The sequence below is a fragment of the Vulpes vulpes genome, chromosome 14 (assembly GCF_048418805.1).
Source record: "Vulpes vulpes isolate BD-2025 chromosome 14, VulVul3, whole genome shotgun sequence".
Taxonomy (NCBI): domain Eukaryota; kingdom Metazoa; phylum Chordata; class Mammalia; order Carnivora; family Canidae; genus Vulpes; species Vulpes vulpes.
Genome location: NC_132793.1, coordinates 112,192,738 through 112,336,916, shown reverse-complemented (window position 1 = coordinate 112,336,916; position 144,179 = coordinate 112,192,738). Strand labels below are relative to the sequence as shown.

The following is a 144,179-nucleotide window of genomic DNA, read 5'->3' as shown; positions in this document are numbered from 1 at the left end:
GCCCCAAACACAGAATTTACCTTCACTTTGTCCCACCGCAGCTGAGACTGGGCTGGACTCTTTAGCAAGATTTTATGAGGAGTCTTGGGAGTACCCAAGAGACATGAACAGAATAACTGACAATGGCCACCAACGTGGCTGCTTCCAGAACCCTCAAGGCCACCCACGCTGTCCCCTGCCTGGCTCGGCCCCTTCCCGGGCAACCGCCGCCACCCTCCAGCACAGGCACCTCTCCTTCCTACCCCCAGGGTCCAAGTCCCCACAGAGGGCCCCCCAGGGAAGAAGGTGGCAGCTCCTCACCAGTTTAAGGCCCGCCTTCCAAGCTACTTCCTATCCCAGCATCCCTCTCTCCCCACCTGACTGACAACGAGAATGTCCACTCTCACCTGGGAGACCCTGCCCGCCACCTCCAGGACCTTGCAGCCCCCCAGCTTAGCCACATTGGAGCACTGTCCCTTCAGTGTCATTCAAGGTCTCAGAAACTCCTGCAGGAGGGTTCCTCACAGCCCTACCTGGCACACCTGGACTCTGTCCATCCCTGAGCTGCTTGGGGCAGGAAGTCCCACCTGGTCATCTCTGCCTACCAGCCCAGCATGGGGGGAGCCAGGGAGCCTGGCAGGGCTACCTCCTTTCCCCACACTCCACCTGTGAGGCTCAGCCCTCCATGAGCAGAATCTGGGTCTTTGGCCCAAGGGTTGTGGCGTGTTCCCTGGGAAGGTCCTGAAGACCTGTTAGTCTCAGGGTGGGGACATGGCTCCTTTCACCTATGTTCCATGGTAGGAAACTACCCAGTAAGAGTCCTACAAGACTTCTACTGCCCAAGCAAGATGAGGACAATAGACATGTCCCTGAGAGTAAGGTGCCCCCTGCCTCCATAGAGGAAGCAGTCCTCATTCCCGATAACCTGTCATCTCATCATCATGGCCACCCTGTTACAGGCTGAACTGTGTCTCCCCTAAAACCCATGGTGCCCTTGCCTGTAGTACCTCACACTGTGACCTTATGTGGAGATGAGCTCCTTGCAGAGGTGCTCTTAGTTAAGATGGGGTCTTTAGAATGATCCTAATCCAGCATGACTTGTGCTCTTACAGATCTTTCGAGGACATTTGGACACACAGACAGACAGGCACCAAGGGAAGACCGCATGAAGAGCCATAGAGAGAAGGCAGCCATGTCCAAGTCAAGGAGAGAAGCCTGGGACAATGCCTTTCCTCATCGCCCTCAGGCAAAACCACCCCTGACAATTACCTCGATTTTGAACTTCTAGCCTCTGGAACTATGAAGCAATAAATTTCTGTTGTCTGAGCCACACAGTCTGTACACTTTGTCACAGCAGCTCCAGAAAACGAATCCACATCCCCACAAGGGCAGTTATCATCTCTTTTTTATGGAATGGGAGCATGAGGCTCAGAGAGGTGGCACGTCCCCCTCGAGGGGCCTCCCATCCAGTAAGAGGCAGAGATTTCGGCTGCCAAGCCTTTCCCATGGCACCGAGCTGCTTTCCTCGGGGTGGGGAGTGCAGGAGCTCTGGGGTTTCCCCACACCCAGAACAAGCTGCACCCTCATGCTGTGCGCACAGAAGGCTCTGTCTGTAATTACGATCACTCGCTGCCCTTCCGCGGTTAGGTAAGCAATGGTGACAGTGATCTCCCTGGGTGCCCAGGTGGGAGGGACAGTTCTCATTGTCTCTCTCTCTCTGAAGCAATCTGATTCCTGGCAGCCAAAAGGAAGAAAGGCCCAGCAGCACATTTCCTTGTTTTAAACCAGGGAGCTTAGCCTTGGGAAAGTAAATAAGGTGGATGCAGGAAATTTTTGAAAGTGAAAATGTGTGGCTCTGGGCGGCCACCCCTTGCCCACACTGGCATCATCACATTGAGGCTCTGAGTTAACTGAGCCCCTCCATGGGATCTCCTGGCCTACATCCATTCACCCATCCTAGCCTGTCCACACCCGGGGAGGCACAGAATGCTCTTAAGGACATCAAGGCTCCAGGGACCAGAGGCAGAGCCCAAAGCCACCAGCTAGTAAGTGACGGAGCTGAGAGTCAAGCTTGTGCTGTCTCTCCACAGAATTCATCAGGAGACCATAACCAGGCACTTCACTCTTTGTACGAGGGAAGAAGGGAAGAATGGAAACACAGCCAGCCCTTCTAGACTGTCTGGAGTTGGCTCCTCTGAGCCCTCTCTCTGTAGGGCCGCCTCAGTAACTCAGTTTCCCAGTTGTTGCCAAAATCAGGAATCAGGATGGTCTGGCCACTGAGGCCCCAAGACCACAAAGCAAGCTCAGAGTGACCACCACGCCTGGCCGGTTTTCATGGAACCATCTCCTGAGAGGAAGCTGAGCAGAGAGAAAAGTCTAGATTGCTTGGGGGCCACTAATTTCTCCTACCCCATTTCTATCTTGTTAGTCCTGTGAAACGGACTTTCCAGGTTTGTGCTTGGGGAGACTCAGGGGGTCAGAGTCATAGGACAGAGGGTGCTTATGGGGGAAAGGGATTTACCTCGAATGACGACATCACAGGTAAAGAACAAGGATTAGGTCCAGAACAGGGGCCACCATTCAATCAACCAGCACACTCCCCTATACCGCTGGGCCACGGGCGGCCGCACAGGACCAGCACGGAGGATCCTGTGGGAAGGAAAAGGTTGTCATCTCGAGAAGATCCTCAAGGCTCCAGGCAGCCTGACAAATGCCTCCTTCTTAACAGAGGGCAGAGGGACCCACAACGGGGGGGTGGGGCTGGCCTTTCCCCAAGGGATCCTGAAAAGCTTCAGGAAGAGGACTTCTCTCTCTCTCTCTCTCTTTTTTTTTTTTTTTTTTTAAGATTTTTATTTTATTTATTCATGAGAGACACACAGAGAGAGTCAGAGACAGAAGCAGAGGGAGAAGCAGGCTCCCTGTGGGGAGCCTGATGTGGGACTTGATCCCAGGACCCCGGGATCATGCCCTGAGCCAAAGGCAGACACTCATCCACTGAGCCACCCAGGGGTCCCAGGAAAAGGAATTTTTTTTAAAAATTTTTATTTATTTATGATAGTCACAGAGAGAAAGAGAGAGAGAGGCAGAGACATAGGCAGAGGGAGAAGCAGGCTCTATGCACCAGGAGCTCATCGTGGGATTCGACGTGGGATTCGATCCCGGGTCTCCAGGATCACACCCTGGGCCAAAGGCAGGCGCTAAACCGCTGCGCCACCCAGGGATCCCCAGGAAAAGGAATTCTTAATGGAAGTTCCTGCCTTGAGGGGGAGAGGAAGGAGGGTCATTCTAGCAGATCCAACTACTGGACAGGAAGGAGGTACCTACAGGTACGATCCCACTCTCCTTTTCTTTACTTTTTTTAATTAAGGCTAAATTCACATAGCATAAAATCAACCATTTTCAAGTGTACCATTCACTGGCATTTAGTACACCCACAGTGCTGTGCAGGTACCAGGCCTATCTGGTTCCAAAACATCCTCAGCACCCTCAAAACAGAGCACGGTTCTCCCAAAGCAGTAGCCGCCCATCCCCACCTCCCAGCCCCTGGCAACCAGCAGTCTGCATCTGTCTCTGTGCGTCGACCTATCCTGGATCCTTCCTATACGTGGGGTTGCACAAGTGCCTGCAGAGCATCAGGTTAAGACGGGTTGAACTGTGGTTTTCGTTTTGATGTATTTTAACCCTTGTTGAGACTTCTGTGTGTGTGATAAAGTCGCGATTTCATGGTGGAAAATGGACAAAAGCCCAGCGCAAAAACTTAAAATCTCTCCTTGTTGCATCCCTCACAGTCACTGCACTAACATCTCTGAGAAAAACCTTCTATTTTGCCCCCAGGCAAATGTGGACAAGCGGCTAGGCCACTTCCCCAGTTGTGCGCCTTGCACTGGACTCTTAACCTGTCTCATTTCCTCGCTGGCAAAATGCAGATGTGACAGCACCCACTCCACGGGTTTGTCAAGAGGAGAAATGAGTGAATAATGCACGTGAAGCAGTGAAAACAGGGAGAGCCACGGAATGAATGCTCATCTACGCATTCTGCTTTCCCCAACTTAGCGGTGTTATTATGCTTTCCCCAACTTAGCGGTGTGGTGTTATCATATCTGTGAAGAAGAAACCGAGGGTCAGGGAGCCCAAGTAACTTGCCAAAAGGACAGCGAAGGGATGCCTGGGTGGCTCAATGGTTGAGCGTCTGCTTTCGGCTCAGCTCATGATCCCCGGGTCCTGGGATCGAGCTCCGCATTGGGCTCCTTGCTCAGCAGAGAGCCTGGTTCTCCCTCTGTCCCTCATCCTACTTGTGCTCTCTCTCACTCTCTCTCTGTCAAATCAATCAATCAATCAATCAATCAATCAATCAATCAATCAATCTTAGAAGAACAATAGGACAGAGAAAGTAAATTTCTTTTTGAGAGCCAACAGGTGCTAGTCATTATCATTACTTCATGTCACAGAGAAGGAAACTGAGGCCCTGAGGGGCTAAGGTCACACAAGGTCACACAGCTAGTGAGGAGCAGGCCTCATTTCCGAAGGCTTTGTGTGTTGCTCCAGCGGCCCAGGGCCTCCTCCCCTGTACCCCAGGCCCCTACTCTGGGGTTTAGAATCACGTGATGGGGCCACTCACCTCCGGGTGGTTCCAAGCATCTAATTCTGCCTTCCTGGCTCCCCAGGGCCGCGGTTTGCTTCCCGCCTGGCTGGTCGCCCTGCTCATCTGGGGGTGACCGGAGACACCCATGCTGTTTCTGAAGAGCAGGGTGGCGGGAGCAGACTTTCAGTCCCGGGCTTCGGTTCCCAGAGCCGCTCAGGTCCTGCTGGGAGATGGCACCGGGCCCTCGGGTGATGCCTTGCTGGGAAACGCTACCTGCCACCAGCTCAGTGCCGGGCACCCGGCCTGCCCTGACACGCACCAGTGCATGGAAGGTTCCTGACTTCCCCTGGAGAAGGGGAAGCCCTCCCACAGAAGAGGAAAACCTCAGGCCTGATAAGGCAAGGAAGCCTCTCAGGCTTGTCCAGCAACAGCACCAGCTCACAGGGGCAGGTCCTTGATCTTGTTACCAAAGCAATCAGAGGGGCCATGGAGCTTTCTCTGAGATTCCACAGGAGGATGGCAAGGCTGCAGCCTTTTCCCAGGATGCTAATTAAAAATACAAGCCGACCAATACAGCATCGTCAATAATTCAACTTGGCGGAGCACAGGGACCAAGGTTCACACCGCTGCTCAAATCCCTCCAGGGCGCACTTGCTCCTGTGGTTCTCACTTGTCATGTACTGGTCCCGGCAGCCCATGGCACAGGGGCACAGCCACAGACTGAGCCCCACTTTAGGGTGCTGCCCGGGAAACCTGGAGCTTGCCAAATGGGAATGGAGCGCGGGAGCAGGATGCCCTTCCCTCCCTGACATTCCCAAGCATCCTCCAGTTTGGGGCCTTCTGGTGTCTGAGTCCCCGGAGTGTCTACAGTTGAACCCTTATGACACCGGCCACCCGACGTCACTACCTCTTCCTAGTAGAGTTCCAGGAGCCTGGCTGGCATTGCGGGAGGGCTGCAGGCCCCGCTCCCCACCTCAGCTGTACCTGATTGGCTGCCATCACCTTGCCCGGGGATCCTAGGAGGTCAGGGAGGGAGGTGCCACAGCACCACGTTGGTTCTGGTCTGCGTTCTCCACTGCCACTATTCCGGGCCAGGTGTTCCCCTGAGCACCTCCTAAGTGACACAACATGTCACTCTCTCTAAGTGACATGCTGTGTCACTCTCCCCTGCACTCGCAAGGTGAACAATCTCATGCTCCTCACCTCACAGACCAACCGCGGTTCACAGAGGCTACATGAGCTGCCCAAGGTCAACAGGGTTGGTGGTGGGGGGCCAGAGCCCATCACACTTGATTCACATGCTCAGCACACCCCTTCCTGCCTCTTCCTCATCTGGACCAGACAAAGACCCAATCCTTGTGTCTTGGCATTCAATGGTACGTGTGTTAGCTCGCCATTTTTTCTAAGAACTGAATTGTGCATGGTGATGAGAGACATCAGCCTCCCATTCAAAATGGTTTGATGTCACACTGGACAAATGGCATGACTCTGGGCAGTCCCGGTGGCTCAGCGGTTTGGCGCCTGCCTTCAGCCCAGGGTGGGATCCTGGAGACCTGGGATCGAGTCCCACGTCAGGCTCCCTGCATGGAGCCTGTTTCTCCCTCTGTCTTTGCTTCTGCCTCTCTCTGTGTCTCTAATAAATAAATAAAATCTTTAAAAAAAATGGCATGACTCCTTCCTCCTCAGACGTGTGTCTGATTCTCCTTTCTTTCTTCTGCTTACTATGCATCTCCCCTTGCTTTCAAACCGTATATTTGAATCTCTATTTTGATGTATATTTTACCTTGTTCACTAGTATTCCTCATCTTCAAAATATACACTCACGGCGCTTTGTCAAGTGTGAGTGATCTGTTTATTGACTTGTAAGTACCAGGCTAAATGCAGCACAACAAGAAGCTTTCTGGAAAGGTGTGGGGTAGGGGGCATGGTAGGTAGACTCTTGAGTTCTGCGCGTGTGAAAAACAGAATCTATAAAACTGGGAAATAGTCCCTCGGCCTTGGCTGCTGGATAAAGCCTTCATTTCTTCCTGTATGCAGAATTTTTATGACGTCACTAAAGTTTTATTTTAAAACCTTCTGTGTTCACAATCTTATTTCTGCAACTCTGTGTGCAGAAGGAATCATTGACTACTGAGTGAGTCAACCTGCCCGCCCAGCATCCACATCTTAGTTTACGTGTTCACTCTTCATCACATCTGTTGTCATATCACGTGAGATATACTTGGTGCATTTTGTGGATGAATTTACATGCTCCACTGGCATTCCTGAATTTAGAAATTCCAAATGCCTTGGACCCTATCCCTTGAGAATGTTGGGCACCCACTAGGTGATGAGATGGCTGGACGTATGGAACTCCTATGGCGTGCTGCCCTGATAAGCAAACACTGTGGGTGTAATGGGTATGGCCTAGACACTGGCGAAGGCTTGGGATGTCCACACCAGACAGACATAGGGGGCATGTGATGCTTCTGGCAGCCTCTGTCCACCTAACCTCTTCCAATGGCCTTTCAGAGCTAATGATTCAGTTGACACACCTTGAAAAGTCTTCATCATTCTTGACCCATAGGTGAGGCCCCCAAGACATGGAGAAGCTTCCAGAACTTTGACTTTACTTTGATTGAAAGATCAGAGTGACAAAGCAACACAATTTCTCCATGCTTCAGACTTCATTCCCTATTATTCATGTGGCACACCCTCCTGGTTATATTCCACAACTGTCCCTGCAAGTTTCCATTGCTGACGAAGCTCTGACCAGGTCTGTTATTCACTCTCCTATGTGCTCAGAGGAGCTGGTCCCTCTGGGGCCACAGGTAATGAAGGTAGTCAAGTGTAAGCTGGTGCGGTCATTCCATTCCCCGTGACCATGATCACTTAGGTACTGGCATGGGATGCAGCCCTAGTTTCTGATGTGAAAAGAGAGGTCTTTTGGGGATTTGGGAAAACGGTTTACTCCCTGATGAAAAGGGTATGTGAGGAAAAATCACCCTTCCTGTTCTTGGACATGATTCTATTAATATATGCTATTGGAGGCTCAGATCACCATCTTATGGCCAGTGAACCAAGCTTCAGTGTATGAAGCACCCAGGCCCTTGACCAAGCAAAATTAAACAACCTGTGCCCAGACACCTTGTACTGGCTTGTTATGGGAGATAACGAACCCTTTGTTGTCAAAGTCACTGATTTCCAAACTTTAGGGTGCACTCAAGGAGTTTGTTATAATATAGGAATTCTGGTTCAATGGGGCTAGAGTGAGACCCATGATTTTGCATTTCTAACTCCCAGTGATGCTGATGCTGGTCCAGGAACCACACTTTAAGTCATCCTGGCTCAAGCTGATTTTAACTGCTTGCTCGACTTCTTGAGCATCCTATCTGATAAGTGCTTTGAGAAGGCACATGACAATGGCTATTTTGCTTCATAACTTACAAACCCATGAGGCAGTAGTAGTTCCTTCAATCTTCACTACACGCCTAGAGGCAGCTGATTTTACAGAAGAGGAAACTGAAGTTTAGAAACCTAGCATTTACCAGAACCTCTGTATTTGCAAGTGAGAGAAAGCTGGCTCCAATGGAGTTTCAGCACAAAGGGAAAGTTGTTGACTCAAGGATGTAGACAGAATAGGGGAAAACCCAGGCACCGCTGAATCTACTGGCTCCAGTTATGTTGAGGGCTTCTTTCATTTATTCCTGACTGCTGGCCAGCTTCCTTCAGGTAGCAGACAATCCGAGCAGTCGTTACCCAGGGCTCCTATCGCATGACACTGGATTAGGACTCCAGAGCAGAGTGTTTCTTTCTCCTAGTGGCCATGTATAACCCCCTGAACCACTTGAAGAGGGTAAGAAGGGAAACCACTAGGACCACTGGGGAGAGGCAATCCCAGCTGGGCTTAAGATGATGTGGCTCCCATCAGGTGGGAGGAGTAGAGTTTGTAAAAAGCAGTCGGATGTGTTTAGATTCAGATACCATTGTAAAATGTCCACTTAAACATGTTTAAAAATCAGAAAAATTTGCTTTATTAGAATACTTGTAGATTTGGTCCTAAAAATGTGATCCCTGTAATTATAGCTCTTATTTGACCCTACAGATCATGAATGCTAATTATTACCTCCTCCATTAGATTATATAGACCCTGATGGCCAGAAACATTTCATTCATTTATTTCCTCAATAAATGTTCCTTAGCCCTGCTGTATGGCTCAGAGAATGTCACTGATAATGTTGAGTCTGCTCTAGTTTGGAGATGGCATCTGGACACATTGGCTCCCTGTGGATTGGGCATCCTGGGGTGGGGGGAGGGGGAGCTTCATGGCAGAAAGATCCATTTCATCACACTCTCCAGAAATAGAAATTTGTTTGATCACAATTTTGCTAAACACACACACACACACAGACACACACACACACACACCAGAAAACCCAACATAGGGTTTAAACAAATAGTAAGAAGAAGGAGGGCAGGGGAGAGAGGATGCTGAGAAGGCCACCAGCAGCACCTACCATAATTTATATTTGTAATAAGATGCTCTGAGATTGTACTTAGTATTTTTGAAACTTCAATACATAGAAGTAGGGACAAACCACGATTTTTACCGAAAGTTGAAGTCTTCTCATTGTTCTAGGGCAGACTTTATCTTTTGACAAAGACTACACATTGATTTTGCAAAGGCCCCATAATAAATCTCCTGTCATCCAACAGAAATGTCCAGAACCTTCTGAAGTGAAGAAATTCTGTGCATGTTGAGGCAGACCACTGGTTGCAAAGTGACATAGGTAGATGTGTCCATTGAAAGCAGAGTTGTAATTTTTTTTTGAGATTACATTTGATTCTTCCCTTTGGGCTTAAGACTGAAAATCCCTGGATCTAGCAGGGAGAAATGGCAAAGGCTGTCATCTTGTTTCAGAGACCAAGTTGGCAAGAGGTCGGATACCTCAAGGGGCTTGGCTTCTGGATCTAGGGAGCCATATTTTGTATCCTGTTTAACTGTTTCCTTTCTGATTTATTACTCTTCCAGAATGTTACCTATAGAAATAATTTATTAACTAACCAAACCTGGTCTTAGCTGTCTTCTAGAGATTAGGGAGGAAGTGGCCATGCCCCGGAAAGCAACAGTTATATAATGATAAGAGGATATCTCCAGGGAAGGAGTAAGATGTGGAGAGCTTGTTGTTGAAGTGACAAGTAGCATATAGGATAGATTTGGAAACATGCTTTCTCTCTCTGGGACCCCTGGGAGGGAACCTATTAAAATCCTGTACTTCCTTCGAAGTGGATGATTTGGGGAATGACTCTACCCTGGCTATTTAAGGGAAGAGTTTCTTCTCATAGGTTGAACAGCTTGGGGATTCCTGGCTAAATATCAAGGGTTCATAAAAGTTTGACTTTGGTCTCAGTGTTTATGAGACATAATTATATATGTTTGTTCACATACATTATTAGATTTGGCCCTGCCATTTGGGAGGCTAAACAGCCAAGTGTCTACCTCTGTCATATCTGGCATCTCTGAGCTGATTTAAAGATTTATTTTATCCTTCTATGCCAAGAAAAGGCTGAGATTTGTTTGCATGCAGTGAAAATGGAGATGTGCCGGATACTCAGATGTGATTTTATTCTCTTGAAAGCAAATTATATTGGTCCATTACCATATTTCTAGATCCAAAATCTGAGAACAAATTTTTTCTCAAAGGATAAAGTAAGGCAGTAAGTACACCCTGAAATGTAGGAAATAAAAAATGCAAGAAAGGGTAATAACCTTAAGAGAACTTCTGCAAATATTCATGAAGCATCTTCTTTCTTTGGTTCTAATGTGTATGCCTTTATTTAGTTTCTTTTCTTATCATATTGCACTAGGTGGAACTTCTGGTATGATGTTGAATAGGGTTGGTGAGGAAAGACTTCTTTGTCTTGTTTCCAGTCTTCTAGTCTTAGCCTTGTTTCCAGTTACTTCCAGTCTCAGTATCTCACCATCAAGTATGATATTAGGGTTTTTGTTTTTGTTTTTTGGTTTTTTTTTTTTTTATATTTCCCTATTGCATTAAAGAAGTTCCCTTCTATTCCCAGATTTTTAAGAGTTCTTATCATGACATTTATGGTTTTTTAATCATTCTGTTAAAAATTACATTGATTGATTTATGAATGTTAAATCAGACTTGCATTTCTGATTCCTGAATTATACTGGGTTGTAATGTATTATCCTTTTTATATATTGTTGGGTTCTATTTGCCATTATCTGGTTAAGGATTTTTGCATCCATATTGGTGAAACATAATTGGTCAACAGTTTTATTTATTGTGTTTTATCTGCTGTTGGTACTAGAGTATCTTATTCTCTTAAAATGAGTAGAAAAGTGTTCTCTCTGCTATTTCCTGAAAAAAAAAAAAAGGTACAGAACTAGTATTATTTTTTCTACAAATGTTTGACAGAACTCACCAGTGAAAGTCTAGTGTTTCCTTTTTCTGTAAGAGCTTTATTTTTTTTTTTGTAAGAGCTTTAAATATCAGTTCGATTTTTAAAATAGATATAAGGCTATGAAGTTTATCTGTTTCCTGATGTGAGTTTTGATATCTGTCTTTCAAGGAATTGGTCTATTTCATCTAAGTTATCAAATTTGTGAGGAAGTATCATCTTTGAGTGGCCAAAGCTTTAGTTTGTGAGATTGCTTCTGTGAAATTACATAAGTATCATAAACCAAATTCTCAAGTCAAGTAGGTGAAGAGATGATAAATCTTTATCTTAATTGCTACTCTCCGAGTTTGATAATAATTTGCAACATCACCAACAGCCTTACTTATCCTGATAGAGCTGACTTAATATATCTTCCTATCTCAATAGTGCAAAGTGAGCATCTACTTGGTATAAGTAGTGTTCAGGATAGTGATTTAGGAACTAAATAGCAGCTGGGGATCATAATACATAGTTTCTACATTACCATTTCAAGCTTTAAAACTGGCTACTAAGTTGTTTTAATAACAAAAATGTAAAATTAATATATTTTGGATAAAATACCAGATTTTTTTTTATTGCCTGACTTTATTCTACTATTATTGTAATATTTAGCTTTTGTCTTAACGTTAACCAAAGGCTGATTTTACCACTGGCCAATATAGAATTTGGCCAAATGGATAATCAACGTGCCTCCAAAATGTACACACTCGAACACACATACACACACATACACACATAACCTTTTTTATCCTTTCATTATCTCACCAGGCTGTAGTTATGATCCCAGTGACAATAATCTCTATGGTTTACAAATAGTTCTTTTATTTACATGTACGTTCTGGGCCTTTCCCATCTCAAAGTGTATATTAACTGGGTCAGAATGAATCTCAGATATTAGCTTCCAAACTATTTTCAGATCCCCAGTATTCCTTTCTGTACCCTAAGTCTCGAATCTGACCCTTTTTGGCAAAATCCCACTTCTCTTTTTAATTCTCTTACAAGAATCCCCCAGCACTTTTGATAGCTGTGTAAACTCATCCACAGAAAGACAAGGAAATCACAACTGGAGTTTGCCTGCCATATCCAGGCCTTATTCACATCTGTATCATTTAGGCCTTAGGATTCAGCTTTCTCACATATGACTAAACCATTAATTGACAGTGGTTTAAACAAGATAGATATTTATCTCTTTCTTATGTAAATAGAATCTAGAGGGGGACTTCTCAGAGGACAGAACTACCAGGGACAACAGAAGAGGCAGAGGGTGTACTCTCTTCCTTGCAATGAATCTTCTTGAAAGTTCCACATAAGATTTTTATTTGTATTACTGCTATAGAGATGCTTGTTGTCCACAAACATTAACTTCCTTAGAAATAGAACATCCCCATCTTTAGCTGGGTTCACAACTATATGAAATAAAAACTGCCTCTTGCAGTTCAGACATCTAGTCAATGGAAAGGAGACAGAACGTCATGTTTAGCATCTAGAAAGTATCCTTAAAGATGGGGGCAGAGGCATGCCCTTCTTCCCCTCTCCCTCTCCTGCCAACTGGAATGCAGTGATGTTTGCTTGAGCTCAGATGACATTTTGGACCTAGAGGTAGAAGCTATATTTCAGATGTGGAACAAGACAGAGGAGCCTAGGTCCTTGACCATCATGGAATGGCTCTACCAGACTTGTTTTGTATCCATGCAGACTGTTTTCTTCTGAAAGAGCCATAAGCTTCTATCTTGATTTAGTCACTGTTATTTTGACCATTATTACAGCAGCTGGACAAATATCACAACATACACAGATGGCTATCAGGTCCTGGACAGTGCATCGAAACTGGAAGATTGGCAGGTTGGAATTGGAGAGCCATGCCCTATTTGGGGCACTTAGCAGGAGCACTTTGTATCACTCAGGAGCTTTCGCTAACTTAGCATATCTTTCCACCCCACCCAGGTACCCAGAGGTTCTGATACACCCTCCCATCCTATTGGAACTCTGTCACTGATGGACACACTTAGATATGATAACAATGTGGAGGCAGGAAAGAATGTGAGACCAGCTGGGCTGGAAGGCTGATGGTGATACGGGCAGAATCAGGAGGATGAGGGGGGCAGGTGGATGTGGTCTGAGCTGACGACATCCACGTGGTGAGGCCCACAGCCAGCAGAGCAGAGTCTTGGAGAACTCTGCAGGGAGTTCTGTTTGAAGGCATGAGAGGAAACTGGTCGATCTAGAGTGGAGGGCAGACTCAAGGGAGAACTCAGCCTGGAATAATCCAGGGTTGAAGGACTGAGAGGAAGTAAAGCAGACATAGTCAATGGAAGAGACAAAGACGCAGCAGCCTGAGAAAAGGCAAACCAGGGCCATGCCATGTAGGATGACCAAGGTCCAGGCAGGAGCATGTCTGGAGGGAAGGAGAAATGGAGTCGAAGTACCGAGAACTCAGGCAGGTGGGACTGGCAGCAGCAGGGAAGGGAGTAGGTCTGCTGTTTAAAAGGCTCTTGGTGCCCACAGAGGGTGTTGCTCAGGGGTTATTACAAGTGGAACAGGTGGTGGTTTCACTAAGTATAAGTCAAAACAAATACTAAAAAAAAAAAAAAAAAAAAATAAGAGGCAGCTGTGAAAATAACTTTGATGGATTGGACCATTTGCTAGTAAAACAAAGGTTATCACCAGCCCTTACATTTGCATGATGCTCTGCGCATTCTGGGCAGGACAAGCTACACAATTTGCAGGGCCTGCTGCAAAATCAAAATGCAGGGCCCTGTTTGAAAATGATTAAGAATTTCGAGCTGGTGACAGCAGAGCACGGAAACAAGTGCGAGGCGCTGTGCTGCAGCACAGATTGCACACCCATGAAGTTGGCCAGCTTCCAAGCAGTTTTCTTCTCTAATTTCAGAGAATTTTCGAGATGCTCTGACCCATCCAAGTCATTTCGAGTGGATGGCTTTTTTGGCTGCTCAACATTAGACTCTCCATCCTATCTAAGGGATTCCTCATTATAAGGGTCCAGCTGGGAGGCATGGCCCCTCCACCCTGAAAACCCTCTTCCGACCCCCAGGACACCAGGGAACAAGCCTGTGATCCAGGCTCAGCTAATCAAATGCTTCCTCCCAGGATTTCAAGGTTTTTTGTTTTGTTTTGTTTTGTGTCACTCATAAGCATGCAGGTTCCTTAGAAACACTTCCCTGTGGTGGTCAGAATCAGGAGGTTGGAGCAGAGGTGAGGGTCCAGAAGGAGTAGCAGTGAGTGTCCCATCCCATCATTCCTTGGGAGCTGCTCTTGCATTCTCTATCATTGACCCCTCCTTCATGTTGTTCCTTCTCCAATGTGTAAGTTCTGGAGGGTCTCCAAGACCACCCTCAAGTTCAGCAAAGCTGTCATACTCACCTTTATGCTTTTCTACTGTGAAAGCTCACAGGTTAAAGTCAGAGGAGCAGAGAGAAGGTTCCAGGAGAATTCCAGGAGCAAGCTTCCTGTTGTCATCTCCCAGTGGAGTTATGAGCAGCCCTTACCTCTCCAGCAACCACGTGTGACAATACTGCGCTCTGAGTATTGACAACCAAGGACACTCACCCAAGCCTTGGCATCCAGAGTTTTTATGGTTGTTGGCCATGTAGACGCAGCTGACAGCCCTGCCCACAAGACTGACTTTCATATCCGGCCCCTCTGGAGGATGAGCTGATACTGTATGGCCCAAGGCCCCACCAGGGTTCAAGCGGTTGGTTACTGTAGACTATCTGGTGCGGCTCACGAGCCCTCGGGTAAATAAAGAGCCTGTGATCAAAGCAGAACATTCCAAGGGCTTAGTGGTTATCTCCCAGAAGCTAGAGGCAAAGGCTACACCTTTCTCTGGGCAAAGGTTAATTACTGCACACCAAGCCTCCCTGAGCTTTCCCATCCATTTCTCTGGGTGCCCCCAAGCCCTCTCTTGGGAATCCCTGAAGTGTCCAGCTGCCTGGGTCCTTTTGATGCCTCCTGAGGTAAGCATAGCCGATGCTGTCATCTCTATTTCCCAAGTGAGTCAGACCAGGCCCAGACTGATCAAGGAACATCCCCAAGGTCACACAGGTCATTCCAAGGCACCCATGGTCATCCCATGACCTAGCCCCGCATCCTTGTGGCTTCACCCAGTGGCCAGGGGCAGGAATAACTGCAATGGGAAGCAGCTTCCAGGAAGAATCCGTCATTGGAAAGGCCAGGAGATGAAGGCCCCTGAAATTCAGCACAAATATTTGAGGTTGTAGATTTTTTAAAACCCAGATGAGCCTGCTGAAATGAACCAAGTCTTGGCCAGCCATCGGTGTTCTCAGGAGAGTACAGAGGCAGTGTGTGGATACATTTCTGTAGATCTTTACAAGTTTCCAAAAAATAGTCTCCTTTTTTTCTCTGTTGGGGAAGTTCGCTAGTCTTCCTAGGAGACATGGCAATACCAGGGGGCATCCTGCCTATATCCACCGAAGTGGCTTCCCTAAATCACTCGTCCACGACCCTGACCTAGAGGCACAAGTCCTTTGTGAAGCACAAGATTTGTCTCCTATCCAGGGGACAATTCGCCCCCAGCCCTACCGCCAGCTGGTTCCATCTGCAGCTGGGGAGCCCTGGGAGAGAGACGATCACTAAGGTAACCGCAAGGCCCCGAGGGTGGGCTGATGCAGACACACAGCAGCTGCTACTACTGGGCACACTGCCTGTGCCCTGCTCTGGAGGGATTCCCGTGGGCCCCCTGCCAGCTGAGGCCTCAGACCCAGGGCCTGCCAGGTTGCCTGGAGAGAGCTGCTTGCAGGGCATCTTCATGGTGTCTGCAGTGCGCCTGTTGGATCATAGAAAACCCAGGGACCTCGGAGACCATCTCTTCCAACTGGGGAGACTGTGGCCACGACAGGGAACTGACATTTAGCAGCAGAGCTGAGACTCACATTCAGTGCTCCAGACGCCTACCCCTTCTTTAGAGGTGACCACTCGAGGCAGTGGGCTCTCCAGGATCTCAAAGAAAGGGACGGGATACTCTTGCAGTGGATGGAGATGCATGCATGCATTTACTTCCCCAGCAAACATTTACTGAATGTCCACTGTGTTAGTTTCCCAGGGCTACCATCACAAATTACCACAAACCCGGTGTCTTAAAGTAATGGAAATTTATTCTTGTACAGTTCTGGAGGCAAGAAGTCCAAAATCAAGGTGGTAAGAGGGCTGTGCTCCTTCTCAAGAATTTTAGGGGAGAACCCTTCCCTGCCTCTTGCAGGTTCTGCTGGCGCCAGGTGTCCTTGGCTTGTGGTTTCATGTCTCTGAACTGCCTCCGTCCTGATGAGGCCTTCTCCTCCTGCGTCTCCTCCCCTTCTTTTGTAAGCCGCTTGCCATGGTTCCCAAGCCCATCCTAATAGGCCAGGATGATCTCATCCTGAGATTCTTTGCTTAATTATACCTGCAAAGACTTTTTACCCAAATAAAGTCACACAAATAGGTTTTAGAGGACATATCTTTGTGTGTGTGTGAAGGGATTGGGGGCTGGGGGTGTGCACGATTCAACCCACTATACCTACCACGTGACAGACTCTGGTCTAAACCCTGGATGCAAAAAGAAGGGCACTTGATGGGATGAACACTGGGTGTTATACTATAGGTTGGAATTGGATTTAAATAAAAATAAATGCTGGATGCCCCGGGAAGAGTGGCAGGCAGGGCCCAGCTTCACGAAGTTTGTGAAGGGGAGAGGGGGAGAGGTAAACAAACTACGATTTCATGTAATTTCGGGTGGAGAGCAGCTCTGAAGTGCACTTGGGAAGGCCAAGGGGGCAGAGATTATCCGGGTTGGGGTGTGTTCTCTTCGGAGTAAAGCGGTCGGAGGTGCCCAGTGGTGGGAGGCACCCGCAGGAGAGGGGGCTGGTGGGCGCACGTCACTGGCACGTGCACAGATCCCCCCACGTGTCCAAGTCCAGGGACCTGGGAGGATAGGCACGTGGACAGAGTGAAACCGTGGCTGCTTGTCTTTTGCAGAGCGAGCACCGGGGGAGCGCAGCTGTTCTGGAAGCCTCGTGGCTGCAAATGTCTGCACAGTAGCAAGGAAAGAAAAGAGCCTTAGGACCATTGGTGCGGGAATCTGGGCTTTGAAGATGGCCAGTTACTGGGCACTGGGAACCAGGCACCGCAGCCGCCTTCAGAGATGCTAACTGAGACCTACCTGAGCACCCCGGCCCCCGGCCCCTGGGAAGCAGGGGGTTCGCGCAGGTTCCTCCAGGAGGTGGCAGCCGCAGCCCCACAGAATTGCCCACATCTGCAAAAACCCGGTAGCCTGGTTCTCCTCGCTCCTCCTGGGGAGCAGCTCAGAGACTGACCAAGGGCGATCTTAGAAAGCAAATTCACAGATGTGGGGAATGTTGTGATGTTTCTCCTCCTCCCAGAGGGCAGAGGCAGACAGGGGAGCGCCTCGCCCCCAAGGGGAAGGGGAGCAGAGGAGAAATCCTGGCGAAGTAAGGGGTGCAGGCAGCCAGGCTGGCATCTTGGGAGGTGGCCCGAGTGTCTCCGGAGCTGCTGGAGGGCAGGCGGGGCGGGGGCACCGCAGGAGCAGAGCGCAGTGCGCGGCCAGCGACAAGCGGCGCAGCCTTTCCGGAGCTGTCCCACTATACCCACTATACCCACCACGTGACAGGCTCTGGTCTCGACCCAGGAGCACGAGGGAGGGCAGCCATGGGAGCATCTTGCATCCCCAGGGGCTGGTGAGGCCAGGATCGTGGGAGTCTTCTTGTGGCCAAGGGGATGCCAAGGAAGGAACCAGACCGGAGCCACCCTGGAGAAAACCCTGCCGGAGAGGGCAGCTTGCTGAGCCGGGGGACCTCCACGGTGAGCCCTCGGGCAGGAGGTAAAGAGATGACAAGGAGTTATGAGGAGTCAGACAGGGAATATATCTCCCTTGCCAGGGGGCCCAGGTGGTGGCATGTTGGGGGGGCAGTGAGCGGGTGGGATATCTCTGAAGCCACAAAAGCACTCCCTAAAAAGGAGAAGAGAAAGAGGGCCATTATGGGTTGAACTGTGTCCTTCCAGTAGAGAGGTTGAAGTCCTAACCCCCCAGGACTGGTGAATGTGAACTTATTGGGAAATGAGGTTGTGGCTAATGTAATAAGGTGAGCTCATACTAGGATAGGGTGGGCTCTTAGTCCACTGTGACTGCTGTCCTTACAGGAAGAGGGAGATCTGGGCATAGGCACAGGGAGGAGCAGGGCATATGAATACAGAGGCAGGGACTGGAGCGATGTGGCCACAAGCCAAGGGATGCTGGAGCCACCAGAAGCTGGAAGAAGCAAGGGGAGCCTAGAGACTTTAGAGGGGGTGTGGCTTTGCCCTAACCTTGATTTTGGAGCTTTACCCTCCAGAACTGTGAGGAAAATACATTTCTGTTGATTCAAGCCACCCAGATTGTGGTAATTTGCTGTGGCAGCTCTAGGGAATTAACATAAGGACCTACCATTGGGCATCCTCCCCCACAGGTGCCAGTGGCCAGATATTCTAACAGGAGTCCAACCGGACTGGCTTGTCTCCACAGCTCCTGCTCCCCTGCCCACCCTTCTCCCCCTAGTTCCAGAGAAGCTTAAGAGCAAGGCATTGGGGAAGAGGAAAGGAAAAGATGAGCTGAGGGACACCCCAGGCCCCATTCCTGCTGCTCTTCTGCCTGAGTGGAGGGAAGAGGTGGCTGCTTTGAATGGGTTGTGAGATGAAAAAAAGAGAAAGAAAGTTCTGGTTTAGGTTGGACTGGAATCTTTTTACTACTTGAAAATGACCAGAACGAGTTGTAGGATCCACATTTAATGTACAAAGTTGCTTCAAGGAGCCAAGACTGAGAGAGAATCCACGGAAAACACACAGGTAAAAGAAATATCTGACAGGGGGACCTGGGGGCTCAGTGGTTGAGAGTCTGCCTTGGGCTCAGGTCATGATCCTGGGGTCCTGGGATTGAACCCCTTGTCGGGCTTCCGGTTCAGCAGGGAGTCTTCTTCTCCCTCTGCCCCTCCCCACGCTCATGCACTCTCTCTCTCAAGTGCATAAATAAAATCTTTCTAAAAAAGAACAAAAGAAATATCTCACAGGCCCTAAGCCTGGTGGGAGCTAGAGCACCGTTCTAGGAGACAGGGGTGGAATGCAGGGTGGGTGGCAGCCAGAAGTCACCTTGGATTCCCAGCATTCCTTGGGCTTTTCTGTAAATGGAAGGAACCCTCAGTTCAGCTTCACAGAAGTCTCAGATTCCTCTTCTCCAAGGATTGAAACCTAACCTGGAGCCCAGGTCACTGCAGGGAAATGGTCCAGACTTGAAGGGACAGCCAGACTCTTGCTCCAGCCACAGCTTCCCCTGGAGGCTGGCCAACCAAGGTCACATACTGGCCAGGGCCACATTGGAGGGAAGCGCTTTCAGCGGGGGAGAGCTCTGGGGCGGTAGGTACCTCATGACACAAACGCCACAGTAAACAGAGCAAGCCTTCCTGCGAGGGCTTGGGTGTTGGGGGCAGATGGTGTGCGGCTTTCTTCCTGGCCAGCTGCGCAGTCTGGGGTAAGTGGCTTTACCGTGAGGATTAACTGCAGGAAGCAAAAACCCCCTAGTGGTTTCTAGGCAAAAAAAGAGACAGTACAGGGAAGTAGGTGCTTACAAAATCACCCAAACTTTGTTGAGGAATGAGGGGCTCTAGACCGAGTCTCCAGACTATTTAAAGAATAGCTGGGATTCACTTCAATCAGGTATGGCCACACATACAGGCATGGAAGGGACTATCACAAAGAAAGGAATGTGCTGTCGTCACGGAGCCCTAGAAACAGGAGCCGCAGCCCTGGGAAGTCCTGGGTCTGTACAGAGGTAGAGGGAGCGAGGGGAAATGTGGGCAGGAGTCATTCTCCTACTTTCCAGGGAAGGAATGTGCTGCTGGACAGACAGGCCTGGGATTGGCTGGTGTGAGTAACATCAGCAGACTCTGGGGCGTACAGAGGTGCTTGCCCTTGTCACCTGTACCTGGCTCTTGGCTGGATAGTGGCTGAGAGGTGAGAGACAATGGAGGAGGTGGTTGGGGTATGGGTTCTGGGTTCTGGGCTCTGGATTGGTTGGCTTGCAGAGGAAAGGTTTTTTTTTTTTTACAGCCCAGCCATTTGCCTTCTCTAGGAATTAGCTAGCCTTGGGAGGAGCAGTCCTCCAGGGCCAAGATGTCAAAGCATCAAAAATATAGAATAAAATGATTCAATTAATAGAGGAGGCATTTCTTTTTTTTTCTTCAAAGATTTTATTTATTTATTCATGAGAGACACAGAAAGACAGAGAGAGGCAGAGAGAGAAGCGGGCTCCTCCCAGGGAGCCCGATGTGGGACTCGATCCCAGATTCTGGGATCACGTCCTGAGCTGAAGGCAGACACTCAACTGCTTAGCCAGCCAGGTGGCCCCAGGAGGCATTTCTTTATTGTTGTGAAACTGACCAATCGGATGAGGAACGGCCTCTGCAACCTTCTGGAAGGCAAGGACACAGAGGGCCACTGGAAGCCTCTTGAGCGCAAGAGAGTTAAGATAATCTAAGTAAACTGCTAGCGAGGTGAAGCCATTTAAACCCCCCTCAGTTCATGAAGCCCCACCTGTCCTAGTATTGTGTTGGCTTCTGTAACTTTGGCTACATAGACAATCATCAAATCATTAAGTTTGCCCTTAAAAAGGACCAGGGTCCCTGTCATCTGATTTTCCGTCTATACAATACTCCCCGGAGCACAGTTCTGATCACAGAATGAACTGGCCACACTAGATGCACCAGGGGAAATTGAAACACCCCGTATTTCAGACAAGGGAGTTGTTCTGATCTTCATCTCTCCAGGAGGGCTTGAGCCTTGCTGGGGGTTATGTTGTCTATAAAGGACCAAGTAAAACGTCAGTGGCATTTCTGGCATCTTCCTGATGCATCCTAAGGAGCTCCTCCCTACGTGGAGTGTTTTCTACTGCCCAGCAGGTGACACACAGGGTGAGGTGAGACCCAAGCCAGGTTGATAAGGAGGCGGACCCCAACCCCAGCCAGGGAGGGCCACCCCAAGTTCTTCTCTTGGAGTTGGGAAGACAAAACAATTATGGAGTGGGACGAGCTAAGGACAGCAGACCACAGAGCCACCCACATCCTCCACAGGCCAACATTGGCTCTTTCAACTGCTTACCTCACCAATGTCCCCAGCTGCAACTGCATTTCTACACACTTTCAATCGTGATAATCCCACCCAGGGTTTTTTTTTTTTTTCTTTTTCTTTTCCTTTATGGTTTGTTTTAGTAACACATTCCTCACAGTTACAAAAGTGATCCACCCTCATTGTAAAACAGAGAAATGTACGTTGTATACTAATATTGATCCACCCTGCCCACTAAAACACTATAATAAAAGATAGTTAATGGTAGGTGTGGTAAGGCCATGGAGACATTGCTGGTGGTTGGTACAGCTGCTTTGCAAAACAGTTTCTAGAAAGGTTAAATGTGCAGTCATCGTATGACCCAACAATCCCACTCCTAGGGATATACCTGGTAAAGGGATATAAAACTCTGTTATACTACTCTGTCCACACAGAGTTTATACATGGGTGTTCTTAGCAGAATTAGTCATAATAGCCAAAATGTGGAAGGACCTCAAATGTCCATCGATTGATGAAGAGACAAAACCATGATCTATCCATAAAATGGACATTAATCAGCAATAATAAGAAACGAAGTACTGAGACACGTCACAACACGAATGGAGCTCGAAAATATTATGTGAAGTTATGTAGGTCCGCTTTTATGAAATGCACAGAAGAAGGAAATCTACAGATAGAAAGTAGATTAGTGCTCGCCCAAGGCTGGGGTGGATGGGATGGGAAGTGAGTACTAAGGGGTGTGGGGTTTCTTTGGGGGTTAAAAGAATGTTCTAAAATTGATTGTTGTAATGTCTGTATAACTATAAATATGCTAGGAATCATTGAGGTGTGCCCTTTAAATGTGCAAATTGTATGGTATATGAATTGTATCTCAATAAAACTGTTATAAAACAAACCATGTAAACTTATGTCCACACAAAACCCTGCACATGGATGTTTATAGCAGATTTATTTATTTGTTTGTTTGTTTATTTATTTATTTAAATATTTTACTTACTTATTCATGAGAGACACAGAGAGAGAGGCAGAGACGTAGGCAGAGGGAGAAGCAGGCTTCCTGTGGGGAGCCCAGGGCAGGACTCGATCCCAAGACCCCGGGATCACACCCCAAGCTGAAGGCAGACACTTAACCACTGAGCCACCCAGGCATCCCATATAGCAGCTTTATTTATAATTGCCAAAACATGGAAGGAGCCAAGATGTCCTTCAGGAGCTGAATGGGTAAACTGTGGTATGTCCAGACAATGGAATATTATTCTGCACTAACAAGAAAGGAGCTATCAGGCCATGAAAAGACATGGAGGAAACTTAAATGCATATGGCCAAGTGAAAGAAGCCAATCTGAGAAGGCCACATACCGTATGATTCTAACTAAACGACCTTCTGGAAAACACAAAATGATGAAGACAGTAAAAAGATCAGTGGTTGTCAGGGATTGGAGGGAAGTGGGAAGGAGAGATGAACAGAGTGAGCACAGAGGATTTTTAGGGCAATGAATCTATTCTGTATGATATTATAATGGTGGACACATATCATTATATATTTCTCCAAACCCATAGAATGTACAACACTAAGAGTGAACCCTCATATATCATGGACTCTGGGTGATAATGATGTGTCAGCGTGGGATCATTGATTGTGACAAATGTACCACTCTGTGAAGAATGTTGTTATTGGGGGAAGAGGACGTGGGGGCCAAGGGATATATGGGAACTCTGTACTTGCCACACAATTTTTATGTGAATCTAAAACTTATCCTGAAAAATAAGGCCTAGGAGGCACCAGGGTAGCTCAGTCAGATGAGAGTCCGACTTGATTTTGGCTCAGGTCATGATTTCAGGGTCCTTGGATCCAGCCCCACTCAGCGCAGTCTGCTTGTCCTTCTCCTCTGCTCCTCCCCTCACTTGCGTGCTCTTGCCACCTCAGTAAACACTTTTACACTAGTTTCATGTCATAGCATTTTAGCCTGGTTTTTGTCATCTAACAATATACTATAAACTTTTTTCCATGTCAAAGAAGATTTTATTACATTATATGATATGTACATGGAAATCCATTGTGTAGATGAGCTACAATTTATTTAAACACTCCACATTCTCTTAATTTGTGCTAGTATAAATAACACTGTGATAAACACTGCATGTTCTTAGAAGAAATTCTTTTTTTTTTAAGATTTTATTTATTTATTTATTCATAGAGACACACAGAGAGAATGAGAGGCAGAGACACAGGCAGAGGGAGAAGCAGGCTCCATGCAGGAAGCCTGACATGGGACTCTTGGATCCAGGGTCTCCAGGATCACGCCCTGGGCTGCAGGCGGTGCTAAACCACTCTGCCACCGGGGCTGCCCCAAGAAATTCTTAATGACAATGAAATAGTGAATATTTGTTGAATGCTTCATAAGAGCCAGTGACTGTGTTGAGTGCTTCACAAATATCTGGATTAATGAACTCTCAGAGAACCTTAGGAAGCAGGTACTATAACTAATCCCATTTTATAGATAAAGTAACTGGTATTTGGAGATAGTAAATGCCTTGCCTGTGGAGAAACAGCTAGTAAGTGGTCGAGGCTCTACACTTAGGTTTATCTGATTCTATAACTTGAATAGTTAATCATTTCTGATGCCTAAACATACCAGTTAGTTTCTGTATCTTTTAATTCTTATGATACCTTTTGTTAAATAGCCATCACGAAAATTAATGCTAATCGTCCCCACCAAAAATGCAGGAAAGTGTCATGACCCTCATCCACACTGATGTTATGGTTCTTCATAGTCTGCAAGCTAAAAATGGCCTCATGTTATTGTCTCACTTTGTAATTTTTAAGTTACTTGAGAGAATGCATACTTTTATATTTATTGGCTCTATGTGTTTATTTTCTCAAGAATCAATTTTTCATGTGCCTTTTTTCTCTTTCAATGGGCATTTCTTATTGATTTACTTAGCAATATCCTAGCTGCCATATACTTTTCAAATATTTTTCACACTTCATGCTTTTTTGTGGTTATTATAACTTGACAATTTCCATTATTTCTTCATTGACTTTTAGGCTTTGACTTTGAAAGCGTTCCCTTACTAACTCCTCCAGGCACAACTACGGAGGCAGTAGTTACACAGCCCAGAAAGCTGACACAGCCAGTCAGCCAGTGAGCCACCTCCTGAAATGCTTTAAAACCAATCTTTGCTCTTACTTTCTGATCAAATCCACAGTAAATATCCATAGTCTTGGCTCTCTGTCACAAAAGGGTCAGGAGACATGTCAGATATAGAAGGCCAGTTGAAATTTGGTGTAAGATACAGAACAAATCATAGTAATGTTCTCCTTATACATTTGCTAATTGTTTAAAAAAATTTTATCAAAGTTTTTCACAAACTACAAAATTCACTATTTAGGAGCGTAAAATTCAGTGGCGTTTTATTACAGTTCCAAGGTTGTACAACCATCCCCACTATCTAATTTCAGAAACTTGGGGGCACCTGGGTGGCCCAGTAGTTGAGCGTCTCCTTTGGCTCAGGTTGTGATCCCGGGGTCCTGGGATGAGTCCCCCATCGGGCTCCCTGCAAGGAGCCTGCTTCTCCCTCTGTCTGTGTCTCTGCCTCTCATGAATAAATAAATAAAATCTTTAAAAAGATTTTTCAGAAACTTTTCATCCCTCCAGAAAGGAACTCTATACCCATTAGCAGCCATTGCCTGTCCCCTCAAAGTCCAGCCCTGACAAACACTAATTGATTTTCTATCTCTCTGGATTAGCCCGTTCTGGACACCTCCTAGAAATGGAGCCGTACATTGGGTCTGACTTCTTTCCCTTAGCATCATGTTTTGCAAAGCTCATCCATCCACGCCGTGGCACGCATCAGGGCTTCATTCCTTTCTGAAGCCGAATAACATTCCATCATACGGAACCTTGCCTACCCATTTACTGTGGACGGACACCTGGTTGTTTCCAAATTTTGGCTATGTTGAATAATGCTGATATGAAAATCCATGTCCAAGCTTTTTATGCAGATCTGTATTTTCATTTCTCTTGGGTAGATGGCAGGAGAGATGCTGCATCATTTGGTAGCTCTGTGGTTAATGCTTTGGGGGAACCGCTAGGCTGTTTTCCCAGCGCCTGTGCTACTTTTCATTCCCACCAGCAATGTGCGAGAGGTCCGATGTTCCCCACATCTCTGCTGGCACTTGTTAATTTTTAAGGTGTATTTATTTATTTTTATTATGGCCAGCCTCATGGGAGAGACTTTTATACTGGGTGGACTCTGAGTCTAAAGTTTAAATAAAGACAAGCCTTTTGGAGCACCTGGGTGGCTCAGTCTGTTAGTGACTCTGGATTGCAGCTCAGGTCTTGATCTCAGATTTGTGAGTTTCAGCCCTGTGCTGGGCTCCACAACCAGTGTGGAGCCCTAAAAACAAAACAAAACAAAAAAACAAAAAACAAACGAACAAAAAAAACCCCCCAAGCCTTTTGAGTGGGTCTTTAAGGGAACCAGAGGTCAGGTCAAAGATTGACAAGTCTTTGGGAATGATGTTTTGGAAGAATTTCAGTTCCCTTCTGTTCCATCCCGTACTGGAATGTGGACTTATTTTTCAAAGGCTACTGCTGAGCTGGAGAGTGGAGGATGAGACCAGAGCAAGTTAAAAACCAGAAATTATATATTTTTTTTTCAGAAATTATATTTTTATGCAAAATTCTCAGATTTTTAAAAAACACCCTTTGATGGTTCTAACTGAAAACACTTTTGGGTCAAAATCATCTGTGGGCCCCCATTAAAATCTTGGGCATCGGAAGAGGTGCAATAGGATGGTGCAGTAGAATGGGTTTTTCATTGTTTTAAAGCTGTAGAAAATTTTTGTCAGATAGAGTTCCATGTACCAAGGGACTTATGTAAAATATTTTACAATGCAAAGGCATAGGCACCTGCCCATCAGAACAGTCTCAGGTCTTAGCTGTGCCAGGTGCTGCCCTTTGAGTGGCTGGATTGTGGGGAGATGGCAGGATGTCCAGGAGGGGGTTCCTCCAGGAGTAGCCCCCGGGGGACAGCTGCCACAGATTCACGGATAAAAGTGGAGCTTCTCTTGTTAAGTGGTGGTGGGAAAGGAGAAATTGCCTGCTGAGCCCTGCGGGGCCGCAGACCCTCCAGCTCAACATGCTGTGCCCTGATTCCCCTGACACCACCCTCTATACCCACCCCCCATCCCTGGGCCTCCTCTGGGCCCCAAACTCCCTGTGACCCCATCCTCTGCGGTCTAGACTCTCTGACCCTCTCCTTCCTGGATCCCCCTTTTCCAGGATATCATGCACCACCCCTACCTCCTACCCTGGGGGGCCCCAGAGCTGTAGAGAGTTTAAAATGTCCCAATAAAGAATTGAGGCCAGCTGCCAGGCCTCCCTTGGTTTGATCTTTTGGGTGTGTACCTCTCACTCTGCAGAGGGTGGGAAGCAGAAACTAGGGTGGCCTGCGGCATGGGGACATGGCTCTAACACAAGGGTGGGGGCTCTCTGGGGTCTCCTCAATCCCAGCAAGGGTGGCTGCCCTTTCCTGGGGACCTGCAGGTGTGGTACTCCCACTGCTCCTCCAGGAAGGTCATGAGGCCCATGGGGCTGTTGGGACTGCAGTGGGAACCTTCATTGCTGCAACCCCACCACTGCCATGCCTCCTGCAGGAGTGCTTCTGGGGGAGGAGTGTCTCCCTGGAGGGCCCACGATCTGTCTCCAGTCTCTTCGCAGTGCTCCAGCCGCACAGTGATTCTACCCTCCCTGTGCACAAGATGCTGTCTTCCCCTGTTGTGTAGCCTGGCTTTGCTGAGTGCCCAGGTCTCCTGGATGGGTCCCTCTGAACCAGGTTCAGTCTCTGCTGGACAGAACTGGCTGACTTCCACGGTCCTGCCCCAGAAGGAAGCACCCCGGTCAATGCGAGCAGTGATTTTTCTTGGAAACAACCACGTCTCATCTCCCACAAGGAAGGCATATTCATCTGCTGAGTGTCTTGGACTCTGAGCCCTGAGAAACAAAAGCCTTGGCATTATTGAGGTTTTTACTCAGGAACCTCTGACTCCTGTCTGAGCCGGGTTTATACTGGGAGTCTCATCAGCTGACAATAGGCTCCTGGACTGTCTTACATGATTGTCACTGGTCCTGGTGGGATTGTTCTCTGCTGCCATTCTTCATTCGGCTTCAAGGGCAAGGGCTTTGATGTCAGCAAACTGGGTTCTATTGTCATTTCCACAGCTGCTGAGCAGTCTTAGGGGCTTGCCTGGCCTCTCTGGACCACAGACTCCTCAATCATGAAGGAGGAGGATCATAAGACTGTCTTCTTTGCTGGGAGGGTCAAGACAGGGCATGGCAAGTACCCAGCCTTCTCACCGGCTTGAGTAGGCCATCAACAAAAGTGGGTTTTATCTTCTGCACCCTTGATTGAACGAAGTCCATGCCACCTGGAGAGGCCCATAGGAGGGTACGAGGCCCTGACCCTCCCTGCCCTGCCAGCCCTGTGTGCGCGTGGACAGCCCCACGATCCAACTGGCAGACAGGCCCCAGTGCCGCAGGAAGGCTGCAGATGGAGCAGAGTGGCATCATGGTTCCCAGGGGGGTCTGAAGGCACACTGCCTGGGTTTGAATCCCCCTTCTGCCCCTTACCTAAGTGCTCCTTTGCACTTGCTGCTTTTCTGGTTAGTACTGTGCTAACTACTGTAGGTTAGCTCCTACAGTACTTTAGTAGAGCCCAGATGTGGTAAGAAGCACCCAGAAACACAAATTAGTACTACCCGTCATGGCCCCTTGAGGCTGCCCTGAACATCTCATGAGACAACAGCATGTGGGCTCTCGGGGAGTTGTAAATGGCTATTTAAAATTAAAAGCTTGTCATTTGACCAAAACAACAGAGATGGAAAATGACCTCCTCCAGGATGGAACCCAGGGCTTGGGAGGCTGCCTTTGCAAGTCTAGACAGAGTTCGTGAGTGACTGGAGAGATGATTCTAACTCCCAGTTGGGATCCTATTTCCACACTGAGATACAGCCTCAGCTTTTCAAATCGGGTCAACGGCTTGCTAGGGGGGATGATCTTGGTGCCTAATTAAATAGTTGGAAGTAAAAGGACTTTTGCAAAGTGGAGGGGAGACTACATCACTCTCAGGTCATCTATGTTAAAGTGACAGCTAATTAATGCCGTTTTAATTAGGACATGACAGCAATTTAATTTGCAGTGACAGTAGGGTGCTCTCTTCAGGGTGCGGTGGGACACACCCAAAGCTGTGGGTCAGAGACCTGCGCTTGGGTGCCTCTCATCTTCATCGCCAGCTACGTGTGTCACCCAGAGCACATCACCCAGTCTTTCCAGGGCTTGTTTTCCTTCACTGAAAGATGAGTATTCTTAAACCTACTTCAACCATTAAACCCGGTAATTGATGAGAACACAGTCTGGAAAGTATTAGGTCTAATCACATAGTGATCATTTTGCCCAGCTACCCAGGCTCTGGGAGCTCAGCTTTACCAGAGAGGGGAAATTTTTGTCTCTGTGTTCCTTAACCCTTTCCTGACCACCATTTTCCAACAAGGACTCAAAATAGCACATAGAAACACAGAGAGTACAGCATCATTCCAATAAATGCCCCAGCGAGTTTCAGGAGGCTGTTTCATACAGGCAACGCAATGCCGTAACAGTAATTTTGGGGGGGCCTCTTCTTCCCGCTTGATATGTTGAATGAATGAATGAACAAATGGAAGATAATCTGTTGAGATTAGCTTCAGGAAGATTCCTTTGCAGACCACTGCAGTAAAGTGAGTATCACAATAAAGCACGTCAAATTATTATTTTTTGGTTCCCAATGCATATAAAAGTTATATTTACACCATGCTGTGGTCTATTAAGGGTGCAATTGCATTATGTCTAAAAAAATTTGTATACCTTAATTAAAAAATATTTTATTGCTAAAAAGTGCTATCATCTGAGCTTTTCAGGCAGTCATAATCACATCATCATAACAAATATAATAAATAATAATGAAAACATTTGAAATATTGTAAGGATTACCAAAATGTGACACAGAGACAAAGCGAGCAGATGCTGTTAGAAGATGGTGCTGAGAGGATTGCTTGAGGCAGGGTTGCCACACACCTTCAATTAGTAACAAAAAAAAAAAAAAAAAAAAAGAGTACCACAGTATCTGCGAAGTCCAGTAAAGCAAAGTGCAATAAGGTAAGGTATGTCTGTTCCAATTTTTGCAGGTTTGCAGGTCTGTGATAACCGATTGGATAATCTCTGCCATACAAGCATTAGCCAGTCACAAAGACATCATGGGAATGGGATCCCTTCTGTCCACCATCATTGGCTGTCACCTTTATGACAAAGAAGCTGACATTCCAATTGACAGGAGCCAGGACTTTCACTGAAATAAGCGTCAGGATGTGGCGTGATCAAAGACCTGGTGAGACACGACTCCAACAGAATGGAGAAGAATCTCTGGTAAAGACGAAGACGCTTTATTTCTGAACACAAAGAAAACTGAGCAGAGCCCTGTTTGTGTGAGGCAATTCTGCATCCAGTCTAGCTAGACAGCGTGGGATCATTTCATACCCAATTGCTGTGTCATCGCCTGTTGGGGCGACAGTGGTGGAGGGCAGTGCTGAGTGCAGTGTCCCAAAGGCTGGTCCACTTCATCAGAGGCTCCGTGCACCATGGTTCAAGACGCTGGGGGCCCATCGCAGATGACTCCTGCTCTGCATGACACAGTTGTCCAAAGCCATTTAGGAAACATCCAGATGATGAGTTTAAAGAGAACCTCGAGGGAGCACTTAATGGCTGTACACATGAAAAGACATTAGGAAAATGTAGTCCATGTGAGAAAAAGTTTCCAAGTGCACCTGGGGAGTAGCCCTGAGTGGGGTCAGCCTGTTGTTGAAGAAGTGAATCCTGGGAAGAAAGGCTGCTAGGCACCTGAGCACCCCAGCCCAGGGATAACCTCCTCTGTTAAGGCCTGAATGTGTCTCCCACAAATTCAGATGTTAAAATCCTACCCCCCACCCAAGTTGGGGCCTTTGGGAGGAAATTAGGTTATGAAGGTGGAACCCTCATGAATGGGAATAGTGCCTGGATTAGTGCCTAGATTCAATGTTCTCCAGAAAGAGAGCCAATAGGAGATACATAGTTACCCACAAGAGGAGATCTACTAGGGGATTTGGCCCACACGGTAATGGAGAGCCTGAAGCCCCACAGTCTGGTCTGCAAGCTGGAGCACCAGGAGAGCTGAGCGTGTAATGCTGCCTGAGTCTGTGGCCGGAAGATGGAGGAGCTTGCTGGTTTTAAGCCCTGGGGGCTGAAGACCCAAGAACCAAGAGTTCCAGGCTTGAAGGGTAAGAGAACACAGACATCAAAACTTCTGGACAGAGAGAAGTCGTGCTTCCTTCACCTTTTTGTTCCATGTGGGTTCTGCTTGGACTAGGTGATGCCCATCCACCCGTCTACTCAGCCCACCGAATCAAACACTGTCTTCCAGGAACACTCACAGATAAATCCAGAAATAATGCTTTCCCAGCTACCTGAGTCCCTGAGCCCAGTCAAGTGGCCATGAGAAATGAACCGTCACAGTTCCCTCATCAGCAGAGGCAGCAGAGAGCTTGCGCGCTCTCTCTCTGCTCTCCACCAGGCCAGGAGACAGGAAGCGGCGTGTGAAAGCCAGGAAGGGGGTGCTCAGCAGATACCAGATGTGAGTCCAGCCTCCTGCACTCCACGCGGTGCTATGCTCGTTACAGCAGCCCACAGTAAGACAGTAAGGTGCTCCCTGAAGAGGCTCTCCTGGAGCCTGGCAGCCAAGGTCCTCCTTGGCAGGAGGGTTCAACCAGCTTTCCCAGCCAACTTCCTTCCACACGTCCCGGAGCCCAGCTGACGTGGTGCCCGGCTCACACTCACTTGTCCTGCCCCTGACTTCACTCACTGGGGCTCTCTCAGTCTGCACCTGCCTACACCAGGCCCACCCTTGAAGGTCTGACGGTGACTCTTATGTGTCTGCCTGTTATCTACCTCCCTTGTATTCTCTGCTAACGAACCCCTAACTTTGTTTGGGGCCAGTATGTACAGACAGCCGATGATGCTGGGTCTAAGCCACTATTTTTCAAACTATGGGACACAATCCATCACAAGATTATGGAAACAATTTAGTATGGTATGATCAGCATTTAAAAAATATAAACAGAAAATATTTGCAAAAATCAGAGTAAAGGTAGGCACTGTTTGGTAACAGTTTACTTTTTCAGACATATATGTGTGTGTCCATTGGAGTTTGATGTAAAATATACTTCCTATTATGGGTCTCTATCCAAAATGTTGAAAAACACTGGTCTAGGGCAATCAGGAAGCTCCCAGGTCCCCATCCTCCTTCCCTACTTCCAGCTAACACTGAAAAAGAAAAATTAAAGATACGAGTATGCATGCCACTAAAATGAAAAATATCTAATAAATATATAGAAACATTTAATCACAGGCTTAAAAGTAGGTATCCTTTTTAAAACACTTGTAAAGTTGGCAAGGATTAGGACAGTCATCGAGTCCAGGGCTGGTGAGACCATTCCTATACTATGTGCCCCTGGAAGGTAATTTTGTGATAACACATCAGAAGTGATTTGGAGCCTTTGCCCAAGTAGTTCCAGTTCTAGGAATTTATCCTGAAGAAATAATCAGACAAATGTGCAACAAAAAAGGAATTGGTTAAAGAAATTATGATATGGCCATATATGGAATTCTATGCAGGCATTCAAAATATTTTAAATTGTTGCATGGAAGCACTCCCACCAGATGTAAAGGAAATGAAGCAAGCTACAAATCAGCATGTAAAGTGTACTTGAAATATAGTTACGTGTGGAATCCTATATTTGTGTGCATCTTTGCAGAAACGGTTTGAAAGAACATGCACCAAGTTAAATGGTAACATTATAGGTAGCCCTCTCTTCACATCTTCTTTTACTTAATAATAGCCTTCTGACATTCCAATAGTGAATGTACATTACTTGAGGATTAAAACTAATAAAAAGCTTTTTAAAATGAGTGGTATTTGCCATTGCTGGAGCCAGGAAGGAGATGCTCTCCTCACTCCGTAGCAGGGGCCTGTAGTGCCGGGCACATTAGGACCATGTGGTTCACAAGTTCATGCCTGGTGCGTGGTGGGTGGTGGGGGGAAGGGGGAGTAAAGGGGAAGGAGGTCTTCCTCAGTGGTCCAGGCACTGCATCCAAGTGCCTGGAAAATCAGGGCTCTGATTTCCTGGTTGACACGTGGACATCTCAATCGCTGTTGCATCCACCTTGCAGGGGTGAATGAGAAGCTAAGGAGAGAAAACTTGAAAAGTACCAGCCATCACACAAATCCACATTGTTATGTTTCATCATGATTCATCAGTAGGGAGAAACAAGGTGACTTTCTTTCTTTCTTCTTTCTTTCTTTCTTTCTTTCTTTCTTTCTTTCTTTCTTTCTTTCTTTCTATTTTTTTATTTTATTTTTATTTTATTTTATTATTTTTTTTAAATTTATTTGAAAGGGGAAGAAAGAGCATGAGGTGGGGTTGGGGTGGGCAGAGGGAGATGGAGAAGCAGATTTCCCACCAAGCAGGGAGTCCCCAGTGGGGCTTGATCCCGGGACCCTGAGATGATGACCTGAGCCCAAATCAAGTCAGGTGCTTAACCAACTGAGCCGCCCAGGCCTTATTTTTTAAGACAAGTTTTAGGTTCACATCAAAATTGTGTGGGAAGTACAGAGTTTCCATATATTCCCTGGCACCTTTTTAAAAAGACTGGATTAGGAATTATAGAATGTATACGCTCCTGAAGGGAGAATCACCTGCAATTATTATTTTTAACAAGCATGTTCTCATTTTGTTTTAGGTATGTCTGCATAAGAATGTAAACGCTGGGAAATTGCTATAATATCAAGGTTAACCAGATAAAATGAAATACAAAAAAAAAATGCTACATATCTTGTAGGACTTGATTTATTTTTTTAAGCCTTTATTTATTTGACAGAGAGAGAGAGCAAGAGAGCACAAGCAGAGGGCAGGGCGGAAGCAGGCTCCCCACGGAGCAGGGAGGCCGACACAGGGCTTGATCCCAGGACCTTGAGATCATGACCTGAGCTGAAGGCAGACACTTAACCTCCTGAGCCACCCAGGCGCCCCACAGAAGAGGTGGTGTTCAATAAGCAGAACCGGAACAATCCATTCATAATTGAAATTCTAAAACAGCACTCAGCAACGCCAGTCTAGGGAGGATTAGAGTCACTCAGGAGTCTGGGACACATGAACCAGAGGAGGTCAGAAGGAATCGAAGAGTGGTTATGCATAGTTTTGTTGGAGAACTGCTCGACGTAAGAGGCAGATCTCGGGTGTTGGGCAGAGCTGTCGCGCAGCGCTGCGAGGTCCGAGCTCCGCGGATTGGGGAAGGGCCAAGGTTTCTGCCCTGGTGGGGATGCGGCTTTGCATCTCGGCTCTGCTCCTCTCTAGCCGGGGCGGCTGGAGGAGAGCGCGCCCTCCCTCTGGCTTCCACATCTGTAAAATGGGGACTCTGCAGGGCCATAGTGCAGAGAAAGGGGGTATGAACCAAAAGGGCCTCATATGACGGTTTGTCGTGGATCCAGTCTAGGAAGTACTGCTTTCTTTCTTTCTTTCTTTCTTTCTTTCTTTCTTTCTTTCTTTCTTTCTTTCTTTTTTTTTAAGATTTTATTTATCTATTCATGAGGGGGGTTGCAGAGACACAGGCAGAGGAAGAAGTGGGCCCCACGTAGGGAGCCCGATGCGGGACTCGATCTCGGAACCCCAGGATCACGCCCTTGGACCAGAGGCAGGCGCTAAACCGCTGAGCCCCCCAGGCGTCCCGTAGGTACTGCTTTTTAAGTCACTACTATTACTATTATGGTTATTTCATGTCCCAGCTAGACGACGACATCTCAGGGGTGCAGGAGAAAGCGGCTTGGCCCTGGGGGACAGGCCGGGTGCCCTGTGAGACCCCTTCCAGGCAGAGACGCCGCGGCCTGGCCGTGGGCCACCTCTGCGCACGCGGTGTTTGAGGGCCGCAGGAACAGTGGCCACGTCCATTATACTCACAGGGAAAGGCATGTTCTTTCCTGCCGTTTCCATGCAAGGCGGCCAGGATCTGCAGCCGCCTGGCTTTACTGCACCTGCCCGCGGCTTCGCGGCTTCTCCCGGCCCAGGGCCAAGGCCGGAGAGCTGAGCCCCGCCGCCCAGCCGGGGGCCCGTGCGCCCTCCACCCCGGCACCCCGGCACCCCGGCACCCCGGCTCCGGGGCGGCCTCTGCGCGGCCGAAGGCAGGAGCAGCTGCGTGGACGGACGAGGCACGGAGTCCAGGCGGAGTCCTCTGTGCCGCGTCTGTCCCTCCAGGGAGGCTCCGAGGTTCCTGCAGACGCGCTGCCGCTTCGCCCCCCGCAGGTGAAGGCCGCGAGGTGCCCGGGCCGGCGGCTGTGGCCCTGCCCCGGCGTGAGCCAGGCCTGCCCGAACGGCGCCCTCGCCGGGCTCCCCGGTCCCCCTCCACAGTCAGGCAGAGAGCAGCAGCCGCACCCCTACCCGGCCCTTGGGCCAGCAACGGCGCAAGGTGCAATCGCTGCCACTGGGCCTGGATGGCCCCGGCCCAGCCCGCGTCCTCCGGCTCTGCCTGACGCCCTGCAGCTGCAGCTTTGAGCCGCTGCTCCTGCCGGCCTGCGTGAGGCTCCTTCTGCCTCAGGCCGCCTCTCTCGCCGACTTTCTGGTGTGGACCATCCAATTTCAGGAAAGCATCCTGCCCGTTTCTCATCGCCCTGTTTTCTCTAGAGTATCCATTACCTTCTGCAAACACTCCGCTGTTCTCCTGCTTATTATCTGCTTTCCCCACAGGGATACTGGAATATAAGCTTCCAAAGAGAAGGACCCTGCTTGCCCTGTCTGCTATGTCCGAGCCCCTAGAGGAGTAGGGGCGCTCCCGAGAGCCAATCTGCCACAGAAAGTCTGGAGCTCCGTTGCACCACGTAGTGGACTGTGCGTCTTTTCTTCCTCAGCTTTGGTGATTAAAGTGCTGGAGTCTCATGTGATATCTTGACCCTGTGCTTTATGATGTCTGCACGACTCATCTGGAAGATTCTAGTGCCAGGGAATGGGGGGCAGAACCTTGAGGGTGTAATAGGCAGAAGAATGCCAAGTGAGGTTTGAGAAAGATCTAGAAGCCCCTGCTTCTAATCCGCTCTCTTATCTGGCTGCCTGGCCTTAAGCAACTGACATCAGTAAAATATAGATTTTAAATAAACTGCAGGTATATATGCTAAAGACCAAAATTCTGTTTTAATCTCTCCAATCTTTACCTTGGGAAATGCAGATGGTGGTGTTTGGGGTTCCATAATTCTGAGATCTAGATCCTAGAGAGTGATGGCTCTAGGCCTTGGTTCTCAAACTTAAGGAGCTTGTGAATCACCAGGAGAGCTGTAAAAACAGATTGTTGGGCTGCAGCGTTTCTGTTCAGCAGGTCTGGGTGAGGGCAACATAATCTGCATTTCTAACATGTCCCCAGGTGATGGGATGCTGCTGGTGGGGAAGCACACTTTGAAGACCACTAATCTTGGCTGTGAGGCCTCGGGCAATGAGGGTCAACAACTTAGATTTGCACAGTGCTATACCATTTACAGTTCCATCGACAGATGCACTTTTTTGGGAGGGGGAGGGGTGGAGGGAGAGAGAGAGAATCTTAAACAGGCTCCATGCCCAGCGCAGAGCCCCACATGGGGCTCAATCTCAAAACCCTGAGATCATGACCTGAGCCAAAATCAAGAGTCGGACGTTTAACCGACTGAGCAACCCAAGAACCCTGTCAGATGCACTCTTATTCCTCCCGACAACCCTGAGAAATGAGTATTATCAAGCCTGATCCACAGATTAGCAGCTTTGCAGTGTCACAGCAAGTCCCCATCTCCAGCCCCACACAGCCAGCTAGCCCTCCCTGAACTTCTCAAAGGGGTAAACGTCTTAGACACCCAACATCTGAAAAGTCACCATGCCCTACATCTGGGAAGTCCCATTCCTCTGGTGGGAATGGCCATGGTCTTGGGTCTCCTGGTCTCTCTCTCTCAAGAGCAGCACAGAGCACAGGCTTCTGAGTTACAGAAGAGATTTAGCTTTCTGCTCTGATATGTGCTGACAAGTTACCTAACACTTGATAGTTTACAAGTAGCCTTTTTATTTTTTTTCCCATTTATCCTCTCATTTGATAGTTCCAACGATCCAATTTAAGATTCCATGTAAGCTCCCTCCATTGCCTGTAGGATCGAGTCCAAGATTCTTGTTAAGGCGTTCAAAGCTCTCCAGATCCAGCTCCTGTCTCCTCCACCCTCCCCCTGGAGTGAAGCTCTTCCTTCTCGTATTCTCAGCATGATGGTTGGCACTCGGCAGGCATTCAGACATGTGAGGTCCTGTGAGGTACACGGTGCTTTCTTCCTTTGTGTCTGGCCCGCCCTTCCTTTCCTTCTTATCCATTTAATTCCTACTCTTTTCCAGGCAGTCCAAGTGCACTTTTCCCAAAATGGCCCCCATGTTTATTCATCCAGTAAGCATATATTGGCCACCTGCATGTGCCAGGAACTGTACCAGATAGATGCTGGGACCCCATCTGCGCCAGATGTTGTGCTGCAACCGGTACCGTTTATGGCAGCATGTAGCTCACAGGACTGTAACTGCCAAGCCAGTTCAACCAACAGTCTGCCCACTAGGCCTTAGATAAGCTCTGTGAGCAAAGCAGGGCTTATTCACTTCAGTGCTTTCCATAGGGACTGCATAATTAATATTTGCTAAATCAAGCCCTACAAGGGGTGCCTGGGTGGCCCAGTGTGTTAAGTGTCAGCTCAGATCATGATCTCAAGGTCCTGGGATTGAGCCCCATGTTGGGCTCCCTGCTTCGTGGGGAGCCCACTTCTTCCTCTCCCTCTCTTGTGCTCACTTGCTCTGTCAAATAAAATCTTAAAAAAAAATCAAGCCCTGCAAGATATGTTATGCATTTTTTTAAATTTCACTTTATCTGGTTAGCCTGATATAGCAATTTCCCAGTGTTTACATTCTTATGCAGACATACCTAAAATGAAATGAAAATATGCTTATTAAAAATAATTGCAGGTGATTTACCCTTCAGGAGCATATATCTTCTGTGATTTCCGATCCAATCTTTTATAAAAGGTGCCACCTGTACCCCAAGACCCCCTCCCTGCACTGCCCTTAACTTCCTCACCTGCCACAAAGAAAGTTGAAAGCAAAATATGTTGTGAGGATACTCAGCTTTTTCATTAAATATCAAACAACTTCCAATTCAGCTCTACTACACCATGCCAAAGTGTGCCTTTTACTAACTTGCCAATATGTGTTATCTTTTCTTATTGAAATTTAGAACAAGCAAGAGCTATTGAACATGAGCTGTTCCGTTAGCCAACTTTTCAGATCATTGAAACTCTCTTAGAATGCCAATTTCCTTAACAACTTCCTCCTCCATTGTAGACATGTCTCAATCAGATTAAACATGACCTAACCCATCCTAGATGTCTCAGGCACTCACCAATGCCACATATCATACTGATATGACACTAACTATAACACTAACACAGGGATATTTTGAGCAATCACTTGCTCAGAATCATTTGCCTCAATCTGGCCCCAGATGACTATATTTTTGCTGCTCTTTTGATGTATTAACTTCTTGGCTTCCACTTCTTTGTGCTCTTTGATTATACCCATGATCCACTCTTTCTGCACACAATTTCCTGAGCGATAAGGGGAAAGGAGCATCTGGTCAGCAGAGAACACGAACAAACATGACTTTGCCATTTATGAGCAAATTTAAGGTTCAGTTCAAGATGGCCAAGGGTGCTGGGAATCTGACCTCCAAATGAGTGGGACATAATCATCTTTATTTTTTCCTTACGAAGAGTACGTATGAGAATGGAGTGTTTTCACGAGTATGTTTTAGACGTCAAACACCTCATTTATCTAAAGATCTCTAAGTAGACCCTTCCAGATTTCTTAGTGTATCAATTTGGGCTGTAATATAGACCCTCTAGATTTAGTAGCTTTGATACAAAGGTGTTTATTCCTCTCTCATGTATAGTCTAAGCTGAGTGTCCCTCATCGAGAGGCGACTCTGCTCCAGAGAGGCATTCAAGGACGCAGGATCCGCACCCCTGTGGCTCTGCCATCCTGTGGGCACAGCATTTACCTGCATGGTTGGGGCAAAGTCACACCTTCTTTGGGTTCCAGTTGGTGGGAAGGGAAGAGAGGGTGGAAGGGGATCCATAATGACATATATCCTTCTGACTTCCATCCCTTGGTAGAAATGTCACTAGCCCAGAAGGAAGAGCAAGGACTCAGAGATGTAGCTCTGAACTGCCAAGGCAGCTTATGTGCTTGGCTGCAACTCTGTGTACAGAACAGAACAGAGTTTGGTGGACAACTGGCACTCTGTAGTGTAAAAAAAAAAAAAAAAATCCTATTTCTATTTTATAGAAGTACTGTGAAACTGCTACATAATTCTTTTATTTTACAAAAATACAACAGGAAGGGACGCCTGGGTGGCTCAGCAGTTGAGCGTCTGTCTGCCTTCAGCTCAGGGCTTGATCCTAGGGTCCTGGGATTGAGTCCCACATTGCGCTCCCTACACGGAGCCTGCTTCTCCTTCTGCCTGTGTCTCTGCCTGTGTGTCTCTCATGAATAAATACATAAAATCTTTAAAAAAAAAAAAAACAGGAAAAAAGTAAGATTTCTATAAAATGTTAAAGAACCATATTTGTTTCAGACCAGGTTTTATGGTCATTAGGCAATGTGTCTGGAGGGGATATTTCACTGACTTGCTTACTATTGGTCTTTCCAGAGGGGCTGGAGCTTGGTTCATTGCTGATTCCAGCATCTAGAAAAGCCCCAGACACATAAAGTGATTCATAAATCCCTGTTGGAGTAATAGATATAAATCTGAAACATATCAAATGTAGTGATTTTAAATTATTTTGTGAATTTATACCCTCCTCTGCTAGTTATCAGGAGTGGCAGAAATGTTTTGGGGATCTAACTACAACACGTTTCTTCCATGTATACATATAAGGAATGTACAGTCTGAATGCTGGCCAAGGTACAGAAGTACAAAGTACAAAGAAAATTTGGATAAACTCCTGAATGACCCTTGGGGTTTATACTGTTTAAATGATAAAGCAAATTAGAGTCTGACCTAAGTTGTGCCTTAATTTAAAAAAACAAAGTACTGTCTTGAACTTGACTCTCAGATGTGAAAAACACACTGTGTGACATTCAAAACACCTGTACATCCACTGGCTGATAGATATATGAAATGGTCTATGATCAAGTACTAGCCTTTTCCGCCCCAGGACAAAAATCCAACATTTTGCTACCATTAAGACTAAGAGAAGAAGTCATATTAAACAGTCTTCTCACTTGTAAATTAGAAGTAAAATTCTTATAACAGAGTGGGTATTTACTCCAGCAAATATAACAGTAAACATTATTAAAATAAATTCAGTGACCTTTTTAAAAAAGATTACAAAATTGAATTTATTGAGTTTCACACAAGATGCACTTATAAAATTAGTACTGAATGCCATTTTAACAGAAGAAATGAACATCATTCCGAACTCCCAATAGGTTCTGCAAAGGAAATGAAATCTTCTGAAAATGACAGCACAATAACAACAGGATAATTCAAGCTGAATTGAAAGATAAACCCAAATCATATTCTTGCTCTGATCAGGGCTACGTTTGGCAAAGTTTTCCCCAAACTAGTCCATTCCCGTGGATTCCGTTCCTTTTGGTGGCAAAGAGATGGATAGAAGAATAATTCTATGATGGGGCTTCACTGAAACATACACAAAACACAAATCTTTTCATTTTTAACTTAAAATACTTCCTGGTTTCACAAAAGCATTTAGGTAAGATTTCCTTTTACCCTAAGTGAACATTATCTTCAGATTTCTTTAGTTAGTGCAAAACGTTAATATTTACTTCTGTATTTCTATGGAGACCAAAGAAGCCAAAACATTAAAGCGTGCTTTGTATTTCACCCATGAAAGAGATGAAGCCCCTAAAATTTACCTTTTGCATGTCATATACCCAAAGTATCAGCACAAGAGCCGAACTTCAACATGGAAACATCAAAGGAAATGACGGTTAACAGTAACATCTGCACATTTTGAAATGAGACACTGTAAAATTTTTATAAAAGTGCAGAAAGGTTTCTCAAGATAAAACTGTGGTGGGAAATGACTTGTCCTATGATGCAGGCCACAAACTAGTAATTAAGCAGAACAAATCTCAAAACCCAAAAGCACCTTTTCGTTCCTGTTCCCAGCGTCCATACACACATCTCCACACACACACCCCAGAGACACGGCCGCCTGCCCCCAGCTTGGGAACACCCCTGGACGCTCCTGTCAGCAGGGCTCACGCCTTTTGCAAGCCCAAGCAAGACGCTGCCCAAATCGTTCAGAATATTTAAAGCTGTCACTTTAAAAACTCTGTTAAGGTTGACACCTATGGATTTTGTACACCAACAAATTCTTCAGCCCCTTCAACACATCCTTTGAACTGCAACAATTTATGAAGCAATTAGTTTTAAAGCGAAACCCGTTAACTATACATTAAAAGTTAACACTGCTCTTCTTCAGTATAAAAGTGCCTTTTGTAAGGGTATTTCTATTTTATCCGTTGCAATTGAACAATACACAGCTCACATTTTGCTTTAAAGAGTAAACTGAAAAATTATGAAACATTTTCTCCGTGATGCATAACCACCTTCATTAAAGGAATATTTTTTAAATAAACAAACCAGCTTAGGGTTTTTTTCCCCTATAAAATGCTACTATTCATCATGAATTATTTTAGGTAGCCTTTTATTCTGATTAATTCAGACACATCTTCAAGGATTATTCTGGTGGTAAGAACATTTATCTTGACTTAAGTTTAATTACCATTTTTCTTTTTAATGCTTTGGCAGATGAAGTACAGTTTGAAAACTGTTTGTGGAAACAGTATGGAAAGGTAATGTGGTAAAAGCTTCACAGTTTTCCAGGTACATCCTTGTACTGAGAGGCCTCGATGTTCCGGAAGCACAGACGGACGAGCAGGGTGGTGCTGACGCTGCATCGCGGGCCTGGAAGTGACCGCTCCCAGCCACGCACGAGGGGCTCCTCCTGCCCGGCAGGTCCCCAGAGTCCAGGCTGGAGGCTGCCGAGGTTCTGTGACCCAACCTGCAGCCAGATCCCATCACTGGAAGAAAGATACTAAGATTCGCTTTCCATTAATAATTTAAGTTTTTAAATAAATATTTAAGTGCCATTTTCTGCACCTCCTGCCCGGGACCCGGCATCTTGGGCACGGGAGGCATGGAGTTCAGTCGATTCGGTTTCCACAGATTGTGAACCTGTCCACCTCTAACAAATCTTTCTTCGAGGATCTGTGCTTTAATTCAGAGCTCTCCTGCGTTATGTCCTTCTCATCGCCGTCTGGAGTCGTCAGAAACTGGTCAGAACTGCTCGCCACAAGGAACGGTACGACGCTTTCCTTGGGATGAACGGGCTGGCTGGTAACTGAAGCAGACAGGTTTTCTTCTGTGGAAAAGCAGATCCAGCTAATCAGAAAAGGATTTCCCCCCGACTTATAATAAGTTTACCAAAAGAGTGGGATGGAAAAAAGTGTCCATCATCCATCCTTTTAAGTAAAGCAAGTGACAACCAAAAAAGCACGTGGCATATAAGTGGCCATGGTTTATGATGAAACTCAGTGGCTATGCCATTTGTTTGTTCAATTAAAATTTCATAGAAGGGCTGTTATGTGAATTGTGTCACACGGATAACACTACTACCTGATTTTGGAAAGATCAGGACTCCCATTTAACAAACTCCCTCCTACACGGCCAAGTCCAAACATGTCTGTGGCTTGAAAAATTAGCCTTGGCTCCTATACTCTGGACGGCAGGGACAAGCAGACTGTAGGGCATCCGACCTCTTCTGTGTAGTTGCCTGAGCAAGACTTAGCCTTTCACCTCTGGGAAGTCCAAAAGAGAGGCAAAAACCAACCAACCAACAAAACCTGAATGTTTACTTTGGGTGCCGGGAATCCTGGAACCTGATCTGCGGGACAGCTGGGTTGGGGCCTGAACCGCACATTCTTCATCAGGGCAAAAATGACATCACGCCAAGTGCACATACGTAAAATGAATCATCTGATGGGTGCTGACACACGTACACATCTGCAGAAACCACCCCCACGAGTGACAATGAACGCGGAGTCTCTTTTCCTGCGCCCTCACCCCGCTGCTGTCCTTTGCTTCTTCTAGAACATAACCAACACAATGCTGTTCTGAGAGCCGGCTCTTCCTTTCATCCTTGAATTGAAACTGAGCCACCTGACTTGCAAAACCTTCCTGATGGTATCTGGTCTGTGGTCTCCTACCCTCCAGAACACCCTACACAGATACTCAGACACTGGCCCAAAATGTACTTAGTATGTGGCTCTGGATCCAATGGCCCTGAATGAGACATGCACTTAAAGCTTTATCTCCCCGGCCCCTCGTCAGACTGAAGGCTCCCCGACACCAGGACAAACACGTACTCACGTGTTAAAGTGTCCAAGGGGCCTAGCTAGACAGAACACACGTGGACCACTATCCATCACCCAGTTGAAACGAACGCAACCCCATATTACTAAGAGTATTTACATGTTCTTTGTTATGAAAAAAACTATTTTCAAGTGGTCATACAAGACTTTTTACTCTTGGCTCTCTAGGAAGCATGCATGAGCGTGGCCCTCCCTTCAGTCTGGACTTGGCCCCTTCCCACAGCAAAAGTCACACCCAAAATACTGAGCTGCTACGTCCCTGGCTGCTTTTCAGGCCTCCAGATTCAGCTCATGCTGGTCTGTTCCTGAAGTATCCTCTCCCCCATCTTCACCGGGACCCACTTCTTCTGTTCTTTGAGATTCAGTTCAGACATCACCACCTCCAGGAAGGGGCCCTCTCCTGTCCTCTCCAAGCCTGTCTACAACTCACTCTCCTGTCTGGATTATCCACTTTTGCTGTCTCCTCTGTCAGTCTGTGAGGCCCTGCAAGCACAATTTATTTACCTTTGTATCTCTAGCATCGAGTGTATCACCTGGCACACAGCAGCTCCACATATTTAAAATAAACCATTTAAATGAAAAGTCATGTGAACAGATAATCATGACAATAGGGAACTGCCATCTACTGACAAAAATTACATCAGTGTCCCACTTCTTCCTCCAAATCTTCCAGGCCAGCAGCTCTGGAATCATCCTTCACTTCTTGGTCTCATACTGTAAAACCTCATCAGCACACCCTGTGCTCTTCCAGGTCTCTCCGGAATCTGGCCAGCTCTCCTATTCACACCACTAAGCCCTGCTCTGAGCCAGGCAGCCTCCCCGCTAGCCCTTGCACCTCTGCGCTCATTCCTCTGGAGTCCCCTTTCCACAAAGCTGGAGAATGATCCTTTTAAAATGTCAGCTGGGTCATGTCTCTGCTCCAAACCCTGAAACAGATCCCCCCCCACACACAGTGAAAGATAGTTCTCACAACAGGCAGCAGGGTGGCCTCTGATTCCTTCTCCAGTCCCTCTCCCATGGCACCTCTGCAGTCCCTCGACACACTCAGCAGGTTCCTCCCTCGGCCTTTGCATGTGCTGCTGGTGCTCCTCCTGGAAAGGTGCTGTCCCCTTGGCTGGGGGAGCTCCCGACTCCCAGTCACGCTCCCCTTTTCAGATCCATCTGGCCTTAGTCTTCTCTACAGTATGACTGCCCCCTCACTTTCTCCACCCACCCTCCAAGTCAGAATCAGCCTTTCTTCCCTGTTGCTATACTCCTGGGTCTGTCATGTAATAGGTGTTCAACAATCATCTCCTGGACAATGAATAAATGTAAAAGCTCAGAGCACCGCGTTATGTGTCTCTGCAAGGAGATCTAAAATATAAATGCTAAAGACAACTCAGCAAAGTGAAACCAAATCTTGAAAGCATTGCTAAACATCCACCAGTGATTTTTTTTATCAGGTAGAATTTAGACCATTAACTCTTTGTTAAATGATTCACACAAGTGATGGGACCAAACATACCTTGAGAGGGTTTACATTTGTTCTGTGATTTATTAGGTGGTTTGCCTGGTGCACTGGCTGGAGGCGGATTAAATAGCTTCTCTTCCATCTTGGCCTCCTTCACATACTGGCATGATTTTCCCAACAGCACGATGCTATTAAGTACTTTCAGGGATATCAACCTACAAGCAGAAACAACCATGGTTGGGATTCATCTCCATCAATGCAAACGCTGTCTCCCCTGCTTCTTATAAGAGGGCCTGGGGCCAGGGGAGGCACATGACCCGGGAGCTGGAGGCCCCCGTTTTCTGGAATGGGCAAGTGTCCCATGAGGCTTCTTTACCACAAGAGAAAACGCTTGATCGATTCATTAGTTCTCATGACGAGAAGAAATTGTACCATTTAGAAATTTTATCTGGTACTAAATCATTATTCTTTCACTGCAAAACAAATATCTTTAGTAAATGTAGGTGAACAAGACAGAACTTATAATTCCATCCTCCAGCACTGCTCACTGTGACATGTGGTATACAATGTTTTGATTGTTTTTGTGATGACTTTATACCGACTTTCCCACTGCCGGAAACGGGGTCTATTTTACAAAGCAGTAGGGGCTGGAGTTTGGAGCCAGGGCAGATTCTAGGCACCAAGTGTCTGGGTTCAAATCCTGACTCATCTCTTCGAACCTATGTGGACCTGAGTGCACTTCTTAACCAGTAATCCAGAGATGACTCCAGTTGGTGCTCAGAACAGTTCTTGGCACACAGAGATGTCAACCAATTTTGCTATTAAATGCTATTGTTGTTTTACATAACTACGTATTATTATGAATATTTTCCTTACCAGTTAATGTTCCTCAAGGACATTGTTATAACAAAGGCCCCCAAAGGCCTTAATTTCTGGATATTTGGGTTATTTCTAATATTTTTGTTTCTATTTAAAAGTTTCTAATTCAGAAAACTTAGGCTAAATCTGTATTTCCTTAAGATAAATGCCTAGATAGCTATGGTTCCAGAAGTAGAATTCGTGGGAACCAAAATGTATATATTTTAAGGTATTTGATACAAATATGGCAAAAAAAAAATCCTGAAAAAATACTCTTTATGTTAGTATCTTCTCACAAAGGGAGGTCTTACAGGACAAAGTAGCAAGGACCTCACTGGCAGTGTTACAGTGAGTGCAGAGGCAGCTGCTGTCTTTATGGCTGAGATGAGATCTTGGCAATTACAGGAATCTGTGAGTCAGTAAGGGCGAGTCTGAGGAGGGGGTCAGGAAGAGGTCAAGCAAACAGGTCTCCTTCACTGTCCCCAGTTAAGAATGCAAACATCCAGGGAGGACCTCACCTGGATAACGGCCCAAGGATTTTCACGTGCAACCTCCTCCCCCAATTTACTCTCAGACCCAACTCTGCTTGCAACTCCTTACTCATACTTTGCCTTGCTTCCCCGACCTTGCACTGGGGATGGCTAATGGGATTTCAAATTTACTAAAGCCTGAACTCGATTCCAACGCAGGCTTGCAAAACAGAAAATTACACAAAATCACACCCGTGTGTGTTTCTTACAGGCTCCTCCATCATAATATGGCGATGCCACTACCCTAACTGCTTGGGCCCCAAACTCTGCAATCACACACTGGATTCCTCTTGTTCCCTTACACCTCACATCCAATCATTCACTGGCAAGTCCTGTCTGGCTCCCCTTTCAAAATATATACCAGATGACAAATTGTTAGCACTCCACTGCTACCACTTGAGTGGTGGCCATGGGCCTCTTTCCCAGGGAGGCCCATAGCCGCTTCCTGACTTGGCCCAAGGTCTGCTTCTCCTCCTGCTACACTCCAGCCTATCCTCCACATAGCCGCCAGAGTGGTCCTGGCCAAGAGCCAGCTGGATCTCGGCCTTTTCGGCTTGGAAGCCTCCAGGGTTCCTCCTCCCCTCAGCTGGAACCTGAGCCCTTCCCGGGGTTGCAGGGTCCTCTTTGTGACGCTCTGTCTGGACTGCTGGACTCCAGCCTCCCAGGCTCCCTACTGTTGCTCCTGTCAGGCCTGTCCTGGGTTGCCTCTACTGCACGTGCCATCCTCGCAGGCATCTGCGTGGCTCTCTCCCTCACTCCATCTGGTCTTCACCAAACACCAGCTCACCAGAGAGGCTCAGAGGCAGGCCCCTCTGTTGTTTGCCATCTCCTTCTACTACTCTATTTTTCTTCCTGAAGCTTACTGCCAACTGTCACTTTATGGAGATTTGCTTTTCTGGCTGTTGCCTATTTTTCCACTAGACTTGCAGGGCCACAAAGGCAGGGCCCCTGGTCCTATACCCACGGGTGCTCACTGAGGAGGGCTGAACGTATGAGGCGGGCGGAGGCTGCCGGCCACAGTAGGTCTGCAGGGAAAGAGGCCCAACTGGGCCATGGGGAAAAAGCCCAGCACCAGGTACCAAGAGGCCCAACTGAGTTCTGACCTATCTGCACTCGAATGAGAGTCCTGGGCTGGGTGGGGTGAGAGAATAGAGACAGCTTCACTGACCAGGTGGTTTGGGTAAGATTCTCAAGAAGGGGACAGCTTGGGTACTACCCTGATATGAGGCTCAGAGAGAGAAATTAGTCGAGTGGAAAGGTCAGTGAGCAACTGTGCCTCTGTGGGCTACAGGGGGACCAGTGATGAGATGTCGGGGTGGGGAGGCACGAATTTTCAGTCATTTAGATTAAGGCACGTCCACTGTGGTGAATTACACACACAACTGTAACTAAACAAAGGTTTTTCTAAGTTGCATATACATGCTTCACTTCCTAGTTTAACACACACACACACACACACACACACACACACACACACACAAGAATACTTTGTTAAACAAAGATGGAAGCGATTACAGCAACAGCCCTTGATGAACCAAGAATGTGGGAGCACTGTGTGAGCATCTGTACCACAGAAGGAGGGTCTTAGGTTTTTAAGGTCAAAAACCAAGGTCAGTCTATGGTTCCTTGGGCTTTAGAATCTGTGAGTCAGTCCCCACAATATGAAGAAGGGGCAGGCTCTAGGAGAAATCAAGTCCTGGGCCCTCTGCCTCAACACAATTTCCTATGGGCCCAAACCAGAGCCACCAATCAAGGTACTGATGACATGGCTTGGGACACTGCAGGGACAGAGGCCTGATGGCTACGGGGGACAGCCTAACTCTAGAACCTGAGCAGAACCTTGGTGAGGAGAGCCCCATGGATCAACTCAGTTAAAGATGTTTTTAAACCCAGAAAAATGTCTGATTGTAATGGCAGATTTTACTGTGAAAGAAAAAGGAAAGCAACTGAAATCCTATGCAGCAAGAGCTTTAACTGATTCTACTAAAGATTAAAATCAACCCTAAGGTGCCACTTACACTGGTACCAAATAGCATACTTCACGGAGTCTCACCAAGTCGCAAACCCACCTGGAGGTACGTGCTGTGAGGGGAGCCCTGGGACAGTAAGAAGGGGTGCAGGCTGACTTGGATGCTACTAGCTTCCATTACATCTTGCATATATGCTTTATGGTATAACCAAAAATATATTCAGGAACTGTTAATCTTACCCAAAATAGAAGAGTACGACACAGGCATAAGACAGAATTCCTTGCACTTTGATTGAGCTTGTTACGACTCTGATGAGCTAGCCAGAAACAAACAAAAACAACAAAAACACACAACCACAGAGTTATTAGTTAATATTTAAATAAAAACTTCTCCTTGCTGATTTCAACACTCTGGGCACACTCCTGTGGGCTTTGTCTAAATCCAAGTAGTTCTAGATTTGTCAATTCATACGAGAATATTTGGCTGCACGTGAAAACCTCTGTGGTGGATGTGGATCTGTGTAGGCAAATCTAGGATGCCTATGGCTAATGCCCTGTTCAGCTGTCACTGACACTGAGGTCAGGCACTCTATCTGGGTTCGTGAATGACATGTGTAGTTGTACCTCACAGAGAGTCAAGTCAGCTGATTTTGAAAATGAAAAATCACTCTGGAAAATACAAATAGATTCATCTTGCTTCATCTGTCCCGACCAGAGCTAGCATCATGTGGTGGGCACTTCCCTTATTCTTGCTTTTTTTTTTTTGGTCTTTCCTTGACTCTTTTTAGGAACCCACAGTGACTAATGGGGAAGAGGAAAAAGGGAGCCTTAAGAGCTTTGTACTGTTTTAAAAAACAAATATTACAAAATTCATTATTTAAAAGATGAAAATTTTCAGTCTCTTTGGTATAGTCATGGTTAAACACATTTTCTTACTTATCTCACAGAAATGTAGGAGGAACAGCACTGTCCTTGGAAGTGTGCTGAATAAATCTGGTGGGGCCTGTCACCGGAAAATATTTATACATCAGGTTCAGCTTAATAATGTATCCACACATCAGGGTCCAGGGGCTGCTACACAGAAATGCAAAGTCTGGGAAAATAAGGGGCCTTAGCCTTATCCAGCAAGGTTAGGTTATCATCAAGTGGAACTCTACTAAAGGGTCTTAAATAAATACCATAAGATACGTTTTAAACAACATTTTACAAATGCTTTTAGTGAAAGAATAACTAGGTGGAGAGAGAACTACTGTCTCGTGTTCAACAAAGGTCCCTATGAGAGGACTGACGTGGAAGTCCTCGTCTCTGTCACATGCTGTACTGAGGAGATAACCTACTGGACAAATGTTTGTGATGTATATTAACGTGGCCCTAGGATTTTACTGATTAATATGAAGGCAAGCCAGCTGCAGCATTCAAGGCTTAAATGATTTCACTTTTATCTAATATATTATTAGGGAATTTTAAAATACATATGTCCAAAGTGTAATTTCCACGAGACCTTAATGCATCATTTACTTTTCCTGGATATGAATTCATTTTAGGACATAAGGTAACATTTAGAGAGAAACACTGCCACTCATGGGCATTAAAGAGGCCTTGGACTATTCCTCAAGACTCCTAGATGGCTGCCAAAGTTCAAGGTTACTTGGAGCTCTGAGAGAAGAATGCTACAGGAGGAAACCTACTGGATCACTGTCTAACTGCAAGATCCCCTCTGAAAATGCAAGAGGTGCTCCAGAAGCATTTCGTTAACCAATTACCAGTTAAGCTTAAATCTTTTGGTAGAACAGCCATAAAAAATCATTTCAGAAATAAAACAAAGGCTGGAGAAAATTTTAAAAATACTAAATTAAAAAAAAATCCATACTAATTATGAATAGAGTTTTCTGGCAAACAAATTACTAGATAGTCAATTATTTGGCAAAGCAGAGCCATATTTAAATCTAATCATTAACTAAACTTTTAAAAATAAAAAATCTATCAGGCAACTTAGGTGTATCCTTACATTCTATGTATCACATTTCCAGTTGTAGGAAACAAATGTAGAAATATTTAACATTTTATCAATCTCTTTAAAATAATTTACTCTTTAAAGTATTGTTTTCCCAAAACTTCTGGAAGCTCCTTTTCCCAAACAAAAGAAAGCCGTATTATTATGTAACAAACAAGTTACTATATAAAATATTTAGGATGTGGTTGTTTGGAGAGTCACAATGAAATTTACATAATATTAAATCTATTAATCTTCCGGTCTCTAATAAAGGTCAGGCAGCTGGTCTATGATACAGCTGGCATCACTTACAATTTCTTTATACATCTCTTAGTTGACTTCATGACACTTTGCATCTATAGGAGAACTCTAGATGTCCACTGGCAAAAAGATGGCTGCATTTGTTTTGATGTGAGACTAGGTAGCCAACGAGGAACATAATCAAATACAGGTGCAACCAGCAAATCTTAATTAACATTATTACAGCCCATTGTGGCTAGTAACTTTTTACAAGGCTGTTCCAAGCAATTCATTAAAATATTCAAAGTATATATATATTTTTTCTGAGCATAGCAGTAAAAATTTTCACTGTGAAAACTTTGGAAAAATTGTAAAAAGTAGTAACTATAATGGACAGAGACCATGTCTTCATTGGAGCACACCAAAATTTATTTAACCCATTTCATTTCTTTCCAAATTTTTACTATTATAAATGCCCCTGCAATGCATAATATTGCCTATAATTCATCATGTGCTTTTTATAACTATTTTCTTGGGATGAATTCCTAGAACTAGAATTACTACATCAAAGCATAATACTGTCAAACTGCCTTTTAGAAATGTTGGATTGACTTCTTATACTTCCACTAATACATGCTTACATGATCACACCAATGCCCACCAGTAGGCATTTCTGTTCAAAAAGAAAAATCTTTGCTAAATGAATATGCAAAAATAAGTACTCTCATTGCTAGGAAAGCCATTACATAAAATGTTTGTTAAAATTACTTATCTATTAACAGCTCAAAATCCAAATGAATAATGACATAACTTAAAATTTCCTTCCAAATTATTTACCTTTAGTTTTTAAAGTCTTTCTGAAATAAACTTCTTGATAATACAATACGGTAAGTGGGCCTTTATGGGTTGAAGTTTTAATGTAGAAGGGTGTCTTTATAAATAAGTCTGTTTAATTTCAAAGGAGTTGAGGGGGAAAACATTGTAAAAATAAAACAATGGCACAGTTAATCTGGACCTTTTGTTCTTACACCAGTAAAGGAGTCTAGGGAGTTACCCCAATAAAGAGGCTTCTCACACTGAAAAAAAAAAAAAAATACTCTATCATGACAGCTATCTCATAGTAAAAAAGGAAAAAAAAAAAGTATGAACTTACTAGAACAGCTAGTGGGAGAGGAATGAACCCCATCCTCCGTGCCACGGAGTCACTGTAATCAGTATATGCCTGCACAGAACAAGGAGAGAAGGATTTATGGCATTTAAAAAGTCTGCTTCCACTTATCACCAGCAAACATTCTCAATAGGTGGGGCTATGCATGAAAAGAAAACCTGGCAACTATTATGTAATTGAGTAAAAAGATGTGGAAATCTACATGTTCTTAAGAAGTCTTAAATACAAAGTTGTATAACTGTTACAATGCTACAGAAATCATATCTTATTTTAGTATTAAGTACTATCATTATTTTACTAAATTGTAAACAGTGTTGAGAACAGAGAAGTAGGAAGTTGAAGTTTATGGAAGAAGTTTATGGAACTTTCCCTTAACCAATATTCCATGCTAAATCAAACCACTGTTCAGGAGATATCAGACTATGTCTTCGACACAATGCTCACATTTTTCTGTCGACTGCTAACAAGGTCAAAAGCAAGGCTGGCTCGATACTCACTGTAGACCTAAAGACAAACAAGAGTGAAATATTAAGAGATACAGTGCAAATATATAATGTGCAAAGATTTAATGGACTTTCTAGATGAAAACGTTTAATAATTAACCAGGAAAAAGGTGCTGCTAACCAAGCACACACCTGGGTAGTGTGCCTCTGTTTCCCTACATTAACGGTAAGACAGCCTCAGCTCCAACTTTTAGGTTCACAAGCCTTTTACAGACTTCTCTTCAAAGAGATAGTCAATGGTTATGATCCTGAGAGTTTAGAATTTGGGGAAGAATGGCTATTTTAAGTAGTATAATACATATAAAACAATTTTGAAATTTTAAATGCATAGTTTAAAAAATTATTAGTTTATATAAAGATAATGACACCTCATTTATAAAATGGATGCTAAGCAAGATGCCAAATTGAGTTCCAGAACCTAAAGCTGCAAAGGCCCTATAAACTGTCATTTCACTACAAATTGCACTAAGTCCTTGAGGTAAGTTTATTTTTTTTAAAGATTTTATTTATTTATTTATGAGAGACACAGAGAGAGAGAGAAAGAGAGGCAGAGACACAGGCAGAGGGAGAAGGTTCCATGCAGGGAGCCTGATGTGGGACTTCATCCTAGGTCTCTAGGATCACACCCTGGGCTGAAGGCAGTGCTAAATCGCTGAGCCACCCGGGCTGCCCTTGAGGTAAGTTTATTAATTTTGACTTCAGATGCTGAGAAAATGACCCCATGAAAAGGAACCATTTTGCACTGAGGAAACCAGAGAGGCAAATGGTGAAATTACTTGATTGCTGCTTTATAAAAGAATGCAAAACCTTACTGTATTTAAGTACATTAAGGGGCAGCCCTGGTGGCTCAGCGGTTTAGCGCTGCCTTCGGCCCAGGGTGTGACCCTGGAGACCTGGGATCAAGTCCCAATCAGGCTCCCTGCATGGAGCCTGCTTCTCTCTCTGCCTGTGTCTGACTCTCTTTCTCTCTGTATATTCCATGAATAAATAAATAAAATCTTGGAAAAAAGAAAAAAAAGGAAATACAAAAAAAAAAGTATATTAAGGCATTCCGAAGCTCTTAATCAAATCATATTGTAGCAGTTGCAACCACATTAGATTTTAAATCTATGCCTTTTTTTTTTAAAGATTTTATTTATTCATGAGAGACACAGAGAAAGAGAGAGAGAGAGGGAGAGGCAGAGAAATAGGCAGAGGAGAAGCAGGCTACATGCAGGGAGCCTGATGCGGGACTCGATCCTGGGTCTCCAAGACCACGCCCTGGGCCAAAGGCAGGCACTTAACCAGAGCCACCCAGGGATCCCCGATCTATGCTTTTTGAATAGTACCATGGTAAGACAAAGTACAACCCAAATAAAATCTAGGAAACTGTCAAAATGAATATTCATTTTGGGGCTGAGGTAGGAATGTGGAAGGCACTCAGAACACCATGCTTTGTGGAGGATGAGCCTACAGCATGTATCTGCGGAAACTCCACAGAACAACTGGCTGAAACATAAAGCAAATCTGAATGCTTTCACCAAAAAATATAAAGTTTCTGTCTTGTAGGACTTTTCAGAAATCTATAATCATAGAAAAAAATCAATTTTTAAATATAAAATACTTTTAAAAAAACATAGCCAGAGATAAAAGTTTTGATAGTCTGTGCTTAAATAGAAACAATGTGATTTTTAAAAGTTTAAGTAAATAGATTATGACAGTATTAACAGTTTATAATGATTCTGAGTTAGTGACACTCTGCTCTGACCTAAACTATTGGCCAATTTATACTGCTACCCAAAAGTATGAACCAGAACTGTTCAATATTGAAATAGCATACTTTTGTAGTACAATAATTTAAAATTTAAATTTAAATAATTTAGAAATTTAAAATAATATATTCTAACTTCAAAATAGTACTCTTAAGAAAGAGAGTAAATCTAGGCTTATTTTACATCTTTATAATAATAAGCAGAAGTCAACATTATTTTAGAAAATATCCTTCGTAATTATTTTTAAAATTTGAATTTAAGTTAGTTAACACATAGTGTAGTACTGGTTTCAGTAGAAATTTAGTGATTTATCACTTACATATAACACCCAGTGCTCATCCCAACAAGTGCCCTCTTTAAAACCCATTACTTATTTATCCCAGCCTCTGCTCACTTCCCCTCCAGCAGCCCTTCATTTATTCCCTATAGTAAAGAGTCTCTTATGGTTTACTTCCCTCTTGGTTTTTATCTTATTTTATTTTTCCTTTCCTTCTCCTATGTTCATCTGTTCTGTTTCTTAAATTCCAAATGAGTGAAATCATATGGTATTTGTCTTTCTCTGACTTATCTCACTTAGAATAATATGCTCTAGTTCTATTCATGTCATTCAAATGGCAAGATTTCATTCTTTTTGATGGCAGAGTAATATTCCCACGTGTACACACAAGAGCACACACACACGCACCCCCCTGTCTTCTTTATCCATTCAAATGTCAATAGACATTTGCATTTTTTTCTAATTTGGCTATTATTGATGCTGCTAAAAATATAGGGGTGCATGTGCCCCTTCGAATCAGTATTTCTGTATCCTTTGGATAAATACCTAATAGTGCAATTGCTGGGTCGTAGGGTAGTTCTATTTTTAAGTTTTTGAGGAACCTCCATACAGTTTTCCAAAGTGGCTGTACCAATTTGCAAAGAAGCCAACATTAAACACTGAATTGCTTATTAAAATACATACATCTGCAGTAATGTCATTGAACTTGGTGATAAAGGCGTGTTTTACAATATCCACAGCAATTTCTGATGCAATCACCATACAGACATCTGGAAACAACACCCAGAGGTGATCTACAAAGTATAGGGAAAAAGAAACAATTAAATCTCTTAATATGAATAGAATATCATATACTATAATATCATAGACTGCCATAGAAATCTGAAATCTCATGGAGGAGGGGCAAGATGGCGGAAGAGTAGGGTCCCCAAATCACCTGTCCCCACCAAATTACCTCGATAAGCTTCAAATCATCCTGAAAATCTACGAATTCGCCCTGAGATTTAAAGAGAGAACAGCCGGAATGCTACAGTGAGAAGAGTTAGCGCTTCTATAAAGGTAGGAAGACGGGGAAAAAGAAATAAAGAAACAAAAGGCCTCCAAGGGGGAGGGGCCCCGCGAGGAGCTGGGCTAAGGCCGGGGCGAGTGTCCCCAGGGCAAGCAAGCACCGTCCCAGAGAAGCAGGAGCTTCACCAATCTTCCTGGAGGAAAGGCGCCCGCAGGGAGTTCGAGCAGGACCCCAGGAGGGCGGGGATGCCCTCGGGCTCCCTGGGACACTAACAGACACCTGCGCCCCCCCCCCCCGCCCCGGGAGAGTGCGCCGAGCTCCCTGAAGGGCTGCAGCGCAAAGGCATTGACCCGGGAGCAGCTCGGAGGGGCTCGAGCGGCGGCTCCGCGGAGAGGCGGCTGCACGGCCAGAGCACGAATCCAACAGCGCAGGCCCCGGAGCACAGGGCGCCTGGGACACAGCCCAGGATCTGGCCTCCCCCGGGGACAGGCAGAGGTCGGGAGGGCACAGGACCACAAGGACGCTCCTGCCCCAAGCTGAGCAGATCAGCGGACCTGCCTCAGAGCCTCCAGGCCCTGCAGACGGAGAGCCCCGGAGTCACTGCGGGGGCTGAATCCAGGTTTCCAGAGCAGCCACTGGGGTTGTTCCTCCAGGGGCCTCACGGGGTAAACAACCCCCACTGAGCCCTGCACCAGGCAGGGGGCAGAGCAGCTCCCCCAAGTGATAACACCTGAAAATCAGCACAACAGGCCCCTCCCCCAGAAGACCAGCTGGATGGACCAATTCCAGGGGAAGTCAAGGGACTTAAAGTATACAGAATCAGAAGATACTCCCCCGTGTTTTCTTTTTGTTTTTTTGTTTTTTTTTTTCTTTCTGATTTCTGTTTGCTTCCCCCACCTCCCCCTTTTTTCCCTTTCTTTCTTTTTCTTTTTTCTTCCTTTTTTCCTTTTCTCTTTTCTTTCCTTCTCTCTCTCCTCTCTTTTTCTCCTTTTCCCAATACAACTTGTTTTTCGCCACTCTGCACTGAGCAAAATGACTAGAAGGAAAACCTCACCTCAAAAGAAAGAATCAGAAACAGTCCTCTCTCCCACAGAGTTACAAAATCTGGATTACAATTCAGTGTCAGAGAGCCAATTCAGAAGCACTATTATACAGCTACTGGTGGCTCTAGAAAAAAGCATAAAGGACTCAAAGACTTCATGACTGCAGAATTCAGATCTAATCAGCCAGACATTAAAAATCAATTGAATGAGATGCAATCCAAACTAGAAGTCCTAAGGACGAGGGTTAACGAGGTGGAAGAACGAGTGAGTGACATAGAAGACACGTTGATGGCAAAGAGGGAAACTGAGGAAAAAAGAGACAAACAATTAAAAGACCATGAAGATAGATTAAGGGAAATAACCGACAGCCTGAGGAAGAAAAACCTATGTTTAATTGGGGTTCCCGAGGGGGCCGAAAGGGACAGAGGTCCAGAATATGTATTTGAACAAATCCTAGCTGAAAACTTTCCTAATCTGGGAAGGGAAACAGGCATTCAGATCCAGGAAATAGAGAGATCCCCCCCCTAAAATCAATAAAAACCGTTCAACATCTCGACATTTAATAGTGAAGCTTGCAAATTCCAAAGATAAAGAGAAGATCCTTGAAGCAGCAAGAGACAAGAAATCCCTGACTTTTATGGGGAGGAGTATTAGGGTAACAGCAGACCTCTCCACAGAGACCTGGCAGGCCAGAAAGGGCTGGCAGGATATATTCAGGGTCCTAAATGAGAAGAACATGCAACCAAGAATACTTTATCCAGCAAGGCTCTCATTCAAAATGGAAGGAGAGATATAGAGCTTCCAAGACAGGCAGGAACTGAAAGAATATGTGACCTCCAAACCAGCTCTGCAAGAAATTTTAAGGGGGACTCTCAAAATTCCCCTTTAAGGATTTCAGACTGGATAAAAAAGCAGGACCCATCTATTTGCTGTCTACAAGAGACTCATTTTAGACAGAAGGAGAAGTACAGCCTGAAAACAAAAGGTTGAAGAACCATTTACCATTCAAATGTCCTCAAAAGAAAGCAAGGGTAGCCATCCTTATATCAGATAAACTAAAATTTACCCCGAAGACTGTAGTGAGAGATGAAGAGGGACACTATATCATACTTAAAGGATCTATCCAAAAAGAGGACTTAACAATCCTCAATATATATTCCCCGAATGTGGGAGCTGCCAAATATTTAAATCAATTAATAACCAAAGTGAAGAAATACTTAGATAATAATACACTTATACTTGGTGACTTCAATCTAGCTCTTTCTATACTAGATAGGTCTTCTAAGCACAACATCTCCAAAGAAACGAGAGCTTTAAATGATACACTGGACCAGATGGATTTCACAGATATCTACAGAACTTTACATCCAAACTCAACTGAATACACATTCTTCTCAAGTGCACATGGAACTTTCTCCAGAATAGACCACATACAGGGTCACAAATCGGGTCTGAACCGATACCAAAAGATTGGGATCGTCCCCTGCATATTCTCAGACTAGAATGCCTTGAAATTAGAACTAAATCACAACAAGAAGTTTGGAAGGACCTCAAACACATGGAGGTTAAGGACCATCCTGCTAAAAGATGAAAGGGTCAACCAGGAAATTAAGGAAGAATTAAAAAGATTCATGGAAACTAATGAGAATGAAAATACAACCGTTCAAAATCTTTGGGATGCAGCAAAAGTAGTCCTAAGGGGGAAATACAGCGCAATACAAGCATCCATTCAAAAACTGGAAAGAACTCAAATACAAAAGCTAACCTTACACATAAAGGAGCTAGAGAAAAAACAGCAAATAGATCCTACACCCAGCAGAAGAAGAGAGTTAATTCAGATTCGAGCAGAACTCAACGAAATCGAGACCAGAAGAACTGTGGAACAGATCAACAAAACCAGGAGTTGATTCTTTGAAAGAATTAATAAGATAGATAAACCATTAGCCAGCCTTATTAAAAAGGAGAGAGAGAATTAATTAATATCTCAAATTAATAAAATTAAATAATGGCTAATTGGCTATTAGCCAGCCTTATTAAAAAGAAGAGAATTAATTAATAACACAAATTAATAAAATCATGAATGAGAAAGGAGAGATCACTACCAACACCAAGGAAATACAAACGATTTTAAAAACATACTATGAACAGCTATACGCCAATAAATTAGGCAATCTAGAAGAAATGGACGCATTCCTGGAAAGCCACAAACTACCAAAACTGGAACAGGAAGAAATAGAAAACCTGAACAGGCCAATAACCAGGGAGGAAATTGAAGCAGTCATCAAAAACCTCCCAAGACACAAAAGTCCAGGGCCAGATGGCTTCCCAGGGGAATTCTATCAAACGTTTAAAGAAGAAACCATACCTATTCTACTAAAGCTGTTTGGAAAGATAGAAAGAGATGGAGTACTTCCAAATTCGTTCTATGAGGCCAGCATCACCTTAATTCCAAAACCAGACAAAGACCCCACCAAAAAGGAGAATTACAGACCAATATCCCTGATGAACATGGATGCAAAAATTCTCAACAAGATACTAGCCAATAGGATCCAACAGTACATTAAGAAAATTATTCACCATGACCAAGTAGGATTTATCCCCGGGACACAAGGCTGGTTCAACACTCGTAAAACAATCAATGTGATTCATCATATCAGCAAGAGAAAAACCAAGAACCATATGATCCTCTCATTAGTTGCAGAGAAAGCATTTGACAAAATACAGCATCCATTCCTGATCAAAACTCTTCGGAGTGTAGGGATAGAGGGAACATTCCTCAACATCTTAAAAGCCATCTACGAGGGGATCCCTGGGTGGCGCAGCGGTTTGGCGCCTGCCTTTGGCCCAGGGCGCGATCCTGGAGACCCGGGATCGAATCCCACGTCGGGCTCCCGGTGCATGGAGCCTGCTTCTCCCTCTGTCTGTGTCTCTGGCTCTGTCTCTGCCTGTGTCTCTGGCTCTGTCTCTCCTTCTATCTCTCAAGAATAAATAAATAAAATCTTAAAAAAAAAAATTAAAAAAAAAAAGCCATCTACGAAAAGCCCACAACAAATATCATTCTCAATGGGGAAGCACTGGGAGCCTTTCCCCTAAGATCAGGAACAAGACAGGGATGTCCACTCTCACCACTGCTATTCAACATAGTACTGGAAGTCCTAGCCTCAGCAATCAGACAACAAAAAGACATTAAAGGCATTCAAATTGGCAAAGAAGAAGTCAAACTCTCCCTCTTTGCCGATGACATGATACTCCACATAGAAAACTCAAAAGCCTCCACCCCAAGATTGCTAGAACTCATACAGCAATTTGGTAGCGTGGCAGGATACAAAATCAATGCCCAGAAATCAATGGCATTTCTATACACTAACAATGAGACTGAAGAAAGAGATATTAAGGAGTCAATCCCATTTACAATTGCACCCAAAAGCATAAGATACCTAGGAATAAACCTAACCAAAGAGGTAAAGGATCTATACCCTAAAAACTATAGAACACTTCTGAAGGAAATTGAGGAAGACACAAAGAGATGGAAAAATATTCCATGCTCATGGATTGGCAGAATTAATATTGCGAAAATGTCAATGTTACCCAGGGCAATTTACATGTTTAATGCAATCCCTATCAAAATACCATGGATGGACTTTCTTCAGAGAGTTAGAACAAATTATTTTAAGATTTGTGTGGAATCAGAGAAGACCCCGAATAGCCAGGGGAATTTTAAAAAAGAAAACCGTATCTGGGGGCATCACAATGCCAGATTTCAGGTTGTACTACAAAGCTGTGGTCATCAAGACAGTGTGGTACTGGCACAAAAACAGACACATAGATCAATGGAACAGAATAGAGAACCCAGAAGTGGACCCTGAACTTTATGGTCAACTAATATTCGATAAAGGAGGAAAGACTATCCATTGGAAGAAAGACAGTCTCTTCAATAAATGGTGCTGGGAAAATTGGACATCCACATGCAGAAGAATGAAACTGGACCACTCTCTTGCACCATACACAAAGATAAAATCAAAATGGATAAAAGATCTAAATGTGAGACAAGATTCCATCAAAATCCTAGAGGAGAACACAGGCAACACCCTTTTTGAACTCAGCCACAGTAACTTCTTGCAAGATACATCCACGAAGGCAAAAGAAACAAAAGCAAAAATGGAATTATTGGGACTTCATCAAGATAAGAAGCTTTTGCACAGCAAAGGATACAGTCAACAAAACTAAAAGACAACCTACAGAATGGGAGAAGATATTTGCAACTGACGTATCAGATAAAGGGCTAGTTTCCTAGATCTATAAAGAACTTCTTAAACTCAACAAACCAAAGAAACAAACAATCCAATCATGAAATGGGCAAAAGACATGAAGAGAAATCTCACAGAGGAAGACATAGACATGGCCAACATGCACATGAGAAAATGCTCTGCATCTCTTGCCATCAGGGAAATACAAATCAAAACCACAATGAGATACCACCTCACACCAGAAAATTAACAAGGGGAAAATTAACAAGGCAGGAAACCACAAATGTTGGAGAGGATGCGGAGAAAAGGGAACCCTCTTACACTGTTGGTGGGAATGTGAACTGGTGCAGCCACTCTGGAAAACTGTGTGGAGGTTCCTCAAAGAGTTAAAAATAGACCTGCCCTACAACCCAGCAATTGCACTGTTGGGGATTTACCCCAAAGATACAGATGCAATGAAACGCCGGGACACCTGCACCCCGATGTTTCTAGCAGCAATGTCCACAATAGCCAAACTGTGGAAGGAGCCTCGGTGTCCATCGAAAGATGAATGGATAAAGAAGATGTGGCTTATGTATACAATGGAATATTACTCAGCCATTAGAAATGACAAATACCCACCATTTGCTTCAACGTGGATGGAACTGGAGGGTATTATGCTGAGTGAAGTAAGTCAATCGGAGAAGGACAAACAGTGTATGTTCTCATTCATTTAGGGAATATAAATAATATTGAAAGGGAATATAAGGGAAGGGAGAAGAATGTGTGGGAAATATCAGAAAGGGAGACAGAACATAAAGACTCCTAACTCTGGGAAATGAACTAAGGGTGGTGGAAGGGGAGGAGGGCAGGGGGTGGGGGTGAATGGGTGACGGGCACTGAGGGGGGCACTTGACGGGATGAGCACTGGGTGTTATTCTGTATGTTGGTAAATTGAACACCAATAAAAAATAAATTTATTATAAAAAAAAAAAGAAATCAGAAATCTCCACAGGGTTAAGCTATAATGTTGTCAATAAATGATAACAGACAAAACTAGCATTCAATTAATTATATAAAGAGCTGTATTTTATCAAGTTAAATGATAATTCATTTAATAGGTATTTATTCTATACTTCTTTGTGTCAGACCCTTGAGGGGCAGGACAGAGGTGAAGAGTCCCCGACTTCCTTCATGGAGCCAACACACTGGTAGGATGGCTAATTAAGCAGGTTTATTTATAAAATCCTTTAATTCTATAGCTGCCTAATGTGACAGTAAATAGCTAGTAGCGACATGTGCTGAAGTCAACTGAACAATGTCTTCCCAAACTCTTTGATCAGTATGACTTAAAGATACTAATCATTTATTTCACTGTCACACAGACGCAATTTGTCAAATTTGCTCACCTTTAGATTTATTAAAATGTCAATTTGGTATCAAGCACCTGACAAAAAGATTGTGAAGAAAGATATAAGGGTGGGACAGAGAAAGAAAAGGATAGAAATGTTGACAAAGACCTAGGCAATTTGGGATCTGGACACTGGATGAGGTGGACACAATATAGTTCAGGCTACCCATGCTGACAGGTTTAGTGGGTCTGGCATCCTGTTGAGCTTTGGGAATCAGGAAACTTCTTTCAATGTCAAACTGCAACTAACTGGCTCCATCACCTTGGGCAGGTTTCTTAATGACCTAAGCTCCAGTTTCCTCATCTACAAAATAAAAAGTCTCTATACTTAAAAAAAAAAAAAAAAAAAAAAAAGTCTCTATACTTGACCATTATGAGAATTAAATAAGGAGGGAAAGTGCAGAACAATGTGCCCGGCACACAAAGTAGCTAGTATTATTTTTATGTTGCTCATGATCTTGGAAGCTTATAGGAAGCTTCCATAAATGGTATTTTGGTTTTTAAGAAAAGAAATGAAAAGAAGCTAAAGAGTGAAAGAATGATGAGTTCACCAACATTGTTCCTTTTATCACACTCTCTGCCATAACAGTAATAAAAAAGACCTAAGGTATTCAGCTGAAAATCACAGTACAAGTGAGAATAGGATTTCAAATACCGAGCAGTCAGCAGGCTAAAATTACTGTCCTTTGGTGCAATTGCCCTGCTTCAGGATTGCTGATCCCATGTGAGTCCTGCTGAGACCAGCCACACATGCCCACTATCCAGCCTCTTGTAGACACCATGTTAGGTGCCTTAGTTATAAACCAAGAATCCAGGTGCATAGAAAATCCCAGTGTGTGTAGGGGAGGGCTTTGCTGTCACAAGTGAGGCAGACTTTGGATCTATTCAAACAGGAACTCAAGTCACTGGAAAATATATCATTTGGTCTTATGCTCTCTACAAGAATATAACTTGTGGAAATATATTTCCAAGATCATATATCTCATTTACTGTTTCTGGATTTTCACAGGTATCTGAAAAGTAGCAATGAATCAAAATAAGTGAACAAGAAGTTATTAAAAGCCTAGAATGTGCATGGCATGGCATTGAGGGTAATTAATAAAATGCAAAGTATAATCACAATCCATAAGAACTAAGCTGTATAAAAATATCAGACATAAAAAACTCTCACTTAAGACATGATCATTTCCCACCAACCTCACTTCAGCATTTCCAGACTGTGTTGTAATGACCTATTTCCACTATGAGCCTGGGTGTCCCACACAAACCTTGGTACTCTCTATGTATACCACAGTGCCTGGCTTTATGTAAATGTCTGCTAAGTGAGTGGATGATGAAAATTCATAGAATCTCAACAACTTCCTGTCAGTCTTGATTTAAAGATGTGTAAGTAATCAAATTTACTGCCTTACATTATATTTTTAAAAATTTATCTGTATTCAAAATGCTAATTAAGAGGCAGTGAGTAAAAGACAAATGTTAAGAAAGAGCAAAAAGTTATTCTGGTGAACCGTGAAAATGAGAAATTGCTGACTATATTTAGATAACCCTAGCACACTACAGTTAAATAAACAAAGAGGCCACAGTGCTTAGCAGCGTCCACTCACCCACTGAATACACAGCTCTAGAGATGCTGTGAGGTTTACAGGAAACGAAGGGACAAAGACTACTTCCACACTCAGCAGAACATACTCAAATCCTTTTGTTGGAACAGGTGTTTCCAACACCCAAGTAGCAGAAGAGCTCAAGTTTTTGAAGTTCTCTGCAATATTCACTCTATTCCATGTAAAAGAATGATTTGTGGTTCAAGAGTAAAATTAGAAGGCACTGTATCTGTTAAAAGGTACATACCTGGATTCCAAGAAAACTGCTCCATGTTTCTTAAACATACTATTAGCAAAAGCACGTAATTTGTGAATCGTTCCTTAATATCTGAAAAAAAAATTGAATACATACTGTACTGTATGTAAGTAACAATAATATAGTGCATGTGTAACTTTCTTTTAGTCAGAACACGATGGCAGTATAATTACACATGAATGTCTGCAAAATAAATACACTATTTATATATATGCTGGTGTTACCCTGGTAAGGCATTTACATCTTTCACTGACATAATTCAAGTATGGAAATTCCAGTTTTGTATGTGGTTGAAAGTATCGGTGGTTTTTTCTGTTTTAATAGCTGTAGTGTTCCACAGTATGACTACACCACCATTTGTTTATCTGCTTTCTTCCTGACAAACATTGGATTGTTTCTAGTTTTTGGCTACTATGAATAAGGCTGCCACATGTGTTGTATAAGTCTTTTGTGAACATGCATTCTCCCTGCTAAGTTACAGGATAGGCAAACATTTAACTGTATAAGAAACTGCCAGAAGGTTTTCCAGGGCAATTGTAATATTCTCCACTTACACCTCAAAGCACGACAACACCAGTCACTTCGCACCCCTGCTAACATTTATTGGTGGTAGACTACCGAAGAAGCCATCCTGGCGGGTGTGCAGCGATAGCTCATTAGGGTACTTCCACCTCCATTTCCCACCACAGTACAAATATCAACATGGTGAGAGATAACTTATGTCTTCATATTCTTAGGAAACAGTCCTGACTTTGTGAACTCCTTTCCAGGGATACCCCTCCAGGGTCCCATACGCTGTATTTTGAGAACCAAGACACTATGCTGCTTTGATTTTTGTACCTATGAAAGATAATATTTCTAGGGATAGATGTTGTGCTTTCACCTTAGGATAAGGAGGCAGTAAGCCATAACTGAAAAAGCTGAGCACAGAGAGACAATCTGAGGTTTACAGCCATAATTCCGCTCTTGGCATCTGTGTGGGTGACCTGGGGATGTCAAATTACTTTCTCTGTGTGTTAGTTTCCACATCTATAACATGAAATATCATTTGCTACAAAGAAATTTCTGGATTAATAAGCTCTGAAAGTATGGGATGGTGCTATGCAAATGCTCATTATATTTTATCTTAAATGTCTTGAAATTACAATAACCAAGATAGTAAGAAAACCTGGTAAAGATGTTGAGGGAGTGAAAGAAAGCAAAGCAAAGTCAAAGCAGCAGCCCAGAGGAAATGTGACAGAGAGTTTCAGAATGAGTTGCAAAATAATACTGCATAAAGCTTCATGTAGAACCTAAGTGTACATACCGCTATTTGACATTTGAAAAAGATTATTCTTTTCAAACTTCTTGAAAACACTTCCTTTAATTTCAACAAACTGAAACAGTAAACAAAAAGATCACTATTATTATGAACAGTTTAAAAATGGACATGCTACATGTAAAACTTTCTGGAGAGTAAATAACATTTGAAAAAATAATTTCATTCCATCCAGAATATTGGCATTAAAGTGTTCATACAGCCTCAAAAGTGTAAAATTAAATCTCATACTTACATTATTAGACATCATGATAGTAAGCAATGACTTGTTGTGTGAATTAAAAGCCACGTTGAGAGTTGTTGCTTGAACCATGATGAGAATTGCATGCAAAACTAGCAGTGAGTGATGTCAAGGAAAAAGCTTGTCTGCTTTCATGTTAATTAGTAGATAAAACTATACAATTTTGAAAGTAAATGGGGGGGGGGGGATGATTATGATCTCTAAATCCAGTCTTGCATTAGAGCTTTATTATCTTATTAGCTATAGTTGATACTAATTTGACAGGTAAAATGTATGGGATCCACATAAACAAAGCAGAAATGAGCCTCTGGGCATCCATTCACTTAGACTGTGAGTCCTGGAAGATGGCAGTCTTGTTCTTTTTGAACTTCTGGCATTTGGGACAAGGCCTGGGAAACAGGTCCTTGAAAAAGTTTGTTAAATAAGTGGAACAAATTTTCGTTAATATTGAAAAAAGATACTTAACTTGCATTCTAAAATAGAAAAGAACACTAAGTAAAAGTCTGGAAGGAATTGGCTTCTATAGTTCTGTAGGGGATGAGAAATGTAAGAGTAAGAAATGTCTGATAATTGAGATTCTTCTTTACAATGTCATTTTTGAAGACACCCACAAGTTGCAGAATTATATTCATATTACACATGGAATATTTTATTTAAATGAGAATAGCAACTGTTTTACTCCACATACTTGGAACTTTTACACTTATAGAAATCTTCCCACTTAGTCCCTTAACTTTCCAAATAATAACCTCATTTTTTCATGTACCACTCTTTCAGAGACAGTATACATATAGGACTTAAATATAGCTATGCATGTGCACGGGCCAATATATGTGTGGGTATATACACACACACATACACGCACACAGTTTATACAGTAAAGCTTTAATTCTTCAAAAGAAAAGCTTTAAGGAGGGGTATAGGGAGCAGAGGAGATAAAACTTCTAAAATTCCTCTCCAATCAATCTCAAATTTTACCTCTGGATGAACCGTATACATTTTACGCCCTAGGTTTTAACAAAAAATTCATAGGCTTAAAGATAAATTACAAACAATTCCAGTATAGGTATGAAAGTTGAATATAGATCTCTATAAAGTATGTCTAAATATGAACCTTGCATTCTCAAGTCCTTCCATAAAATCAGTCACACCGAGACTAGAATTGTTTTCTATCAGTTAAATGGAGCAAACATACATGAGGCTCTTTAATTTACAATTACTTTAAAAGACATTTCATGTTAATCTTCAGGACACATACGTGCGTGCACACACTCCCCTTTAAATCTGAGAAATAGTTAGCCAAATAAAATAATGTAGAATACGCACTGACTCGAAATTTCCAGTAAGTCTAAAGGATACAGACATAGAGAACAGCCATGAAAAAGTGAGGGATCACTCCAATATGGGCTCTTTTTCTTTCTTTAGGCTCTGTTGCTGTCCAATAGAGAGCATCTAATATATCTTGTCCAAAAGATGAAAACAGACGATCTGCTACCTAAGGAGAAAAATTATTGGAAAGGTGTTTCCTTTTTAATTTTTTTTCTGAAAAGTGTTTCTTAATATTCCACTTAAATATGTTACTAAACCTCAGATTTACTCAAATACTGGAGCTCTGACTTTTTAAATCCCACTAGAAGGCAAGCTACAAAAGAGCAGGGATCTCTTTATTCTCTGACACAGTGAGTGCTGAAAATCTTGTATTAATTTGAATTAGACTTTGTCTAATTAGCTATATATTTACAAGGAGAGTCTATATAAGTGGCAAAAATAAAAAGGGAGAGGGCACATCAAAATCGTAGTTCCTCTGGTTTTGATTTTTAAAATTCAGACTCAGAATGTGAACTTAAATCCTTTAGGACAAATACATCATTTGACCCACTGTATTTGTACCTAATATTTGTAAACAATGGTAGCTGTAATTTGTTTGGATTAATCACAGAGTATGTAATATGCAGATTTACTTCCTAAAGACATTTTCAGGTAGCAATCTCTATGGAGTTATGATGAATAAAAATAAGCACATAAGCAAGAAAGGAGGGCATATATCATTCAGGCTTCAGCTGGAATGGTTGCATCCACACCCAGACCATCAATCTCTGGCTCCCACGGTCTCTAATCCATCCCCTGTTCCTTTTCATCATGGTATTTATCATTTTTGAATACCTCCTCCTGATTCATGGTCTCTTTTCCACCTGCAGAATATAAGCTCCATAAGATCAGGCTCTGCTTGCCTCTGATCTTCAGGGTCTAAGACAGAGCTTGGCATACAATAATGGTCAATTAAATATTTGCTAAATGCAGGTATAATAGCTACCTGCTGTTTAGGGAACACTCAACACATGTCTGGCATCGTGCTAAACCCTGTCTATGCGCTGCCTCATTGAATGCTCCTAATTCCCCTAGCACCTGAGGTTCATGAGATGAGATAAGAATTACAGACACTCAGCAACCAGAAGCTGGTCCAGGGCACCGAGGCTGGGAAGGGGAAGAAGTAGGGTTCAGTCAGAGATGGTTTATCTCTAGATGAGAGCCGGGACTCTTGTCTACTATGCTGAAAGCACATTATCACGTATAGTTTGCAAAGTGAATACGCCATTCTGATCAGCAGTTCATGGACCCTTTCCACCTAAGGCCTGTCCTCTAGTAACAGTGTTGAGGCCACCCTGTAGAGGGCTTTGTAAATTAGGGGGCACACTCATTATGTGTGAGGGTAGGAAGAAGCCCTCATCACCTGCAACCCCCCAAGAGGGAAGGCAGTGAGGGAGACTAGTAGGCCACTGGCGGCAGGAAGAGCCACTCACAAAGCAGACGGAACAAGATAAGCCCAAGCTTTTCTCTCTGTGACAGGGATGGGAGGGCAGGATGACTACTCTGCCTCACAAACTTCATCTACACCATCCGTATCCAGTACAGATGGTACTTGGTGTGGCTGAGCAAGAGCATATGCAATGAATCTAGAATCAGGAAGCTGGGGTGTGGTTTTAAATCATGTTGGTCAATGAATTTAGGAGTAACCATGATGGCCAGAGTTCCATGGCTTCTGTGAAGAGATGGAAAGACCTCATCCAATGGAGTCTCAGAGCAGAAAAGCCAGGAGCACCCACACCTCTCCATCTGTCCACTAGTTAGGAAAAATCCTTTCCCAGTTAATTTAAAAGATAAGTACACCTTACTTGTATTCCTAAAAAGTACAGGAAAATGCACTTGAGTCTCAAAAGTTTTATTATATAACCTAGGGTAACTTACTATTTTAAGAACTGATCAAAATTCTACTTTGTTTTATAGCAAAACATGTTTTTTTGCTTTGTGTAGCTGCTTGATTTACTTTTTGCATGTAAGTAGATTTTCACATGACTGCCCTCAAGTGAAATATACTGTATTAAAAGTATTATGTAGAGAAATTTGCAAACTTTTGTTTCCCTGCTGTATGTAAAAATTACAAAGCACTTTAAGTGTAAATCTATTATAGCAAATACATATATAATCCTAATATTTTTTCATAATGCTTCAAGTTTTAGTAAGATGTATACATGGGTTTCCAATGAATGTTTAAACAAATTTCCCTACCATTTGACAATTTACATTCTCAAGGGGGTACTGACTAAAAAGTCTCTAGGTAGCAGGTACCCTTCTCTCCCATGTGAGGACATGTCATACCCTAGGAACCAAGGACCAGCACTGCGCACCATCTGGTGAGGATGAGATTCTCCAGCCTCAGCCCAGAACTACTTAATCAGAATCTGCATTTTAACAAGGTTTCCGGTGACTGTATAAACATTAAGGCCAGGAGTCGCAATACTAGAGTTGGTAGATGAGAATTCTGTATCAGAGGGCTCCAAGTCCGCACATTCATCAAGCCTGTGCAGCTTCAGAGGCTAGGCTAACCATGTGGGTACAAGAGGGCCCTCACTCACCTCAAGCATATTGTAGATGATGTAGAGCTTGATGACTGACTGTCCCCTTATCAGGTGATACATCATGGAGTAGTCAACATAGTGCATCATAAAATAGCAGATTACCAAAATGACACCCTTCAGGATGTCACACACCTGAGCAGGCTGAAGCAAACGTCTGTCCCTGAAATACATAAGGCATAATAAAAACATGAATTTTACCTTACATGCTCTTGGAATTATCTTTACTGGACATACACTGGCATACAGAGATGATAATGAGAGTTAAGACGCTCTTTTAAGAACTAACAAGTTATGCTGACTACTCAATCGTGTGAAGTTTTCTACCCAAGTACAAAAAAATAAAGATGTTAAACCACTATTAGAGGTGAGCCCTCTTAACAAGTGAACACAGAGGGTGGGTGTCTGCTGATAACATGCTTTGGAGCCATGGATTTCCACGATTTTGTCCTAAGCCTTTCACCTTATCTTGAAGCACTACAGCCTGCTGGATCAGCCCTTTCCACACACTGGAAGAGCTCTGCACTTTTTATTTACCAGCAGAGCAGGTTTCTTCATATCACTTCACAAGTTCTAATTCTATGATGGCGTCATGGACCGGTGTGTGGATGCACCATAATTGATGCAACACTGCTGGCAGATGGCCAGTCTTCTGCAGCTACAAATGTGCATGTCATGCCTCATATTTGAAAATATATCTGTAGGATGAATTCCTACAATTGGAGGGTATGTTCCTTCAACAGAAGCAGCGAACTGCCCTCTCTTGTGGCTGTGCCCGTGTTCACATCCACTAGCAGCTCGCAAGGAAGGCTGCAGCACACATGCAGCAATCTAGGATTCCACCAACTGTTGGATCTCTGCCAATCCCACTGTTGAAAAACAGCATCTACTGTAGTTTTAGTTAATTTTTCCCATGAGGAAAACGGCATTTCTCTATATATTTCTTTATATTTTCTGGGAATTCTTCCCTTTTCTTTTTGGCTTTACAGGAATTGAAAATGCTTTTTCCTAATTACTAGCAGCAGAGTAATTGCTTACTTCAGAGAGATTCAAGGCAATCCACTCCAAAATATGCCAACATGGCATCTTATTTTGAATTTAAGTTATTTAAGAAACAGCTGGTGCAAGGAGGACACTCTGACCTCCTCGGATCCCTTGAAAGTGGGAGATAAATTCTCCAGTGAATGGACCCTCCCTGCCCCTGGGCACAGAAGGTATCCTTATCACCAGAGATAAGAAATTCAGGGCTGAGAAGGTTGTAGAAACAACCCTTGTTACTTTTACATAATCTGCTATCCCAAGCCCAGACTTCTTCATCTTGTTAATGCTTCACAAATTTATTGCTTCTTTGTCTTAAAGGTATATAAAAGCAAACTGCCTGGTCACTTCTTTCAGTTGCATATTTTTTATGAGCTCCTGTATGTACAAAATTTTTCTCCTGTTAATCTGTTTTATGACCATTTAATTATTGAACCATCAACAGCATTATTTTACAAATGAGGCTTGAAATAGTAGCTCTGTGAGCAGGTGATACAGAACCTCATCCTTGTTTTCTACAATGCACACCCCACACATGGTTTTCAGTCAGATATGAATTTGATCTGGTCACAGAAAGAATATGAGATACTGCAAAAGTCCTGAAAAGAGGTAAATTCTGTGAGAACTAAGTCCACAAAGGTTTATTAGTAGGTGGGAAGACACTGGGCTGAACCAGTGAGGCTAAATGGGGAGATAAGTCAGAATTTGTCTGTGTCAGATCGTATGTCTTGAGACCAGCACTATAAGCTGATAAACCAAGTGAAATTATTCTTAGCAGCTGAAGTTTTGGGCAAAATTGCTTCAAGGACAAAGCCAATCAATCCCTATCACTATCTCCCTGTTTCCCTGACTCTTTTCTTCTCCTCTCCTAAGTGGGCTCTGGCCTGTTCTCCTCATAGAATCAGAGAAGATCTCTTCACCTCCCATCTCCCAAACATGCAGCCTAGAACACAGATATCTCTGCCAAGCATCATCAAGGAATTCCCTGCTTCCAACCCCATGAGATTAAAAACAGAAGAGGTATTATAGTTGTCGAGAGTGGGAACTAAGCATGTCTTTCATTCAAGCAATGCAAAGAGGAGATATTTTGAACACTCCTGGGCTCCTGGCCCATGTGTGACCATCTCCTCTGGGCCAGCCAGGGAATGAATAGGCATTGGTACAGAGTACAGTGCCCACCTCTTCTTCTAAAGTGTAGGAGAGGCTCAGCATATACTGAATACCACAAATCACTGAGAGTCATGGGCTTTTGTATTTGGGAACTATAGGTCATGCTTTATGAATTAAAGAAAATGATAGATACCATAAGTAGGGTAGTATTAATTAATTTGCATTAATTACCAAGGTGACTTTGATAACTAATTAAAGAAACTATACTTAGAGCTTTTCATACTAGATTGGCATCTACTTAAGTGATCTCGGCCAAAGTAATTTTATTTAAGAGAAAAAGAGCATACACACACACACACACACACACACGTATATGTGTATATACACACATATATATATCTCCAATCCTATGTCTTTAATGTCTTTATAAACATTTACAACAAAGGACCAATGTATTAGTGTATCTATAAAGGAATGTTGTATTAATTACAAGTGATTGTTGCAAATTAGAGGCACCAAACATTAGAAATATATATCCCAAGATAGCACAACATGACACATTTTGAACTAAGATGATAAAAATTTAAAATCAAGCATAAACAACTTTAATTTAGCTTTATCTTGCCTAGGATCAAACCAGCTTGTAAAACCATAGAAGGCTGTACAAATACCTTATGCTACAATTCAGTTACCACGTGGCAGGCATTGTTCTAGGCACCAGGAATACATTCATTTCAGTTTTCACTATAATCCAGCAAGGGCAAGGTACTATTGTGACTATCTCAGTTTTACAGATGAGGCACAAAGCACAGTCAGGAATGTGCCCACAGCCGGATAGTTAATTAAGAGTGGAGGAGGAGGGATATGAACCTTGGCAGTCTAGCTCCAGAAGGCATGTTCTTTACTACCATCTCTCATTCTAGACTTTTCTTTAAAAGAACTTTTAAATCAACAACTCAGTACCCTTTCACTTTCAGCATAATTTAATACAATATAACTTAACACTATACTGACAGCTTATCTGGAAAAATTTTGTGCTAAAAAGCAAACACACCCATCATTTTTGTTCTTTACTTCTAAAAAAGACAGGACCATATTTCACTGGATCTACTGCTTCCTGTGTGCTCCCTACTCTGGTGAAAATCTATTGCTAACGTCCTAAGTGGTTGCTCCAAAGACTCTGATATTCAAAATTAAGGAGCATTATTCAAATAAAGAATAAAAGTCGAAGAATTCCTAAGAAACAGTTTTGTTTTCATATAAAAGTCCTCATTAATAAGAAGGAAAGCTACAAAAATAAAAATTATTTCTAAGATGCCACCTTAAAAGACATCTGTATGTATCACAGCACCTCTGAGTACGGAAAGACCTGACCTCAAAATAAGTTCACAGGATTAAAAGAACTTGAACCAGTACCAGTATTTGTTTCCTTTTCTGTCAGGATATTTTTAGATGACTATCTGGTAAGCATTTCCAACTCCGTAAGAAGCTTATCCACAGCCTCGCCAATCAACTTGGAATTGGCTTTCAAACAATACTTTCAGGTTCAAGTTCTTTCTTATAAAGATCCTTTAAACCATAGTTACTAGCAATTCACTTCTCAAATGCTGAAAATCTCACATAAACACATAAATAAATGGAGCAAGCCATTGGACAAAGTGAAAAACCCACTAATCTAATTCACAGGTTAGGCTGTAAGTTACTGCAAGAGAAGTTAACTTTAAACAAGATATTCAACAGAACTTAAAATATTTTTTAAAATTTTCATGTTAAGCCACTCATACAGAAACCACATTTTCTCATTTCTAAGTTTCATCTTTTACTCATTCAAATACTTCCACTGGATATGTGCCATTGTCAATTAAAGCACTGCCGTTGTTTCTAAGGGCTCGTGGATTCGTGGGAACAGAACAATGCAATGGAAAAGGTGATCTACATCCTCCTGCTCAGTAGCAGAAGGTAACACATGAAGATTAAGGCAAAAACTAGCAGCATATAGAAAGATCAGGAAAAAAGAAAAGGCAACACAAATGAGCAAGAAAAATGGCATAATCCCTGCCTAGCTGATTTTCAAATTGGTGTAGGTATGTGTCAAGCTATCGGCATGAGATATTTCATTATAAAACACATAGACTGATTCTTTCTTTCTTTCTCTCTTTCTCTTTTAACATTTTCAGCCATTTGTAGTATACCTGTAAGAGTGTAAAATAAAGTAATATATTCAATATGGTTCCCATTTTTAAAAGAGAAGTTCCTTTATAATTTTGAAGTAAATTCAAATAAAGTATTGAGATTAAGATATTTTCCTTAATTAGAAAACAGTATTTTAAATCTTATGTTTTCCTGCCATACAATAGAAAAATAATTACTAAGTGTTAAAACCGAATGATTAAAATCTTTCCTTCGGCTTTAAAATAATTTCAAACTATACTAGGAAAAAACCCAACCAGTTTAATAAAGCTATGGAGTAATGCAAAATAAAAATTACTTATATGGAAGGAAGCTCAGTCGACTGCTGTGGCATTGGGTTAAAAGTACTTGCTATCAAGGTCTAGGGCAACAAGTGTAATTAAATATCATTTGATGGAGTGATTTTCCTACGTTAGGTGAGATGATGGTCAAATATTGCAAAAATGTGGACAGCGCTTTAGGACCAAGCAAGGATAGAGACCATGTTTTCCTCAGGCATCCGTCCTCAAGTGGTTATGTCTGCCTATGCTGTTTTTGTTGTTTCCATTATAATTAATATCTGTTTGCACTGATGTCAATTTGGCCAAGAGTAGAGAAGGAAAAATCAGGGTTTACTCACCACAAGGAGTCCCTGTGACACCACATTCCATTCTATAAAGGAAGTGAAAGTGCTCCTCCCTTCGGTCTGATTCACGAGAGAGAAAGAAAGAGAGAAGGTTGTAATGTTGCTACGCTACTTAGAGTGCCATGGTGAGGAAACAGGGGACAACAAAACCTGATTTATGAAGACTCTCTAATAAAACAAATATATTGCTCTCTACGTATCAGCCACGCAGATCAACCCTGGTAAGAGGAAATCACAAACATACTTGTTTCCCCAGAGAAAGCCATCAAGAGCTCTACCTTCATGTGCTACAGGGTGATATTAAACCAGTTAGGGCACAATGGAGTCTTATGTTTTAGAAGAGGAAAAGTGTGTGTGTGTGTGTGTGTGTGTGTGTGTGTGTGGTAAATTTTGGGTAAATTATCTTGAAGAAGGTAAGGCATACAGAGGAAATCCAACAGGTTAAGAAACTCTCAAGCATTTGAAATTCATCAGGAGATCAAAGTCTTCTAAATTCATAGGAGATAAAAGCCTATGGGGTAAACTCTCAGAGGAAAAAGACACTATTGCCTCTTAAACGCAAAAAAGTCCGTGAAGCCTCAAGTAAGAGTTCTCTTGCCTAAAACCAAAGTGTGATCAGGAAATTTGCTTGCACAGATTTTATTTGCTCTGATAGTACAAGAAAAACACTCTACACTCTGGCATTTATTACCTAAGCCTACTCTACACTTATTACTGACTAAAATGTTTTAGGAAAGTTTTCAAAAATAACTCAGTCCTTGGCACCAGATAGCACCATTTTTCTTTATAATCTCTCTCACCATTCTTCAAATTTTATGGAGAATTCTAAAACACAAAATTAAGTCACAAGTTTGAGCAGGAAAGAGGATTCACAGAAATGCCAGGTAAGTCACAAACACCTCCACAATTGGTTATTCGTTTATTCTACAGTAAATTTGGAAAAATGAGGTCTGATAACCTCTTTAGCATAATCCAGAGCACTCTACTTTTCTAAAAAATGAAATATTTTCATTCTTCCAAAAAACATAGGTACCTCATATAATAAACCAAAATTTAATTCTGATTTCCTTGTCATCATTAAAAAATTATTCTAATTCAAGAAGTTTCTCAAATGTCTTTCTAAAATGATACTACCCTATATATGGAAGAGGCAAGACACACAAGGATCCACTTTTAAACAATCTGGATATATCTATTTATTTTAGTCTCCACCAAAATATCTGGGAGTGAAGACTTTTCAAGACTGTCAATTCATTAGCAAAAAGTATCCAAATAAGTATTCCTGAGATCACTAAGCTTTTTATGGAAGCAGTATATCCTTTGTAGGCAACACAAACACACCTACCAAGTCAAAATAATTACCCTGCCAACTTCTCAAATGAACAATATTTTAAAAGGATCAAAAGCTGGCAAAATGCCTGCCAGTGGAGCAATCACAATGAAGGCTGGGTTTTCTTACAAGCATGCTGAAGTGCACTGGTCCTTAGCTGTAGTGAAAGGCAGCATCCTTGTGTACTTAGGTGTCAAAAAGTGGCAAAAACCCAAACCCAAAACAAAAACCATGGCCAGTTTACAGAATATTTAGAAACAGGCCCAAAGAATGAATTTTAAAGTAGAAAATCTGAGAGACTGTCAGTTTTCCAAAGCCTCTGACAAATACTGTACCAGATACAACTTGCACACAGAGGCGGCAAGCTCAGTAATCACAAATACAGAAAGAAGGCAACAACCTAACACAATCATTGCTGTGATATTCCAACAGACAAGACTAGAGATGGAAAAGTCACTGTTTGCATGTCAGCATCTTGATTACTCTGACGAATATCCTTGCCCCTCCTTTGGGGGAACAATTAAAAAGAACTAAGAGTAGGAAGATGGCGACTTTCTCCTAGAAAAAAGACATAATAAGAATATAAGGATAAGGGAACAGTTAGGAAACAAAACAAAACAAAACACAATCCACTTCTTTATTGGTCTTTTTAATTTCTTTCTATCCCTTTGGAAAAATAAAAGTCAGACTGAAGGAAAGAGCACTTTTTTGCTTGCTGAAAAAGATGGAACACAACACAGCTATGGGTGAGACAACCTTTACTGAAAGTAGAGAATGTTGAAAGAAAAGGTGTAAGGCAGAATTTGGCTACTTCTAAATAATAATTTTGTTCAAATAAATGTATTTTTATAGTCCTAAAATATTGAAAAGGTCTTAGACATAATATTAATAATAGCTTTGTTAATATAATTTTTCTCATCATAGTTCAAGTTTTAAACATTTCAAATTTTGTGCTTTTAAAAATAATGCTCAAAGACACTACTTTCTAAATTGCTCCAAGAAAAAATAAATTACAACATATGCTACCGTAAGCACAAATCCCTCAGTTTTGATAGAGCAACTTAACATACTAAGACCTAAGACAGTAGGGCCGCCGCATTCTCACGTTCTGTGTAATCTGGCCTATGCTCGCACAGAATACTCAAAGTCACAGAAGTTCTGTCATGTAATCTTAACTGCATTTAACATTTTATGTGCACACATCATATATTTATTAGTGACAGCATAAAACAAATTATTTTCAGTTGGTCTAAGTTGCAGAAATAGCAAGAATGGTTTGGCTGGTGTAGGACAGGGGAACAGTCTTGCATATGAGGTGACACACTGCCCTCTGGTGTCATTTTAGTTCTAGAATCTTGACAATGAAACACATTTTGTTTTGAAAAGTACTCAAATTAATTTAGACTGAAAGTATTTTAAAGTAATATACAAAAGCAGCCATCTCTACTTTATATCTAAAAAAAAAAGAAAAAAAAAGAAAAGAAAATCTTAAAATACCTAGAGAAGTTTGGCTCCCAGGATCATCGGCCACTCAGAAAAACAAACAAAACGGAGGAGAGGGCTGAAGATCTGCCAGTTCTCTCTGCAACACGTCTTTTAGTTTTCAGAACACTGAAAGACTTCCCTCATGCTATCTGGGTACTCTGCTTCCCCCAAATGACAAGGAACACTAGAAATGACACAGTTCTAGATGCCTGTGCAGTAAGATGGGTCTTCAAAAAGAACCTAAAAATAACAAGGGCTTTGGGCACACTGACAAATCGCCACAGTCACCCACTCAGTGAGCAGCCACTTATGTCTGTGTGCTAACACACCCAAGGAGGGACCCACTCTAGGAGGAAGAGTTTTTAGGATATATTTCCCTATAATGTTTAATCTCATCAAGCCAACAGCCATATGGAACACACCCTATGTCTTTGAAAGCCATTCACTTAGAAATGGCTGGAGCACAAACCTGCCTCACATTGATCAAAGAATAACTAAAAAGTTAATTTAGTTCATAATACAAACATGAACAGTTCTACATGGCCTTAGTTATTTTATGTCAGGTAGCTTCACCTGGCTCTACCCAAATTTCTATGTGTCTATCCATGCTATGCAGTCCACATGAAGATTTATATTTAGTAATGTTCTATTAGAAATTTTTTTCTGGTCTTCTGAAAACTAAAATAACCCTAATTTTATTTGGTCTCCCAATAGCAAAAAAAGAAAAAAATATATACAAGATTAGGCTTTGCTAATGTTAAAGTACCATGCTACAAATGTCTTTTTTTTTTCAAGGATTTTATTTATTCATGAGAGACACAGAGAAAGGCCGAGACACAGGCAGATGGAGAAGCAGGCTCCATGCAGGGAGCCTGACATGGGACTCGATCCTGGGTCTCCAGGATCACGCCCAGGGCCAAAGGTGGTGCTAAACCACCAAGCCACCCGGGCTGCCCACAAATGTCTTTTTTTTTTTTTTTTTTTAAGTTTGCTACTAAGAATAAAGCATTAAAAATTCTCCCAAAGGTATAAAGAATGTACTTGAATTAAAGCTAATGATTAGATTCCTAAGAAGAGTCTTCCACTTGACTAACATGTAATTAATAAAATATGTAACATAATTCTCTCATTCGGATAGGTTACAGCATGTCTGGTATCACATATAACAGTGATGTGATCTTAATTCTTGTCATTGTTTTACTCCTTGTAATCTGGCAAATAATTTTTCTCTTTTCACAATATGATCTTCATGACTAATGAATTCTTCCAGTTATTACTGGAAGGATTTCTTCCTTATGAAATTGGTTAAGGTTTATTTCTAAATGGACTTTATGTGTTATTCAGTGCTTCCTAAGTATGAAGTGTATACCCATTTACTATTTTAAAAGAAAACTTTCCAAAAGTTTAGTATTTAAAAAAAAAAAATCAACGCATAATTCTGAATATTGACTATTAATTTGTACCTCAGTTTCCATGGTTAAGTTATTACCATAATTACATTAATTATATTTTTATATGCCATAGAATGGTCGCCTACTTTACAGTTAAATGAAGTTTAATATTATTGTCCATTTCAGCATTTTAAAATTTTTTCATAATGAAATGTGTCGAAAGAAGTGATCCATGTGAGAAATGTCACTTGGGTAACTATGCTAAGAACTGCATAATATTCTAGAGAATGACTCCATAGAATGGAGACATGTTGACATATCAGTACAAAAAAAGAAAACTGTAAACCCCAAACTTCTAACCTAAAGACCAATAAAGCATTAAGATTCATGTAAGCTTAATATTTTTGTCTTCCTGTTCCTAGTTTTGGTAGAGATGGAAGGAAGGAAACTAATATTTGTTCTGGTCTATTGTGAACCAAGGCACCATGCTGGGTATTCTTTTTACACTTCCCATCTTTGTGGTAGAAGATGCCGGACTCTCAACATCCCCTTTTTCTGTGATGTGGAAACAGGCCTAGAGAATAGAGAAGTTAGGCAGCTGCCCACACCTGACCAGCTAACCAATGTGAGCCTTCCCACGAGGACAATGGTCTTTAAGAGTTTTCTGCTCTCACAAATCGTGGAGAGTTGCATCGGGAACCAGTAACTAAGGCTCCCCAGGTCACTAAGACAATGATTCTTAAATGAGAGGAAGAGTCCTTAGGAGATTCTGATAACTCCAGGCCCAGAACCCCGTTTTCATTATACAGATGATGCCTCAGAGGTCAATGGACTTTAAGAACATGAAGGTACTGGGTGAGCAGCACAGTGGCCACCAGGTCCTTGGTTCTCAATCCCCAAGCCTCCCCACTCTTCTGTGTGGTCATCTGCATTATTAATATTATTGTACTAGCGAAAGCAAAGTCTTGGTTCAAAACCATTTGGAAAAAAAGAATGCACAAGGAAAAAGTACAAATATTATAAAAACACATTATATAATATTCATTAAAAAGACAAAGAGCATTAGTTCATGCATTAAGGGCCAAAGAATGAATGGAACTATGTGAATGATCCCTATTCTGCAAAATCTATCCAACGGATTACTGACTTTAACGACTACATGTAGTAAAATACTTTTTACGAGTAGCAAAAATAATGTGAACATTTGAAACAGCTCACGATCTTAAACTTACCTTAAGCCATAGCAAGGCAAAGTGAAGAGCCTGAAGAGTGCTAGGAAGACTCTTAGAGGAAGCAACGTGAACACATACAGAAATGCATCCAGGCACAGAAAGATTCCAAAAACCATGAGCTGGATTTTAACAGGAGAGAAGAAAACAAAAAACAAAACGTAAAAGAAATATTCTCTGAATAACTGCAGATGAAAATTTCAAAAGCGGAATTTCTAAACTGCTGGAGATTCGCTTCTCACAACTTAGCTCAGCTGAGTAACAAGTCAGTAGCTGTACTTTTGTACATGTGTCAATTTAATGGAAAATCCTTTTCAAAGCACAAGTCTGTAGTTCTTCTCCCAGAGCTTTTGGTTTACCACCTAGAAAAGTCAATTACTCAAAATGTAATCTCCCTCAGACCATGGCTATGAAACACTGGATGTGGACTTCCTCAAACTTTAAAGATATTATAGAAAATCTTTCAGATAGAATCTTTAACTCTAGTCTTCATGATTTCTCAGACTCCTACTTATCAGAGTGCTTCCTGGACGGGAAAGACTAGGACATACATTGAGTTAAAATACTGTCTTTATATCACAAATGTGTAAAAGTAATTACTAATTTTAACAGAATTTCATGTGTGCTCAAACCGGCTGTATTTAGAAGGATTATTTTTTTATATATGTTTTTTTATTGGAGTTTGATTTGCCAACATACAGTATAACGCCCAATGCTCAACCCAAGTGGCCCCCTCAGTGCCCGTCACCCAATCACCCCATCCCCCCACCCACCTCCCCTTCCACTACCCTTTGTTCATTTCCCAGAGTTAGGAGTCTCTCATGTTTGGTCACCCTCTCTGATTATTCCCACTCATTTTCTCTCCCTTCTCCTATGAAAGAAGGCATTATTCTTCATCGAGGGGTAGCTGCTGATGTTTGCACCTCTTCCCCTATCTTGTGCCCTTGTCCCATCCTTCCTATTTTTCTGTAATGCAATACATTTGTCCTGTTAAATACAGGACCATATTTCACAGGAGGGTGGAGTCTTTTGACGGCTTGAAGTGGCCACGCCCAGGCCACACTCTGCTATTGCAGGGGTAGTGACTTTCCGTATGTCTGTTACACAAACATGCTATACCATCTATATATACCCTCACACACAACAGTCCATGTAACTTCAGGCAGTGAATTGTCCTATATGGATATATTGCGCAGTTAAAATCCACAATGTTATTGGCAGAATTATGTCCTCCCAAAATTCATGTTGAAATCCTAGCCACCAGGGACCTCAGAATGTGACCATGGTTCTTGAAAGAGCTAATTAAGTTAAAATGAAGTCATTAGAGTGAGTCCTAATCCAATGTGACTGGTGTCCTTATTAGATGAGGAAATCTGGACATAAACACGGATGGGGGAAGATGATAGAAAGATGCGGGGAGAAGACACCATCTATAAGCCAACAAGAGAGGCCTCAGAAGAAATCAACCCTGTTGACATCTGATCTCTATTTCCAGCCTCCAGAACTGTGAGAAAATTATGTTTCTGTGGTTTAAGCCACCTGGTCTAAGGTACTTTGTGACAGCAACCCTAGCAAATCTTTAAAAGAAAGGACGCATTTTATTAACTTTTTGCAAGAATGTCTTAAAAGAATATATATACATATATGGGCCAGATTTCTTGATCAGTACGTAGAGACCCTAAAAGTTTTATTTATTTATTTTTTTAATAATTTAGACTCGCTATGAACACCAACAAAAGTACCAAGTCTTGTACTGCATGCCAACCACTTTCCAGTCTTCCCTCCACGGCAGCTGGTCAGCCAGGCATCCTGTGTGTCGCCAGCACAGCCACGGTCCTCCATCTGTTTGTTTTCCATACAGAGGAGTGTTGGAGAAGACAGCATGGTCCACATAAAGCTGGTGGCCTGTAGTTATTACTCTCCCATCACCAGGAAGCCTTTCCCTGTTTCCTGGTGGACTGCAGGTTCTACTCCAAAGGCAAAAACTACTAGAAGCCTGCACAACCCAGAAGGTATCTCGGTGTGTGTGCAACAGGAGATAGCATACTAGGAAGGAGACTGAGTGGTTGTCTTTCTTGTGACCTTACACTGAATGAGCACATTACTCATTCATCCAACAGCTACTAGGCTGCGAATATGTGCCAAGTAACACGCTCAGCCCAGCAGGCACAAAGCCAGGCAGGACACCAGGATGGGGTTTCCACCCTCACTAAGCTTATTCACATTTTAGCACTGAGACTGCTGCTGCAATAGAACTAAGTCTACAAGGTACAAGGGAGCCCTGGAGAAAGAATGGCCAAACCAATTTGGGGAGATTAAGAAAAAGCTCCAGAGGAGGCCCTTAAAGACATCGGAGAAAATGAGGAATATTGCCACAAGGAGAGGGCAGATTGACAGAAGACGGGCTGGGGGGACGGAAGGGGGAAGACATTTCCAGAGGGGGAGGCAGAGCAAGAGCAGAGAGGAGGAAAGAAATTGTGAAGAGTAAAACCTACTCTTGAAGAAAGCAGTAGAGCCACCTTTCTTTGGCTTAGAGGAATTTGTATTTGCATCATTCATGATGAACAATAACAGAAGTCTACCGGGCCTTTCTCTTCACATTTTAAACCAGCCCTGCAAAACTAAGTGGGCAAGCAATAATCATCTTACACAGTATGGTAAACGTGGACTGCCTGAAGCTGGCAAGGTAATAGACTGCAACATACAAGTGGAAGGAAATCAAGTGGCTGTGGTCTGGGAAATGTCAGCTGGTTGGAGAGAAAGCACTCATGTAGTGAGAACACAGGATGCACAAGAAGAGCAACAGAAATGGCTTTCAGGGTTTGGAAATGTGGGAACATGGACTCATTTACTGCCTGCTACTCGGATGGTGCGCTTTCTCATAAGGCACCAGCTCTTGTAAATTCCTTACAAATGAAAACGAGAAAATTTCCTAAAAAAGTAAACAAGATATAACCATAAAAACATTCATTCTTGAAGGAGGTAAGGAAGCCATGCCAGGTGCAGGATGTGCCCCAAAGGACACTGCATGGAAATCTCTCTGTTAATTCACACCCCTAACCCCAGCCCCCAGAGTTTGGACGGTCCAGGCAGCAGTGTTTTCTAGGCAAAGTGGTAAGAGTCTGCTACTTACTACTCCCAACAGCTTTTTTTTTTTTTTTTTTCTCAACAGCTCTTTGAGGTAGTTATTACCAACCCTACTTGACACTTGAGGAAACCACAGCTCTGGAAGCTGAATGCCTGCCCAAGGCTGGGGGTCAGAGTAAAGGAACTGGCGTTGGAGCCTGAGTTGGCCTGACCCAAGACCCTACATACTCTCTCTGAAGCAGTTTGAACACAGGAAAAGATCCCTATTTTTATTAGGCATGGGGGTTAACATCATTTTCTTTGTGCTAACTCTTGCTAATTTGCCTAGTGTCATAAGAAATGCAAATAGACATTTAATGATTCAAACTTATAAAAGGCAAATTTCATATATTTAGACTTACTGCTAACTTTAAAATGTTACTAAGAATTAAAAGCTTTGAATATATATTATCATGAGAATAATATGTACTTTCACACTTTCAATTACTTTGCATAGCATCTTGATAAAATAGGCAATTCCTATCTCCTTTTATTTGGACCAAATAACCAAAAGGTATTCAAGCAGTCTTAAGCAATGTCTAATGAAAATACCTCAGAATTATCCAAAGTGTGGCTAGAATGGAATCGGTGTCACATGCCACTCTCTGTTGCCCTTCTGAGAAACACAAAAATCTGCTGTCTCTAAATGCCACTTAGAGTTTCAAAATGAATACGAGGTCATGAATAACATTAATGAGGCATAATGCTTTTGGAATGTGCCTCTTTACAGCACAGGTGAAAATCTGTCCTAATAGGTAGCAATCATCCGTTGTGCTCAATACCGCCACTCCAGATCTGCTTCGCTCTACATCCTGTAGGATGTAGATCTCACTTTATACCTATCTCATGGCTATAGGGCAGACCTTTTAATGGTATGTCATCTCTAAACTGGCCACTACATAATATGGCAAAGAACCAAAAGAACCAAAGCATGATGAAAATATTTCAAAAAGACATCATATACTGGAGTTTAGGGCTTTTGCTTTTCCATTCTATGCATTTTCCCAGGGATGGAAGACACGATCTATCTATATACATAGTTTTACGTGAAACCTTCCCTGGACTAACACTGAGTTATTCCTCCTTCTCTCTTAATCAAACAAATATTGTACAGCTCTCATGTGGCAGAGACTGTGATAGCTAGATAAAATATATGACCACTATTATAAGAAGGTCAAAGTCTTAAAAAAGAAAAAAACAAAGTTAAAGTCAGGGCACCTGGGTGACTCAGTGGTTGAGCATCTGCCATTGGCTCAGGTCAGGATCCCAGGGTCCTGGCATTGAGTCCTGCATCAGGCTCCCCGCAGGGAGCCTGCTTCTCCCTCTGTCTCTCTCTGCCTCCCGGTTTCCTTGTCTCTTTATGAATAAATAAATAAAATCTTTTAAAGAAAAGTTAAAGTCTTGTTAAGGAGCAAACTGCCCAAAGAAAAGGATTCAAACTCTAACCATGATCCACTGTGAGAAAAATCACTCTAATTCACTACACACACACACATTTACATACATTCAAACCCCCCCACCCCCCAAAATTTCACCAAAATAAGGTTAATTTTTACTCCATGGAATAAAGGTTGATATCTTCTACTTCTCTTTTTATAAAGCAATTCTGGTCTCACTAAATTCACAACCCACAAAAGAGTGGTAGTAACTCACTGTCTGAAAAACAGGTCCCCAGAGAGGCAGGCTGGTTGGAACTCAGTTCCCTTCACCGGCAGACACAGGGGCAGCGAAGACAGTTCCAAGTGGCTACTCAGCTTTGCAGAGAGTTTTGGAGTTAAGAACACACCGAGAAGTTCTTTGTACAAAAATCAATGAAAAGCACCAAAACGCAAATTGCGGATATTAAAATTGGGAATATTTCTTTTAAAAATTTATTCTCAGAGTAGGGACTTATTAAAATTTACAGGGGCAAATAATTCTTTCAGAATAATCTGCTTAATTAATGAGATAGCTCTTGCTAATCTTCAGAATGAAAGAACCCTAAGTAGGAATATCAAAAGGGCAGAAATGTAAGCTGGCCTGTCTCATAGGAGCTCTCCTGTCAAGGGACTTCAGAAGCCTTCTCCAGGCACCATGCAGAGCAGCCGGGCATGTGCCCATTCCACAGTCCATCTTCCCCTCTACACTGAGAGGCAAGAAGCACCCTCCCACCCCTGCTCTGCAGTGAGACTAAGGAGTTTGCCTGATTTCCAAACAGCAGAGGCAGGGCCAGACTTCAGTATGCACAAGACACAACTCTGAAAATGGAAGCACTGTTTCTATTATGATAGCTGTTTCTCATCCTTCCAGCCTCAACCTTGCTACTGGATTTGGCCTTCTACATGGTTTTTGGTTTTTTTTTTAAGATTTAACATAGCTTTTGACATCTGAACTTCAATGTAAAGAAAACTAAAATGGCACTGATTCTGTGACACTGGTTAACAAAACTTCACAGGCTGGTGAAAATTTCCACAAGTGGCTCTTCCCACATTCATTTTGAACCTGCTACTACTGCTCTTCATTTGAAAAATATTCACCTCAAAAGAAATAAATAAAAATGCCAACCTCTCTTCATGGAGAATGGAGGTTTCTTAACCTTTTTGAAATCTGTCCCCTTTTGACAAAAATCTCCTGCCTTTCTCTTGAAATTTCAAAATAAGTAAAATTTTAGGCCTAAAATTAAATAGCATAATTCTGGAATACACCTCTCTGAATTATGCAAACCAACTTCTGGCAATTCTGAATACCATCTCCTCCACCACAACCCCAAACAGCACCTACACTGGTAGAGGGTGGCTGGCCTGGAGTGTTAGCTGGAAAGGAGGAAAGCAGGAAGCAGTGTTTCCCTTTTCCCTGGTCTCACAATTTATAAAGCTCTGAGTCTCCTCCCAAAAGAGCAGAGACCATATTTGGCTCAATTCTATACACTGAGGGATCAAAGGTCATTAGGAAGGACATCTTCCCCAGGGAATTTATAATCTAGTGAGCTAGACATGAGCACATAGTAAGTGCTGGTGAATGATGTGCTCTGGAAACGCTGGAGAAGAAATAAGGTCTGGGCAGGGTAGAAGAAGTGGAGGGGTGGCACTGGGATATGCGTACCCAGCGGAGGAGGAAGAGAGTTATAGCAAGTATCCCCCACAGAGGAGACAAGATAGGAACTAGGTTTTGGCACGCATGGCCAGGCGTAACGCGAGTGGGAGAATGCAATCATTATAGAAGAGAAGTAGAAACTATCTTCAGTAATTACTAAGGAACTTTATCCTGTGTTTCAGGAGTTCTCAACAAATCCACATGCAGAGATTTATCATTAGGAGAATGGATTATCATTCTTAAGAGATTAAGTTGTTTAAAAAGTCTACATATGACTGACTTTGAAAGCAACTGCTCTTCAAGGTCATCCCTACAATAATTTTTATTCACTTGAATTCAAAAATTCATACTCCCAGGAAGTCTGCACTCTAGGAGAAGGCAAACAATGGGATTATCGTGACCCAGGGACCTTTATAAGAAGCACATTGCATATACATATGTAATGGCTGAAAACAATATTGATGAAAGCCTTCACAATAATCACAATCTACACTTGACATATATTTTAACACAAAGAATACATTTCTTAAGAGGTAAAGAAATAAATTGAGAATTTTAATTTGTAAAAAGATTTTATACACACACACACACACACACACACACACAGAAGGGTCCTGGATTTTCCTGTTTCTTTTAAAGCAATGTTGAATATTGATATACTCTGAGTACTTGACCCACATTAATTTCTTGAATCCTCCCAACAACCCTTGAAGCAGATACCCTTACTTGGCATCTGCAAAGAACAAACAGTGCTGTAACTCATGGCGCTGGGTGTGTCCTTCAAATCCTACGGCACATCTGAGAGTCACCCTAAGGAACAAAGGTGTTAGCTGCTGCTGCCCGCCACGATCACACCATCTTCCCATTTCTCGGCTCAAATCTACTTTTTAAGGGAGTGACTGGCACACTACAGCAGGCTGAGTAAGCAGAGAGGATAGTGAAGGAGAACAATCGTCCGAATGAGAGATCACAATGGCCTGATATAGCACAATGGAAAGAGAGAGCAAGAGGGAGATTTAAAATTGTTTCCAAAGCTAATATGACAGGAATAAATTACCGATTCAAAAAGATAAACATAGGCCCACAGTTAACTATATCAGTAAATGGAGTAGAGCCTGAAGTCTCTGGCTGGTTGCTGTAGAGCTTCAAATGGGTCCTATATGCCTCACATATAGTAGGGCCTCCATCCCGCTATGAGGCCCTGGATGTCGGGTGGCTCCTGTATCACCTCCAAGCTCCACTTCTGGAGGGGGCTGCTGGTGCTGCTGCCAAACTGACCCTGTCCTCCAAGAGAGTTAAGAAAGGTTAAGACTGTTGCAGAGGCATGAAGAAGCTGCTGCCACCACCACTCCAAGCATGGGGGCAACAAGCCTCAGAGAGAATGGGAGGAATGCCAGCCTAAGCTGCCCCGATGCTGGATTCTGAGAAATGTGGATCCCCATTGCTTCCTGCTTCTGAGCAGCCTTGTGGTGGGATATCTACATGAGGGTATGTCACAGATAAGAGCTGCAACATGAGAAGAATTTAGGGGGATGATTCCCCAAACACACTTCCTTGAAATTAGCAACTGAACAGGATGCCCAAGAAATCGCTGCCATACACGTGGGTCTTGGTAAGTACTCAATACAGTTTCACCATGAGTCCCAGGACTGTTTTCCTGAAATAAGGGTGAAACGATGGCCGTGACTACATTTTGTTAACACACACTCACATGAGAAACAATGAAAAGGCTTTCTGTGATATTTTAAGTTCATTGTTTTGAAAACAATTTGCTGAATTATTTTTTCCAAATGTTACATCCTCTACCCCCACCCTGGACTCAAAAAGCAGAAGTTCCTCCCCTACATTAAGTAGTTTCCCTTTCTGTGAAGCTTTCTGTTTGCTCCTGTTCCCTCTGCTCCTCGAACGCAAGCTCATTCAGTCACGGACCATCAGCTTTCTCAAGATGCCCAAGTCCAACCCCCTAATCTATGACAAAGAAAGTCAAAGCCTTAGGTTCAACACCTTGATCAAGCCATTTGTCTATCACCTGCAGACCTGAGAAGAAAAGTTAACATTTCTAAATCTTGACTTTCAATTTTCCCATGTCACAGTAATCTTTGTCCTTTTCAATAACAGCAATAGTCTATGGAGAAAAATAACAATATTCTGTACCCATACCAACATTTACACCTTCAACATTTAAAGCTTGGGGAAATTTACTAGATTCTTAAAGGCAACTGAGCAGCTCCATTAAAGGCTAAGCAATTGGGTTCCATCTTTGAAAAAATGTATTAAACTATGATAACAATGGAAAAAATTCCCAAAAAGCATAGAATTACAAGGTAAAGAAAAGTCAAAAGCATATTTATGTTTTAGTTCTACCTTTTATAATAAACATTTACATAAATATGTGAAAGTAATGGAAAAGCTTCGTAATAATCACAACCTACACCTGACATGTATTTAACACATACATTTCTTAAGAGATAAAATAAATAAATTTATTTTAATTTGAAGAAATATTAGGCACATGGAAAGATCTTGAGCTCTTCTCTTACTGCTAATCCATGTTGAATATTGCTGTACGAACTTCTCAGAGGCAGAGCTCTGAGGGGTGGCTAACCCAATCACCATTCTCAGTCTGCCTCTCCCTTCATTGGAAAAGTATCACATCCACTGTCCTTAGTCTCCCAGGCAGTGGCGGATGGCTGTGGAACTCACTCCCACCAATAAGACACACAGAAGGAAGTGCACCGGGGCACTTCTGGGAAAGCTTTAAATTCTTTATAAAAGGGACATTCGAATGATGGCACTGTCTGTCTCCTCTTCTCTTGGGTGATAATGCAGAGGTATTGCCTGAGGTCGCAGCTGTCATCCTTCTATTAAAAGGCAGCAAGCAAGAGGACCAAAAGCCAATTTGCCAATGATGCCAAAATGGAAACATTAAAAGGAGTCCAAGTCCAGGCTGGCTTCATTAATCAGCTGGAGCAAAAGAGATCTCCTTCCTCTGACTAGTCAAAAAAAATTGCAAACTTGTTTAAGCCACTGTTAGGTAGTCTGTGACCTACATAGGAAAAAGCATTCCTAAGAAATCCTCCCATAGCTAGTCTCCACTGCTTGGTGTGACCACTCACAGTTACCTGGATCCGGCCTCTCCTCTCAGGGTACCTGTCCTTTCTTGTCCCAAACAATTTCCCACCTCTGGCTCTTCCTAGCACACCCACCCACAATGCCAAGCCCTAAAACACAGGTGCAAAATCAACCTCCCTTTCTCGTTACCTGGCAATGTATTATCTTGCCAGTCTGGGGCTGAGCTCTGTACATGCACGCTGTCAAAGTGCCTAGAATACAGACAGTACTCAAAATAGCCTGAGCAAAATCAATAAATAAGTGAACGAGTGACCTGTATCTCTCTAAATTAGCATTTAAATATATTAGGGAATTTGAAAGAATACTTTGGTGAGCATTTCTTGTTTCCTATAATTTGGGATTCACACAGGTGAATTCACAGACAGCCTCTGTCAAGAGTTAATTTTGTATGTGGTACAGGATACACTGTTCCCACAGGGTCCATATGCAGCACAAACACCAAGAGGACCGCCAGGTCTGGGAAGATGGAGAACATGTATCCCATGAGGCAGTGGGTGACACTGAATGCTAACTCATTTCTAGTGCCTGGGACAGTGCCTGGCTCCTAATCCTTATGTGGTAACTGCTATTCATTTTATGAACACAGAAATAGCTGCCAGGGGTAGGATAAGCGGCCAATCAATGGGGGCTACGGAGCAGTGAGCACTTATTCACCAGGAAGTTCCTAAGAAACTGGTGATCCTGCCCCGATTTCACAAGGCTTCTAGTTAAAGTGTTGGTTGTCTGACCTAACCATCAGCTCCAAGTTCTGTGCCTGCTGAGAACAGACTCTAGAAGGCCTGACAGAAAACGTCAGGGTGACAGGGTGTGCTATCTCTTTTGACCATCAGCTAAATCCTTCATGAAAGAGACATGTTTTACTCGAAGACAACCTAATTACAAAGACAGAGGGAAGAAAACAGTTTTACCCCAAAGCTTCTTTCTGCCTGTGGTCAGCAATCAGAGAAGGCAGAGAGTCAGAAAATCATGTCCCTTACTGGGCTAGAAAAGTCAAATTTAGCAGCAAGTTAAACAGGAAGGTTAGATTCTAACATGAGATCAAATGGGACATGGGGGAGACATGGAAACCAGACTCCTCCTGGTCACCTCCTGCTGTGCAGGGAGCCCTCCAGATGACAGCCACCCCTCCTGCAAGGAGACAAGAAACCTTCCCCTGGAATGCAACCTGGAGACAAGAAACCTTCCCAAATTTTTCTTGTTCTCCTAGGGCAGGGCATTCCTCAAGTTGCTGAGGTGAGGACTATGATGTATTTTAAAACATCGATATAGGGCTCACCCCACAATTAATATACAGATGAGAAAACTGAGGCAAATGGACAGAAGTAAATGACTCAAGGTCCTGCAGCTGATAAACAGTGGAATGGAGATGCAAATCCAGGCAGGCTGGCTTTAGAGCTCATGCCCTTGACCACTGCACTATCCTGGCTCTCAGTTTAGAATGCAGAGAAGTACAGTTCAGTATTCTCTGCTGTACAAAGAAAACACCAGAGCCCCCAAACGGATCACACACGGTGAGCAACAGACCTAGGACAAGAACCCAAGGGGTGTGTAGTTGCAGGCCAAAAGATATTTGTGGCAGAAAAAAAAGAAATGCTGCCTAAAGCCAACACAACACTCCAAAATTTCATCCCCTTTCATTAGAATGAGAAATTCAAATATGAAAAAAGTGCCAGCCACTAGAAATACTATTTTGAGTGTATAAACAATTTACGTGTTTTGAATGTCAAGTATAATGTGTTTTTCCACTGAGAAGATTACACAAAAATTCTGGAATTATTTTTACATTAGTAAACAAGTTCAATAAGATATACTGAATTGACGACTCTCTTAATTTGAAAGTATAAACATTAACTACATGTTTTATGGCATGTGCCACCCTTGTAGAAGCATTAATTGTCAAATTTTTCCTCCTGAAAAGGCTACATGAAAATATCATAGCATTTACCGAAAAACAAGAAAAAAAGATGAATAAGGTGTTGTTATATATATTAGAAATATTCTATACTCTATATCAGGGAAAGGTATTATATATTATGTATTACCAATAAGACAATAAATTTACCAATGTGAATGTCTAGACAGCTCCTCAACTCTTGTAATAAAAGCCTGGTGAAACCCTACTCCTACCATCAAGGCCTGGGAGACACTAGAGAGAACCTACCCCGTTATAAGGTATTTATGCCAGTGATTCAACTGAAACTGAACTCTGGGTTTTTTTTTGTCTTTTTTTTAAGATTTTATTTATTCATTCATTCATGAGAGACACACAGCGAGAGAGAGAGACACAGGCAGAGAGGGAGAAGCAGGCTTCTCACAGGGAGCCTGATGCAGGACTCAATCCCCAGACCCGGGATCACACCCTGAGCCAAAGGCAGGGATCACACCCTGAGCCCAACCACTGAGCCACCCAGGTGTCCCTGAACTCTGCTTTCCTCTACATTTCACTTACTCTGAGAAGTTAAGAAGAAATTGCTCTAAATTGAAAAATGTGACACCTTTTGTACATTTTAAGCAATAAAGCTTCTGGAGTGTTGTTCTAAGAAACTAAACCAAATTTTCCTAAATAGGCCTAAAGCCAAAGCCTCGTAATAGGAAACAGGATTAGAAAATTATTACAATTGTGCATGAGCAGTGTTAATTCAACTTTTCTGACATTACACTTCTTATATACACACAAATAAAACCAAAGTTTCATGACAAGATACTTACCTTCCTACAGGCAATGCCATTCTGATTAACTTTTCTTTAAAAAAAAGAATTCCTAACTGATTGTAACCTACCTCATGGGTTACTCATCCCATCAGTGGTCCCTTAATGCACCATGGTTTGAAATACACTCTGGTTTATAGTGAAGGCTTATCAAGACCTGTGTGCAGTTCCCCCAGAAGACAAGACTCACAATGACACACAGGAAATGCTCGCAAGTTTCTGTGAGGGATCTACCAAGAAACTGCTTGGCATGTCAGTGCTGCCCGAGAGAAGAGAAGAGGATGTGTGTACCAACCCTGACTCTGATGAGCTCACCATCACAAGGACATAGCCGCTGCTCATCATTTCTGCCACATGAGGGGTAATAAAAGGGGCCAGACATACGCTTCTTGCTTTGAAGCAATCCCCTGGGTGCGTCCGTAGTTTGGCTGTGGATTGCAGGCAAATTTCTGTGTTTTCCCCAGATAAAAAGGGGAATCCACAACTATCCAGACAGGGGACAGCAGGTGGGTAAAACCTGACTGTGGCTGGCACTGCCCTGTACAAGGACCTAGGCCCCAACCTCCCTCCAATTCCCTCTGCAGTATATCCTCATGCTTCCCAGTCTTGGCTTATCATTGGAAGGAAAAAGTGAGCTCTGAAAATAATGTGTTCAAGAAAGAAAGACATAAGAACTAATTTTATTATTATTGTTGTTATTATTATTGGCAAGCCAAAGAAACATTACCCCCCATCCCTGGCCAAAATCTTAAATAAATTCCAGGCACTGCCGCACTAAGGCAGCAGGTGCAGAGAGCGCCCCACACTTCTCCATCTCCCCTACCAGGCACCGACTCTTTCATGGAACCCGAGACTCCCTAGAAAAGCAGCCATGTAATCATACCCTAAGCACAGTTAATGATCCTGACCACAGGCAAGAACCGTCTGATTTTCATGACTGTTCTCCCTCCAGCCTGCTCTTGCTCCCACCCCTCCCTACCTTAACAAAGAACTCCCCAAAAGTTCAGCATGCAACCTGCCACCAAGAGCCCATGTGAAGCAATACTTCTCAAAGTGTCACTGGACAGCTGACTCCTTTCCCTCTACCATACCGATGCACTGACTGTCAGAAGTAAAAGACCAGCAGCCAAAACAGCTGGGTCCTCAATCCTCACTGTCCACTGCTCCTCCAGTTCTAGAACACTCTGACTGAGCTAACCAGCAAAATTCCTCTGACAGCCACTCCAACAGAAAGTGTGATTCTAAGGAAGCAAATTATTACAAGTTTTATGTGACTATAGAAGTATGAAACTGTGTTCTAGTACAGCCAAAACTGAATTATTTCTTAATTCTTCCTTTCTAGTAAGAAATCTTGGAATTGCTTAGACTTACCAGCTGCAGGAATGCAAAGGGAAAAGAGCGGCCTCCCTGTCATATCTGAGTGTCATATCTTAAGACACAACCAAGGGAATACAGCTTGCACAGATTCAGTGGCTATGCTTGTGGCTACACTCACCCTGGGATGTGAGGTTTTCTATGACAAAGATGCAATGAATCGTCTTTTTCTTTGAAGAGACTGTCATTAATGTTTTTAAATACAAGGGCTTTCTGGGAAACTGAAAACTTCAAAAGGGCTGACAATTCAGTAATTTGTCATACTGAGAAAAAAATACTGCTCTTAGCCCAAGAGAACTGATGAGAATTAAGGGGGTAGGTAGAGATTAACTCCTTGGAAAAAGTGACTTGGATGGGACACAAGTGGGAATATGGTAAGTTTAATACATAGCAAAGTTAAGAAACACATTAAAAATACAAGGTTAAAGCCTCTTCCTGTATGGGAATTCCTATTCCCAATATATTTAGTTACCTATAATCATATTACTTTCAATATTTTAAAAACTCAACTCGAGGTGTTCACAATTTATTTTTGTATAATTAACATGTCGACATAACTTTCAAAATGATGTCTGGTAAGAGAAAAAAAAATAGTACCTTTTCCAATTCTCTTGGTATTCGCATACAAGTGTATACTCTTTCTCTTCTTTCTGTATACTTGGCCTCATTATGTTCAAGGAAGTACCCTCTTGTTAGTTCAGCACTGAGGAACCTCAACAATGAAAGCTCTACAGGAAAAGAAAATGACACAAAACAAAAAGAACAGTATTTATCAAGAAACTTACATGCTAGCTGGGGCCATAGATAATACATATATAACACAAGAAGAGAATAAAACAAAGCAAACTATAATTCTGTGCCCAGAACTGAACAGCTACACACAAATGATCAGCAAAAATTATTGACAAAATTGCTACTCTGTGTGGTATAAAGAGAAAATGCCATAGGAATATAAAAGGAATGATTACTATGAGCCAGAACAGTTAGAAAAGGGTCTGCAAGAGCCCAGTCCTGGGTCTTATAAGTGATATAGGACCTGGACTGAAAGACAGAAGAGGGGTAAAAAGAGTAGAGATCAAGTATATGTAATATGAATATTATATGCTGATAGATACATATACACATATCCATACATCTACACCTATGAATGATTCCATATGCTAAGAGGGAGCCAAGTCACCTACACAGGCATTGCTCAGGTCCAAAAACCATCCTGGGTGAACTCACTGATACCAGTGCAACTTCTTCCTCTTCAATCTCAGAGAGCCTGCAAAACTATCTAAAAAATGCCAGTCCCCTAGGTGAAGGCTTACCAACAAAATAATCATACTAAGTCATACAAAGTAGAACCTCAACAAGATCTGAAAGACTTCCCTTTCCTTGGATTTATCCACCAGCTCTCTCTGTTCCTCCAGAACAAATTCACCCAGAATCATTCCATCTCAAATGAAAGTAAGGCCAAAGGAGGTTGAGTACTTTCCCCTTGGCTCTAACTGGAGTCTCTGAGATAAGAATCTAAGGTTGCGTGCACTTGCCTGACAACCCATCACCTCACTGACTTTTCTGGACCCCTAACTCACATTACCTTACTATTCTTACTACCCATGAGGCCAAGCCCTCTTCCAGAAGTCAGGACACCAAAAGTTTCCATCTGTCCTCTTTGCTCTGAGCTGGCCCTGTAGTCCTTTTACCAAATGCAGTGTTGGTGTTCCCTCCAAAAAAAATGACAAAGAGGGAAGGTGGATTTCATTTATAAGGACTGACTCAGGGAATTGCATCTTATGTGAGTGCTAGGATTTAAAGTCTGTAGATATACAGAAGAGTCTGTGGTCAAAAACACCCTTGAGAAGCCCTCAGGAAGACCCAGACGGAGACTTACTACCTCCCAGTGGGCCTAAGACAGCTTACTTCCTCCAGCACTGAACAGATGGCTAGTTCTCTGAGTACCAGGTCAAATGGCTTGTTCGTGTACCGAGGTCACAGTACAGAGAAAATACACACATGCGTGCACACATTTCTTTAAATTCCAGATTCATCATCTCTCTGGAGGGTTGGTGATACCACGAGAGAGATCTGGGGATTGAAACAGACGGAGAGAAGAGCAGACTTCCACCCACTCCTGCCGTGCACAGGGCAGGCCAAATCGTCAAATGCACTGCCAGCATCATGCTTTTGGGACGTTTACAGTTGAAGCCATGGACGCCAGAGGTGAACTGTATCATTCACATATTAATAGATGTTCAGACTAGAAGGCCTTGGTATCACCAAATCCATGCCGAGTAAAATTTTTGATCGGGAACTTTCTAATATACTGTAGGCTGGCTAGATACAGAATGTGATCTGCTGTTTGAAGCGGAGAAAAAGAGCCTTTTGAGCTGCAAAGAAAAACAGCCAAACCAGTGAAAGATAAAAATTATACTCTTGGGGCACCTGGGTGGCTGAGACCAAACCCCACATCATTGGGCTCCCTGCTCAGCGGGGAGTCTGCTTCTCCTTCTCTCCCCCTCTGCCTGTCCCCTTCCTTGTGCTGTGTCTTTCTCAAATAAAAATTTAAATATATATGCATATATATTCAGTTTTCCAATTAGAAAGCAAAGGATGTTCTGCTTAGCTGATATGTATCAATAAATGTCATAAATACTAATCCTTTCATGTAAAAACAGGCCTCTCCAAAGGCAGGAGAGATTGTACTTGCACTACCTTTCGCTGATACCAGTGAGCCCCAAAGGTCATGTCATCATTATTCCCGTCCCCTCTCCTGCCACCCTCCACTACAAGCGCTCCTCTCTCAAATGGCCCAACTTTTTGGAACTGGGTGTCTTGGGTGGCTTCTCCCCTCCACCTGACTGTAAGCGTTTGCAGGTTCAGTGTTCCCGTCACTGTGTCCTAACAAAGCACCAGTAACAGTAAAATGTCAGCCATTCTTTACGGCTGTATTCCCTGGAGTGTCTTCTTCTTTTCTCTTTTTCCTATATATATATTCTCCTTGGACAATCTAAGGTTAAAGCCATCATCTGAATCCTAAAGTCACTGTATCTGACCCCAGGAACCTGTACCTGTATTCCCAGCTGCCTTTGGGCCACTCTACCTGGAGCTCCCCCACAGCCCCACCTTTAAACCTGTAAATGGAGCTCAAGATCTTGCCCTTCAATCCACCCTTTCCTGCAGCCCTGGCTTTAGCTCGTGCACTGCCAGTGACACAGTGTATGTCAGAAACTCGATGCTACTGGCCCTCTCTCCTCACTAAGTCCCATTGATTCATTCTCTGGCACATTGATTAACTTAGCCCTCCCTCCCCCGTCTCTGTCACCTGAGTTTGGTCCTTTTCATCTCCCTACAGTTCCCACCTAAGCTTCCTGACTGATGCCCTCCTTCCATCTCTTCTCCCATCAGTCCTGGCCCTGCCAGGCAGCCAGAGCCACATGCTCACAGGCCAGCAGCAGCCCCCCTTCAGTGCTGCCACCTGTGGGCCAGGCCCTCCACCTCAGCAGTGGGGACACTGGATCCTTTACAACTTGGCCCCCTGCTAGGTTTTCAGTTGTGCCTCACACCTGCCTCCGCTGAGTCTCTTAGGTCAGAGTTCTCTAGTTACACTACTTCTCATGTCTTGCAAACAGGGCAGTCAGTTCACAAGGTCTGTTGTCCCAAGAATTCACTTCCAGTTTCCCACAGGTGAAAACGCACAGGCGCTTGCTCTGGGAAGCCATCCAGGTCTTCCAAAGGGAAAGCAGCCTTTCTCCACTGGCTTGGCACAGCGTCTATCCTCCCCTGTGCTTCCCTCCACCCATACCATACTAGGTTTTGGGGCTGGTTTTGTCCTTTACTTGGCATAGTTGGGGTACAGCACGTCACAGGTGTTCAACAAATACTTGCTGAAAGACTATGAGAGGAGAAGGAGGGAGAAAAAAAAAAACACAAGAAGGAGTGTGGCAGAGAGAGAACAAAAACAGAATCAGAAATCAGAAGTGGCAAAAGCAGAGAACACCAGATTCTTGAGAAAACAGCCTGTGACTGAGACAGAATTTTCTGAGACGGGAGAGTGAGAGGGGAAAGAATGACAAGCTCTGGCACCTCACTGGATGCAGCAGCCACTGAAGATAAGGAGTGTCTATGTCGTGTATATGTGTGTCTAAGTGAATGTAAAGTAACCTAACACGTATCTGAACCTCTGCCCTAAAAGGACAGGGTGCCATGGTGGCAGGCACAGCCATGGAGTGCCCTGGGGTATGGGACAAGGATGCTTGCATTATTCACAGTAAGGGAAGGGAGGGAAGCTGGCCAGCCTGCTAGTATGTCAGCTGTGTAAGGAAATACAGAAACAGGTTATTACAGAATTTTACATTTAAAACAGCAAATTAAATCAAAAGAAACAGCTCTACCTTATGTACTTAGAAAATTATCCTCCACAGTGGCGTCTTCCCTGATGACGCAGTTGACCGAGTTTTACCATAATAAGAGTTTTGTTATGATCCACAAGAAAAGCAGGGATTAGCGATCAGAAGGGGCTTCTGGCATCCTCTCTATCACTCATGAGTCCTGTGACCCTGCTCAAGTCATAAAGTTCAATTTCACAGAACAGAAAACTAAGGCTTGGAGCAGTTTTAGAACCTGCCTGCCATCCACACAGGATGGCCAAAGGTCTGAGAGGATTTGATGAAAGCACATGACAAGTGCAGAGCATGACACAAGGTCTTGAACTCTTTACTAGTAATTTCACAGGACCTGACATATTACCCAATTCTGGTCTGGTGGTTCCCTAATGTTTACTGGTGCTGCTTCTGCAATTCTGTTTTCATGGATAAAAGGTATGTTGCAAATGAGTATATTTAACAAACTAACCTAGTAACTAACTTTCTATAAACAAGTCACACAGCATATACCTACAAAAGTGTCTTAACTATATTATAAATTGAAGTGACATGTCAGGATTCTACTTCTAGAAATTCAAGAATCTTAGTCATAAACACCAATTTAAATTCCACAATGGAATAATTTAAAGTATGTACTTAAAAAAATCAAAATGATAAAAACATGTTTTTACTGCACAGCTCTCATAACTATGAGGCATATTCTTCTGTTACATCCAGTTTGCAGATGAAGAAACCAAGGGATAGGGAGGTTAAGGAGGTCTCCAGGGTCATAAAGCAAGAAAGTGGTCAAGCCAGAATTCAAAATCAGGCATTCTATTCTCAAAGCATGTGCTTTTTGGCACAAGATTATTATTTTTTTTAATTTAAATTCAATTTAGTTAACATATATGTATTTTTAGTTTCTGGGGTAGAATTTAGTGATTCATCAGTTGTATATAACACCCTATACTCATTACATCAAGTGCCCTCCTTAATGCCTATCACCAGTTACCCCATCTCCCATCTCCTCCCCTCCAGCAACCCTCAGTTTGTTTCCTAGAGTTAAGAGTCTCTTATGGTTTGCCTCTCCCTCTGTTTTCATCTTATTTTTCCTTCCCTTCCCCTATGTTCATCTGTTTTGTTTCTTAAATTCTACATATGAGTGAAATCATATGGTATTTCTCTTCCTCTGACTTATTTCTCTTAGAATAATACCCTCTAGTTCCATCCACATTGTTGCAAATGGCAAAATTTCATTCTTTTTTATTGCTGAGCAATACACACACACACACACACACACACACACCACATCTTCTTTATCCATTCATCTGTTGATGGAAATCTGGGCTCTTTCCATACTTTGGGTAATGTGGACATTGCTGCTATGAACATGGGGTGCAGGTGGTACTAGATTATTTTGCCTATCATTGTCTTAAGTAATTTTTGTAGACAGGCCACTGTGTACTTTCTAGAAAACTGGGACCACCACTCCTGTCCTCTTCTTTCTCTGTGTTTCATATACAGCACCCTGGGTTTACTTCTATGAAGTTACACTGTTAACTAGTTGGCTCCCTTACCAGCTCATGAGCTGTCTGAAAGCAGGCACCACGAATCCTGATCTTCCCAATGTCCAGCCCCCAGTGAGTTCTGAGTCTGGGGGAAGTGCCTGCATACAATTAACACCATTACTGATGGGCTAGGGAATGGTTTGTAAAGATACATTAAAGCAATACTGACAAAAGAACCAAGCTTCATGGGGTGAACTATTTTGGAAGCTTCATCTTACCTTCTTCTCTCCCACTCCTAGAAAACTTGTCCTGCTTAAGGGATTAGGATCCTCCCACTTTACGCCAAGAGGCAGTTTACAAAGGTCTAGCACCCAGTATTTCATAAAATTCTCACAACAATTCTGAGCGCTAAGGAGAGCAGATAATGTGTTTATGTTTTACAAATGAAAAAAACTGAGGATCCTGGAGGTTAAGACACTTGTCTAAAGTCACTGAAAGGCTGAGATGTAAATTGGGAATAGGATCTGGATCTCTGACCAGGATGTCAGAGTGCTTTCTCCTCTATGCCATAATTAGCATCCATCTATGGACAATCACACAAGAGAAGATAACCTAGCCCTAACCTGGCTTCAACCAGCCAGAAAGAGCCCTTTGATCTTTATCAAAAGAGAAGGGGCTTACTTTTCCCTGCAGCCTGAGCTAGTAAGTTAGCCTTGCTGCTCGGTCGGCTGCACCCACCTTCCCTAGCCATAGATATACTTTGTAGGATGCTACTTAATCTTCTGCTCCGAAGTGGTTCAGCTTTTGTTCTTGTTATTTCAAACACTGTTCTCTAGCATTCTACAGATTTGCCTGAACTCACTTGTCCTGTGATACTGGGTATAGCTGCCTAGCTAATTATCTAAGAAGACTGTTATTCCTTCAACTTGCAGGTACCACCCCTCAAGAATCCTGCTAAGTCCACCATAACTTCCTCCATACTGTGGTGCCATGTTATTCCTTCTCAGCAAAAGTCACTCTCATTTGTTATGCCAAACATCTGTTTTTATATTTTAAGAAGTTATTTTCCAAAATAAAAATAACCCAAATGTTTATTTTCCAAACACTGACTTAACTTTTTAGATTCAACCAATTTTAGTTCATTTATCTAGCTCTCACAAAGAAGAAACGTCAGCACGTCTTTTTAAAATATTTATTTATAATATAAACAAGTGCTTCTACATTAGAAGAACTAAGCTTTGCCACCCAATCATAAGTCCAAATCAGTTCCTCCAGAGTATTTTTAATCAACATTCATCTTTTACTGCAGAAATGCTCTGTGTTCTGGTATCTTAAATTGAGCAAAAGCATAGTATAAGTTGCTTCTTCCTCATCCCTAAAAGAAGATTATGTTTAATTATCTTCTGGGATAGTTCATTTTAGAAATAAGAACCCAGGAAACAGAAGTATTAATTAAACATAATGCATAATCATAAATATATTTAAATGGTAAGTAATATGTCTAAATATATTTTCCTTAAAATAGCACTGACCATCAAAAAACTGGAAAGTAATACTGGTTGTTAAGAAAATATTATAGGGCATCCCTGGTGGCGCAGCAGTATGGCGCCACCTGTAGCCCAGGGCGTGATCCTAGAGACCTGGGATCGAGTCCCACATCGGGCTGGCTCCCTGCATTGAGCCTGCTTCTCCCTCTGCCTGTGTCTCTGCTTCTCTCTCTGTCTCTCTCTCTGTGTTGTTCATGAATAAATAAATAAAATCTTTTTAAAAAAATTTTTTAAAGGAAATATTATAAAACATGCAAATCTCCATAGTGTTAAATAATGTAAAATAGTAATAAACCTTACTAAGGTTATATGAAAATGTTACACGTAAGTTTGTTACACAAACACAGAGGTATGCCCTTGTACAAGGCGAATTCAAAATCAATACATCAGTGATTCTGTCTTCCTAAGTTAAATAAAAGTAAAGGTACCCTTCCAAGTTTTTAAGATCCTGAAACTGCTCACAAATAGTCTCATTTAGGGAAGAAAAGAATAGGTAGGATATTCATAAACTTATACATTTATATGGAAAAAGGGACACAAACAGCAGCGACTTTTTCAAAGGTCACAAGGTCACAGGGCTAAGGACTAAAAATGGGATCAGAATGTCACTAATTTGACAGTCAATGCTCAGTCTTTCCAAAGACCTGATTCATGCAAGCATTCCTCAAACTGGGCCACAAATGAGCAGCCAGGGCTGAATTGTGAAGGGTAAACTAGGATGGAGTTACACATTTTAAAAAGCCAGGATACTGGGATCCCTGGGTGGCGCAGCGGTTTGGCGCCTGCCCTTGGCCCAGGGAGCGATCCTGGAGACCCGGGATCGAATCCCACATCGGGCTCCCTGTGCATGGAGCCTGCTTCTCCCTCTGCCTGTGTCTTGCCTCTCTCTCTCTCTGTGACTATCATAAATAAATAAAATTAAAAATAAAAATAAAAATAAAAAATAAATAAAAAGCCAGGATACTGAACTGACCAAAATGAATAACTTTTCATTGCTCAATTTACACGTACTAGTTTAATAAAGTGAGAGTTTTAAAAAAGCAGAGCAACAGTGTGTCAGAGAGAAGCTAATTTTACTTAACCTATCTCAGGGTTGTGGTTACTCCAAGTAACTTCCCAGTTTTACAGTTATCATTACTTCCCTTTGTGAGAAATGGACTAGAATACAATTTCAGAATAACAACCTTTAATATCCATCCTTAGAATAAGTTTGGGGTCATGGGGATAACCATGTAACACGTTCTATGGAGGAGAAGGATCAATAAATGAAATGGTATTTTAGTTAAAATAAATTAATTGTAATAAGAATTTAAATTTTCAATTTACAAATAATAGGGCATAGAGAATTTGACCAGTTAAAACCTTTGTCCCACGTGAAGTCTTTTGTGGGAACTGTGAAAAGGAGCTCAGTTGGGCTTTTTAGGGTTTAGGCTTTCTTCCCGCCTCTGCTCATTCCCTCATGGAGGTAAAGCAAGAGGACTAAAATGGGTAAAGAAAGAGAAAAGCAGCAAAAGAGACGGAAAACAAGCATTAAGCTCTAGATGTGGAGAGTCACCATTGAAACAAAAGGAAAAACATGGGCCCCACAGCACTATTGAAGTGAGATGGGATACTATCCACCCTAACCTTACTTTAAGCTCTTCTGTTTTACAAGCAACACCTCACCCTATGCATATTCTTACACCTGCATCATATAGGTATTGTTTCATCCTCACCAGTAGGTACAAGGCTTAATTTACACCAATTCTTCCACTGATAAGTCTCCATGGGCACTAGAGCCAACTCAGGTACTTCAGATACTGAACTATTTAGTAGTGGAGCCATGAAACAGAGCCAAAAGAATTAGGCAAGCAGTCTAAGCAAACACACAGTCTAAAAGCAACTTGACAACCAAACCAAGCCAAGAATAGATTGCCTAATTCTTAGTCCAAAGTTGACTTGCTGGGCCTAGGTTCCTGAATGGGAACATGGTAATACAGAAATTCTCCCCTTTAGGACTTTTACAGATGAGTAAGTTGAGGAATAATACAAAACTATGGTAATAGGTACTTATTATCTGAGCTTATGTCAAAAAAGGATAATAGAAGTTGGCAGTACTTTTAAGAGTAGGGACAAAAGAAAAAAGAGATGAATCTGTAGCTTTGCATTATACCGAGTCCAAGAACAGTGCCACATAAGGGCAATGGTGGAACAAATGTTCTGAGAGAGAAAGAGAATAGGTATGGTGAGTAGAATATCCATTTCCCACTATATTAAGTGATAAGCCCTAGCTAGCATCAGAGAAATTTCAATCCACTGCCAGGCTACCTGTAAGTCAAAGACAGAGTTCAGAGAATCAATGATTCAGAGTTTGAAATGAGAAACAAAATGAAAGCTTATGCCTGATGCAGAAGCGTGTATATGTAACAATGTAATGCAACATGTATATGTAACTGCCCATACACAAATAGATATCAAGTATATTTTCTAAACATAAAAATGGACAAAGATAGATCTAAAGCAAAGATTTAACCTCAAGTACTATGTCTTGAATTATTTTACTTAGGGAGGGTGTTGATAAGCATCTAGTCTGTATGTTCATTCACGAAATCCTACGTTGTTGGGAAAGGCCAACAAACATTTAAAAGACTCTTAAATTCCTTGGGAGATTTAACAAAGAGAATTTTGGAGCTAACTGATGGTTAGGCCACTGGGACACTAAGATTATGACTTTCAAAGGGAAAAACAAAGGTTGCCCTAAATTGGAGAGGAGGACTAGAGTATCAGAGGCAGTGCGAGAATAAAAAGAGTAGACAAGTATGTGTGGTGAAGATGGTAGCTATACTTGTGAGCACAGAAAAACCTACAGGGATGTTGAATCACTCTGCTGTACACCTGAAACTAATGCAACATTGTGTGTCAACTATACTAAAAAAAAAAAAAAAAAAAAAAAAGAAAAAATTAATGGACAAGTAACACCTTAGGTATAAGGACAGAGGCTTGGAAGACATTTGATTCAGGGAGAAATGCTTCCCACATGACACTAGGTGGTGCACTCAAAGGCCCTCTGACCAGGACAGCCCCTAGGGAACAGTTTTCTCAACTCTGCACTAGAGAGGAGGGAAAGGTTACATACAGAGCAGTAGAAAGGGGCGATGCCAAAACAGCAAGGTGAAGCCAAGCCGCTTAGCCTAGGTGTTTAAGAACGGCTGAAAGAATTCTAATCTCCTGGGTGTGCCTGCAACCAATGCGGCATCAGAGTCCATGCTAGCAGGGGCAAGAGCTGTGTGACTAGCAGAGCAGAGACAGACACTTGGGGGAAAGAATTAGAGGCCTCCATGGAAATAACACTGGCTTATAACCCCCAGCCGAAATAGTCCTGGGATTCTTAGACCTAAGTCTTGATCTTGGACAGTTGCCACTGTCATCCCTCCTCAAACAAAACTGATGGAATTAGGGAAACCATGAGGGCTATCCCAACAACTAGCGCTGGAAGTGTCTCCCAGATAAAGACTTTCTGCAATTATGGGTTAAAAGTCCAATTTTCAACAATGTTAACTATACCACGCTCGGAAATTCATGTTGATGAAGAATGCGAGTGTGAAGTCTCAGGAAGCCCCTGGTACCAGGTATTCAGACCCGGCTCGGGAAGGGCCAGGGAAGGGCTGTTAGGGGTTACTCCAAAAGTCTAACATCTGTGCTCATCAAAAGACTCTTGACAACTTCATTTTCTATGCATGCAAACAACAAAAATGGCTTTTGTAATATTGGCTTGCCTGAAAACCCAGAAATATGTTAAAGACGTTGTTGTGAAACCTGGCCACTCTTGTTTCCATTTGCATCAGAGAGTCTTTAAGATTGAAGTCTAAGTCAGTAAACAAACAGCTGAGAGATTTAATACTCTTACTTAGTTCCTGCCCGTTGAGAAAGTAAATACTCTTGAAAGCAAGTATTTAACGGACAACTAAACCAAACAGAATTGAGAATTTTTTTTATGTGGTTAATAGGAAAAGATGGAACAAGGCGGTCTGTACTATTTCAAAGACCCAGACCTCTTCAAAATCTATCCTGCGCCTAGTTCTGAAAACTGACAAATTAAACAAGGATCTCACCTGATCAACCTTCTGGGATCTGAGCGCTCCTATATTTTCAATACCCAAGTACAATCAATGATGCAGTCAGCTTCGGGACTTAACATTCATTTGCAGGAACTGATGGCAATAAGGGCTAATGGAGCCTCGACTGCCCACCAGAAGCAAAAAATTTTTTTTTTTTCTGGAAGAAATTTAATGGCTCAGCGGCTGTTTTAAAACTTAAGAGTCATGTAAAAAACGTAAATGTTGTGATCACTCTACTCAACGAAACATGTATCTCAGAATCCCATTTTAAGCCTAACACGCAACTATAACATGAAATACAAATGCAACCTAAACTAAAAAACAAAGCAAACAAACAAAAAAAAAAATCAGAATCCCACTGCTTACAAAATACTATTCTAACAACATGCTTAAAAGGGGTCGTCGAGAAAAGGATTTACAAAGGCGTCTTTTCCCTATACGGCCAACTTTTTTTTTTTTTTTAAAGAGGCTTAAGTTTCGGTTTAGGAAAAGTTCACAGGTAAGTAACAATTTGAAGAGAGCTTACGGTATTTCCGTTCTGGGCAAAAGTACTGAAGTTCGCGGTCATCACCGCGCCGCCAGCTGCCGGCTGGGAGCACGTATTTGCAGGGCGAGGTAACAGGTTTCTACGGCTCAAGTTCGCTTAAGATACACAACGAGAGAGTCACCTTGGCACGGGAAGCGGGAACGGAGCAGCCGGGAGCGTCTCGCCTCGGGGCCTCGGGGCTCCGGGGCTCCGGGGCTCCCGGGCGGCGGGCGCCAGCGTGGGCGCGCCCCGGGGTCTCCCTGCAGAGCCGCGTCCGGAGCCGCCGGTGCCGCGCGCCGCCCCCGCCCGACGGGCTGTCAGCGGCCGCCGACCCCGCGCCCCGGGCCGCCCCGGGGGCAGCTGCGGCCGCGGCGATGCCCCCCGCCGCCCGCGGCGCGGCCTAGCGCCTCCGCCCGCCCGCCCGCCCGCCTCACCTGCGCGGCTGCGGCGCCGCTCCCGCCGCCGGTCGCTCTCGTAGAAGCCCAGCGTCTCCGTGAGCTGGGGCGCCGGCGAGGGCCCGTGGCCGCCGCCGCCGCCGCCTCCCGGCTGCTCCGCCTCGCCGCGGCCGTCCGCGCCGCCACCGCCGCCTTCTCCCGGGGCGGCCGCATCGCCGACGCCCGCCATGTTCCGAGCACAACAAACTGTCGCCGCCGCCTCCCTCCAGCCTCCCGCCCGGCCTCCGCCTCCGGCCGGCCCCCTCCCGGCCTCGCCCCGCCCCTCGCCGGAGCCCGGGCCGCCGCCGCCGCCGCCGCCGCCGCCATCCGCGGCTCGCCGGCCGGCGCGCGCTATTGGCGTCAGCGGCGCGTGGGAGGCCGCCGCCACGGCCGCCGCCATCTTCTTCCGGCCCTCGGCGTGGCGCGCGGGGGCTTCCCGCGGCGCGGCGGGCTCGGCCGCCCGGGACCCCGCGCTCGGCTCCATGTCGCCGGGCCGCGCGGCCGGGGAGAGCGGCCGCCTCCGGGACTCGGGTCGGAGGCTCGGCGGCGGCGGCGGCGGCGGGGCGGCGGAGGGGCCCCGGGGCGGCGCTCGCTGCGGCCGCTGCCCGCCGTCTGCGAGGTGCGCGGCCGCCCGCGCGGGGCCCTTTTTGCAGCCCGGGTGCCCGGAGTGCGCCGGCGCCGCCCGCCCCGTCCTGGCACCCCCCGCCAGCCCCGGCTCCTCCGGCGGCCGCCGTTGGGGCTCCATCTCTTCTGCATATTTATGGTCGCCCGTCACATTTCCCTAGCCTCTGGGCTCCGGTTGACTGTCCGAAACCCTCGGCAGGGCGGGGCGGGGGGGGCTCGGGGACGCTGCCCTGCAGGGGGGGGGGGGCGCGGGGGAAGCCCGAGGAGCGGGTGTGGTGCGCCGCCAGCGCCCGCGGGCGCCCTGGACCTTTCCTCGGGATTAGGGCTGGGGTCCGGCTCCATCGCCTGGGCGGCCGCTTTCCCTGCACCGACCCTCGCGGCTCCGGCCTGAGGCCGCGCGCCCGCCGCAGGGATGGTGCCGGCGAGGATGCTCCAGGGGAGGGCCCGGGGGGGGGGGGGGGGCTCTGCGCCTGCCCCCCACGTGGTTGCCGCGTGCTCCGCTTAGGACGACCGTGGCCGGCCGATCTGCCAACTTCAGGACCTTCCTGCGCCTGTTGCCCTTTTGATTATTAGCAAGCGTGAAGTTGTAGTTCTTCCCCCAGCAGTAAGCTCTCTGCAGTCGTCCTAGACCCAAAGCGGACGCCAGATGTAAACGGGTAGGAATAGAGCAAAGCTGGGCTCCTGTTGATGCTTCAGAGAACCTTGAGGGTTCCGGGGCCACTGGTTAGTGACCAAAGGAGTTCGCGAGTTTGCAGACCCAGCAGATTTAACGGCGGGTAGGTGGGGGCGGTGTGCCCAGAGCAGCCACCTGCCAGTGTGACGGCAAGGGAGAGCCCTAATGGGGGACCAGGATGGACGGGAAAGGCCCCGAAGCCGGGACCTGACCCCCACCCGCCCTGGAAAAAAGGGGAACCAAGCTCTGGAACGTCCTTGGGCTCCTTCATAAAACAGAAGAGTTCACAGGAGTACAGTTCTGAACCTTAGGGTGACCGTCCTCCCTGTGATGTTGCTGTGTTACACTTGGTCAAAACCGAGCCTTAATCAAAAACAAGTGCTCAGGACAAATCTTCACAATCATTTTGGAAATCAAAGGCCCTGAAAGCTTTACGGCGTTTAAGATACAGCTCGAATTCTATGATCTTTCATAGTTTAACACCATCCTCATTCCGTGGTTTACCGATGTCAAGAAGGAAGTAGACTGTTGTTTCTTGTTTATGTCAGTTCCTATTTACTGCCTCACCATATTTATTGGCTTGTTGCCCCGGCCTTTTAACTCAACAGAAGCTGGAAGGAAAGGAATCTGAAATTCTGTTTCCTAAGGTAGCCGGTGGTAGGAATGGGTTTCTCTCATTTTCAAATATCAGGCCTGAGGAAAAGCACTGTTCAAAGGCTACCTATCCTTTTAAATAACAAAGAGGAAGGGAACATCTGTGGGCAGTCTAGGTATGAGGGTGTCAAGATGGGAAGACAGGGACTTGGAGCTTCTCATCAGTTGGGTCTTTTCACTGGAGCTGTTCGATCTAATACTTTGTGAAACTGCACCATTTCAAACCCATTATGAACTCAACATTACTAAAAAGCATTTTGAAAACTATAAAGAAAGATTTTTTTTTCATTTAACACTATTCTTCCTTTGGATAGGTTTTGATGGTTAGATAACAAATATCCCACTGTTAATACAAAAATTTATTTTCTTTGGGTTAATTCAACCTTCTGCAACTTAATTCAGAATCCAGGAAAGGGTGTTTTCATATGCGTCTTCTAAATCTTCAAAATACTAACTTACAAATAATCTCAAGTGAGAAATAGTTACACAGCACAGAAGAGCCAGTTCCCTGAAGAAAAAAAATAGCAATTGAGATAATGTTTTATATATATATATATATATCTGTTGTAAAAAGAAAGATATAGGCCTAGATTTGTAATACCACCATTAGAAAACAGTAAGAATATTTTAAAAACATGACAACTCTCACTGTTCAAGAGACCTCAGATGACATTCTGAGTTAAGGTAGAAGGGAAAAACAATTTGGATGACAATGAGCTACAGTAACTTAAACCAGCAAGCAGTGAGCTGGTGTGCTGTTTACATGTCACTGTCCTCCTAGCTGCTGATCAAAGAAATAACTTTATTCATGGGTAATACTTCTAATAGAGGAAAGTGAAGAACATGAATAAGAAGTTGGGGAGAGTCTTCCATGTAAACAAGAGAGGGGAAAAATTCAATAAGCTAAAAAACCTTTCTTAAATAAGAAAGGAATTTATATATTCAAAGCTACATTTTAATATACATGAATAATTGATATAAATTTAAGAGTATAAAATTGCACATATTTTCAATTGTGTATTCTTCTACTTTCTGGTTGCAATATCTGTCATGTGCCTTTTGTATTTTTAAAATAGCAAGCACAAAATATCATTTTTTAAGAAGAATAGAAATTTAGTGAGTAGTATACACGATTTTATTCTATTTTTTAAAGATGTATGAGAGGGAGGAAGGGCAGAGGAAGAGGGAGGCAGAAACTCAAGCAGGCTCCCTACTGAGCATGGAGACAGAAGAAGGGGCAGGGGCTCAGTCCTACAACCCAGGAGATCATGACCTGAACAGAAACCAAGAGTCAGACCCTCAACTGACTGAGCCACTCAGGTGCCCCAATATACACAACTTAAAAAAAAAAATACATTGCATAACTCCATATTCTAATAAAGATTTAATAATTGTGATTTTGTGGCTAAACAAAACACATTGAACCTATTCTGCATGAACCATGGATTCAAGCTCCAGAAAACTGTCTTATGAAGTCTATATACTGGTTCTCAGTGCCTTTCATTGGTAAATAGGGCAATACTCACCTATTTTATAGTAGGAGGTGAAAAAAAATACAATTTCCCCTTTTCTTTCTCTTTAGTGATACCTGTGACTGTTTCCTTTAAACTTAGTAGGTTTTACTTTTCAACTACAAAGCATTTTAGCTCAGTAGCGTTTTATATATACGTGTCCATAAATATGTTTGAAATTAGTGCCAAAATATCAAGTACTTTGATGGTTTGCAAGGATCCTGAATCAAGAGAAAGCCTGTACTCTCTCTAACTCTCCAGTTAAAAGAGTCTTTTGACCTAAGGGTAACACATGTGACCTCTCTTTGCTTCACTTTTCCCGTTGTTGCATATTGGACTAGATTTCCCTCATGGCCACTTCCAAAATGTCAGGATAAAATCCTTGCAAACCCTTTTTTAGATTCTTGGGCTCTTGGGTTAAAAATAGCTCGATATGCCTATACTCTGAAGATTTGTAGAAAAGTATGAAATCCTTAATTACAGAATGACTTTGTAATGTGGTCTAAAATCTGAATGCAGGGAATTAAAATACAGTAACTTTACTCTTAACACATCGGAGACTTTTAGTCTTTAACATAACTTTATGATCTGTGCATTAGTTCTGCATGCCATTATGAGAACCAACCAATAGGCTCTCACTGACCTTTCTAGTCTTCGCTACAGGCCTCAGGGTAGAAACCCACTTTAAACAAGTTTCCCATATTGTGCCTGTGCATACCTAAGTCTAAGAACACTGGTTTAAGGTGGCATTTAATGGCAACGGAAACGGTATTTGAGATGATTACTGTTGGACAGTTAATTTCGGTAGAATAAATTCAACCACTGGACAGATACAGTTTAAATTAATTTTGTATTTCTCAGCCAAAAATTTATTTCAGTAGTACATGACTTTTTCCAAGCCATAAATGCCGTGTGTTGAATTTGCAAACTGTCTTGCTGAATTTAATTCATCATTTTGTCTTCAAAGAGAAAAGTTAAGAGTTGATATTTTTTAAAAATCAGAACAGCTATACAACTGATATTCTAAAGGAATAAAATAGAGCGCTGGACCCAGAGCAAAGCTTGCAGCAAATTTATCTGAATTTATTGATTCTCTGAGTTTGAGTACTAGTATTTTCTATCTTTCAGCAGTCATTTTTGGACTGCTACTCATTAAGTTTTATACTGTCTGGGCTTTATTCCATGCATTTCTAAAGGACACCAATGTAGTTTGTTTCCAGAAGATGGAGCACAAATTGAATAATGTACTTTTGATTCTAATGTACCTGTTACAATTTAACTAAAACAGTCATGAGCAAAATCTTATTTCTAAAATCATTTATGCAGCAGGAGAATATAAAAAAAAAAACATTTGAAATAGACTCTATTGAAAAGGTTATTTTGTTAAAAGGGATGTTTTGTAAAAAAAAAAAAAAAATTCTGTTCTGAAGACCTAAAGGTAGTTATGTTTATGTCCTAAGAGTGTATGAACACAAACCCATATTACATTGGCTAATAGGACCTTAGGACCTTTTCATGATCAGACAAAAGGTTTAGATTTTAAATTTCTGGAAAATTCCAAAATACCAATGAAAAGGGACCATGGTGATGACTTAGCAAGCTTTCCATTCCAGATTTCTCTTTTTGTAGAGAAAGAACATTGTTCATTTTTCATTATACCCATTAAAAAAAAGCAGACATGTCATGTTTATAATGGTTTTAATTGTTTATCAGTTAATTAAAAAGAATCTATTTGCAGAATGAACTCAGACATTCCAAAAAATTTTTTTTGATAACCGTTAAAATTCTTCTTTATAACTCCAGCTAACAAAGCCTTTATTTTTAGAATTCACCCAGTAAAGGTGATTTTATTTATCATTGAGTTCCTATTGGATTTTGCCTTTCGGAATTTTTATTGTCCTGTTTTCATTGTTCCTTGGTGATGAGTTATTTATTGCTTCTTTTGGCCACTTATCAAATAGTTGTTGGTAATCAGAAGATTTTACAAGATATTTAGGATAAATTTTTACATTTTTCTAGTGTTTCTGGTTGAATTCTCATGGATCAAGATAAGAGTAATTTGTTCTCTTCCTTGCATGTCAAGTTTTTTGGGGCTGCGATCACGCACTCCTTCTCATTCTGCTCATTCATCATTGTTTCCATCCTAATATTTTTTTCTATTCCTTTCTCCTTCCTCTTTCTAAGATAGTTAAAAGTAAATGGACTTTCTGGGTCTCATAAGCATTTATTTTTAAAATTTTATCTCTTCTTATGCAAAGCTAAATTTCTATTTTGTCTTTGTGACCAAAATGTCTTATAAATGCAGAGTAGATTTTCAGAGTCTCAAAACTGTTCTCCCTTAAGAGTTTCTGCCTTCCAGATTTTAGAAATGTGTTTATCGGAGTTCAAGGCCTTGGATTTTCAGATTGCTCTTTTATATGCCTCTACTATAATAACCTTTTCAATATTCTAGTTTTTGTTTCAATATTCTAGTTTTTGTTTATGTGCAAACTCCTTCTGTTGTTTCTTCTGACATTTTCTAATTTAGTATCAATTTCAAACAATGAACAGCTTTTACTCTTTATCTTCCCTATGGATGCTATAGCTTAGGCCCTATGGATGCTATAGCTTAGGTGCACAGTTTTGTGAAGGGGAACAGTAATGCAGCTAATTTTTCAAAATAGCAATAAAAAGAAAACATATATTGTGGCTTTAGCACATTATTTTCTTGGGATAGCGCTGTCCTCCTAATTATGCTTTGTCTAAGCTGGTACTAACATTAATTCACATTCCCCTGAGCATATGCACACTAATGACAGATATATGGTGCAGTTAAAAATTGGCATGCATAATTCATACATAAATATTTGATTGCTGAGAAAAGTGAGGCTAAATCAGGCACTGGTCATTATTTATCATCTCTTTATTTTCACTCTGATCCTTCATCCATATACTTAGAAATGTCATCACACCAATTGTATAAATACAAATTCATTTCTAGTACTTTGAATTATTTTTAAATATTCAATTTTAATGTTCATTATGCTGGAATTTATGATCTGACATGTTAGATATCCTTTTTCTAAACTATTAAGTTTCATGCAATTTGATTTTAGTTTTACAAGCTTTATATGCTCTTTCATAGTTTCTAGTTAATCTTAACAAAGATAATAAAATCAGTCTCCTATTAAATAATTAAAGGTACAAAAATAAATTAATGCCTTTGATTTTAGGCAACTTAATGTCCACTCTAAATCCTCTGCTAATATTTTAATCATGTTTTGCAGAGAAAGCCTAATTGGTGTGATCTCTTCACTGGTGTTTTATAGACAGTGTTCTGTTTTATGGAAAGTGTAAGTAGCTTCTCTCTTGAAAGCTAATACTTTTTTTCATATTAAGGGTATATATTTTTAAAATAAGGTATCAACAAAGATTTTTCTTCTGAGTCTATCATTTTTTAAACCAAGTATTTATTCATAGGCAGTGTCTGTTAATCCTTCAGGGACCCATAGAAACACACAGGTGTATTCACCCATGCAACATTAGTTTCTAGCTAACGGATGGTTTTCTCAAAATAATCAGTTTTTTTTTGTGTGTGTCTGCACCAAAGTAGGTAAAATTTTTGTCTGGGACTAGACCCTAGAATTTAGTCTCAACTGATGGCATTAGACTAGCAAAGTTTTTCAGTAGAGAGACAGAGGAATAAAATGGAGAAAGCTGTCAACTTGGAGTTGAGAGGCCTGCGTTAGGATTCTGGGCTGCTGCTGACTAGCAGGAAACCTGAGATGAGATCCAGGTCTTAGTTTCTTGATCCATATAGCAGACAGTGGGTTAGATTGCCTCAAAGTTTCCTTTCAGTTCTAAGATGATGAGATTTTAGGTACCTTGTTATTTTAGGCTGAAGTTAAATGTGGACTTGGCATAAATTTGTAATGTTTTTATTCCGATGAACTCCAGAACCCTGTTCTAAATTGCAGTCTTTAAAAGAAAAAAAAATTAAAAATAAATAAATAAATTGCGGTCTTTACCCAAAATTGCTTACCTTTAATTAACATACTTTATTACTGCTTATTCAACAAATATTTGTTGAATGTTTTTGTATGTGCCAGGTACTGTGCAAAGCCTTAGAGTAGTAAAGATAAGTGAGAGGTGTTTCCTCTCCACAAGTAACAATATTGCGGTGTATTAAGGACCACAGTAGACAAATGAATGAAGTGCTATGGTAGTTAAGAGAAGAGACTGGGTAATTCTGCTTTGGGAAGAACCAGGACAGCTTAGAAAGTTTCTTTGAATGGGTTTTGGGAGATGTGTTTGCCCGGTAGGAAATGGGACTGAGGGAGGTAACAAAAGGGCCTCACAGACAGATGGAGGAGCATATACAGAGTGAAGACGTGGGAGGATTCGTAGTGTTTGAATGGAAACTCCGGATTTATTCAGTTTTCAGGGCTAAATAAAAGGGAACAAAGGGGGGGGGAGGGTTGAATAGAAGAATGAACAGGAATGGTTGAGGTGAAATGAGGAATTAGGAGATTAAAAGGTTGATATCAGTACCTCTGGGCCTTCTTCACAAGTTGAAGAATAACTCAAAAAAAGTTTTTTTTTTTGCATGATGTATAGCGAGATTTGCTTGCACTACTGCTCATAATTGTTGAGTAGAACAATTAGAACATTAGACCATGTCTATTGGGCATTTACTGTGTATTAAGTCTTATTCACAATGTCCAACTCCAATATCTAGTTAAGAAGTAGTATCAACATCATTTTTTTCTGAAAATTGATCTTAGTCGTAACATTTGCAGAACATTTTTAAAAAGATTTTATTCATTTATTTATTTGAGAAAGAAAGAGCAAATGAGCAGGGGTGGGTAGGGGCAGAAAGAGAGGGAAAGAAAGATTCTCAAGCAGACTCCCCCCTGAGCAGGGGCCCTCACGAGGCTCAATCTCATGATCCTGAGATCAGAACTTGAACCAAAACCAAGAATCAGATGCTTAACTGACTGAGCTACCCAGGTGCCCCACAGAACAAATATTTTTTTTAAAATTTGTTTTGAACAAACATTTTTTAAAAATGTGTTGTGTTTGGGAAAGGAATCTATTTTGGTTTTGTGGGGGGGGGGGTTGCATAGGGAATTGCAGATACACTGTAATGATAAACATCATATTCTTTACATATAGAACATCACATTTCACCTCAAAATTCCAGATTAAGTCATTTCAGTGTATTGAAGGGATAAGATGGGATGATGGCTTCTCATAAACTTTAAGCTGTAGATTGTTTGAATAATTATAAATGGCAGAAAGAACGTACTATTGATTAAATCTTATGTCTGAGTCTCATCCCTCTCCCCGCACAATTATGGGTTGGAGTAAGAACTATATGTCAACTTGGAATCAGACTCTGTTTTGAGCCATTTAATTTAGACACTTATTATTTTAATGTAAGCGCTTTTACTTTGGCAGGCAGCATACAATTTTAATTAGCACTTGGAACACAGCAGAATAGGTTGATGAGGTACACGACATGGAGAAATACGTTCATAATGGCCTGCCCGAGGACTCTGGCAGGAGAGACACTTGCAGCATCATGCTCAATGCTTCTGAGAAATCATCTCTTAAACTCTAATACATTTAATCATTTTAGTGTTTTGAAATGTTGAAATATTGGCATTAGTAGCTTTGTCATCTATACTACATGCAGAAAGAATATTAATCTTTTAAGCTTATTCAGTGTAGCAACCGATGTCTAAAAAAACTGAACTCATTCTCTACATCTGCCCAGAATTCACTTTCTAGCTTTGCCAGTCAAGCTCCTACTTATCCTTTAAACCCTAGTTCTAATACCCCCTCAACGTCTTTCCTAACCCTCCCTTTCGCCTTTGGTCATTCTTTTTCTTTATGTACCCATAGTCCATACATCTAAAATCCACTCTGTTCCAGTGATTTTTTTTTAATGCGTTATTCTCCCCTGTTGACTCTCAATACCATGTTTGTAGGAACTATGTCTTCATATCTGTATTTTGGTTGCATACAATTAAAAAGCACTGCATTGTGGAATAGAATATGTACTTTATAGCTAAACTTGTGGGTGAAGTCTTGACTGTTTCTTACTTGCTGTAGAACTTGGACAAGTTATTTAACTTCTTTGAGCTTCTTTAAATAAAGGTAGTAATGCCTGCTGTGCAGGATTGTTGTGCAGATTAAATTGTGATGGATGGATTAAATCCATCCATCAGTTCAGCAGATACACAGAGAGGCCCTATTACATGTCAGTCTCTGTACTTGGTAACTAAGAATATAATGATGAATAAGGCATGATTCTGCCCTGAGAACTTTATAATTTAGTGGGAGAGACAGACAAGAAAACAGACAATTGCAATTTAATTCTTGAAAGATGAATAGAAATTCACTAGCAAAGGGATTCTAGGGGTTGGGGTGAAGGTAGCAGGATCTGAGGTGGAAGAGAAAGCATATGCCTTTGAGCCAGAGAGAAGCTGGCAAGTCAAGACACAGAGAGAAGCTTAATATAGTAGCAGCTGTGAGGCTAGAGATGTACATGCCATGAGGAGCCTTGCAAGCTAGGCACAGGGCAGAGGGAACCTATAAAGAACCTACGATCAGATTTGCCTTTCCGAAAGACCTCCCTCCTTGGCAGTGTGTGGAGTGCTTTGAGGTCATTCAGGAAATTAGTATGACCAGTTAAGAGGCTCTTGCCTGGCTGTGATGATGGCATCCACAGCAGGAATTAGAGTGGAAATGGGGAGATAGAATATATTGAGAGATCTGTAGGAGCCAGAAAAGGCAGGATGTGGTCAGATGTGTTAGGAGAAAGGTGGTAAGAAAGGGAGAGGAGTCAGGGAGAGGAAACAAGAGGAGTGATGTGGAGTGTATGAGGAAGGCAAAGTGAGTCCAGTTTGGAAACTGGGGTTTGAAGTACCCATGGGGAGTGTGGGACATTTTGGCTTCATCATTTTGAGCTCGTATATGTTTTTGACCCTGTCTGGTTTTTATTCTTGAGCATAAACATTTTTGTTAGGATGATATCAACAACTGATGAATTTTGTGGCAAAGATTTATTCCAGGATGCATTCCATTAAGGCAATTTAGTTCCTTGGTCCATTTTCTATATAGCATATTTAAACTGTTTCCACTTTGATTTTTATTTTACCAATATTATTTCCATCAGGATATAATCTTTCTTATGTACAATTTACAAGGAAGTTTATTTTTAAACTTTTTCATTATCTTTGTGAAATTTGTACCAATTATAGCTTTTCCATGGTAAATTTTCTTTTATTTCTACTATTTTTACCATGTCAGATTTTACACATGTAAGCTTTTATCAAATCTTTTTAATTTTTCATTAATTTGTGAGCAATAATTTTTACCATTTACTGATTTTGCTCTTCTCAGCTGTAGTTTATGTTTTTTTTAATCAAGCCTAAAATTATCCTGAAGTAAATTTTGCAATTTTTAAGTTTACCAATGATATGTGATTCTCAAGTAAGCTTTTCATCTATAACAAATTTTGCTGTGTATCATTTGGGCCCATGTCAGTTTCATTTGGTTCTTAAGATCAAGTTGCCTCAAAGTGACAGAATCAAAATGGCATACTTCAGTCCATGGATGGCCAAGGGGAGATGTCTAGGAAATAGGATATACCCATACAGCTATGGTGATGTGGAGAGAAATCCAGAATCAAATACAAACTTGAGAGTCATTTTCAACCGGGTGTTGAAATAAAGGGAATAGGTGACATCTCACAAGAAGGGTGCAGAGCATGAGAGAAGAGCACCCAGGAAATCTTGGAGGAACATGAACATTTGGGAAAGAAATGGCCAGATGGGAAGTCCATGAAGGAGAGGCAAGAGATAGGAAGAAGCCCTCAGGAGGCATGGCCATGGAAGTCAAGTCAAGGAACAGGAGTAGTAGATAATGGATGCTGCAGAGGGCATGTTGGGTACATACTGAAACATGTCCTTTGAATGTAGCATCAGCAACACCATCACTGTCCTCAGTGAGAACCACCTCATGAGTAGAGAAAGAAATACCCAGCTGGATGTACTCATAGAGGACTGAGAAGGAGGTGAAGAAGAGGAGACAATTGCATAGTCAACATTGACTGTAAGAAGGGAAGTTTGTTTGCTTATACCGGTGACTGGCACTGATTGTTGCAGGGAGAAGATGAACATACACAAGAATGGAAATGGGATCCCCAAAGAGCACATTAGGCCTGTCATGCTTTCTGGGGATAGGATCTGACATCAGGCTTGCTGCCTAAAGCTCCATATCCCCTGAGTCATCAGCTGTCATGTGCCCCCACAAGATGTAGCCATCATAAATCTGCCTATCCAATTGGACTTCTACTTCTGGTGTCCTAATTAATCCTGATTCCCAACTGGGAGCTCTACCCTGAACTATTAATTATTTGCTTGCCACTTAGAGTCCTCAGTCAAGAGGATCTTAAGTATTGTCCCTAAATCCACAATACTATCATCTGCCCTGACCTTTGGATATTACTACTTTTGAGAATATCCTACTGCTGCATATTGCCCATAACATCAGATATACTGTGATATCCTTGCTCTACAGTTGTGAGGTGTTTTTTCTGTTTCTTCGTTTTTGTTTTTTTTTTAACCACATCTACTTAGATCTGTCGCTCACATGGCAGATAAAACTGAAAGACAACTCTCTACAGTGCCCCCCCTCCCCTGCCCATTCCCTGCTCCTTCCATCTCTCTGCACATGTTATTGCAAAACTTGGGCCACCTCCTAAATCATGGGGCTGTAGCCAATGCACACACCACCTGTCTATCCATTGAGCTCCCACCTCGCCATCCATACACCTCTTCACTTCTCATTTGTTAGGCACTTAATAGCACCAGGCACTGTGGTAAGCAGTGGGGTTCAGATATGAAGAGATGGTGTCCCAGCACTCTCAGAGCTCACATTCTCGCAGGTGAGCTTGTCATTGTTGCAATACTGTGTGAAAGGTGGGCAAGATAAAGAACTAGTTCATCTAGGTAAGCAGGGACTAGTAGAGTGCCTTAATATTTTTTTTTGGTAGAATCTATAACAATCTTACGAAGTCAGTTGGACATATAAAATATGCACTTCTTGTCCTAATGCAATTGTTTCACCTGCCGATTCACACAGCTCCAAAGGTTAAATTTGTTTTTGAAGGTGGATGGTTTCCAAACCTGTGATTACCGTAAAAGAAAACTTGTCTCCTTTATGTAGCAACCACGATCAGCTACTGAATTTCCAGGACATTAAAGAAAAGGCATTCTCTGTGAATCTTTTTATATTTTTAGCTAGTACCTCTTCCACCCTGTCCCCATTCTCCTGTTCTGGCCCCTTTTTTCTACTGTTGTTTGCTTTCAGGACAAAGTGCAAGACAATTTTGTTGGCTGTTCTCGAGTCAAATGTATTTGACCTCTGTGGAATTTAGTTCTGGGGACATGAATTAAATAAAGGTGGACTGAGCGGTCATGATCTGCATCCCTCCCTGACAAGTTCTCCAAGCTCTTGACTTTGCTTGCTTTGCTGTTTCCTGATCATGCTGACATGCCGCTGCCTCTGGGTCTCAGCACTGGCACCCTGAGTGTGGATGGGATAGCCGGGGTCTGGGGGAACCCCAGGAAAGCCAGAGATACCCTGCTTTTGTTTCTGTGCACCAAGCTGCTATTCCTGTGGGGGTGTAAGCATCTCTAATTAGGTGGAGAAAGAATCAGAGGTTTGGGGTATATATTTTGTCTCCCAAATTGAAGTGTGTAATAAACACTCCAGTAAAATGATCTGTAAACCAATTTAATACTAACTTTACATTCACATTATGGCAGAGTGTTGGAAAAAGAAAACAGGGGAAACCCTTCATCAGTCCCAGGGCTCTCTCTCTCTCTCTCTCTCTCTCTCTCTCTCTGATGTATGTCACAGTTCCTGGATCATGTCCCCTACCAAAGTATGTGTGGGGGCCCACTTAATCTTTGTTCACTGCCCCTGATGGTCTGTCTGTATGGCCCTTCACCCATAATGGGTCTGGCTCTGTTTCCTTGTCTTGCCTGGAACACAGGACTCAGGCTGGGCTGCCCCTGATGCCCTCTGCCCAGAGGGTCCCAGCCATATAACCATTCCTGGCATGTCTTCCCCTCCCTGCCTGTAACGATAGATGGCTCTTCTCCTTCTCAGAACCCCAGATGTCATTTCCCTCTTCCTCACCCTTGCCTAGGCCTGGGGGTGGGGAGGGGTGGGGCAGCAAACGTTAGCCAGACAGCCTCTTATCTCCTACTCCTCCACTTCTGCTCTGGTGCCAGTGAGCGCACAGCTGCCTCCTGCTCCAGTTGGGGCGGGGACGAGGAGAGAGGGAGGAACACACCCACCCGTGGAGGAAAAAGACACAAATCAGCATCCTGCCACACAAGCAAAACTGCTAAATAGCCTCCTGTAAATATTTCAAATAAAATATTTTTAACTTAAGCCAAAAAGTATGGGTGAACAACAAAGATTTCAGGCGAGACTGGGGGAGGAGATTTTGCAAACTGAGGGAGAGTTGCTTGGGGGAGGTGATGTCTCTACCATTCCTCCGTTCCTGTTCTCTTGTTCCTTCCCTCTTGGCCATTCTCATTCTGAGCCATACTGTGTCTCTTTCTCTATCCATTCCCTATCTCTTCCCTGCCATTGTCCTTCACTCTCATCAGACACCCATGAAGGAAAAGCCAGTTAGTTGTACACAGGGCCCTCTAGCTTTCATGCTTATGCCCTCCACCCTGTTTGCCTCAGCTGTCTACAGGGAATTAGTTTTGTTTCTGGTTTATTCTTCCAGGATTTCTTTTTGCAAGTATAAGAATATATATATGAAAAGTGGCGTATGACTTAGCAGTTTGTGAATTAATTTTGTTTCTGGTTTATTCTTCCAGGATTTCTTTTTGCAAGTACAAGAATATATATATATGAAAGGTGGCGTATGACTTAGCAGTTTGTGAATTAATTTTGTTTCTGGTTTATTCTTCCAGGATTTCTTTTTGCAAGTACAGGAATATATATATGAAAGGTGGCGTATGACTTAGCAGTTTGTACCTTGCAATTGCATGAAATAATTCATCTTTGTATCCACAGATAGGTACATAGGAAACTTCCTCATGTCTTCAAGGCTGACTATACAGAATCGTGGGAACGTGTCATAGTTTATAAGTCTTCTATTAATAAACATTTGGATTCTTTCTAACCTGCTATTATAAATAATGGCACAATGAATAGTCTTCTGTCACTGACTTTGTTTTAATAAAAACTAATAGGAGTGCAGGCAGGAGGGGACGGTAGAGAGGGTGAGAGAGAGAGAGAAAGAGAGAGAGATGCTTGACACTCAACTGACTGAGTCACCCAGGTTCCCCTCCTTTTGGTTTTTTTGGGGGACTTCATTACATAGGCACAATTGATGAAACCATTGGCCATTAGTGACTGACTCAACCTTTAGCCCCTCTCCCCTCCCTCGGGGGGGTGGGAGTGGGACTGGAAGTTCCAGCCCTCTAATGATGTGGTTGGTTCCCCTCCCAACCAACCCCCCATCCTTAGGTACTTTCCAAAAGACACCTAATTCACACATAAAAAGCCCCTTTAACATTTTTATCACTTAGGAAATTACAACGGTTTTAGGAACTCTGTGCCAGGAGCCAGGATGAAGACCAAACACATATATCTTCTGAAATCACGATATTGTCCACTTCTCAAGGAAGTGGGCACTTCCTTGAGAAGACACTTCACAGAGCAGAGGCCAGAGCAGGTGTGGTGATGCCCAGTTGCGGAAGATGGAGGGGATATCTTACTGCACAGGGAGGAAGCAGAGACTGGGAGTGTGTCACATGTTTCCCAACAGTTCACCAGGATGTCTCCCAAGCTCTGCAAATGTAGCAACACCTTCACTCCTGAAGCTGTTGCACCCTTTCTTATGAATTCCTATTCCCTTCCTTGGTTCACTGGAACTAGAGACCTTGGTTATTTGGACTTATCTCTTTGCCTCACCTGTATTACCCCTGCAGACATCCTTTGTTTTATCTCCCAACTATCCTAGCTACTATTGTCCTGGAGAGTCCTTCCACGTATCTTGCCTGCATGATTTCAGCAGAGTGGGGAAGAAAGGGCTGTGGACTCTGGAGTCAGACTCCCTGGGTTTCCTTCAGGGCTCTGTACTTACTAGCTTTGACCCCCTGGCAACTTACTTAACTTCTTATGCTTCAGTTTTCTCCTGTCACTTGAGATGCACAATAGCATTTGTGACCCTCAGTCACAGCCAGGATTAAGTGAAATCAAATATGGAAAATGCTTGGAAGAATGCCTAGCACTTCACAAATACACAATAAACCCTAGAGACATTCCAAAAGCCTCCTAACTGGTTTCACTACCTTCTCATTTCTCTATGTCTCTGTCTCTGTCTCTCAATTCCCCCACATGCTGGGCAGATTGGTCTCTATAATACATATGAACAAGGCACCTCCCACTGAACACTTTTCCTGATGCTTTGGGTCTCCTCAAGCCGATGCCAGGCTATCTGCCCAGTGTCATCTCCTGCCGTGTCTCTGTAGCACTCTGGGCTCACTGGGTCCTAGCATTGCCATCTGCGGTCCTATCTCTGTCCCTTGGGAGACTCTTTCCCTGGGATTTCCTTCTTTCTTCTTTCCTCCTTGTTCATCTACCTCCCATCCTTCCAGGCACAGATCAGATGTCATATATTCTATATAAACTTTCCTGACCTCCCCCTCCTCATCACCAAGTAATGTTGGTTGTTTCATTTTCTGTAGTCCCATGGCAATTTGTACATCCCTCCAACTTAACCTAGCTTCTGCCGCAGTGGGAACATGTACACCATGCCACCTGTGCCCTACGGAGGGAGATGTCATCGCATCCTGCATATCTTGGCTTCCACAGAATTCTCTATATACCTGTTAACAAAAAAGAGACAACAGACCCCTAATGGAGTTATTTGTACTAGGCCTAATGTCAGCAAATCAAGACTCAACACCTACCCTAATTGCAATTTCAGCTTCTCCCAGGAATGTGATCCTTACCCAGTCAACCTGGAATTACCTGGTTAGCCTTAGTGAGGTGATCTGTACAATAGACCCCCCTCCCCCAAAGGTAACCTGCCCGAAATAGTCCAATCTATTCAAACTTGCTTTTCTACCTCCTTCTGCCTGTAAAGGTCTTCTATTTTTTACATTTCCTCGGAGCTCCTTTTCACTTGCTAGATGGGATGCCGCATTGATTCATGTATTGCTGAATAAAGCCAATTTGATCTTCAAATTTATTCAGTTGCATTTCATTTTTTAACATGCCTTCCCTCACAGCATCACACATTCCCATTTGCGGCCCTTGTTATGGCCCCTTAAAGAATTGAGGGAAGGGTTCTTCAGTTTATGGGTGAAAGTGCTTAAGAAAGAAAATGAGAAAAATGAGTTGCGGGAAGGGCAGATTTTTCAAGAGTTGAATTATCTGGTTCCTGTGCTTTGTTTTTGCTTCAAGAGCTTTCAGAAACATTTTAAATAATACGATTGTCAAACTCTGGGAGCTCCCTGAACCCAGGCCTTGCTGTCCTTTCTTTTAGTGTTCATTTCCTTTTCTGGGAGGCAATTAAGAGAGGACAGAATAAAGTCCTGTAAAACCACAAAACAGATATAATATTGTCCTATCGCCCTGTATAGAAAAGAGGGCGACATACCCTGCAGTTGTCCACTTTGATGCTGCTTGTTTTAGCAAAGAGTGCTGAATTCAGACCTAAATCATTGCTTTTCTATATTGGGTCATTATTCTCCTTCAAGAGGAAACCTAAACCCAACTGTATCAGGTTGGGTTGCCTAGAAGCAGAGCCTGAGACAGGGATTGCTCTGACTGTGATGTATTGAGGAAGTGCTCTCAGGAGAGAGGAGTGAGAGTAGACATGGACATCCCAACATGGATATGGTCTCATCAGGGACTAACTTGGGACTGATTCCCTGGAGAGCTCTGGAGCATGAATTGCACAACAGAGCTGGTCCCCTTTTGAGACGAGTGTTGTGGTTTTCTAAACTCATGTCAGTGACTCATCACCCCTAGTCTTCTCTGAAAGAGGAATGGTAGAAACTTAATCTCCTGAATAAAGTAATTCCCCGTGGTTGAGCACTGATAGCATCTGTGACACCAACAATCTTGGGGCAGAGGAGTGGAGACAGAGAATAGCTCAGAGGATTCATTAAGCACCAGAAAGACCTCACTGGGGTACTTTGGAGAGAGTGACACAGGGATGGGGAAAGTGTGTGCATATTGTGTCTGTACATGCATGCCTGTGTCAGGGGAGGGTGGCCACAGAGTTTCCCAAGGTATATGGTATTGGGGCCCAGACAGTGTTATCGGGATCTTTAAGGAATGATGACCTCAGAAGACACAAGGACTTGGCTGAAAACAAGTAGAAGTTATTTGTTTTTGATAATCCAGGGACTATTTAAAAGGCCATACCTATTCTATGTTCGTATATTGATCTAGCAGTGATTGACTATGGCTGCATGTTATGCTTTCTACCTAATTTAATTGTTTTATTTGGAATTTCCACCCTGGTTTTATAAAGTTTAGCCCATATAAATTAGGCTATTCCAAAAGGGAAGTGGGAAGTTACTAAAGGAAGCTCTGAATCAAGCTCTGCCTTCTGTATAAGTGAGACAAAAATGGAGTGTTGGGTTAGAAAGTTTTTATTATTTGAAAAAGAAAAAAAGAGAACTATAATGTAAAGAAAGACACAAAGTTTTAATAATCTCTCCCAGTAATCTCAAGCTACACAAGGGAGACTCCTTGTATAACTTGAGTGGCTCCAGATGCAACTCTTTGCTCCTCCCAGAGGTTCTAGAGCTCCTTAAGTAAGTTCCTTTTAAGAATAAATGACCCCAGAAAGCTGGAGAAATTGAAGACATGTATGTGGCCAATTTTGTATTTTTATGTATTTAAGCGTTTTAGAAGAGCACAGCTTGTTAGTTGACTGGATATCTGGGTCCTGCAGATATTTGTACTGCCTTCAGAGGGTTCAGTATTATGTTTCTACTATCTGGTGTTCTCCTATCTGGTCTTCAGTGGAAAGTCCTATCTCTGCAGTCATCATTTTCTAGATGCCTGAGTAAGATCTTCCAAGAGTAGGGTTATACATAGTGGAAGGGCTTGCATGGGCCAAACTTAAACACTTTTCCCCCTAAAAAGTCTTTAGGTCTTAAGAACTAGATATATTTTTATGCACACATGTATGGTTGAAGTCTATAGATTCATAAGCTGTTTCAACAGCTCCTTAAAATGGTCTCTGATAAATCTGTAACTGTTAGCTTCTCTCCTACTTTCAGATTTTAGAAATCTGGCACAGAAGAAATAATAAAACAGTTAATTCAGAGGGTTCATTCATTTGGCTCTGGTTAAAGTTATAGAACTCTCTAATCTTAGCGCTATTGACTCCAGGAAATGATCTGTTAGACCACCTATAAAACAGCAATAGTATTATTTAAAAGTATTAGCAGGAAAGTGATTTTTAAAGCAGAGATATAATTATTTAATATATATGTGTGCACTTATACCTATAGAGTTGAATTTTATATAAATCCAATTATATATGTGTGATACGGTGCCTGGTGTGGTAGAATGTTTTATTGAAAAGTGAACATTGAAAGTCATATTGGAGCTGCATCCTTCATCCAAATATAAGAATTGAGGCATGTCTTGACTTTGGAAAATGGTATGCAATAAACTTAAAAAAAAAATCTGTTGCAAAAGACTTCTCAGTTTACAGAAGTTTAGCAAGAGGGTGGTTGTATCTGCATAGGATTCTAAAAGCCTCCTGAAAGGGAAGAAAGGAAGTCAACAATCCATTCAACCAAATGCTAAAATTAGGAAAACCTGCCACAGTGATCATCCTCACCAAGGTGACAAAAGAGAACACTAAATTTCCCCAGAGGGAAATGCATCACAAGAGAAAGTGGAGGTCTGGCAGTGACATGATCTCCACACAATAACCCATAGTCAGGGGGAAGAGCTCTATCTGGCTTATTATGAAACTGAATTCGGAAGATCCACAGGTAGGATCAAGGAAACCAATAATCTTGAATGCCGTGACAAAGTTTAAGCATTCTATGTTACTCTAAGGGCCACTAAAGAGTTTTTAAGCAAGGCAATGGCTTGGTTTTTGTAGTAGAGAGCTCATTTCAGTGACCAATGAGAAGGACATATTTAAGAAAAGCAAGAATAGAATCTGAGAGGCTGTTGACATGGTTCAAAGGAAAAGAACAGGGCCTGGATGAGCTAGTGATAAAATGAAAAGATTCAAGTAGGAGGAGGTAAAGCTGTCATGACTTGGTAATTGATTGGCTCAGAGGGAGCAGTGCTTAATTTGTTTGCTATTTGTGCTCTTTATTACTATTAGAAAAAGCAGGGATTGGAATAAATGGCAAATTATTCTCTTCCTGATCATTTGTTTCAGTTGTTGGTCTCTAAAAAGAAAATTATGAAGATGGGGCTTTGATTAGTTCCACTTACTTTCATTATGACTGCGGTTATCATTTCCAGTTTATTGAATGGAGTCATTGTTTTAATTTGCATAAGTGGCATTTATGCAAAAATCCAATTACATTAAAAGCTAGATATCAATTGATGTAGGAGAACAATTATCTAGATATGGCCATGACATTCAAGGGAACAAATGTCTAACTCGAGAGTTTGCCAACATTTCCATTGAGTTAATGCTGGCTGCCAAAGACTGATGGGTGGAAAACATAAAGAAAAATATGGATGATCTTAGCCAAATGGTACTTCTACCGATTAGAAGGTCAAAGGGGATATCTTTTTTGTCTTTTTTTTTTTAAACAAAATGTTTAAAATTAGAAAACCAACAAGTCTTTTGTTATAAAACAAGAACAATTACCTAAAACAACAAAATGGTGTATACTGTAAAAATTAAAAAACAAAAACATCTTTCACCACAACCTCCTACTGTCTAGGACCTGGGTAGGTAACTACTGTTAATAGATAGGTGGGTATTCTTCCTATTAGAAAGTGTCCTTAAAGACATTCTGTAGACAAGAATATACAATGGGAAAGGACAATCTCTTTTAAAAATGGTGACAGCCACATGCAAAAGAATGAAATTAGACTACTGTCTTATACTACACACAAAAAATCAAAGTGGATTAAAGACATGAATGAAGACCTGAAACTATAAAACTCTTAAGAACACACCAGCAGTAAGCTCCTGGCCAGTCTTGGTGATGATTTTTTTGGCTCTGACTCCAAAAGCAAAGGTAACAAAAGCAAAAATCAACATCCAACTACAAAGCTTCCACACAGCAAAAGAGATCATCAACAAAATGAAAAGATAACTTACTGAGTGGGAGAAAATATTTTCAAATATTATATATATGATAAAGGGTCAATATCCAAAATATATTTTTTAAAAAGCTCATAGAATTCAATAGCAAAAACCCAAAGAATTCAATTAAAAAATGGGCAGAAGATCTGAATAGATATTTTTTTCCAAAGAAGGCATACAGGTGACCAACAGGTACATGAAAAGAAGCTCAACATCACTTATCACGGAAATACTGATCAAAACCACAATGAGATACCACTTCACACCTGTGAAAATGGCTATTAAGAAGATAAGAGATAACAAGAGCTGATGAGAACATGGAGACAGGGAAACCTTGTGCACTGTTGGTGGGAATCTAAATTGGTACAGCCACTTACTTACGGAAAACAGTAAGGAGATTTCTCAAAGAATTAAAAGTAGACCTACCATATGATCCAGCAATTCCACTTTCAAGTATTTATCCAAAGAAAATGAAAATATTGGGCAGCCTGGGTGGCTCAGCAGTTTAGCGCTGCCTTCAGCCCAGGGCTTGATCCTGGAGACCCCGGATTGTGTCCCACGTCAGGCTCCCTGCATGGAACCTGCTTCTCCTCTGCCTGTGTCTCTGCCTCTCTCTCTCTCTCTCTCTCTGTATCTCATAAATAAATAAATAAAATCTTTTTTAAAAAAGAAAATGAAAATATTAATTTGAAAAGATATATACCCCTCATGTTCATAATAGCATTATTTATAAGCCAAGTTATGGAAACAACCTAAGTGTCCATCAATGGATGAATGACGTGATACACGTGCACACACACACACACACACACACACATTATTCAGCCCTAAAAAAAGAATGAAATCTTGCCATTTGCAACAATGTGGATGGCACTACAGGGTATTATGCTAAGTGAAATAAGTCAGGCTGAGAAAGACAAATACCATATGATCTCATTTATATGTGGAAATAAAAACAACAACAACAAAACCCCAACCTCATAGATACAGAAAACAGATTGGAGATTGCCAGAGGCTGGGTGTAGGGGGTGGGCAGAAATGGATGAAGGGGGTCAAAATTACAGATTTCCAGTTATAAAATAAATAAGTCCTGGGGATGAATGTACAGCATGGTGACTATAGTTAATAATACTGTATTACATGTTTGAAAGTTGCTAGAAGAGTAGGTCTTAAAAATCCTCATCACAAGAAAAAAAATTTTAGGTTAACTCTATCGAGTGGTGAATGTTAACTAGACTTATTATACTCATTTCATAATATATACAAAGATGGAATCATTATGTTGTAGAGCTGGCATTAATATAATGCTACAGGTCAGTTATACTTCAATTTAAAACATTAAATAAATAAAAATCGAACATTCAAATTGACCAAATAAGGGGAAAAAGCATATAGTCATTTCACCAGATTGAGAAAATCAATGGGCAAAAAACACCACCCATTCGGAATGAGCAAACAGGCAAAACAAAATAGGAAGAGAGATTCTGTTTTTGCAGACTCTAAGACAGCACATCCTTCATCAAGATAACCTTTGACCTATTTCCTTATCTGATAAAGTGTACTTGGTGATTCAGGTCCTAACTTGCCTGATGGCTGAATGCTAGAATTGCCGCTACCAAGAGATGCCATCACACTGGGACAGTTGACAGTGAGAATAAGAGAGACAGGACCGAAAGCCAGAAGAAAAGGGTCACATGAAGGTTGAGTACAAAAGGCAGATGCCAGGCACAAAAATAGGACCAGCTTGGGCACAGAGGCTTGGAAGTCCACTTTCTCTGCCTTCACCGTCACTGTACTCCTTGTCACTCCAACCTCTGCTTCTGAGTTTTACCTCCTGCCTTCTATTTATTCTCCTAAGGGTCACCAAGGGATCATTTGGTCACCATGTTTGATGACCTTTTCTCCATTTTCACCCTCCTTAACCTTGCTCAGTGCTGGACCCTGCCAACCAGAGGCCTTCATGAATCTTTCCCTTTCCTTGGCTACAGTGACAGGGTGCTCCTTCAGTTTTTAAATGTCCCTGACTTCCATCCTGATGCCTCCTCCTCTTCCAGTCCTTGAACTGTGGGCCTTACCTACAACTCTCTTCTTTTCCTTTTCCTTCCTCTGCACTGTCTACATCACGATACCTGAATCTGCATCTGTGGCTTCAAAGATCACCCCTATGAGGGACACTTTGAGATATGATTGATACAGATAGATATAAGAATATTGATCTGGCCCTCATTTTCCCTGGAGTTTTGATCTTCTGTTTTCTGCTACCTTCTAGACATGTGCCATTTATATCTCAAACGCAGCATCTCTAAAATGGAACTTCTCTTCTACTTATCTAACAACTCCCTTAGCATGGCCCAGAGGGGTTTTATAATCTGTCTCTGCCTACTTTTCTATCTCATCTCCTGCCGCTCTCCCACAAGCCCCTTCTTTTCTGGTCCTACCCATAGAACTGCCATTGCACAGATGTGTCATGCTACCACACACCTCTATGCTGTTAACTATGTTCCCTCCACCTGAAACATCCTTCTCCCACATCCTGGATTTTTCTCCCCAGACAGCTCTCAAAACTTCTCTCAGGTATTATCTTCTTTAGAAAGACTTGCCGGACTTGTTGGATTCAGTGCCCCATTGCTGTCTCCCACAATATCCCCAGGAAGCTTATGCCACTACACTGTATTTGGTTTTTCCTTGCTTGTAAGTGGTGAAACCTATGCAGAGGAAGACTGTGTCTTTGTATCCATAAGGCCTAAAAAAGTGTTTCACACATACTAAGTACTTAGTAAATACTGGGTAAATATATGAACCACCTACCTGGCTTTTCTATTTTTGATGATGGTAAAGCCATCTCAAATTTATATCTCTAACCCTGACTCCTTCTTCTAACTCCAGAATCATATTTCCTTTTACATCTCCAGGTTTATCACAGACAACAGGCTCTAAGCAAAGCTCTTGTTTGCTTTTCCCACAATTCCCCTTCTCAGCTATTTATTCAACTGTTCAGGACACAAACCTTGGAAGCGTCCTTATTTTTTTTTCCACTCCACATCAAATCCAGTGAAGAGTCCTATAACCCTTATCTTATCGTAAACAGATTCTGGCTGTTTTTCATCTCTAACAATATCACATTAGTCCAAGTGACCATCATCTCTCGCCTGGACTCCTGCAAGTTCACACTTGCCCCTCTACAAATGATTCTGCACAATGGCCAAAGGTCCTTAGCCTGGCTTACAAAACCCTTTGGGATTTGGCCTTTGGCTCTCTCTCTCTCTCTAGACTCATTTCCTACCACCCGCACTTTGTGGTCTCTGCTTTGTGCACAGGCTTCCTTGCTGCTCCTCGAACATACCAGATGGATGCCTACTTTGAGGATTTTCCTTTACCGTTCTTGCTGCATCAAGTATTCTTCTTCCAGAACTTTGTGTGGATCTCCAACCCACTCCTGTCCAGTCTTTTCCCAGAAGTCACTTTCAGAAAAAGACTTCTCTGATATCATTATCTATAAAAGTACCTGCCTGACCCTCTATCCTCTTACCCTGATTTTTCCCCTTTCCTCACTGAAATTTTATGTTTCTTTAAATATCTCTTGATTATTTCTTTTCCCTTCTATATAAGCTCCTTGAGGATAAGCTATTTGTCTATCAGGTTCCTTGGTATAGCCTGGCATCTGGAACAATTCCTGGCATTATTATAGGACTTCAGTAAATACTCAATGAATAAATTATTTACCCTAGTTCTTGGGGCTTTGGGTCGTCTTTAACTGCTCACTTGCCTTCCTTCTTATCTATAGTTACCAAGTCCTTTAGAATCTTCCTTGAGCTTATTCAATTAATATTTATTAATGATGCAAAGTGTCTGTCTTAGGGTGTGTCTATCATTGAGTTACTTATTTTTCACAGTTGCTGTATGACACAAGGTAATTAATGCAACAAGAACTTCGTAAACTCTAAAGCACTACACAAGCAATTGGCCTTCCAGTCACACTGTGATGATACTAATTAACGTTACTTCCACTTCCAACCTGTACAGGAATGTCTGACTGATCTTTCTGCTTCCAAACACTCCCCAGATAATATATTCTGAATCCTGCTGCCCACTTAATCTTCTGAAAGCATTGCTATAATTATGTTTCTCTCTTACTCAAAAACTTTGACTGCTTTCCAATTCCTGACCAAATAAAAGACAACTCTCTGGCTTGTAACCAAGGTCCTTTACAACCTGGCTCCAGATGGCCTCTTCACTTCACTTTCTGCCTTTAGTCCCCATCAAAGCTTTGGTTTCCAAGTCAGTCTAGAATACTCACTTTCCCTAGGCACCTCTGCTTTTCCTCTCATCTCTACTCACGCTTCCCCACACAGGAATACTGCCTGCAAAACTTCCCCCAAAAACTTCATACATGGAGGTCGCAGAGCAAATGAACATCGTGATGCTGTCCTCCTTGGGTTTTTCCAGTTCCAGGGGATCTTTCTCAACTCTTTGCATGTTCACAGCACTTAGCTCTTTCATTTACCTATTGAAGGTCGATTTTTATCCCTCCTCCTACTTTTCCTTAAAGGAGGAAGGAAGGAAAACGTGGAAGGAACACTTGTATCTTTCTCCTCTTTTACCACCCTGATTTGGAAGTCAAGGAGGGTCTGATCTCCACTAGTCCAAGCTTCTGTGATTGTCCCTCCCTTCAAAACAGGCCATGTGATTCCCTCTCTGGGATCTGCCTGCCAACAGTAAGCATGCATTCGTGGCTCCTGCCTGCAGATGGTAGGGTTCTAAAGACAGGTTGTCATCTTGCTTTTTTGAGTAAGGCAAGGGTGAAGGGAGTCTTGAGAAGCCTACATTTGCTACAGGATAAACGACATTCTCCAATATAGCCTTTTGAATTATAAGGCATATATTTTGGTCTCCATGTATCTGACTTCTTAATTAGCTCTGAACTTTGAGAAGAAGGAGCAATTAATAATCACCCTCCCTTAAACTCAAACATCATCCAGATGACCCTTTTTATGAACTCCTATGTAGTACAGATAGTTATAATGTCTCATTCAGATTTGTAACCCAGTATCATAAGCATATGGAAAGGCAGTATTATATGCTGTTATTCTTCCTAAATCTCTTGCAACTTCGGATTCATGAGCCAGTATTTATTTGCATGGGGGTCATAATGAGGTAATAAATTTGATACTAAAAAAATGAAACTAAAGCATAAATCATGAGAAATGGATGTTTCCTGTTGGAATTTTGGCTGATGACCAAAGCTAGTTATAATGTATGACAAATTCCCTGCATTAAAAAGACTAACACTGGACACATTTCTGGAGAACTGACTTTGAGATGAACAAGCAGGTCCTATGACTATGAGCTCTATCGACCCATCTTCAACTATATAAGGAAAAGGTTGGGAAGATGCTTTAAATGGGATTCATACATGTAAGAGCATCATGGCCTTTCCCGGCTCTTCCCAACTCTGGGTGAAGGGAGAAGGGCTTGTTTCCTGAAGCCTATTTAGGATGGTCCTCAAAGTAAACCTACAAAGGGGGACTATCTTCCTGCAGGGAATCTTGACATCTCATCCCTGAGATTGGTGCTTTCTTCTTGTCTAAATAACTGTGAGTATGTGGGGGTGGCCAAAGCTACCTGAAATGGCAGAGAAGGACTGTGGACAGCAGGGGGGCTGGTCAGGACTTCTAGAATTTGATAGAGCAAGCCCGTCCAAGTGACCCCACTGGAAGCCCTCAGACTTGAGTTGTCTTAGTACAATCATATCCAGAATGAGTGTGAAGGCAGTTGTGGGGGAAAAAATCACATTCACACCTGGAGTGTTTGTCCAGGATTAGGGAGGGTACAAGGATTATATTACTCATCCTTGCAATGGCCCTAAGAAGTGAGACTTTCATACCTATTTTACAGATAAGAAAATTGAGGCATGAAGAAGTTATTTGCTCAAGACCATAGGATTAGCATTGTTTCTAACTGGTGTTTAAAGAGACAAATTCTTGTATATATTACTTTGGTTTTGATTTCATCTATTGACAATACCCAAATTTATTACTCCCAGCTCTGTGCATGCTCTCTCTCTCTTTCTCCCTTGGACCCAAGTCTTGTATATCCAACTCCTACTAGATATCCCCACCTGGGTCTTTAATAGGCATTAGAAAGCTAATATATACAAAGTAAAAATTCTTGATTATAACCTGTTCCTCTTTTACTCTTCCCTATCTCTGTTGCTTAATCCAGATTGTCCCTATCCAATACACCCAGTTCATGTAGGCCTCCAACCCATTGACTTCTTTCCATTTCTACTGCTACCTTCTCTGTCCATGGCACCATTACCTCTTTGCCTTTATTTTTCCCTCTTTAGTCCTCTCTCTGGTAGACATAAAATTCTTTTTTATTCCCCTCCATTGGTCTTGCATTTCTCTGAAAATAAAAGACAAACTTGGTACTATGAATCCTTGCAAGGCTTGCCTTCTCCTCCCCACCCCCAGTTCTCTCCACATTTCTCACTGGTCCTAAGCAGGACCAGCCTCCTTTCTGTTTCTCAAGAGCCATAGCATTTACTTTTCTCTCTGCCTAGAATGCTCTTTTCCACCATTTTGCATGGTGACATGATTTTCATCCTTTAGATCTCTGCTCAAGGTCCATCTTTTCATTGCTACTTTTCGTTTCTTCATCTCTTCCCTTCTTGATTCTTTTTCGTAGCCCTTCATACAATTGATAAGTATTCTGTGTATTATTTTTTGAGTTGTTTTTGGATGCATTCATTTCCACTTCTTCCTCCAACTAGAACATAAGCTCCCCAAGAAAAGGAACTCACTTACTTTCTTGTGAATCACTGTATTCCCAGAATCAAGCACATTGCCTGATATATAACAGGCATTCAGCAAATACTTGCTAAATAAATGAATGAATATTTCAGTAGTGCTTGTTGTATGAAAGAATGGAGAGAGAACCAGGTGTCAGATGTGACATACTGGATATGGTGACTTTTTAACTTGAGGGGGTTGGAAAGTATACTGTGGGAAGTATGATAGTCATCATAACTTAGGGGGTTGCCTCTTTTAGAGAGGCATAAAGGCACTATCTATCACCCATAGTTACGGCAATGCTTTCTATTTTCTCGTTCTAAGCACTAGGTTAATGACTGGGGATAAAATGATATCGGCACAGGCCCTGTCCCAAAGCTTTGTGAAGCATTCTCCTTTGGACAGGAGAGAGGAAAAGTGGGTTGGGGGCAGTAAACTCAAATCAAAAGTAACAAATCTCCAGTAACCCCTCTGCTGTACAATATCCCTGGGAAGGTGAAGTCTCCATGTTTTTTTTTTATCTTAAATACAATGTATAATAAAGGCACAGAAAGAGTCTTTGAGGGATAGCAAAATGCCCGTCCTTTAGAGATAAGAATGACCAATGAGAAATTGGAGCAGAGTTTCATCTAGAGATCAGTTAGCTGTTCAATGCTAATTTTTCTGATGTGAAATGTATAAGTTGTCAATGCTAAAGCTGAAATTTAGAGCTTAATACACTTTTAGCCATTTAGAAATTACAATAGCACCGTTATGCAATACTTCTGCCAATATCAACTTGTAATGATGCAAAGGGACATTCAAGAATGGAGGACACAGTGTGGTTGGAAAGCCTTGATGAGCGTCCTTGCACTGTTCCTACCAGCTCCTTAGCCTTGAGGATGTTACTTAATCTTTTCAGTGCCAATTGACTCATCCAGATATAGGGAATAAAAAAAGCACATATCTCATGACATTGTTGTAGATTAAATTAGCTATTCCATGTACAATGTTTAGCATAGTGCCTGCCATTTAGCATATGGAATAATATTAGCTAATATTAATATGATTGGGGAAGACATCAAAGTACCTACATCACAAGGTTGTCATGAGGAGTAAATGATGTTTGTGTGTATGTATGTATGAATATCTATCATGGTGCTTGGAACAGTAGGAATCAATCAAGAGTTGTTGAATAAACTAATGTATTGGAAAAGCTACAAAGTATAGATCACTGTAAAAATGCTTTTGCTTCTTATTTTATTATTTATTTTTCAACAAAAATAGATTTGTTAAAAGTCTTTGTATGAAAAAAAAAAGGATGCTCAAAACTTTCCCTACCAACCAGGTGTGATATTTAGCACATTAACCAATCAGTAGGGCATGAATATTGACCAATAAGAAGAGATGCCAACAGTAGCTCCAAAGTAGGGTTCTGAGGACCTCCACTCTACTGAGGCATTATCCCTTTACTTAGAAATTATGGGAAGGCCTCAGAGCAGCCCCAAGCAGGGACCAGAGAAGGAGAAGAGGTGGTATGGGGAGGAGGGATTTGCACAGGGTAGCAAGTATTTTCCGGAAGGTACAAAGCAATTTTGCTATCTTAAAATCTAGGTTGACTGTTGCCTGTGATCTGGAGCAGCTCTGTCCCCAAACTAAACCCTCCATAAACTAGATTTGAAAGGAGAGAGAGATTATAGCCTGGGTATACTGTTCTCCTGTTCACTTCTCATCCTAACCAAGGGTTGTTTGCTTGAAAGTAATGTTATCGGTGAACTGGGTCAAAGAGAAGACCCAGAGAGTTCCACATTAGAAGGGTGATAATATTACATCATAGATCTAAACAAGGCAGTCTGTTTTTGGAAATACGTGGGTGACTTGCCAATTGCATCAGCCTTAGCTGTTGCTGCTTTTGATAATACATTATTAGTCATCTTTTTTTCCAACAGAATCCTCACCATTCTCTCCAGAATTGATGCTGAATTTCAAATCCACTTTAGTAAAAATATTTATAACTGGTAGGTTAGAGACCCTGCATTATTTGAATAAAAGCAACTTATTTAAAGATTGGAGGAAAAGTTGGGGAATAAACAAGTTCCTGGTAACTAATGATTTTTTTTCTTTACAAGTGCTATAAATAAATTGAGACTTAGCATGCTTCTATGTAACTCTTTTAAAATCTATATTGACATACTGAATATCATGAAAATTCAGGGGGCTACTGGGGGTTTTGGAGTTTGGAAATTAATGAAGAGAAATGGAGGAGGGATCACAAATATTTATGCCCCTTTTCAGGTGAAAGAAGTTTATAAAGGATATATAAGTTGACCGACACAAATGGCTTTCAGAATCCACCTACTGCATAGCTTATGTAAAAGCACTTTTCATCAAACATTATTAGTCAAGGTTTCCAGGGAAATAGAACCAATGAGATGTCTCTGCCTCTATCTCTGTCTCTATCTCTATCATCCACATCTCTCTAATCTTTAGATCTATATTTAAATCTATTTATTTAAAATACATCTATGATGAATGAAGAATTCATCGCATCTATGAGTGAATGAAGAATTCGCTCATATAATTGTGGAGGCTAGTGAACCCCAACTCAGCTGGGGTAGGCCAGCAGTCTGGAGACTGAGGGAAGAGCTGCAGTTTGAATTCAAAGATAATCTGTTGCCAGAATTCCTTCTTGCATTGGTGAGGTCAATCTTTTCTTTTAAGGCTTTCAACTGATTGGATGTGGCCCATTCACATTAAGGGGGTCATCTGCTTTACTCAGAGCCCTCTGATTTAAATGTTAATCTTTCCCCCCAAAACAGTCCCTCCTAGAAACACGGAGAATAATGTTTGACCAAATATCTGGTCACTGTGGCCCAGCCAGGTTAACACATAAAATTAATCATCACAAAAAGTAGTGTAAGGAAGTAGCAATTCCTGTTGTTAGTTATCTGCTTCCAAGGAAAAGCTGCCAAGGTGGCAACATGACTGCTAGCTGAGGAATAATTGCAGGTTGAGATGTTAAACTAGAAAGGAGAAAACTTAGGGACAAATTGTAACATAGATCATAACAGCTCGGTATTCTCACCAGCTGCAGATATATAATGTGTGTGTAAGGTACACATTTTCAAAATGCTCACATGCCTGCATGTGAAAGGGGGAGAGAAGAACCAGGACTCTTGGAGGAGATAAATTTTGCCTCAAGACCTGATTAGAACCATCAGGAGCCATGACTTCTGGCCACTGCTGGTCCTGGGCAGACCTGTAACTGCTGTCCTCTGGTGAGCTTGCTTCCAGTTCCTCACAGGGGCCCATTGTAAACTTTTCTCTTTTTCCTTGAGCCCCATCCAAGCCCTGCCCATGTTACCTCCTGCAGGCAGAGACGAAAGACCACTAATTCTGTAGCATCCCCTCCAAACACCTCTATGCTCAGCCCTTCTTCCCTCTTTTCTATGAGTTGGTTTCCTGGATATTTCCCAAGGCAGGTTTCCCAATGCTTTCCACCTTAAATAGATCATTTGGTGAAAATAAATATGTGATATCCTCTGCATTTACTATTGTATGGAAATTTGACTTCTTAGTCCCAGTGTCTGCTATGGTAAGCTTATGGCTGACAGGATTTTTATGTAAATCAGATGGGTATCTATGTATTTATGAAAAGCTACATTGTGTGTTCAGATTGGTGCAGCCATTAGGCGACAGAAAGAAAAGCAGATGAACAAAACTGAGAACAAAAGATTAAAATGTGAAGCACTGTAGATAGACCGAGAGTTCTTTGCTATTTGTATTAAATCCATATAGATCATATGTATTTTATATTTGTTACATATTTATATTTATTACACATATTTATAATTATATATATTTATTTATAAATATAAAATCTCTCATCTCTGTATATATACTGGTTCTGTTTCTCTGGCAGAGAGAAACAGTTATTACCCTAACTAATGCAGGTCATCTCTGGGTTACCTCTTAATCCTCTGAATTTTCAGCTCTTCCAGCAATTCTGTAATCAGTTCCCTATATTCAATTCCTTCTGTATGGAAGAGTGTGTTTTCTTCCTCAGCTGAGCCCTCATGGGTACAGCATATTTGAAAGAAGATTTTTGAAGGACATTGGTTAGACTATGCCAGTATTACCTTTAAGAATGATGGGTGTGGGGCGCCTGGGTGATGCAGTTAAGTGCCTGCCTTCAGCTCAGGGCGCATCTCAGGGTCCTGGGGCTGAGCCCCACATCCGGCTCCTTGCTCAGCAGGGAATCTGCTTCTCCCTCTGCCTCTGCCCTTCCCTCCTTGCTCGTGCTCTGTCTCTGTCTCAAATAAATTAAAAAAAAAAAACCTTTGAAAAAAATTGATGTGTGTAAATAATTAATTCTTGAAGAAGATTTTACAATTTGTAAAATACTAATACAAATTCTATCATGTTACCATCTCTCCCTATTTTACCCCAGGGAGCTATATATTCATTGAAGTACTGCATTTCGTTGAAGACAGTGTTACTCAGAGAAGTTAAATAATTCAGCCCATGTCATGTATCTGGGAGGTAGAGGAGTCGTAGTTTGAGTCCTGGTTCCTGACACCAAAATAGGTACAATTTCCAACACCCGTTGTGGCAATATGAATGGCCACAGAGTGTGGTATTTGAGAACACAGACCATCTGTGTGAATGTGGGCAAATTATTTACATTATCTGTGCCTAGTTTTCATACCTATAAAATAACAGAATCCACTTCATGAGTAGATTTTGAGGACTAGAGGAGATAATGTGTACTAGAAAAATCCTTGACAGTGGCACATAATAAGTCCACAAGAAAAGTTAGCTATTACAGCCCTAGCAATACTTGTAATTTGATACTACATATGATTTGCACTGAAAATTTGTTTGACAAAAGGTCACTGACCACTTTGTGTGGTCAGTGGAGTGGTGGCTGCCCATGAACAGCTGGTTACCAGTCTTTAACAAGATAAAATTTAGAAACTTTTATATCAACTTAATGTCATGTCAACATCCAACAACATAATCAGTGAGCTCATTTTATTTCAATTGTATTATTTGGAATTACAAAAGTTATCAGTCTGTGGTAGATTGAGGGAAGAAAGTTTCTTCACCACAAGATAGTTTAGGAAGCACTGCTGCAGGGAAACTCCTCTTAAGGGAACCCCTGAGGTTCAAGCTACTAAAGTCAAAAGGAAAGGGAGGAGAGCGAAGAGCCAAGAATCACATGGGATGCATTTTGAGAGGCACTCAGAGGTTTTCAGTGGAGATAGGATGTCAGAAGATGCGTTCAATCTGAGGTTCAATTCCTTTCAGGTTTGAGGACTGGAACTCCCAAAATGGCTGGATGGGTAGCATAAATGAAACAAGAAGCCTGAACCTAAAAATAGTACATTCTGTTTTCGTTTGAAACATGCAGACATATTTTTCTTGGGTTTTTGTTTTTTTTGTTTTTTCAAACTGTATGGACTTTCCTTTGACCATTTTCTCAATTTTTAAAAGAAGTGTTTGCATAGAAATTGTTCAATTTCCTTTAAACTCTATTCCTAAAAACTCTATTTCCTTTAAACTCTATTCTGAAAGAGTTTATGCTGAATAGTGAACGACAAACTGGCTCTCGGCCACACGCAGTAGATAGAATTCTGGTTTCTGCCTCATGTTACACGGCCTGGATAGCCTCTGGGACTGTAAATGTGACAGGTCATCCCTCTCACGATTAGGTTATGTCATACAGCACATCTGACTCTAAGAAAGGGAGAGGAACCTGGGCACCCTGAGCTAACTGGGTGAGCCCTTAAAGGGGCTGGGCTGCCTCTGGAGAGAGATGGGAGGCACGAGTGGGAGTTGGTAGGAAGGGAATCACAGGGCGAGAGATGCGATGGGAAATGAGAATATCCCTCTCAGAACCAGGAAGGAAATGGGGAGCTCAGGCCCACAACCACAAAGAAATAAATTCTGTCGCAACCATATGCTTGGAAGAGGATTCTAAGTTCCAGACGGGAATGCAGCCTGGCTGACACATTGATGCTGGCTTTGTAAGACCCTGCGCAGAAACTACAGTCATGCCAGGTCTGGAACTGTGAGACCCACAGAACTGTGAGCTCATACATGGGTGCTGTTTTAAGCTTCCAAGTTTGTGGTGATTTGTTACATGGGAATAGAAAACAAATATAACCAGAAAATAGATAACAGAGTCCAAAGAAATGAGAAAAAACTGAAGGGCTCTTGCTTGGTCAAAAAGGAGTAGCCACCATTTGATTCCAGCCTCAGGTTGTGTGTGAAAATATGGATTCGGTGTTGGCAGATCTTCTGTGTGCACCAGATAACCCAGGGATCTGGATTTTTGTAGGGAAAAGCATGAATCTGAGTATGGGCAGTTCTTGAAACACACACACACACACACACACACACACACACACACTCACACAGACATACTTCAGGCCAAGCAAAACACGTTCATGCCCTGAATTTGTAGAATGACAGTTTGCTAGATAAATCTTTCAGTTGTGTTGGTATGTTTCCCTAAAGTTTCAAGTTTCTTTTCTAGATCATTAATTGCCAAATAAAATTCAAGATCTGACTTTGAGAAAGGCTTTATTATAACTGGTTCTTGGTAACGGTTGAAAGCCTTCTTGGCTAGGAGATCAGTTTTCATTTCCTTTAGTTTAAACGTAAATGAAGAAAAGATGTCTCAGAGAATCCAACCCTTCTATCCATATTATATTTTAGTCTCAAGAATTAGTACTTAAAATAGAATGTGCGAATGTGTGGAGTAAAATAATGCCTCTAATAGATCCATGGTACTTTAAAGTTAAGCTGAAAATTACTCGAGTTCTTTATATTGTTTTAGAGTCCTTGTGAGGCTGACATTTGTTATTAAAATAGCTTTTTACTTCATTACTTTGTAATATCATTATTTGTTAGAACATGCTGCCCTCTAGTGAAATAGCAAAAGCACTGTGCTGGCGATTTCAGATTTTATGCTTTTTGAATCTGAATTCTGGTTAAGTATTAGGATTCTCCTAAATTATATAAAACTTTAGGCACCTGGGTGGCTCAGTGTTGAGCATCTGCCTTTGGCTCAGGTCATGATCCTGGGGTCTTGGGATAGAGTTGGCATCAAGCTCCCTGCAGCAAGCCTGCTTCTCCCTCTGTCTGTGTCTCTGCCTCCCTGTCTGTGTCTCTCATGAGTGAATAAATAAAATATTTTTTTTAAAAAAAGCTATAGACTAAAAGCACTGATATAGGAAAGATTTCCTATAAATAGAGGGTCTATATAGTAGGCATTTTTAAGTCTTTTTTTTTTTAACAGATAGAAAGTTACTTTGTTAGATTTTTGGAGAACTAAAATAAAACTCAAAAGCATGTTATATATTTTTAGATGTTTTATACTTACACATAGCTTGCTTTGTTTTGAAAATTGGCATGTTTCATTTGTTAGATATATGGAAGTTTCGAAAAAAGGGGAATTTCCTGGAAAAAAGTCATCATTAGTTTGAGTGTTTGTTGAAGTCCTGCTCCACCAGGCTCCACCGTAAAATTTTCTAATATCCATACCCTTACCATCATTCCTCTTTACCAACCTTCTTGTCTCAGTTATGGGGATTTGTTTGTTTACTCAGCAAAGTACTTAGGATTTGAAATTCCCAACACGAGCGGCAAGTTGCCTATTGCAATTAGATTCATAGCTAGAAATGACCTCAGATTTTTAAAAAAATGTATCTCCTTCACCTTATAGAATAAACATATATCCAAATGGGCTATATGGTTTCCCCTGGTCACCAGGCTTCTTTACAGCTGAGCTGAGCTGAGCTGAAGTCTCTTGATGGCCATTGAGCATCCTAGACACTAGGGTGTGTTTCTTGTCCTGGAGAAGAGAGCTTGATAAGGCTGAGCTGGGATGAAAAAGAGATGCAGTGCAATAGCAGAAGCGACATGACCCTGATCAGAAGAGGGGACCTTAGCTCTGCAGCATCGGAATGGTCTGGGGCCAACAAAGGAGTGTTTATTGGCAACATCTTATCTACTCAACCTTGCAAGTCTCATCCTTATCTGTACCCAGGGCATGCAGGGAAAGGAGAGAATTTCCTGAAATTACGGGGAATGTATCTGCTATCCCTCACAAGTGAGGCTGGCCCAAGCAGAGGGATACTGAGCTCACGGACTGACAACTTGCTTGAATGGGGTTGAGCCCAAACCACCCTCCTTGATTGACTCCTGAAACACCCTTTTCCATAAAAGCCAAAATTAAAAAAAAAAAAAGTAGTTAAGAGCAATTTAATATTGGCCTACTTGTTACCAGTAATTATGAATTATTAATATATGATTCAGATATATTAATAATTGATAATAGCTTTTTCACAGCAGTAAAATCACTGTAAGAGATTTTTAAAAAGGTCATCAGAGGCCAATAAATTAAGCAATTCTCTAGGAAATGAAAATAGCTCTGAACTCATCTGCATCTACCAGCATCATTTTCAAAATATTTAGGCCAATATTGAAAGAATTTCAAGGAGAAAGATGAATATTCTTACTAATCATGAGAGAGTTTGACATATCTCTTTTTAGAATCTGATAAATAAGACAGACAGAATTTTTTTTTAAGGATTCAGGAGATTTGGATAATACGATAGAGTAGGCATAATAAAACCACCCTGATCCCATCAACTAAAGAATAAACATATACAAAGCCACAGAAAGTCTCAGCAAATAACTGAAACAAATACACTATTGACTATGTTGTTTTACTAAATGCAATCAAGTTGACAATCAATACTATAAACAATCCTCATAGTTTTAAAAATGAAAAAAAGTTAATAATGTGTAGCTCAAGAAAACAGATTATAATAAAAATTATAAAATATTTAGAGTTGAATAACAATAAAAACACTACAAATAGAGGATAATGGGGTTTAGTGACTCAAATAATTTAAATTTATAGACATAATACATTAGACAGAAGATGATAAAAAATTATAAATAAAGCTATTTAATTCAACAAGTCAGAAAAAGAATGGCAGACTAAACCCAAAGCAAGAGAGGAGGGCAGTACTAAAGATAAGAACAGAAAATAATTGGGGCACCTGGGTGGCTCAGTCAGTTGAGTGTCCAACTCTTAGTCTGGTTCAGGTTATGATCTCATGGGTTGATAGTTGAAGCCCTGCATTGGGCTCTATTCTAGATTGGGAGTCTGTTCCTCCTCCCACTTATGCACGTGCATGCTCTCTCTCTCTCTCTCTCTCGAATAAATAGATGAATCTTTAAGAAAAGCACAGAAAATAATTAAATTGAAACAAATTTTAATAGACTATCAATAAACTTTTTTTTAATTTTTATTTATTTATGATAGTCACAGAGAGAGAGAGACAGGCAGAGACATAGGCAGAGGGAGAAGCAGGCTCCATGCACCGGGAGCCCGACGTGGGATTCGATCCCGGGTCTCCAGGATCGCGCCCTGGGCCAAAGGCAGGCGCCAAACCGCTGCGCCACCCAGGGATCCCGACTATCAATAAACTTTAATTAAAACAAATTGTTTCAAAAAAACTAACACAACAGACAAACTTCAGCAATATTAATTGATATTAACATCAATGGTAAATGATGATTGCTGTTAGGAGGGAAAAAGGAATCATAATGGCAGATGCAAAAGAGATTACACACACATACAAAAAGATTACAAGAGAATTCATGAGCAGCTTTATGTAAATAAAGTCCATTAAGCTTATAGAAAAACGAAGAGTACCAAAAATGAATCAAGAGGACATAGAAACTCTGAAGAGTCCTATTAATATTAAAGAAATTAAATCAGGTTTCAAAAATAAACACACACACGCTCCCTCACTCCCATAGATCGGACTGTTTTCATGACTCAGTCTGTCAGATCATGAAGGAAGTTTTATACTAGATTATGCAAACTGTTCCATTAACAGAGAAAGATACAAAGCTCTTAAGTTTATTTTATGAAGCCAATATCCTTTTGAAAACAAAACAAGGACAAAAAGAAATAAAAATATAGACCAATCTTATGTACTTAAAAATTTTTTTAATATCTATTTTTAAAATTTGAAACAAAATTTTAATACATGTAATTCAGCATTGTATATATGTGAACAAGACTTAGGAGTTAAGGAAGAAGAAAGTATCAAAAACTGGGAAATGAAAACTGATAATTTGTACTACCTTAAATTTAGCAACATTAACAAAGACATGACCACTAAGACTTTTTGTTTGTTTTCTTTACTTTCCCTTCTCCTCTTACTTTTTAAAGGAAACTTTCTATTCATAAACTTTATTGATTCTGAATTTATCTCAATCCATCACTTTATTATCACAGAGGATAAATCTCTCATTCATTCATGTAAGAAACCTACCTTTTTTTCCCCTAAGTGCCAGACACTTTGCTAGCTCCAAATAGCTTCCTCTATCGTTTCTATTAAAACCTACCCAATTCTTTAAGGTTCTACTCAAATCCCAAATTCTGCCACTAATGAAGTGGATCGAAGTGAGTAAGACACGTTATTTTCCTCCTATGGATTTTCAAGTTGTTGGAGGGCAGGGAGACACAAATCAAAATTTTAAAACATTATAGTAAAAAAGGAAAGTAAAGAAATCCTATAAGAGAAACACAAACAAACAAAAAAACAAAAAAAAAAAAAAACAAAAAAAGAGAAACACAAACAACTCTTGAGGGTTGAGAGAAATTTTAGTTTTTACTCTATACATTTCTATACTACTTTTATTTTTTATATTATTTTTAAAACCCAAACCTAAAAGCAGAGAGCAAGAAACCAAAGCAATCAAACCAAACTGTACGTTGGGAATTTGATGATTCAGAAAAGGGGTAGGTTTCCCTTTGGGGAAGGAGAGGCTTAGGGAAAGACCTGGCATTGGTCTTGTTTGAGATGGGCCTTTTTAGATTGGGTACAGTGGAAATGAATGGAAGGTTTCACACCACATATTCTTGCTTATCTCTGGACACAGCAAGGTTTCTTTCCCACAGAGCTTACTAGACATTTAGTCATGTTCTATTTTGTGCTGCTAGTTTTTAAAGTATATTTTATCCTTGAAACAATTAGAAAAAAAATATGGAATAAAAATAAAAAAGAAAAGGGGTCATGACTGTTGCTGTGTCCATTCAGAAGTAGGTTTGGACCAGCAGGACTGAAAGAAGATGTCTTTATATCTCCTAGAGACTCTTATTGAAGACCTAAAAATTGTTTGGAGGGGAAGGACTGCTCCTGAATACTTATCCAGCTCTGACTGGATGAGAGACATAGCCTGAGGTGCTGGAGGTAATATGGTTAATTAGAGACATTGCTCCTGTCTGAAAAGAAAAGGAGGATAGGTTGGCACTCCACAACATCTAAATGTTCTCCTACTGCAGCCCTAAATTAACCTCTGCTCCATGCCTACCCTATTTTTTCATCAATGTGTGTCTGGAAGTGGGGTTGGTGCTCATTCTGCTGAAGTGACCCAGCTTGGTAAGCACTTTAGGCAGATAGAGATAATTGATCCCAACACCTGATAGTGCTCCGAATTTAGGATGTCAGCTACCTGGCACCTTTTGCTAGCCTGGTGTTAGGTGCTCAGTGCCAAAACTGTGAGAGGGGAGATCCACACTAAACTCTAGAATTGAAACCTGCTGGGCTCAGCCTACTGAGTGCTGCAAAAGAGTCTCAGAGCTCATGTAGGGGATCTCTAATCCAAAAGCCCCTTGTGAATGGGCCTCCTCCATTCAGACCTGCCAATCTCAGGGACTGCTGCCCCTGTGCCAGCAGAGGTTTCCCTCCCTGAAGCTTTCCATGGGAGAGCCCCAACCATAGCCCTGCTTCTGAGTGGCACTG

The 144,179-nt window shown here is 42.3% G+C and overlaps 1 protein-coding gene across 1 annotated transcript; it reads right to left on the bottom strand.

Moving 5' to 3' along the window:
* Positions 1–39,652: 39,652 nt before the first annotated feature.
* Positions 39,653–105,532, bottom strand: TAPT1 (transmembrane anterior posterior transformation 1). The gene is made up of 14 exons (XM_072737737.1): positions 104,773–105,532; positions 92,909–93,039; positions 78,902–79,020; positions 68,501–68,663; positions 65,946–66,081; positions 64,581–64,678; positions 64,334–64,403; positions 63,019–63,099; positions 54,163–54,272; positions 51,392–51,451; positions 50,933–51,001; positions 47,787–47,863; positions 44,244–44,404; positions 39,653–41,730 (listed from the first exon to the last, which is right to left on the bottom strand). Exons 1-14 carry the CDS (start codon positions 105,515–105,517, stop codon positions 41,513–41,515), a joined length of 2,238 nt encoding a protein of 745 aa, XP_072593838.1. The 5' UTR covers positions 105,518–105,532; the 3' UTR covers positions 39,653–41,512.
* Positions 105,533–144,179: the final 38,647 nt, after the last annotated feature.

Bases quoted from the DNA above. Each gene is read 5' to 3' on its own strand.
- TAPT1 (XM_072737737.1), bottom strand. From the start codon at position 105,517: ATGGAGCCCCAACGGCGGCCGCCGGAGGAGCCGGGGCTGGCGGGGGGT. The intron at 66,082-68,500 runs GTGAGTGAGGGC...TTTTCTCCTTAG, and splicing joins TCATCTACAATATGCTTGAG to GTAGCAGATCGTCTGTTTTC. The intron at 44,405-47,786 runs GTAAGATTAACA...TTCTGCTTGTAG, and splicing joins GTCGTACTCTTCTATTTTGG to GTTGATATCCCTGAAAGTAC.